The sequence below is a fragment of the Pan paniscus genome, chromosome Y (genome assembly GCF_029289425.2).
Source record: "Pan paniscus chromosome Y, NHGRI_mPanPan1-v2.0_pri, whole genome shotgun sequence".
NCBI classification, from domain to species: Eukaryota; Metazoa; Chordata; class Mammalia; order Primates; family Hominidae; genus Pan; species Pan paniscus.
In genome coordinates, this window is record NC_073273.2 from 41,946,960 (window position 1) to 42,091,138 (window position 144,179).

A 144,179-nucleotide genomic window follows, 5' to 3' on the forward strand; every position below is an offset into this window, starting at 1 on the left:
TTTTGGTCAGATGTACACCAGGGTATGTATGTTTAGAACCTGGAATTGTGTCTAATACAAAGAAGGTATTCAACAATTATTTCATGAAACAATGAATTTTTCAATACTTAAAATAACAAGATTATTTTATAAAAATTGTTATTATTAAAAAATATCTTTTTATATCTTTTAAAAACAGAATTGCTGAATAATAATATCTTACTAAAGAGCTGGGGAATTGTTTTGAGGTAGTCCTTATGCACTTTTATGTGACCACCTCTACCCTATCAGTTGATGATTGAAAATTTGTGTAAAAAGAGTTACTTTTCTATGGACATATGTCCTTACTTTAACTTTATATGGACACATATTTTATACCAAATTGAGAATTCTATACTAACTGCAAAAAGTTTTCACATGAACAAGCTATATTCAAGTTTTATAAATGTATTCCAGAGCAAACTTCAAAAATATATATGCAAATGTACACTTCTCTCAAAGAGGTAGAATTTGCAAAGGGTGTGTCTAACCAAACATTAGTAGTATGCAAAGAAACATAAAAAAAATCAAGTTGCAATAAATGAGTTCAATAGAGGCAGAGCAATAAATGCCATAGATAGTACAATTATTAGAACAGAGCATTAAGCAATCCACTGTAAATTCCCATGGTAATGAAAGTGGTGAAAATTATCAATATAAAACATGCCCAGAAAAATCTACAAACTAAATTAGGCCTCTAGATTTAGAAGATGCAATTTCTGGGATAAAGATTATATTAGATGAGATTAATATCATATTAGGCACAGCAAAGGAAAAGATTAGTGAAATTGAATACTCAGCCAATGAAATTACTTAAATAAAACTTCAACATCAAAATGATGGATTAAAAAGAGGACAGATATCCAGGGAACTGTGAGACAACCTCAACCAAAATAATACCAGATGACTGGAATCAGAAATGGTGGAAAAATTCATATTTAAAGGAATAATGTGAACAATTTTCTAAATTTAGTGAATCTCATAAACTCACAGATCCATAGAGTTCCAATGAATATGAAACAGAAAAAAATTTAAAAACAAAAGCAAGGTATATCATATTCAAAAACAAAGTGTGTCTTCCAAAGTGTGGAGAAATCTTTAAAAATAGTTAGCTTAAAAATTATTATATACACAGGAATACAAATAACCATCATGTTTTCATCATAGAAAATGCAAGACATTGAGAAAATTTTCAAAAAAATTTTAAAGAAATGCCAGAAAATGTCAGCCTAGAATCCTAAACTGAGTAAAAATATCCCACAAAATTAAAATTGAAATAAAATTTAAAAAAACACACACAAAACGATGGAAAAAGTAAACACCCACAAACCAATACTACAAAAAATGTCAAAGAAAATCCTTTTAGCAACAGGAGAATCATAACAGATAGAAATGCAGATTTATACAAGTGAATCATAAACCTCGTGGATGACGCATAAGACAGATGTAAAAGGAATGTGTGTTTTCTAAAACTCTATTTAGAGTTAACTGCCAAATGTCTTAGTCAGCTAGGGCTGCCATAAAACAAACCTGGAGTTTATCACTACTCCAGGCTTAGTGATATGAGCAATAAAAATATATTTTCTGGCCTTGCGTGGTGGCTCACACTTGTAATCTCGGCACTTTGGAAGGCCAAGGCAGGAGAATTGCTTGTGCTCAGGAGCTCAACACCAGCCCGTACAACATGGTGAAACTCCAACTCTACCAAAACTACAAAAATTAGTGTACATGGTGCCATGTACCTGCAGTCCCAGCTACTCCTGAGACTGAGGTGGGAGGATAGCTTCAGCCCAGGGGGCTAAGGTTGCAGTGAGGTAAGATCATGCCACTGCACTCCAGCCTGGACAACAGAGACACACCGTCTCAAAAAAAAAAAAAAAAAGGAAAAAAAATACTTTTTGTTTGTTTGTTTGTTTTTTGAGACGGAATCTCGCTCTGTCGCCCAGTCTGGAGTGCAGAGACGGGATCTCGGCTCACTGCAAGCTCCGCCAACAGGATTCATGCCATTCTCCTGCCTCAGCCTCCTGAGTAGCTGGGACTACAGGCGCCCGTCACCACGCCCGGCTAATATTTTTTGTATTTTGAATAAGAACGGGGTTTCACCGTGTTAGCCAGGATGGTCTGTATCTCCTGACCTCGTGATCTGCCCGCCTCGGCCTCCCAAAGTGCTGGGATTATAGAAGGGAGCCACCGCGCCCGGCCAAAAATACGTATCTTTATATTTTGGTTTTTTCTCAAAGTTCTGGAGTCTGGAAGCTCATAATTAGCATTAACAGCATGGTCAGTTTCTGGTGAAAGCTCCCTTCCTGGGTTGCAAATGGCCACCTTTGGTCGTGTCCTCACTTGGCAGCCAGAGAGACAGATTGCGGTCAGGTTTCCGTTCCCATTCTTATAAAGATAGAAATTCCTCATAACCTCACATAATTCTAATCACCGCCTAAAACCTTCATCTCCAAACACTATCATACTGGGAGTTAGGGCTTCCATGTATGAATTTGTAAGGGAACATACACTTTCAATTACATCATGTTACATGTAATTCCAGCTACCAATAATCAAATGAAAAGTAAATGATCTAAATGCTTCAATTAGGCCAGGCACTGCTGCTTACACCTGTAATCCCAGTTTTTTTTTTTTGGAGGCTGAGGTGGAGGATCACTTGAGCTCAGGAATTCAAGACCAGCCTGGACATAATAATAAAAAAAATCTAAAATACATAATAAATAAATAAATACATAAATACATAAATAAGATTAGCCAGGCTTGGAGGTGCACTATAATCCCAGCTACTCGATGGTAAAGTGGGAGAATTGCTTGAGACCAGGAGGTAGGAATGCTGTTTACATGCACTATACAGACCCCTATGATTCTGGTCTTCTTGGTGCCTGTGCTACCCAAGAGCTACTCTCAAAACCTGGGCACTATTTCACACTGCAATTCGGTTCCCCAGCATGCTCTTATAGTTGAAACTGATATCAAACAGTATACTACTGATAACAAATTAAAGAAAGCAAAGCAAAATTCCTCTTTCAGCATCATTTCAATTATTTCACCCCGTTACATGCATTGTAGTTAATGCCCTGAAATGTAGTTGTTGAGGATTTTCACATCAATGTTCTTCAGGGATATTGGTCTAAAATTCTCTTTTTTTGTTGTGTCTCTCCCAGGCTTTGGTATCAGGATGTTGCTGGCCTCACAAAATGAGTTAGGGAGGCTTGTCTCTTTCTCTATTGATTGGAATAGTTTCAGAAGGAATGGTACCAGCTCCTCCTTGTACCTCTGGTAGAATTCGGCTGTGAATCCATCTGGTCCTGGACTCTTTTTTGGTCGGTAAGCTATTAATAATCACCTCAATTTCAGAGCCTGTTATTGATCTATTCAGAGATTCAAATTCTTCCTGGTTTAGACTTGGGAGGGTGCATGTGTCAAGGAATTTATCCATTTCTTCTAGATTTTCTAGTTTATTTGCATAGAGGTGTTTATAGTATTCTCTGATGGTAGTTTGTATTTCTGTGGGATTGGTGGTGATATCCCCTTTATCATTTTTTATTGCATCTATTTGATTCTGCTCTCTTTTCTTCATTAGTCTTGCTAGTGGTCTATCAGCATGCTGTATTCAGGAAACCCATCTCATGTGCAGGGACACACATAGGCTCAAAATAAAGGGATGGAGGAAGATCTACCAAGAAAATGAAAAACGAAAAAAGGCAGGGGTTGCAATCCTAGTCTCTGATAAAACAAACTTTAAACCAACAAAGATTAAAAGAGACAAAGAAGGCCATTACATAATGGTAAAGGAATCCATTCAACAAGAAGAGCTAACTATCCTAAATATATATGCACCCAACACAGGAGCACCCAGATTTATAAAGCAGGTCATTAGAGACCTAGGAAGAGATTTAGACTCCCACACAATAATAGTGGGAGACTTTAACACCCCACTGTGAACATTAGACAGATCTATGAGACAGAAAGTTAACAATGATAACCCGGAATTGAATTCAGTTCTGCATCAAGCAGACCTCAACAGAATATACATTTTTCTCAGCACCACATCACACTTATTCCAAAATTGACAACCTAATTGGAAGTAAAGCACTCCCCAGCAAATGTAAAAGACAGAAATTATAACAAACCATCTCTCAGACCACAGTGCAATCAAACTAGAACTCAGGATTGAGAAACTCGCTCAAAACCGCTCAACTACATGGAAACTGAACAACGTGCTCCTGAATGACTACTGGGTACATAACGAAATGAAGGCAGAAATAAAGATGTTCTTTGAAACCAACGAGAACAAAGACACAACATACCAGAATCTCTGGGACATATTTAAGGCAGTGTGTAGAGGGAAATTTATAGCACTAAATGCCCACAAGAGGAAGCAGGAAAGATCTAAAATTAACACCCTAACATCACAATTAAAAGAACTAGAGAAGCAAGAGCAAACACATTCAAAAGCTAGCAGAAGGCAAGACATAACTAAGATCAGAGCAGAACTGAAAGAGATAGAGACACAAAAAACCCTTCAAAAATCAATGAATCCAGGAGCTGGTTTTTGAATAGTCTTTTTTCTTTCACGTCTTCCCTGAATGATTACTTTGCCATGGAACAATGATCTACTGATTCAGGTAGCAAGATTGTTGTATTTCAGAGAAAAATTGTCGTATTTCAGGGGAAATACTGAGATCAGGCTACAGGGTAGTTGAGGTAAAAATAAAGTTGGAGGAGTAAAAAACAATACCAGAAATGTGGAATCTGTTAGAAGATTTCTCATTCCTTCTGTTCGTCGCTGAGACCAGCACGATCTGATGTTAGACCAGTGATGGAGCCATCATGCTGACTTATTTCTTTCTTTTACTGCAAGGAAGTTTGGTTCTGGAAATGAGAAGCTTAAGTAACACGTGTAAAATTCCTAATCTTTCACAGGTCAGCCTTCACTGTTCATTAAGTACTTTACGATCTTGTGCTTTGAGTCGGTGGCTGGGAAAGTTCACTTCACTTACCAAAATGGATTTCATAATTCCATTAGCAGATCCCCTTGGCTGAACACAGTTACCACTGAAGTTCCTTCTCTCTCTCTCTCTCTCTCTCTCTCTCTCTCTCCCCCCCCCCTCCCCCCTCTCTCTCTTCAAATTCAGTCCTTTTCTCTCTGGATATTCTCATTTCATGAAGTCTGGATTTCTTTTAAAACCTTCTATGGCCAGGTGCGGTGGCTCACGCCTGTAATCCCAGCACTTTGGGAGGCTGAGGTGGGTGAATCACGATGTCAGGAGTTCAAGACAAGCATGGCCAACTTGCTGAAACCCTGTCTCTACTAAAAATACAAAAAAAATTAGCCAGGCATGGCAACGGGTGCCTGTTATCCCAGCTACCAGGGAGGCTGAGGCAAAGAGTTGCTTGAACCCAGGAGGCGGAGGTTGCAGTGAGCTGAGATCACGCCACTACACTCCAGCCTGGGTGACAGAGTGAGACTCTGTCTCAAAAACAAAAACAAAATAAAACCCTCTATTAAGGAGTTACATGGAATAGGTAATATTCTGTATAAAATGCACTTTATACTTATTCCTGACTTAAAGTGGCAACTCAGTCAGCTGACATTTTCCAAGAGTGAATCATTTTTTTATGCCTGAATGAAAATTCACCTTCCTGTGTCCATGTGTTCTCATTGTTCAATTACCACCTATGAGTGAGAATATGTGGTGTTTGGTTTTTTTTTCTTGCGATAGTTTACTGAGAATGATGATTTCCAACATCACACTCTGGGGACTGTTGTGGGGTGGGGGGAGGGGGGAGGAATAGCTTTGGGAGATATACCTAATGCTAGATGACGAGTTAGTGGGTGCAGTGCACCAGCATGTCACATGTATACATACGTAACTAACCTGCACATTGTGCACATGTACCCTAAAACTTAAAGTATAATAATAATAATAATAATTATAAGAAAATATGTAACAGTAAGCAATAATACAAATTAAAATATAATACAGTAAAATAATAAATAAATAAACTTATTTTGCCATTCTGGAAAAAAAAAAAGAAAATTCACCTTGAAAGACCCACAGAAATCAACATCTCATTCTCACAGATTTATTCAAAACAAAACATAAAGTTGGATTCTAAACAAAGAATTAAAAGGAAGAAAATCTCTCTATATTTTAGAACAAAGTAGGGGAAAATTACATAGTTTTTTTCTTATACAGGACTCAGAGAATTTCATTAAGAACAGTCAAGATAACTCAGGTCCAACTTTTTGTTTTGAAGCTGAAAAAGCTGAAATCTAGAGATAAGGTGATCTGTTCAGAATCCTACAAAGAAGGAAATGTACAAGACTGAATGGTTTCTCATCAGAGCTTAATCTCTTTCCAACCTGCTTGGCTGTATGCAGGAGTCTTGTGCAACTGATACATTAAAAAAATAAGAGGCCAGGAACAGTGGCTCACATCTGTAATGTCAGAGCCTTGGGAGGCCACGGTGAAAGAATGGCTTCAGGCAAAGAGTTTGACCCCAGCCTATGCAACATAGTGAGACCCGCCCCCTCACCAATCTCTACAAAAAATTAAAAACTTAGCTGGGTGTGGTGATGCATACCTGTAGTCCCAGCTACTCAAGAGGCTAAGGCAGGAGGATCGCTTGAGCCCAGGAGTTAAAAGCTGCAGTGAGCTATTATTTTACCGCTGAACTCCAGTCTCAGTGGCAGACTAAGATCCTGTCTAAAAAAAAAGAAAGAAAAGGGATTGAATAGTACTTAATCAGTTAATCCCTAACCCGTAATGATATACAACTTTCAAGATTCTCGTATTTTAATTAACTTTCTCTATTTATCATACTTTTCAATCCCCCTTTTCTTTTTTTTTGAGAGAGAGTCTCACTCTGTCACCCAGGCTGGAGTGCAGTAGTACTATTTCAACTTACTGCAACCTCCACCTCTCAGGTTCAAGCATTTATCATGTGTCAGCCACCACAGCAGCTGGAATGACAGGTGTGAACCACCACACCAGGCTAATTTTTGTATTTTTGGTAGAGACAGAATCTCATCATGTGTGCTAGGTTGGTCTTGAACTTCTGGCCTCAAGTGATCCACATTCTTCAGACTCTCAAACTGCTAGGATTACAGGTGTGAGCCACAGTGCCCAGCTCAAATTTACTTTTACAATATCTGCTTTTAAAATTGTGCACCAAAAATTCAGGCTCTGTCTATTTTCTTTGATATAGTAGATTCGTGTGTGTGTGTGTGTGCGTGCACACATGTTCATTTGTGTGTGTGCTAGTTGGTTAGCCATGATTTTATCATCTTCTCCCTAAATTATGCATCCTAAATTCCAGCTCCCCTTTAGGCGAGGTGTGTCAGTTCTGTGTCTGTAGGGTGCATTCTATGCGCTTGTGTGAATCTGCCTGTCACTCTCACAAATGACACCACTTCTGCAAGATCAAATACATTTCTCACGACTGCACCACTGTCCATATTTCTTTCCTGGAAGCTTTATGTCATTGCCTTAGATTAGCTCATTTATTTCCTGCTGACTTCACACCAACAATGTGCCCTTGCCATTTTTGCAATTAAAAAGATGTCTTCCTTTTTGAAGTCATCCCATTAAAACCTTTCCTGAAATCACAATGAATGTGTCCTGTTGTTCTTTCATATTTTCCGACAGAAGCAGGGATCTTCATCTTTGATCAAATATCTCATTCTCTTTTTCATAAATTCTTCCCAAATTTACATGTCCTTATCTATGGCCAAATCATGTAATTTTGAGAAATCAATTTTGGCTACTTTCACGTGATACTCAGTTAAAGGTCTTATAATTTCTGGGCAATTGTATCCACTATGTTTTTTAAATATTATTAGTTTAATTATATAATTATGCACTACTGAGGCAGGGTCTGAAATGCAGTAGTGCAGTCACAGTTCACTGCAGCCTTCACTTCCTGGGCTCAGGTGATTCTCCTACCTCAGCCTCCCAAGAACCTGGAAGCACCTGGAAGTGGCATGTGCCACTACGCCCAGCTAATTTTTGTATTTTTTGTAGAGATGAGATTTTGCAGTGTTGCTCAGACTGGTCTCAAACTCTTTGGCTTAAGCAATCCTCCCACCTCAGCCTCCCAATGTGCCAGAATTACTAGCAAGAGATACTGTGCCCAGCCCAATATTATTATTTTTTATTGCTAAAAAATGGTAAAATTACAGATATAATTGAAGAATATTGTATGACATATAGTATCTGGGATCTCACAACCCAGAAAGTCAATGTTAACATTTTGGAAAATTCTTTTAAAAAATACTGGTTTGCGGCCGGGTGCAGTGGCACATTCCTCTAATCCCAACACTTTGGGAGATCAAAGTGGGAAGATCACCTGAACTCAGGAGTTTGAGAACACCTGGACAATATGGCAAAACACTATCTCTACCAAAAATACAAAAATTAGCTGGGCAATACGGTGTGTCACTGTAGTCCCAGGTACTTGGGAGGCTGAGGCAGGAGGAACATTTGAGCCTGGGAGTTTGAGAAAAACCTGGGCAAGATCCCCTCTCTACAAAAAAATACAAAAATTAATTGGGTGGTGATGTGTGTCTGTGGTCTCTGCTACTGGGGAGGCAGAGGCAGGAGGATTGCTTGAGCCTGGAAGGTGGAGATTGCAGTGAGCTGAAATCACACCACTGCACTCCAGCCTGGGCAACAGGGTGAGACTCCATCTCAAAAAAAATACATATATATTATATATATATATATGCAACATATATATGCAATATATATGCAACATATATATGTATACTGCTTTTGTAAAAGAGTGAATCAATCCTACTTTATTAAAGTCTACAAATGACTGTTTTAAAAAGAGGGGAATGATATTACACAACTCTATTTGTCTCTTTTTTGAGATGGATTCTCACTCTGTCACCCAGGCTGGTGTGCAGTGGTGCAATCTTGGCTCACTGCAGCCTCCACCTCCTGGGTTCAAGCAATTCTCCCACCTCAGCCTCCCAAGTAGCTGGGATTACAGGTGTGGACCACCACACCTGGCTAATTTTTGTAATTTTAATAGATATGGGGTTTCACCACGTTGGAACTCCTGACCTCAGGTGAACCACCCACCTTGGCCTCCCAAACTGTTGGGATTACAGACATGAGCCACTGCACCCAATCCCTATTTATCTTTTAAATGATCACTGTGGTTCCATCCTAGTGACACAAGAGGCTGAGCAAATGCACTCACACTTCCTCTTACCATTGACACATGGAATTTCAGGTTAAAAAACCCAATCACTAAAATAAATTAAACCTCAGCCCAGGCTCAGTGGCTCACACGTGTAATCCCAGCACTTTGGGAGACCAAGGCAGGTGGATCACCTGAGGTTGGCAGTTCAAGACCAGCCTGACCAACATGGTGAAGCCCTGTCTCTACTAAAATACAAAAAATTAGCTAGGCATAGTGGTGCACACCTGTAATCCCAACTACTTGGGAAGCTGACACAGAAGAATCTCTTGAACTTGGGAGGCAGAGGTTGCAGTGAGCTGAGATGATGCCACTGTACTCTAGTCTGGTCGACAAAGCAAGACCCTGCCTCCACACACACACACACACAAAGCCAGCACAGTGGCTCAGCCTGTAATCCCAGCATTTTGGGAGGCCAAGGCAGGCAGATCACCTGAGGTCAGGAGTTCGAGACAAGCCTGATCAACATGGTGAAACCCCGTCTCTACTAAAATACAAAAAATTAGCCAGGTGTGGTGTTACTTGCCTGTAATCCCAGATACTCTGGAGGCTGAGGCAGGAGAATCACTTGAAACCTGGAGGTAGAACTTGCAGTGAGCCGAGATCATGCCAATGCACTCCAGCCTGGGCAACAGAGCGAGACTCTGTCTCAAAAAAAAAAATATATATATATATATATATATAGAAACCTCAAAGTCCTGGACCTGAAGACTGAAATAGCAGCCAGAGTAACAAATATGAACTAATTCCCCAGTAAGTGCTTAACATCTCAGAAGACACACAGTTCAGACAGACTAGAAATGAAACCTCACCAACAGACAGACAAAAAAGCCAGAGCCGGAAATTAGTTGCCTCAAGAAGCAACACATGACTGCTTAAAGAGTTAACCTTGCCCACTGCCTAGAGAGAGCAGATTTATCTAGATAGGGGAATTGCAATAGAGAAACATTAATTCAGGCAGAGCCACCTATGAGGGAGACTGAAGTTTTATTATTACTCCAATCAGTCTCCCTGAGCATTCCAGGATCAGAGTTTTTAAGGACAACTTGGTGGGTGGGGGAAGCCAGTGAGCCAGGATTTCTGATTGGTCAGGGATGACACCATAGGGAATTAAAGCTGTCCTCTTGCTGAATCACTTCCTGGATGGGGGGGCCAATTTATTGATCTGAGTGGTGCCAGCTGATTCATCAAGTGCAGGGTCTGCAAAATATCTCAAGCACTGAACTTAAGAGCAGTTTAGGGAGGGCTAGAATCTTGTAGTCTCCAGGTGCATGACACCTACCCCACAATTTCTAATCTTGTGGCTAATATTAGTCCTAAAAATGCAGTCTAGTCCCCAGGCAAGAAGAAAGTCTGCTTTGGAAAGGGCTGTTATCATCTATGTTTTAAACTATAAGCTAATTTTCTCCCATAGTTCAGCCTACACCTAGGAATAAAAAAGGACAGCTTAGAGGTGAGAAGCAAGATGGACTTGGTTAGGTTAGACCTCTTTGACTGTCTCAGTCACAATTTTTCAAAGGCGGTTTCATCAGGACATCAGTGAAACAGTTCCTTTATTGCACTTGTACATACAAGGCAAGACCTAGAGAAAATCCTGGGAAGCTTAAAATTTCTTAAATAGAAATTAACCCTTTTCTTTGCTTAACTGGCCAAACACTACTCTATGCAGTGAGAATTTATGATATCCTCTTTCTCTGTTACCCCACAAGTAAAGTCCATTCTCAAAGCTGAGAAACAAAGTTTGTCAATTTGGAATTGCCTGTCATGGAAGTCAAAAGTAGAGCTGCAGTCAAAATTTGGTAATTTTTGAAAAAACCCTTTTTTTTCCTCCCTGAAGTTTGGTTTGTTCCATGACAATCCTCTGGCTCTTGGTGTTGAAGAACGATCTTGTCTTTGTTTTCTTAAACTGCATAATTCTACATATATTACAAGTGTCTACTGCTTATCAATATACATTCTTAACAGATGACACACTCCCAATAGGGACATCATTTTTTTGGATTGCCTTCATGCCTCTGACATTGCTTCCTTTAAGGTGAGTGATATGACTTGGATCTGTACTCCTGCCCAAATATCAGTTCACTTGTAATCCCCAATCCTGGAGATGCAGCCTGGAGCAAGGTGACTGGATCATGCGGGCAGTTTCTAATGGTTTTGCACTATCCTCCTAGTTCTGCTCTCATGATAGAGTTCTCAGGAAATCTGGATGTTTAAAGTGTATGGCAGCTCCTCTCTGTCTCTCTTGCTCCTGCTCTGGCCGTTTAAGACTCCTGCTTCCCCTTCACCTTCCGCCATCATTGTAAGTTTTCTGAGGCCTCCCCAGCCATGCTTCCTGTCTAGCCTGCAGAACTGTAAGCCAATTAAACCTCTCTTCTTCATAAATTACCTAGTCTCAGGTATTTCTTTATAGCAGTGTGAAAACAGGCTAATAAAGTGAGCAACAAGAAATCTTCAATCCTTTGCATTTTATTAGAAGAGATGGATTTCTTTTTTTATTATTATTTTTTTTTTTTTTTGAGATGGAGTCTGGCTCTGTCTTCCAGGCTGGAGTGCAGTGGTGCATTCTCGGCTCACTGCAAGCTCCACCTCCTGCGTTCGTGCCATTCTCCTGCCTCAGCCTCCAGAGTAGCTGGGACTACAGGCGCCCGCCACTACGCCCAGCTAAGTTTTTTGTATTTTTAGTAGAGACCGGTTTTCACCATGTTAGCCAGGATGGTCTTGATCTCCTGATCTCGTGATCTGCCCACCTTGGCCTCTCAAAGTTCTGGGATTACAGACATGAGCCACAGCACCTGGCCAGATTTATTTCTTAATTGATGCAGAGAAATTAATTGGGGGTTTAAAAAAAACATCGTGGCCCAGCATGGTGGCTCACGCCTGTAATCCCAACACTTTGGGATGCCGAGGTGGGTGGATCACCTGAGGTTGGGAGTTCAAGACCAGCCTGGGCAACATGGCAAAATTCTATCTCTAACAAAATTACAAAAGTTAGCCGGGCTTGGTGGTGAGCGTCTGTAATCCCAGCTACTCAGGAGGCTGAGGCAGGAGAATCGTTGAACCTGAGAGGCGAGGGTGGCAGTGAGCTGAGATTGCACCACTGCACTCCCGCCTGGATGACAGAGTGAGACTCCATCTTAAAAAAATAAACAAACAAATAAAAACATAGTATCACAAAGTCTGGAATTCTAAATCAATTCTGCATACATTCTCTGGATTACCTTATATCTGCAAAGGTGTTACAATAATATAGTAACATATATGCACTTGTCAAAACCCAGAGAGTGTACAGCGGAAGTGGTAAACCTGATAGAAACTATGGACTTTAGTTGAAAAATAATGTATTGTGAAGGGAAAATATATCTCATGATACCAAAATTATTAATCCAAAGGGAAAAGTCAAACTGGGAACTGTGTCAGGCAAACCTGACTCCCATTCTATTCCTAAATAAGATTACTGCAAAGATGAAAAAGCTACATCCTTCCCTCACAATTTGTCCACAAGGAAATTCCTTGTGGACAAAGGGAAGAAGGAACTCAAAGTCATCACTTGGCTCCTGTAAGATAAGTGCATATCTGATGACTTCCTCTGTCCTGTTGTTTCACTAAACCAGACTGAGGCATAAGTGACTAATTCCTGTAAATTAAATTTTGCATTCAGTGAAAGGCTAATCAGAAACTCAAAAAAAGTAACCACTTTTTTCTCTTATCTACCTAAGGTCTGCAACTCCCTTCCACCTTAGAGTTGTCCTTCCTTTCCAGTCTGAACCAATGTACTTCTTACATGTATTGATTGATGTCTCATATTTCTGTAAAATATATAAAACCAAGTTCTGCCCTGACCAACCTGGCCAATCAGTGCTCTGTAAGATGCACCAATCAGCATGAGTTTAAAAGTAGCCAATCATGGGGAGGATTGAAAAAGGGCACTCTGATAGGACAGAAATGGAATGTGGGAGGGGCCAATAAGGGACTCAAAGCTGATCAGGGGTGGAGCTAAGATGGCTGAATAGGGACAGCTCCAGTCACTCTACAGTCGCTCTACAGCTCTCAGCATGAGCGACACAGAAGACAGTTGATTTCTGCATTTCCAACTGAGGTACTGGGTTCATCTCACTGGGGAGCATTGGAAAGCACGTGCAGGACAGTGGGTGCAGTGCACCGAGTGTGAGCCAAAGCAGGACGAGGCATGGCCTCACCTGGGAAGTACAAGGGGTCAGGGAATTCCCTTTCCTAGTCAAAGAAAGGAGTGACAGACAGCAGCTGGAAACTCATGTCACTCCCACCCTAATACTGCACTCTTCCAACGGTCTTAGCAAATGGCACACCAGGAGATTATATCACATGCCTGTCTCAGAGGGTCCTATGCCCACGGAGCCTCACTCATTGCTAGCACTACAGTCTGAGATCAAACTGCAAGGCAACAGCGAGACTGGGGGTGGGGTGCCCGTCATTGCTGAGGTTTGAGTAGGTAAACAAAGCAGCTGGGAAGCTCAAACTGGGTGGAGCCCACTGCAGTTCGAGAAGGCCTGCCTGCCTCTATAGACTCCAACTCTGGGGGCGGGGCATTGCCAAACAAAAGGCAGCAGAATCCTCTGCAGACTTAAATGTCACTATATGACGGTGTTGAAAAGAGAGTAGTGGTTCTCCCAGCACACAGCTGGAGATCTGAGAATGGACAGACTGCCTCCTCAAGTGGTTCCCTGACCCCTGAGTAGCTTAACTGGGAGGCACCCCCGAGTAGAGGCAGACTGACAACTCACACGGGCAGGTACTTCTCTGAGAAAAAACTTCCAGAGGAACGATCAGGCAGCAACATTTGTTGTTTACCAATATCTGCTGTTCTGCAGCCTCCACTGTTGATACCCAGGAAAACAGGGTCTGGAGTGGACCTCCAACAAACTCCAACAGACCTGCAGCTGAGGCTCCTGACTGTTAGAAGGAAAACTAACAAACAGAAAGGACATCCACACTGAAACCCCATCTGTACATCACCATCATCAAAGACCAAAGGTAGATAAAACCACAAAGATGGGGAAAAAACAGAGCAGAAAAACTGGAAACTCTAAAAATCAGAGTGCCTCTCCTCCTCCAAAGGAATGCACCTCCTCACCAGAAATTGAACAAAGCTGGATGGTGAATGACTTCGATGAATTGAGAGAAAAAGGGTTCAGACAATCAAACTACTCCAAGCTAAAGGACAAAGCTTGAACCCATGGCAAAGAAGGTAAAAACCTTGAAAAAAAATTAGATGAATGGCTAACTAGAATAACCAATGCAGAGAAGTCCTTAAAGGACCTGATGGAGCTGAAAACCAAGGTATGAGAACTACGTGATGACTGCACAAGCCTCAGTAGCCAATTCGATCACCTGGAAGAAAGGGTATCAGGGATGGAAGATCAAAAAATGAAATGAAGTGAGAAGAGAAGTTTAGAGAAAAAAGAATAAAAAGAAATGAACAAAGCCTCCAAGAAATATGGGATGATGGAAAAGACCAAATCTACATCTGATTGGTGTACCTGGAAGTGATGGGGAGAATGGAACCAAGTTGGAAAACATTCTGCAGGGTATTATCCAGGAGAACTTCCCCAATCTAGCAAAGCAGGCCAACATTCAAATTCAGGAAATACAGAGAATGCCACAGAGATACTCCTCAAGAAGAGCAACTCCAAGACACATAATTGTCAGATTCACCAAAGTTGAAATGAAGGAAAAAAAATGCTAAGGGCAGCCAGAGAGAAAGGTCGGGTTACCCTCAAAGGGAAGCCCATCAGACTAACAGCGGATCTCTTGGCAGAAACTCTACAAGCCAGAAGAGAGTGGGTGCCAATATTTAACATTCTTCAAGAGAAGAATTTTCAATCCAGAATTTCATATCCAGCCAAACTAAGCTTCATAAGTGAAGGAGAAATAAAATACTTTACAGACAAGCAAATGCTGAGAGATTTTGTCACCACCAGGCCTGCCCTAAAACAGCTCCTGAAGGAAGCACTGACATGGAATGGAATAACCAGTACCAGCCGCTGCAAAAACATGCCAAATTATAAAGACCATAAATGCTAGGAAGAAACTACATCAATTAATGGGCAAAATAATGAGCTAACATCATAATGACAGGATCAAATTCACATATAACAATATTAACCTTAAATGTAAATGAGCTAAACGCTCCAATTAAAAGACACAGACTGGCAAATTGGATAAAGAGTCAAGACCCATCAGTGTGCTGTATTCAGGAAGCCCATTTCACGTGCAGAGACACACATAGGCTCAAAATAAAGGGATGGAGGAAGATCTACCAAGCAAATGGAAAACAAAAAATGGCAGGGGTTGCTATCCTAGTCTCTGATAAAACAGACTTTAAACAAACAAAGATCAAAAAGAGACAAAGAAGGCCATTACATAATGGTAAAGGGATCAGTTCAACAAGAAGAGCTAACTATCTTAAATATATATGCACCCAACACAGGAGCAGTGAGATTCATAAAGCAAGTCCTTAGAGACCTAGGAAGAAACTTAGACTCCCACACAATAATAATGGGAGACTTTAACACCCCACTGTCAACATTAGACAGATCAATGAGACAGAAAGTTGACAAGGATATCCAGGAATGGAACTCAGCTCTGCACCAAGCAGGCATAATAGAATCTACAGAACTCTCCACCCTAAGTCAACCAAATATACATTCTTCTCAGCACCACACTGCACTTATTCCAAAATTGACCACACAGTTGGAAGTAAAGCACTCCTCAGCAAATGTAAAAAACAGAAATTATAACAAACTGTCTCTCATACCACAGTGCAATCAAACTAGGACTCAGGATTGAGAAACTTACTCAAAACAGCTCAAGTACATGGAAACTGAACTACCTGCTCCTGAATGACTACTGGGTACATAACAAAATGAAGGCAGAAATAAACATGTTATTTGAAACCAACGAGAACAAAGACACAACATAACAGAATTTCTGAGACACATTCAAAGCAGTGTGTAGCGTGAAATTTATAGCACTAAATGCCCACAAGAGAAAGCAGAAAAGGTCTAAAATTGACACTGTAACATCACAATTAAAAGAACTAGAGAAGCAAGAGCAAACATATTCCAAAACTAGCAGAAGGCAAGAAATAACTAAGATGAGAGCAGAACTGAAGGAAATAGAGACACACAAAAAAACCCTTCAAAAATCAATGAATCCAGGAGCTGGTTTTTTGAAAAGATCAATAAAATTCATAGACGACTAGCAAGACTAATAAAGAAGAAAACAGAGAAGAATCAAATAGACGCAATAAAAAATGATAAAGGGGATATCACCACCAATCCCACAGAAATACAAACTACCATCAGAGAATACTATAAACACCTCTATGCAAATAAACTAGAAAATCTAGAAGAAATGGATAAATTCCTTGACACATGCACCCTCCCAAGTCTAAACCAGGAAGAAGTTGAATCTCTGAATAGACCAATAACAGGATCTGAAATTGAGGCAATAATTAATAGCTTACCAACCAAGAAAAGTCCAGGACCAGATGGATTCACAGCCAAATTCTACCAGAGGTACAAGGAGGAGCTGGTACAATTCCTTCTGAAACTATTCCAACCAATAGAAAAAGAGGGAATTCTCCGTAACTCATTTTATGAGGCCAGCATCATCCTGATACCAAAGCCAGGCAGAGACACAACAATAAAAGAGAATTTTAGACCAATATCCCTGATGAACATCCATGCAAAAATCCTCAATAAAATACTAGTAAACTGAATCCAGCAGCATATCAAAAAGCTTATCACCCATGATCAAGTAGGCTTCATCCCAGGGATGCAAGGCTGGTTCAACATATGGCAATCAATAAACGTAATCCAGCATATAAACAGAACTGATGACAAAGAACATATGATAATCTCAATAGATGCAGGAAGGGCCTTAGATAAAATTCAGCAACACTTCAGGCTAAAAACTCTCAATAAATTAGGTATTGATGGGACATATCTCAAAATAATAAAAGCTATCTATGACAAACCCACAGCCAATATCATACTGAATGGGAAAAAACTGGAAGCATTCCCTTTGAAAACTGGCACAAGACAGGATGCCCTCTCTCACCACTCCTATTCAACACAGTGTTGGAAGTTCTGGCCAGGGCAATCAGGCAGGAGAAGGAAATAAAGGGGATTCAGTTAGGAAAAGAGGAAGTCAAATTGTCCCTGTTTGCAGATGACATGATTGTATATCTAGAAAAGCCCATCATCTCAGCCCAAAATCTCCTTAAGTTGATAAGCAACTTCAGCAAATCTCAGTATACAAAATCAATGTGCAAAAATCACAAGCATTCTTATACATCAATACAGACAAACAGAGGGCCAAATCATGAGTGAACTCCCATTCACAATTGCTTCAAAGAGAATAAAATACCTAGGAATCCAACTTACAAGGGACATGAAGGACATCTTCAAGGAGAACTGCAAACCACTGCTCAACAAAATAAGAGAGGACACGAACAAATGGAAGAACATTCTATGCTCATGGGTAGGAAGAATCAATATCATGAAAATGGCCATATGGCCCAAGGTAATGTATAGATTCAATGCCATCCCCATCAAGCTACCATGACCTTCTTCATAGAATTGGAAAAACCTACTTTAAAGTTCATATGGAACCAAAAAAGAGCCTGCATTGCCAAGACAATCCTAAGCCAAAAGAACAAAGCTGGAGGCATCACACTACCTGACTTCAAACTATACTACAAGGCCACAGTAACCAAAACAGCATGGTACTAGTACCAAAACAGAGATATAAACCAATGGAACAGAACAGAGCCCTCAGAAATAATGCTGCATATCTACAACCATCTGATCTTTGGCAAAACTGACAAAAACAAGAAATGGGGAAATGATTCCCTATTTAATAAATGGTGCTGGGAAAACTGACTAGCCTTATGTAGAAAGCTGAACCTGGGTCCCTTCCTTACACCTTATACAAAAATCAATTCAAGATGGATTAAAGACTTAAACGTTAGACCTAAAACAATAAAAACCCTAGAAGAAAACCTAGGCAATACCATTCAGGACATAGGTATGCACAAGGACTTCATGTCTAAAACACCAAAAGCAATGCCAACAAAAGCCGAAATTGACAAATGGGATCTAATTAAACTAAAGAGCTTCTGCACAGCAAAAGAAACTACCATCAGAGTGAACAGGCAACCTACAGAATGGGAGAAAATTTTTGCAATCTACTCATCTGACAAAGGACTAATATCCAGAATCTACAATGAACTCAAACAAATTGACAAGAAAAAAACAAACAACCCCATCAAAAAGTGGGCAAAGTATATGAACAGACACTTCTCAAAAGAAGACATTTATGCAGCCATAAAACACATGAAAAAATGCTCATCATCACTGGCCATCAGAGAAATGCAAATCAAAACCACAATGAGATACCATCTCACACCAGTTAGAATGGCAATCATTAAAAAGTCAGGAAACAACAGCTGCTGGAGAGGATGTGGAGAAATAGGAACACTTTACACTGTTGGTGGGACTGTAAACTAGTTCAACCATTGTGGAAGTCAGTGTGGCGATTCCTCAGGGATCTAGAACTAGAAATACCATTTGACCCAGCCATCCCATTACTGGGTATATACCCAAAGGACTATAAATCATGCTGCTATAAAGACACATGCACACGTATGTTCATTGTGGCACTATTCACAATAGCAAAGACTTGGAACCAACCCACATGTCCAACAATGATAGACTGGATTAAGAAATTGTGGCACATATACTCCATGGAATACTATGCAGCCACAAAAATTGATGAGTTCATGTCCTTTGTAGGGACATGGATGGTGCTGGAAACCATCATTCTCAGCAAACTATCACAAGGACAAAAAACCAAACACCACACGTTCCCACTCATAGGTGGGAATTGAACAATGAGAACACACGGACACAGGAAAGGGAACGTCACACACTAGGGCCTGTTGTGTGGTCAGAGGGAGAGGGAAGGGATAGCATTTGGAGATATACCTAATGTTAAATGGAGTTACTGGGTGCAGCACACCAACATGGCACATGTATACATATGTAACTAACCTGCACATTGTGCACATGTACCCTAAAACTTAAAGTAAAATTTAAAAAAAAAAGCCGACCACCACAGCCAACAGCAGCAACCTGCTGTGGTTTCCTTCCACACAGTGGAAGCTTTGTCCTTTCGCTCTTCACAATAAACGTTGCTACTGCTCACCCTTTGGGTCTGTGCCATCTTTAAGAGCTGTAACACTCACTGTGAAGGTCCGTGGCTCTATTCTTGAAGTCAGAGAGACCACGAGCCCACCAGCAGGAACCAACTCCAGACACAATGCCACTGTACTCCAGCCTGGGTGATGGAGTGAGACTCCATCTCAAAAAAAAAAAATATTCTAAGCCTCCCCCCAACCGACTGTCTGAATCTGAATGGACCCCTCCTCTTGGACAAGTACTTTCCTAGTCAACCTGAAAAACTGGTTCAGGCTGGGCACGGTGGCTCACACCTGTAATCTCAGCACTTTGGGAAGCCAAGGTCGGTGGATCACCTGAGGTCAGGAGTTCAAGACCAGCCTGGACAATATGATGAAACCCTGTCTCTACTAAAAACATAAAAAATTAGCTGGGCTTGGTGTTGTATGCCTGTAATCCCAGCAACTTGGCAGTCTGAGCCAGGAGAATTGCTTGAGCCTGGAAGGCGGAGGTTGCAGTGAGCTGAGATCTTGACATTACACTCCAGCTTGGGTAACAAGAGAGAAACTCCATCTCAAAACGAAAAACAAAAAAACAAACAACAACAACAAAAAATACTGGTTCAGGCCATGGCAGGAAGGGAAGGTTGGGTAAGCCTCATTATACCCTTCTCCTTTTGGAATTCAGGGAAAACTGACTAGCATTAACATTGCCACAGTCTTTCAGTTTGATAAGTAACATTTATAATCTATTCTCTCTGAAACCTGCTACCTGGAGGCTTCATCCATGTGATAGTAATAAAACCTTGGTCTTCCCAACCTTTTATCATCACAACCCAGGCATTCCTTTCTATTGATAATAACTCAACCAATTGCCAATCAGAAAATGTTTTACTCTACCTATGACCTGGAAGCTCCCCCAGCGTGGCGTTGTCCTGCCTTTCCGAATTGAACAAATGTACATCTTACATGTATTTGATTATTGTCTTATGTCTCCCTAAAATATATAAAACTAGGCAGTGCTCCAACCACCTTAGATGCATGTCCTCAAGCTCTCCTGTGGGCTGTGTTATCAGAGGCATTTGGACCAGGGCAACTCCATCTTGAGTACGGGCTGGGTAAAATAAGGTTGACACCTACTGGGCTGCATTCCCAGAAAGTTAAGTCATTCTAACTGATAAGAAGAGACAGAACATTGGCACAAGATACAGATCACAAAGGCCTTGCCTATAAAACAGCATACTGTAAAGAAGCTGGCCAAATCCCACCAAAACCAAGATGGCAATGAGTGACATCTGGTTGTCCTCAGTGCTCATTATACACTAATTATAATGGATTAGTGGCTAAAAGACACTCTCACCAGTGTCATGACAGCTTACATATACCATGGCAACATCAGGAAGTTACCCTATATGGTCCCAAAAGGGGAGGAATTCGGGTCTGGGAAATGCCCACCCCTTTCCCAGAAAACTCACCCCTTGTTTAGCATATAATCAAGAAGTCTTAATAACAATAAGTACAAGCAGTTGAGCAGCCCACATCCCTGCTCTGCCTACAGATTAGTCATTCTTTTATTCCTTTAGCTTCTTAATAAACTTGCTTTCACTTTATGAACTCACACTGAATTCTTTCTTGTATGAGGTCTAAGAACCCTCTCTTGGAGTCAGGATCGGGACCCCTATTCTGTAACAGCATCACAGGTCATTGGTCACTGATATTTGACTCAACATAAATTTCCTCAAATATTTCATAGAGTTTGACCTTTTTACATTGACAAGCGTATATAAGACCTCTCTGTATTTTCTGGTTATTTTTCTGTAAGACTAAAAATGCCCTAAAAATAAAGTCTATTATCTTAGAGTGAGCCAAAACAAGAAAAATGAATGTCCTTTATTTGCATACTTATATTTTTACTAAAAAATTTAGCTTACAAATGAAAATACTGAATTACTTTCTCCTCATCTCTAGTACCTGTAGATTCTCCGCAGTGGAACAGTTTAATGGTGTTCATGCCTCCCCATATGCAAATAATAGCCCTCTTTCCCCAGCCCTTGCACTGCAGTAGGATATCGTGGGTGACTAAACCCCATGGTTCTCTTCCTGCTCACCATGTGGGCTGCCTGAAAAGTTGACAGGCAGTCAGCATACAGAAAGAAGGCCAGAATTCTGAAGCAATCCAGCCCAAGGATTCAATATCTTTAGGTGGCTTCATTTTCATCCTTAGGTGATGATCTACTTCAGTCAGGAACACTGCTTTCTAACTGAAGCTTATTGACACCGAGAGATGTTTAATTATTTTACTCCCTATGAAGTGATGTTGAGAGGTGAAACCAGCTGGACTTCCTGGGTCGAATGGGGACTTGGAGAATTTTTCTGTCTAGCTAGAGGATTGTAAACACACCAGTCAGCACCCTGTGTCTAGCTAAAGGATTGTAAATGCACCAAACAGCGCTCTGTGTCTAGCTAAAGGATTGTAAATGCACTAGTCAGCACTATGTAAAAATGCACTAATCAGTGCTCTGTATAGCTAAAGGATTGTTAATGCACCAATCAGCACTCTGTAAAAATGCAGCAATCAGCACTCTGTCTCTAGCTAAAGGATTGAAAATGCACCAATCAGCACTCTGTAAAATCGACCAATCAGCACTCTGTAAAATGGACCAATCAGCAGGACCCCACTGGAAGGAAGAAACTCTGGACACATAGGAAAGAACAAACTCTGTACACACCATCTTTTGGAGCTGTAACACTCACTGTGAAGGTCCACAGCTTTATTCTTAACATCAGCAAGGCCAAGAACCCACTGGAAGGAACCAACTCTAGACACAATGTGATGTGTCTCCCCTTTGCCTTATGAATATTCCCTATTTATAAAGGCAGATCGATTAAAATTTTACATTCCAGTCCAGTCACCTTTCTTTCTTGATCTGTATAACAAAAAGGAAACTATTCATTAAAAAAGAAAACAGAGGGTTTCAGTGTGTAAACAGAACCCTCTTTCTTCTAGAGACTGTGACTAATCAGGAGGCTACATGAAAATGTAATCCATTGCCAGCTTGCAGACAAAACATTTGGCCACGCTGGGGCCACTTGCTCCCCTCTCTAACCCTTCATCTTTTTACTGGCAAAATAAATTTGCAAATGAGGGTACTAGTAATCACCAAAAGTGATGATGAAGACCTTAACAAGCATCGAGTCATGTTTGTAGTAGTATTTTTCGTAAAAGGGATAGCGTCCTGATTAACAGGGGGTAAACTTTCATATTGGTAGTACTTATTTTATCAAAATGATGTTCCCCAGACAAAGCTTCTCTGTCTGCATCCAAATAATCGCTTATGTATGCTTGCACTCACCTGTCCAACCTTTCTAGGGATCAGGAAGCCAAAAATTGAAGGGGATTCTATCCCTGTTTCTCCTTTACGCAGTCACTACTTCCTCCAATTGTAAGAAACATAGGTAGCAAAATGTTATCATTGAATGCCATCTCAGGAGGAAATGCTTCCTGAGTTAGCCAGAGTTCTCCAGATAAACTGCCAATAGAAACCAGGATATGTGCCTTCTGTTTGCCAGGGGAATGTCACAAAATCCCTGATGGAGTGACTTCAGCCCTGTGGAAGAATGCCCTGAGGGTGATAAATGGGATAAATCAAGCACGTGTTCCCACACCTCTTACCTGGATCGCTGCATTTTTAGAAAAGATTATTTCAATGCTCCTAGCCCCTGCCCCTTCCTGCACATAAGATAATGTCTGACAGGATTAATAACTATGCCTCTGTAATCTATAAACAGTTGTTCCCTGGCACTCAAACTTTGATGAGAACTGGCTCTAATGCAACACCTGAGCACATCTGAGGTGACTTCTATGACTTCTGAGCACATTTGTTGTAACTTCTGAGCACCTGCATAACCTCTAGCACCTGTATATAAGCTGTGGGTTGAAACACTGTTTTGGAGCAGTCTAACAGAAACTCTCTGAAAGATTCCGGGATTGCAGTCTTCAGTAAGATATTGAATAAAACGAATTATTTAAAAGCCTGGTTTTTCCTTTTTTAAGGACAATTATTTATTTAAAAGCCTGATTATTCCTTTGTTATTATTATTATTATCTGTCACCCAGGCTGGTGTGCAGTGGCTTGATCTTGGCTCACTGCAACCTCTACCTCCCGGGTTCAAGCAATTATCCTGCCTCAGCCTCCCAAGTAGCTGGAACTACAGGCGCATGCCACCATGCCCGCCTAATTTTTTGTATTTTTAGTTGAGACAGGATTTCAACATATAAGCCAGGATGATTTCAATCTCTGACCTCGTGATCTGCCCGCCTTGGCCTCCCAAAGTGTTGGGAATACAGGTGTGTGCAAAGGTGCCCAGCCTATTTTTTAATTTTTACATAGAGACAGGGTCTCACCATCTTGCCCAGGCTGATCTTGAACTCTTGGGCTCAAGTAATCCTCCTGCCTTGGCTTCCCAAATTCCTGGAATTACAGGTATAAGCCTCCATGCCTAGCCCTGATTTTGCATTTAGTAGATAGATACATAGATGATTGATAGATAGGTACGTAGATGATAGACCCAGGACATATATATTATCATACAGACTCCCTTTCCACATGGAGGACTGCATATATATTATTATATATATGAGAGACTCCCCTTCCACCTGGAAGAATAGACCCAGGGCATATATTATCATATATGTGGTAGACTCACCTTCCACCTGGAGAACTGGAGGCAGAGCATATATTATCTTATAAATGCTAGACTCTTTTTCCACCAGATGGACTGGACCTATTAAGTGTCCCTGGGATGTATTGGTTAATTTTATATGTCACGTTCACTGGGCTATGGTATCCATTGCTTACTCAAAACAGTCTTGGTGTTGCTGTGAAGTTGTTTTCTAAATGTGATTAACGTCTACAATCAATTAACTTTAAATAAAGGACACAACCCTCCATCAGGTAGATGGGCCTTATCCAACCAGTTAAAAGCCTTAAGAATAAAGATTGGGGTTTTTCAAAGAAGACCAAATTCTGCGTCAAGACTACTGTATAGAAATTATGCCTGAGTTGCAGGCCCACAACCCTGCAGAAACAGGACTAGAGGTTGTACATCAATCTTACCTGAATCTTCAGCCTACCAGCATGTCTTGAAGATTTTAGACTTTCCAGCTCCCACAATCGTGTGCCAATTCCATAAAACAAATCGCTACCTACTTCTATATCCTATTGTTTCTGTTTCTGTGGAGAACCCTGACTACCACTGCAAAACAAAAATGACCGACCCATCATCTCAAATGTGGTAGCACTGGCAGTGTCCAAGGAAGAGGTAAGCTGTGCAGGAAAGGCATTCAAAACATGGTCCAAGGAAGTGCCTGAAAAGGAGGACACATTCAGAATTATGGAATTCCAGATGTGGAGCGGAGGGTCCATTTTTGTATGAATCTATTTCACAACTTGAGAGTTTTCCAAGTCAGTGGGCTTTAGCATGGGAGGACATCCAGTGGATTTGGAGGTTATGGGAATTGCTGACCAAATCCCCATGCAGTCAACGCTACAGTAGAAAACCTCACTGGGTGGATTTAATGGTGTCATTGTGGGCATGAGTCTACTGCTGTATAAAACAGTAGACTGTACATATGAGTCTACTGCTGTATAAAAAAGTGATCAGACCCAACACCAGGCCACAGGGGTGACAAAGTCCGGTGGAGTCAAAGGAATGAGAAAAGACAAGTTAAGAGAGAAAGTGGGATGAGCAGACCAACACTGGTGTGGAGGATGCAAAGACCCTGAGCTCTGGAAGCCCATGCTATTCATTAGTGATCAAACAAAGAAACAGGTGGTCAGGATTTGGGGGTTGAAAGGAAGTGATGTATCAAGCAAATGAACTACAGTTGTGATGGTTTAGCATTTTCTTTGAAACACATGGCTACTTGAGATCATGAGAGTGCTAGAAGCAAGGATCCAGCAAGTCTGGACACATTCCAAAGGCCATGAGAGGTTTTACCCTGGACCCTGGACATGTTCCAGGCCCTGCCTCAGCTTCTCTCCCAACATTCAGCTTTTCTCCCAACGGTATGTAAGGTATATATGTCCTGGCTGCAGGAGGAAGAGAGTCCACCATGTATATAATAATATATGCCCTGGATCCACTCCTCCAGGTAGAAGGGGAGTCTACCATGTATTTAATAATATATGTCCTTGCTCCAGTCTTCAGTCTTCCAGTGGGGAGTCTACCATATATATGATAATATATGCCCTGGGTATATTAGGGTTCTCTAGAGGGACAGAGCTAAATACTTTATTAAGTATTACCTCACACTATCACAAAGTCCAAAAATAGGCTGTCTGCAGGCTGGGGAGCAAGGAGAGCCAGTCCAAGTTCCAAAATTGACTTGGAGTCCGATGTTTGAGGGCAGGAAGCATCCAGCACTGGAGAAAGATGTAGGCTGGGAGGCTAGGCCAGTCTCTCTTTTCACATTTTTCTCCCTGGTTATATTCTAGCTGAGCTGGCAGCTGATTAGATTGTGCCCACCTACTTTAAGGGGGCTCCTGCCTTTCCCAGCCCACTGACTCAAATGTTAAGCTCCTTTGGCAACATCCTTACAGACATATCCAGGAACAATACTTTGTATCCTTTAATCCAATCAAGTTGACGCTCAGTATTAACCATCACACAGGTCCTCCAGGTGGAAGAAGGGTATGTCGTATATATGATAATATATTCCCTGGGTCTATCCCTCCAGGTGGGAGAGGAGTCTACCATATATAAGGTAAATTGTGCCCTGGGTCTACTCCTCCAAGTGGAAGGGGAGTCTACCATATATATGATAATATATGCCCTGGCTCTAGTCCTCCAGGTGAAAGAGGAGTCTACCATATATAATATATTCCCTGGTTTCAGTCCTCCAGATGGAAGAAATATATGATAATATATGCCCTGGGTCTATTCCTCTAGGTGGAAGAGGAGTCCGTCCTATATAAGGTAAAATATGCTCTGTTATATTCTTCCAGGTGGAAGGGAAATCTACCACATATATAAAAATATATGCCCTGGATCCAGTTTTTCAGGTGAAAGTGGTGTCTACCATATATAGTATATTCCCTGGTTCCAGTCCCCAGTGTGGAAGGGGAGTTTAGCATATATATAATAATATATGCCATAGGTCCAGTCTTCCAGGTGAAAGAAGTCTATTTATGGTATTCCTCCCAGTGGAAGAGGAGTCTACCATATACAAAGTAAAATATGCCCTGGGTCTATTCCTCTAGGTGGAAGAGGAAGTCTACCATATATATGTATATAATACTATATGTCCTGGGTCTAGTCTTCCAGGTGGAAGTAGGGTCTACCATATATATAATATATGACCTTCTGCCAGTCCTCCAGGTAGAAGTAAGAATTACCATATGTATGGTAATATATGCTCCCCACTAGTCCTCCTGGTAGATGTGAAATCTACCACATAGATGATAATATAAGCCCCCGGCCAGTCTTCCACTTGGAATTGGAATTTACCATATATATAGTAGTATATGTACTAGGTCCAACACTTCCAGTGAAAATAACGCCTACTGTGTATATGCTAGTATATGCCCTGGCTCCAGTCCTTCAGCTGAAAGTGGATTTTTTTTTTTTTTGAGATGGAGTCTCGTCATACTGGAGTGCAGTGGCTTGATCTCAGCTCACTGCAACCTCTTCCTCCTGGGTTCAAGAGATTCTCCATAGCTGAGACTACAGGCATGCACCACTACACCCAATTAATTTTTTGTATTTTCATTAAAGACAGGGTTTCACCATGTTAGCCAGGATGGTCTCAATCTCTTGAACTCGTGATGCACCAGCCTCAGCCTCCCAAGGTGCTGGGATTACAGGCATGAGCCACTGCACCCAGCCAAAAGTGGATGTTATCATATGCATAATAGTATATGTCCTGGCTACACTCCTCCAGGTGGACATGAAATCTACCATATGTATGATAATACCTGTCACCTTTCTGGGCCTCCAAGTGGAAGTGCAGCCTACCATATGTATGATAATATATGTCCTGGGGCCAGTGGTCCACGTCGATGTGGAGTCTATCATATATATGATAGTTTATGCCATCATTTCAGTTTTCCTGGACATAGTCATCGTGTATACATGCAAAATGAAGAGAGGTTTAGCAATTATCTCGTCAATTTGATTAGTTCAAATTGCCAAAGCAACGATTCAGCCCTGAAAGCACTCTTCCTGTTTTTTAAAGATATATCACCATTGAGAGTGTTAATACTTAAATAATGCCAGCACATCTTTACGAAGGAATCACATTTTGCATTTTTTTCTGTATAATGCACATTCCCCAAATCTCAGTCAAATTTTATTTTCTTAAATCATTGAAATCATTGATCTTCCTAATTCACTTTTTTTTTTTTTGAAGACAGGGTCTTACTCTGTTGACCAGGCTTGAGTATAGAGGTAAGACAGTGGCTCATTTCAACTTCAATCTCCAGGGTTCAAGTGAATCTCACATCTCAGCCTCCCAAGTAGCTGGGATTACAGGCACATGAACTCATGGCCAGCTAATTTTATTTTTCTGTAGAGATGTGGTTTTGCCATGTTGCTCTCTCAAGCTCCTGAGCTCAAGTGAGCCTCTCACCTCAGCCTCCCAAAGTGCTGCGTTTACAGGTGAAAGACATGGCACCCAGCCCTAATTCACCTTTGAAAGACAGACATTTCCCCCTGGGGTTAAAATGTAAAGTGCATTTTTAGAGCTCCAAGTATTTTTGGCTTTGATGTAGACATTGTAGATTATTTAACAAATTACTTTTTTTTTCCATTTAGTCAAAAAACAATTCTGGGAAAACCGAACATGATCTCATTGTGTGTTGGAGTTTCCTGTTCTTCAAAAGGTTAAATTAGTCATGCTTTGCTTGGGCTCATAGTATCTGCCATTTTTTCTAATGCAGGCAAGAAGTGGATGAGTTTCTAATTCATCAGATCTGATAATATGAATTGCAAAACTTAGGCATCCCCTGTGGTAGAGAAGACATGAAATCATCATCAATTTCACTAATCAAGACCACTTCTCCTTCCTTATTCATCTTCATGGCCATCAATGTTTCTTGCTCATAATCCTATAAATCAATGGTGTTGAGAAAATCTGTAAAAGTTGCTGAAAGAAGATATTAAAAAGTGTGTGTATAGTAGTCCATGGTTTTCTTCTCATTTAATTCCTTGTGAAGAAGATATAGTTACTGTGGAGATGAGTTACAAATGAGCCCAGCTTGTGTGTGGTGAGGACATAGATCTACTTTCAGGACTCTACTTTATTTTTATTTTCTACCCTATTCTAAAATACCTCTTCTGTATTTTTCCCCAGAAAGGAATATGACCGCCAAGCTCAAGGAGAAGTAAGTAAGCAAGCTATAAATCCTCCCTAATAGGCAGGAAATTAAAGAATGAAAGATAAATAAAATTTAAAAGAAAGAGAAATTAGCTTTCCTTTATTAGGCTGACTTGTCTCAGAGGCAGCAACAGGCACAGCCCAGACCCAGGAAAAGTCTTGATAATACTCTCTAAGAAGCTAGGACACAAAGAAATGTGCTCTGGAGACTCTCCCAGCACTCCCTCAGCAATCAGAGAAGAAAAACAAGTTTTCCTTTGTTTTATGGTATGAGTTTATAGATTCTTGTTTCTGTAACTAGTTACTTCAAGTATTCTATTTTAGCTAAGTAATGGAATGAAGGTCATGAACCATCTGAGCAGGTCTGAGATACAGCCACCTGGGCACCATAGTGAAGGTCATGGAATAAGCTGTATTAGGCACTAGGGCAAACCTAGATAACAGCCATATGGGTTGCATAGCAATTGTCATATGTAATTCTGAGTTATGAACCTGTCACAATTTGCTTAATTATTCTGCCTCCATATCCTTGCTTTCATGCCACTGTAACTGTAAGCCTGCTTCAAGCTACCCCACCTGCTTTTTGAAGTGTGTATAAAAGTCAAGTGCTGTCTTTGTCCTGGGCCCAGGTTTTGGATGTTAAGTCTGCTCAGTCTGAGTGCACTCAACATCCTCCTGTATATACCCCAAGGCTTCTCTCATCCTCCTGTTTCTGCAACAGAAGCCACTCTTTATTCAAATCTAACTATATTTTGAATTAATATTATGTTTGAAGGCTAATAATTCTTGATCACCAATTACACACACACATAGTCTTAAAATCAACTATAGCCCCACTGCCAATGCTCTAATATCACCTCACATGTGTTCATTTGTATACTGTTTTTCTCCTTTTTCTAGGTCTGTTTTCTACCCAAATTGGTCATATAATTGGCATATGTTGGCAAGCTCCAGGCAAATTAATCAACTAAGTAAATTTATCTCCCTGTCTCCAACCTCTGCTGCTTCTAAATTCAATCACTTTATGCTTTAAAATTCACCCTTGCCTCTCCCCTGCTCACAGTGCAGGTCTTTGTTCTGTCATTCAAAGTTCACAATGAGGTATTAAGGGCTTTGAGGCGTACAGAACAAAAAGCCTCCCCAAACACCCAGAGTTCCAAGCCTGTGGAAGAATAAAAACACATGCAATTGTGACACATATTTTTCATCTAAAGGATTAAAATAATTCAAAGGAGGTCAGCATTTTAAAAATTAATTAGTGCTTTGCCTTTTGGTGAAAACAAGGACTCATCTGTTTTGCAGAAAACTGAGGTCATGATTTCTTTTTACTTTTTTTTTTTATTGAAACAGACGATTTGCATTAAAAATGATATTTGCTAAGGGAATTCCAGTCTTTAGGGAGAGTCCTCAAAATGAAGTTGCAGGAGGTGCCACTCCAATCTCAGCCAATTTGCAGAAAATAACCCTACACAGCAAGATAAAAATGCAGCTCACATTTCTCTCCTGCAAAAGACTAGGAGGCAAGAAGTCTTAACATCACCAGAGGGGAAGCTTCTCTCTCTAGCCACATCCTGGTAACTCCCCAGGAGCTTACTAGAGAACTTGGACATGCAGCCTCTTTCTGGAGCCAGAATGGCTAACATGGATTCAGATAACTTCCTGTATTCTCAGAGTCCATAAATTTTTCTGAACTGCCAAGAGTGCAAATCTTGGTTAGCCCTGTACTTCCTCAAAAATGCATACTCTCTGGGAGAAGTTTTCTAGATAAGCCATGCACCCAATTACCTCATCATCACTTGCCTTTGATAGTCTATGTCCCTAGTCCCCTGACAATCCCCAAGACCATTTTTGTCTTTGCTGTCTGCCTCTGAGGCAATTCTTCAGAGGGTATTTCATTCCTCAGGTCACCTCCATAGTCTTGTTGCAGGTTTACAAACTCCCTACCTCCTACACATTGTAGGAGAGAAAAAGTAAGATCTTTTCCTCACCCATCACAAGGTTTATGGCTGAGACCCTGAGAGGAAAACACAGATTAGCTGAAGAAAAGACAGCATACATATTTATTTAGCATAAATTTTGTGTGATACAGGAGCTTTTTGGATAAAAACCCAAAGACTCAGGGAAAACTATTATATTGAGAGATAGTGTCTGGCTCTGTCTCCCAGGCTGGAATGCAGTGGTGCAATGTTGGCTCACTGCAACCTCTTCCTCTAGGGATCAAATCATCCTTCCACCTCAGCCTCCTGAGTAGTGGAGACTACAGGCATGCATCACCTCACCCAGATATATATATGTATGTGTATATATATGTGTTTATATATATGTGTATATATATGTATATATACATATATATACATATGTGTGTGTATAAATGTATATATATACATATATATGTGTGTGTGTGTATATATATATATATATATATATATATATATATATATATATATATATATATAGTAGAGACAGGGTTTTACCACATTGCCCAGGCTGGTCTCAAACTGCTGAACTCACACAATCCACCCTGCCTCAGCCTCCCAAAGTGTTGGTATTACACATGTGAGCCACCATGACCAGCCAGAAAACTATATTTATTTTTGTGTGTGGTCATGTGGAAGTGTGATTGAGGGACAATAGGGCATGATCTAACGGGAATAAACTGGGGTGGGGGGAACCTAGCAAGGGCTGCATGTTAAGATTCTTCTCTGTGTCTGTGTCTTCAGAAATAAAGATGTTCTTTCTCTCTGGAGATAGAGAAGGCACTTCTTGAATCAAGGTCCTAGGACCTGCTTCAGGGAAAGTTTAGAGAACTCTTCCCCAGTTTCTTGACTTGCTTCAGGGAGCAGAGTGATCAGAGGAGGCTTCCTGATACCTGTGCACCTGCTGAGCCCTTGCCAATGAGTGGGAGGTAGAAAGGCTATCATGAGCAAGAAAGGAAGGGAGTAGGGGTTCCCAGCAGGAAGGTGGGGTTCAGGACCAGCCTGGGCAACATGTTTCAGGGGAGAAGGCTGAAGGAAAGTTGAGAGCAGCTTTTCTCCTTCTGCTGTTTATTTTTTTCAAATGCCAAAATGTTGTAATTTGGGGTAGTGTTTGCTGAACCCCATCAGAGTTTCCCCTTCCATATGCATAATTTGTTGGACACACTGGCCTCCCAGTTCCATAATTAACCTCCCCAGCCATCCCGATTCCATAAGTCACTTCCAGAACCACTATTTGCCTGTCATCACTCAAGACGCACAACACAAGTGGCTCCTCCTGCAATTCCAGCTCTCGGTGATCCCTACGGGCCCTGCCATCTGAACTCTTCTAAATGCCAGTCCTTGATTCTCCCACTTCCTCTCTGTGAATACACCCTCTTCAACTTTGACATAACTATTTTCTAAGTTGGAAAATTGTGTTTCTTGTTCAACAAGTCTATCTGACCATATGTGGAATTTACATCTCCTCTGCACCTCTATTAATTATTTGCTTTATTATATCTTTTTTTTTTTTTTGAGTCAGAATCTCACTCTGTTGCTCAGGCTCAAAGGAGGTGGTGTGATCTTAGCTCACTGCAACCTTGAACTTCTGGGTTGAAGCCATCCTTTCACCTCAGCTAAAAATAATTCTCAAACCAAAGTGATGTATTTGGAGATTACACACGCTGATGCCTTTCAGAGTATTTAGGCAGATATAACACACAGACACATACACATACTTTATACAATTTTATAGAAAACAAATTTATGCATTTATACTTGCCATTGTATTCACTGATGCAGACACATCTGTGAGACTTAAATAAGTAACCCAGAAAAGAAGTCAGAAAATTTTGTAACAACAGCCAAATCTGACCCACAACCTGTTTGTGTAAATAAAGTTTTATTTAAGCACAGCCACACCTATACATTTATATATTGTGCATGACTGCTTTTGCAGTACAACGATGGAGTTGTGTAGTTGCAATAGAGACTGAACGGCCTACCAAGCCAAAATCATTTACTATTTGGCCCTTTGCTGAAAAAATTTGCCAATCTCTGAACTAGAATATTAAATGAAAGAAATATCTGAAACTCAGAGCAACAATACAGAAATAAAAACCATGGAGGAAAAGATAAGAAACTTGAATTACATGTTTGGGAGAACAGTGATGTGATATTCGCACATCACAACATGTGAAAAAAAATGGAACAGATGAAGGAGAAAGAATGACAAAACAAGTAATAGAATAAAAATTCCCTGGGGTCAAACACTTAGATAACTGTTGTTCCTAGCATATGTTCTCAAATCCTTACCATTGAGAGAAGTAATATACAAATGGATGGTGACTAGACCATATATAAAGAGAGAGATCTAATCTGTAAGCTGCATTAACTCACCCAGGAAGCTAACAGCAAGCCCTGTAGCAACCAGCTGAAAATGTCCAGAACCTGAGCAATAACTATGAGCTTCCCTAATTTTTCCCGCATTTCCAACTTAGGATAAAGCAGAGAAACCCAAATGTGCCCCCTAACCAGTCACACAGGATGTCTCACTTCTGGTGAACTCCCAACTGCCTCCAGTCAGAACACACCTTAGTTTTCCCTTTTTCCCCACTATAAAGCTTCCCCATGGCTGTGCCAGCCTTTGAATCTCTGCCAGATGTGAGTGATGATGGCTGATTCCTTTGCTACACCAAGCTCTGAATAAACACCTTGCTTCTTTTCACGTAGGTGGCATTCATTTATTTCCACACCTTCATCTCTAAATTCATCATTACCTGACCACTGTTGCCTGCCTCTTCAATACCTGCTACACTCCAGCAAATGCTAACCAACTTTAGTTCCTCAATATCTGCTACTTTTTCCTATGAGCCAAGGCACTGGGGCATCTTCCTGCTAGAAATCTCAAGCAGGAACCCCATCTTCCTGCTAGGAACCCCTATTCCCTTCTTCTTTTGCTCAAGGTAGCCTTTCCATTTGTCACTCATCGGCAAGGGCTCAGAAAGTGCACAGGCATCAGGAAGCCTCCTCTGATCACCATTCATTCCCACCTTAAGATTACATCGATGTCATCTATCCCTATGCAATCTGTACCAGGGGTAGCCAGTGCCCACTAACTTCTCAGCCCTTTCTTCCACCATGTAGCTCATGAAAGTTGATGAATCCATCCTGCTCTTCACTGAACTGACAATGACAAGCACAGTACCAAGAATATCGTGTATCTTGGCTTGTCAGATGCACTTAAAGATGAATTACTGTACAAGTGTGCAAGGTTCCTTTTTGGTTACCAAAGTGATGATTCTGCCATGAATCTGCCTAACATGGAGTTTCACAAAGGGGTTTGCACAAATAAGAGAGGCTACCTATGATCTGCACACTTTCTGTTTACCCCTGTAAAGAGAGGAGCTTTGCTTATGTCAGTTGGATCTTTGCTTCTGGGTTGAAAATCTTTGATTTATGGGTTAGGATGATGTAGTCATCTTTGTCCATTTGTTTGTGTCTATTAAGGACAGAGCAAGTTCACTTTGCTAGAAGCCAAAGTCTTTTTTTTTTTTTTTTTTTTTTTTTTTTTTGAGACGGAGTCTCGCTCTGTCGCCCAGGCTGGAGTGCAGTGGCGCTATCTCGGCTCACTGCAAGCTCCGCCTCCTGGGTTCACGCCATTCTCCTGCCTCAGCCTCCCGAGTAGCTGGGACTACAGGCGCCCGCTACCACGCCCGGCTAATTTTTTGTATTTTTAGTAGAGACGGGGTTTCACCGTGTTAGCCAGGATGGTCTCGATCTCCTGACCTCGTGATCCGCCCGCCTCCCAAAGTGCTGGGATTACAGGCGTGACAAAGTCTTTTTTTCTTGTCTTAGTCCATTGAGTCTGCTATAACAAAACACCTAAGACCGAATGGCTTAACACATTGATCATGCAGAGCTCTGGAGGCTGGAGACCCATGATCAAGGCATGGCAGATTCTATGTCTGGTAAGGACTCATTTCCTAGTCCACAGATCACCTTCTCACTGTGTCCTCCCATGGTGGAAGAGGTGAGGGAACCCTCTGGGGTCTGTTTTATAAGAGCAATCATCGCATTCATTAGGCTCCATCCGCATGACCTCATCACCTCCCAAAGGCCTCAGGTCATAACACCATCACCTTGAAGGGAGGATTTCAACACATGCACTGTGTGAAGACACAGATATTTAGTCTGTAACACACACCTTGTGGAAGATTTTTTTTTTCCTTTTGCATCTCAAAGAGGAATTGAATAGCTATCTACTGTAAACTGGTATACAAAGCATACAAACACATACAGAGTTATTTCATCATTTAAAAAATTGTCTCATAGCAGATACATGTCTGTTTCTGAAAACTATAGGTACACTGCTTGTTCTTAATGCTTTTTATAAAATGGCAACAGACAGGACAGAAGTGATAGACACTATTCCCCAGTATTCCAATTATGTTTCTCTGTTTTCTTTTGTAACTATGTTTTAGATAAATGTGTTAAAATGCTTATTATTAAAAAAATAGCTATGTGCACTGGTGCACCCCTCTAAGTAAATAAATAAATAAATAAATAAATAAAATGCAGACTGTATGAAAGGTTAAGAACAAAGATAAGCCTTCACATCTCTTTATATTCCTTCTCACTGACTTCTGACACATTATTAACTTCCCCTTCTTGAGCAACTACTGTTGAGTCCTATATAGCAGACTTCCCATTGAATGAGGATGTCTAATACATTGTAAATGGCTCCCCAGGTAAAACCACATTTTAAAAAACCCTGAAGGTAAAACAAAATTATTATTCAAACAAAACGTAAATGTGAATAAGATAAAAATAATTATTTGTTTTTCCAAGTGTCGCATCCACTGAGATCCTACCTTCTGGGTGGTTAGGATAGCAAGGAGCTCCATAAGCAGTCTCTATAAAATGTGTAAATTCATAGCATTCTTCAGTTTTTTTCCCACAGTGAACCAGTGTTCAACTCACAGCCTTAAAATAAGACCTATAATGAGGAAATTAGAAAAAAAGCAAATAAATTTCTTTGATTCACACAGAGGGTAACTGCAGGATTTTTCCCCCCCTTTTTTCTCTGAGACCTCCCGTGCCCAAGGCCTTGCACTGGGATATCCTGTATGGGAGACATGGAATTAAAAGAGATTATTTTGGAGCTTTAAGACTTAATAACTGCCCTGCTAAGTTTCAGACTTGCATGGGGCCTGTAGCAGCTTTCTTTCGGCAGATTTCTTCCTCTCGAAATGGGAGTATTTATTCACTGCCTATACTCTAATGGTATCTTGGAAGAAACTAACTTGTTTTTGATTTTACCAACTCACAGGCAGAAGGAATTTACCTTATTTCATATGAGACTATGGACTGTGCACTTTCGAGTTAATGCTAGAATGAGTTAAGATGGGTCTAGGAGCGATGGCTCACACCTGTAGTCCCAGCACTTTGTGAGGCTGAGGCACATGGCTCATGAGGTCAGCCACAACCTCCTGGACTCAACACAATCCTGGCTGACACAGTGAAACCTCGTCTCTACTATAAATACAAAAAATTAGATGGGTGTGGTGATGGGCGCTTGTAGTCCCAGCTACTCGGGAGGCTGAGGCAGGAGGACGGTGTCAACCTGGGAGGCAGAGCTTGCAGTGAGCCAAGATCACACCACTGCACTCCAGCCTGGGTGATATAGCGAGACTCCATCTCAAAAATAAAATAAAATAAAATAAAAATAAAAAAACTAACCATGTTAAGGTGAACAATTCAGTGACATTTCGCACATTCACAATGATATGCAACCATTACCTCTACGTAGTTCCAGAACATTTTCATCACCACAAAAGAAACCCTGTACCCATTAGGGAGATATTTCCATTCCCTCCTCCCCCAGCCCCTGGCAACCACTAATCTGAGTTTTGTCTCTATGGATTTGCCAGTTCTGTACGTTTAATATAAATAGAGCCATACCATATGTGACCTTTTGTGTCTGGTATCTTTCACTAGGCCTCATGACTTCAAGATGTATCCATATTGTAGTAGTATGTAGCAGAGATTCATTCTTTTTTTTTTTTTTTTTTTTGAGACAAGAGTCTTGCTCTGTCACCCAGGCTGGAGTGCAGTGGCGCGATCTCAACTCACTGCAACCTCCGCCTCCTGGGTTTAAGTGATTCACCTGCCTCAGCCTCCCCAGTAGCTGGGACTACAGGCACACGCTACCACTCCCAGCTAATTTTTGTACTTTTAGTAGAGATGGGGTTTCACCATTTTGGCCAGGATGCTTTCAATCTGTTGACTTCATGATCCACCCACCTCAGCCTCCCAAAGTGCTGGGATTACAGGCATGAGCCACCACACAGGCCAATTCATTCATTTTTATGGCTGAATGGTATTCTACTTTCCGGATGGCCCACATTCTGTTTATCCATGGAACCATTGATGAAATTTGGGGTTGTTTCCACTTTCTGTGTTGTGGGCACAGAACTGCTTTCAATATGTGCACACAAAGTTTTTGCTTCAGTACTTGTTTTCAGTTCTACTTGATATATCCCTAGGAAATGGAGTGATTAAGCCATATGGTTAAACATGATTTTAAAGACCAATTTTATCCAGGCATGGCAGCTCATAGTTTTAATCCCAGGACTTTGGGAGGCTAACGTGGGTGGATTGCTTGAGCTCAGGAATTTGAGACCAGCCTGGCCAACATAGGAAAACTCTGTCTCTACAAAAAATGCAAATGTTAGCCAGGTATGGTGACACATGCCTGTGGTCCCAGCTACTCAGAAGGTTGAGGTGGGAGCATTGCTTGAGTCCAGGAGGTTGAGGCTGCAGTAAGCCATGACCACATCATTGCACCCCAGCCTGGATGACAGAGTGAGACCCTGTCTCCAAAAAGAAAATACTCTTCTAAGGTTTCTTGACTTGCTGACATCATCCTCAAACTGAATACTTCACACATTGTGATAGTAAATACTGTTGCTCATACCAATGAGGTAACATTAAATGAGGATGTTGATAATCCTTTGAAAGGGAGAGAAACACAACCATATTTGCAAAGGTAGACTCTCCAGTTCATTGACTCTTTTGCTTAATCCTTCTTCACTAGTTCTGCTTCCTACATTTTGTTACCCACCCAACTTAAATTCCATGGTTCAACACCTGAAGAATTCTCCAAAATGTTTAATTATTTGCCCCATTGTCTATGCAAACATTTACCTGGAAATCTGCCATCTTTGAGTGAGCCCAAATGCCAGAGATCCCCTTCTTACCCAGGGGCTCATCTTTACTAGAAATGTGGGTGCCATGGCACAGTTGGGTCCTTCATTCCAACCAGGTCTCCAAACTGCCTTGTCATCCTAGTTTTTGCCGTTGACAAAATCAACATCTAACTATATGCTATCGTCTAACATTAGACCTTTCCAGTGCCAATCCCACCAACTTCTCATCTACCCAACACACAAACACACTCTTAATAGATAATTATAGGAAGGGGAGAAATAAAACCTTTGTTATCTTTAATTTAGTTACTGGGAACTTCAAATTAAACAGACAGAAGACAAGTTTACAGAAGAAATGGTTTATTTTGTATGTACACATGGGGAGACACATGGAAAAGAAGTGAGGACCCTGAAGAGGTGCTTGGACCTAGGGGATTATATACCACCTTAACACACGGTGATAAAGTTTAGAGAAGGAACTAGACAAAGGCAAATGGAATTTAAGCATCTAGGATGGGGTAAGTTTGTAGAAGGTGGCTAGAAAATGCCTGGTAAGTATAGATTATTATATAGACTCAAGTCATCTCAGGTGATAATCCCTATCTCTGGAATCATCCATGAGAGGACACCTTTATAAATGAAATTTTTCTTTACAAATGAATTTTCTTTTCAAAGGGAAAACATATGCCCTGCTTTTTAACAGAAAGGGGGAGGGTAGAGAGCTTGTTCTGTGCCTGCTCTTATTCAGTAGCCTTTAGCTCAAAGTAATGCTTGCACCGAAATGTCATATTTTTGGGTGGCATATTTTGATCCCCTTCATAATCTTACCACATACTTCCTGGAAATGGAAAAGCTACCCATAGGGAATTCACTCCATTTCTCAGCCTCAGCCCTCCCAATATTTTTGAGTCTCTTTCCCTCCTCTGGTCACAGAAGATTACAGAAGGTGTGTCCTTGCACTTTTGCACGTTGTAGTGAGCTAAGTAGCATTCTCCACTGATAATTCATAATTCATGGCCATCTGGAACTTCACAATGTGCCCTTATCTGGAAGTAAAATCTTTGCAGTTTAAGTAGGCCCTAAATTTAGTGACTGGCACCCTTATAAGAAGAGGAGAGGAGGACTGGGTGTGGTGGCTCATGCCTGTAATCCAAGCACTTTGGGAGGCTAAGGCAGCTGGATAGCTTGAGCCCAGGAGTTTGAGACCAGCCTGGGCAACATGGTGAAACATCATCTGTACAAAAAAAGAGAAAAGTTAGCCAGTCTTATAACGCATTTTTGAAAAAAATAAATAAACAGGAGAGGAGAGGACACAGAGAGATATGAAGAAAAAGACCATGTGAAGATGGAGATGGAGATCGGAATGATGCATCTGCAAGTCAAAGAACATCAAGAATGGCTGGCAACCACCAGAAGCAGGAAGTGTCTTGGAGAGAGTGTTTCCTAGAGCATCTAGAAGGAACCCATTCTGCTGACACCTGGATTTCAGATGCTTCTGGCCTCCAGAAGGCTGAGAGAATAAATCTCCGTTAGTTTGAGCCATGCAGTGTGTGGTAATTTGTGATGGCAGCCCTCCAGGAAACCAATGCACACGCCTTGCTGGGGTGATTTCATTCACATGCACCTTCTCCATCCCGGGTCCTACTGTCTCTTTGGGTAGACCATGTTTTATTAATTATCCCATTTCCTGCAGCTGGGACTGCTTACTGTCCATGTAGCCTTCCCTAAGCAAAGTCATAAACTGGTGTTTTTCATCATAGAAACAGAACAAACAATAACAACAACAAACTTTTTTTTATCCCAAGTAAAAGAGAGAATTGCATTTCTACTGATTGAAAGTAAAACGTAATGGGCTAGTGCAAAGTAGATGTAGAAGCTTTTTTTTATTTGTATAAATTTAAGGGATACAAGTGCAGTTACACGGATATAGTGCATAGTGGTGAAGTCTGGGCTTTTAGTGTATCTATCACTTGAATAGTGTACATTGTAGCCATTAAATAATTTCTCATCCCTCAACTCCCACCATCCTGCCCTTCTGAGTCTCCAGTGTTTATTATTCCACATTGGATGTCCATGTGGACACATTATTTATCTCCCACTTATAAGTGAGAGAATGCAGAATTTGACTTTCTGTTTCTGAGTTGTTTCACTTGAGATAATTGCCTCCAGTTCTAGCCATGTTGCTGCTAAATACATGATTTTATTTTCTATGGCTCTTTAGTATTCCACTGTGTATATATATCACATTTTATTTATCCAAACATCCCATCATCCATCAATGGACACTGAGGTTGATTTCATATCTTTGCTATTGTGAATGGTGCTGTGATAAGCACATGTGTGCAGGGATATTTTTGATATAATGATTTCTTTTCCTTTGGACAATCACCCAGTAGTGAGGTTGCTGGATCATGTGATAATAGAGCTTTATGTACTATTTTGGTTCCCTGTTCCAAGGTGAAACATTGATACCTGTAAGACAGCCATAAAAACACAATAGTTCACAAAGGTAAAAATATGTGAAAAGAATTCCCTTCTCCCCTTCTAGATATGGTCAAATGGGAGGTAATGGAAATCCATTTTGCCTTATCGGTTTTTATTTTATTTTATTTTCCTTTTGAGACAGAGTTTCACTCTTGTTGCCCAAGCTGGCGTGCAATGGCACAATCTTGGCTCACCCCAACCTCTGCTTCCCAGGTTTAAGAGATTCTCGTGCTTCAGCCTCCTGAGTAGTTGGGATTACAGGAAGCCTGCCATCATGTCCAGCTAATTTTTTTGTATTTTTAGTAGAGACAGGTTTTCACCATGTTGGCCAGGCTGGTCTCGAACTCCTGACCTCAAGAAATTCACCCACCTCGACATCCCAAAGTTCTGGGAGTACAGGCATGAGCCACTGCACCCAAGCAGTTTTTAATTCTTGGATGATAATCTCTGAAATTTTACACAAGATATCTGTATTTATTTGCCAACCTATTTTAGGCTGGATGTTTTGAGTTCCAAATCTGAAATATAAGAAGTTCATTTCCCATTCATCTCCCTCTTCAACTTTCTTCTCCAAATAGTTGTTAATTTTATATCTTGTTTTAAATTCTTCTAGTCATATCTACTGATTTTGGAAAAGATACTTAAGTTTATTTTTCATGTTCCACAAGTCTTATACTGTTTTCAGCAAAACACCACTGAGTAGAATGGAAAATTTAAATAAATTTCAATCAAAGTCTTCAGATGCCAATAATAATTTCATCAGCATAGTATCTCACCTAGCGAACAAATGTTTCATATTATATATTTTTTCTTTATTGGGTTTCTTTTTAATTTTATTTTGTGCAGCGAAAAACATAATCTTAGCATTTTAATGTCAAATGTCTTCAATTAGACTTCAAAGCTGGTTCCATTCAATCAAACCTGCTAATCACACCAAATATCTGTCCCCTTCCTGATTTATTCAGTCTCTAACCCCACAAAACACTCACAGAAACTTCACTCTTCCAAGAAAAAAATGATTTCCTTATTCTTTTCTGAAAAATAAAAAATAAAATAGAAAGCTACACACTAACACCACAGGTTTTGATGAAAACTTTGATTATTCAGCTTTTATTTTATACCCTTCTACATGCACTTTGGAAGATTGAAAGGAAAAAAATGAATCAAATTTGCACCATTCACTATGCTTTGTTTCTGTTTTTTTTTTTTTTTAAGTGTTAACCTATGGCTTTGAAGCCACTATTTCTGGTGGGAAGATAGAAGTAAAATTAAAAACAAGAAATAAAATAAAAAAACAGAAAAATGTCTCACAGAAAAAACACCGTGTGGGGTGTGTGTGACTGTGTATGTTTGTATGTTTGTGTGTGTGTGACTGTGTGTGTGTGTGAGTGTATGTGTGTGTGTTTACCAGGATCCCAAGGTCTGTAACCCCCATGAGAGATGAAAACAAAATTTCACCCACAGCCTAATCAAAATGAGTCTCCCAAGTTGCATTGGAAAGAATAAAAAGTCCAGTGTCCTTGCAAACTCACAGACTTGTCTGTTCTTTTTTTATACCACGGTGACAAAAATATTAAATTATGTTTTTATACTGCAAGCCTCCAACAGAGAAGGGAGCGTTAATTATGGAGTATATTTTTGGAAAATAAGATGGAGCTTTCAGAATGGAGCAAGAAGGTATGAAGACAGGTGCCCTTACTCTCCCTCCAATCACTTCAGTCAACGCTGGCAACTATACAAACTTATGAGGCTATGACTCAACCTGTTCATGTTTCATGGAAGCTTTCACAATTTGTGAACACTCATCCTTAAAAAGAAGAAAAGGCAGTTTCAAAAATTAAAGGGGAAAAAGATACATTTCTCCTACCTCACCACCACACAGAAACCTGAAAAGGCTTAGCAACAAAACTAAAATCCTGAGATTGACAACTTTTTTCTTACTTGGAAAATCTCATTAGAGCTTACACTATGAAAAGTCCTAACATGCATATTTCCATATGGTTGTGAGAAAACAGCCTCACCCCTCACAATGTAGAAATCATTAATGCTAAGGAGAGAAACATAAGTCCTGGGAAAAGGGATCTTTGGCAGTCTGCACCAGAGAAGAAAAAAGATTTATTCTTAGAGCCTGTCCACAGGCTCTTAGAATTCTAGACATCCTTGCCAGGTGTGGTGGCTCACCCCTGTAATCCCAGCACTTCAGGAGGCTGAGGCAAAAGGATCACTTAGGGCCAGGAGTTCAAGAACAGCCTGGGCAACATAGCAAGATCCTATCTATACCAAAAAATAAAAAAAATTAGCTGGGCGTGGTGGCATATACTGGTAGTCTCACCTCTTTGGGAGGCTGAGATAGGAGGATCACTTGAGCCCAGAAGGTTGAAGCTGCAGTGAGCTGTGATTGTCCAGTCTGGGTGACAGAGTGAGACCCTGTCTAAGAAGAAGACAGATGAGGAGGAGGAGGAGGGGGAGGAAGATGAAGAGGAGGAGGAGGAGGAGAGGGAAGAAAAGAAGGAGAGGGAGGAGAAAAGAAGAAAAGAAATGTGAACATTCCCATGCATAGTGACCAAAGGTAGAAGAAGCCTTGTAAATTTTCTTTTTTTCTTTTTTCTTTTTTTTTTTTTTTTTTGCTTTTGTGGAAAACAAATGTAATTCAGGAGTCAGCAGAGGGAAAAGACACAGAAATGATCTGAAGATACTGGCAATTTCTGCTTAGAGCTGCTTTCCACTGTCCCCTCTTCAGAAACTCAACACTGTCTTCTCCCTTCCTTTCCTATGAATGTTCATGGCTCCTGGGGCTGGGGTTGAGAGTCTTTGTTTACCTTCCCTCCTGCTGGCTTCAGACTATCACAGATGCTGGGAAACTTTGATCTGCTGAACCCTGTTCCTCCTTGGAAGCTACTGGAGTCTGCATAAACACCCCTAAGACCTCTGAGCTCCTGTCCCACTGAGCTGTTCATGAGGCATCCTGGGTGTCAGTAGGTCAGCTGCCCTGTGTGCATGGCATGCAGGAGGGGGAGCCAGAGATCCCTTTAAACCCCCTTTAGCTCTTACTGAGCTCTGTAGCTGCAACTAGAAACCAAGTTGACACTAGGCAGATTAACAAAGGAAAACATACATATTTTAATTTTCTATAGACAATGGGGATATTCCCAAGAGTGATGTTGAAAGAGGTGATGAAACCAAGACACTTCTGTACTTTTAGATGAAGAATGACAAATTTGAGAAGAAATGAAAAACAAAGAGAATCTAACTGGGGCAGTGAATTTCTGGGAAAGTCACAAGGAGATATATGGGAGGGGTTAAACTAGTGTGAAGCGCATTTGTTGAGGTCCATTGCAGGTCCCAAAGCCCAGTCTCTGGTGATGAGAGCTATTTTCTTACCCTGGTAAGGGGAGGAATCCCCTCCCAGAGGAATCTTTATAGCTTGCTGCCTGCAGGAAGAGACAGGTCGACTAGCCCTTTCTGAAACTACAATTTCTCCAGTGTTTTCAACCCTAAATATGCAAGATACCAATCCAGCATATTTTGGGAAGGCACGTCCTTCTCTCCTTCAACAGCACAAGTAGGTATCACAACCTAGGGCATATATGAGCCACCCTGGTGATATCTAGGAATCTCAAGAAGAAGAGAGAGAAGAAAGAAAGTAAGGAGAAACAAGGGAGGAAGACAGGTAGAGAAAAGAGAGAGAAAAAGGAAGGTAGGGAAAGGAGGTGGGGGGAAGTATATGAGAGAGAGATGTAGAAAGAAAGGTGGGGGAGAGAGAGAGAGAGCACAGAAGCAGTTATATAGCTATACTTAAAAAGCCAGGAGGCCCAGGACTAGAGAAAAAACAAATCCCTTTGTTCTATGAGGTACAGATTTTTTTCTCTCTTCCCAAAAATGTCATTATTTTTCTTCTCCTGACTCATAAGAATATCAATAAAGAGTCAAACTCTGTAAAATATTTGAAGAGATTTATTTTGAACAAATATTTTTATAGGAATGGGGTCCAGGAAACAGACCCCAAGAGAGGGTTCTTATCTGGTGCAAGAAATAATTTGGGGCAAGTCCATAGAGTAAAGTGAAAGAAAGTTTATTAGGAAAGTAAAAGAACAAAAGAACGGCTACTCCATAGACAGAGCAGTCCCAAGAGGGCTGCTGGTTGCCCATTTTTATGGTGATTTCTTGATGATATGCTAAACAAGGGTGGATTACTCCTGCCTCCTCTTTTTCGACCATATGGGGTAACTACCTGACATTGCCATGGCATTCGTAAACTGTCATGGTGCTGGTGGGAGCGTAGCAATGAGGACGATCAGACATCACTCTACTCACCATCTTGAGTATCTCAGTCCCATTTTCATCCAAGGCACTGTAAAAACTAGAATCCCTCCTTCCCAAGGTGGATCCAAGAAACAAGACACCTTTTTCCCCAAAGCCAGGCATAAAGCCTAAAAGTATGACTCTAACTCCCTCTGCTCACCTTTCCATGTAAAAACTGGCCATAAAGAAATGATCTGAGGGCAAGGCACAGTGGCTTACACCTGTAATTCCTGCATTTTGGGAGGCCAAGGTGGGAGGATCCCTTGAGTCCAGGAGCTTGAGAACAACATGGGCAACTTCCTGTTTCTCCCCTGTAAAAGACAAACTTTTTGTCCCTCCCCCGTGCAGGATGCACTTCCTGTGTCTCCCCTGTGAAGGACACACTTCCTGTCATTCTCCTAAAAGAGACACACTTCCTATTCCTTCCCTGTGTAGGACACACTTCCTGTATCTCTCATGTGAAGGACACACTTTCTGTTCCTCCCCTTGCAAAACACACTTTCTGTTTCTCTTCTGTAAAAAACGCATTTTCTCTTTCTCCCCTGTGCAGCAACACTTCCTGTTTCTTTTCTGTGTAGGACACACCACTTGTGACTCCCATGTGCAGGAGAAACTTTCTGTTTATCCTCTGTGCAAGACATACTGTGGTTCCTGCCCTGTGTAGAACACACGTCCTGTGTCTCCCCTTGCAGGACACAGTTCCTGTTCTTCCCCTGTGGAATATACACTTTCTGTTCCTTCCCTGTGTAGGACAGACTTCTTGTTACTCTTCTGAGACAGAAACACTTCCTGTTCTTTCCCTGTGCAAGGCACACTTCCTGTGAAGGACACACTTCCTGCTACCCTCTGGAGAAAGACATACCTTTTGGTCCTGCTCTGTGCAGGATACTCTTCCTGTGTCTCACCTGTGAAGACACACTTTCTGTTCCTCCCCTGTGCATGTCTCACTTTTATTTCTCTTCTGTGAAGAACACACTTACTGTTTTACTTCTGTGAAGGGCACACTTCCTGTTTCTTCTCTGTGCAGAACACACTTCCTCTGTCTCCCCTGTGAAGGATATACTTTCTGTTCCTCCCCTGTGCTGGACACTTCCTGTGTCTCCCCTCTCAAGGACACACTTTCTGCTTATCCTTTGTGCAGGACACATTTCCTTTTCCTGCCCTGGACAGGACACACATCCTGTGTGTACCCCTTGCAGGGCACACTTCTGGTGTCTTTCTGTGCATAGCACACTTCCTGTTATTCTCCTGAGAGACATACTTTCTGTTCCTCCCCTGTGCAGCATACACTTCCTGTGTCTCCCTTTGCAGGACACACTTCCTCTTCCTCCCCTGAGGAGCAATCACTTTCTGTACCTTCCCAGTACAAGACAGAATTTTTTTAATCTCCTGAGACAGACACACTTCCTGTTCCTTCCCTGTGCAGGACACATTTCCTGTGACTTTCCTATGAAGGACACACTTTCTGTTACTCTCCTGGGGAGGGACACAATTCTTCTTCCTGCTCTGTGCAGGACACACTTCCTGTCTCCATTGTGAATGACAAACTTTCTGTTCCTTCCCCGTGCAGGACACACTTCCTGTTAATCTCCCTAGGCAGACACATTTCCTTTGTGTCTCCTGTGCAGGTCACACATCCTGTTTCTCCCCTGTGAAAGACACACTGTTTATCCTCTGTGCAGGAAACACTAACTGTTCCTTCCCTGTGCAGAACACACTTCCTGTGTCTCCCCTGTGCATGACACACTTCCTTTTTCCCCCATGCAGCACACGCTTTCTGTTCCTGCCCTGTGCAGTACACACTTCCCTCTTCTCCCCTATGCAGCACACACTTTCTTTTCCTCTCCTGTACAGTACCCGTCCTATGTCTCTCTTTTGTAAGACATTTTCTATTTCTGCCCTATCCAATACACACTTTCTGTTTCTATCCTGTGCATAAAACATTTCCTGTTACTCTCTTGAGACAGCCACACTTCCTGTTCTTCGCCTCTGCAGGACACACTTCCTGTTACTTTCATGACACAGCCACACTTCCTGCTCTTCGCCAGTGCAGGACACACTTCCTGTGTTTCTCCTGTGCATGACACACTTCCTACACACTTCCTATTACTATCCTGAGACAGACACACTTTCTGTTCCTCCCCTGTGCAGGACACACTTCCTGTGTCTCCCTTGTGCATGACAAACTTTCTGCTACTCTCCTCAGATACTTTTCCTGTTTTACTTCCCTGTGCAGGACACACTTCCTGCTTTTCTTTGTGAAAGACACACTTCCTTATCTTCCCTTTACATGACACACTTCCTGTTCCTATCCTGTGCAGCACACACTTTCTGCTCCTGTTCTGTGCAGGACACTCTTCTTGTTACTCTTCAAACAGACACACGTCCTGTGTGTCTCCTGTGGTGGGCACACTTCCTGTTACAATCCTGAGACAGACACACTTTCTGTTCCTTCCCAGTGCAGGACACACTTCCTGTTTTTCTTCTGTGAAGCACATGCTTCTTCTTTCAGCTCTGTGAATGACACTCTTTCTGTGTCTCCCCTATGCAGCACCCACTTTCTGTTCCTCCACTGTGCAGCACACACTTCCTGTTTCTCCCCTCTGCAGCACACACTTTCTGTTCCTCCCCTGTGCACTACACACTGTCTGCTCCTTCCCTTTGCAGGACACACTTTCTATTTTTCTTCTGTGAAGGACACACTTCTTTCAGCCTTGTGAATGACACACTTTCTCTGTCTCCCCTATGTAGCACCCACTTTCTGTTCCTCCCCTGTGCAGTACACACTTCCTGTTTCTCCCCTATGCAGCACACCCTTTCTGTTCCTCCCCTGTGCGGTACACACATCCTGTGTCTCTCCTTTCCATGACACATTTTCTATGTCAGCCCTATCCGATACACATTTTGTGTTTTTATCCTATGAAGGACACACTTCCTGTTATTTTCATGACACAGCCACACTTCCTGCTCTTTCCCCATTCACGACACACTTCCTGTGTTTCCACTGTTTATGACGCACTTCCTATTACACTCTTGAGAGAGACACACTTTCTGTTCCACCCCTGTGCAGGACACACTTCCTGTATCTCCCTTTTGCATGACAAACTTCCATAGCTTTCCTCAGCCATACACTTTTCCCTGTACTTCCCTGTGCATGACACATTTTCTATTTCTCTTCTGTGAAGAACACACTTCCTGCTTTTCCTCTGTGACAGACACATTTGCTGTTCTTCCCATGTGCAGGACACACTTCCTGTATCTCCCGTTTACAGGACTCACTTCTTGTTTCTTTCCTGTGCAGCACACACTTTCTGTTCATGTCCTGTGCAAGACACACTTCTTGTTGATCTCTTGAGACAGACACACTTCCTGTACTTCCTCTGTGCATTAAACACTTCTTGTGTTTCCCTGTGCATGACACACTACTTCTTTCTGTCCTGGGCAAGACACACTTCCTGCTTCTCTCCTGTGAATGACACATTTTCTTATCTCCCCTGTGCAGAACACACTTCCTGTGCCTCCCCTTTACAGGACTTACTTCCTGTTCCCACTCTGTGATGCACACACTTTCTGTTTCTGTTCTGTGCAGGACACACTACTTGTTACTCTCCTTAGAGAGACACACTTCCTGTGTCTCCTCTGTGCAGGACACATTTCCTGTGTCTCCCCTGTGCTGGACTCACTTCCTTTTACTCCCCTGAGACAGAAACACTTTGTGTTCCTTCCCTGTGCAGGACACACTTCCTGTTCTTCTTCTGTGAAACACATGCTTCTTCTTTCAGCTCTCTGAATGACATACTTCCTGTGTCTTCCCTATGCAGCACACACTGTTTCTCCCCTGTGCAGTAGACACTTCCTCTATCTCTTTGCAAGATACACTTTCTGTTTCTGCCCTGTCCTGTACACACTTCTGTTTCTATCCTGTGCATGACACACTTCCTGTTACTTTAGTGTCACAGCCACACTTCCTTCTCTTCCCCTGTGCAGGACACACCTCCTATTTCCCCTGTGCATGACACACTTTCTATTACTCTCCTGAGAAAGACACACTTTCTGTTCCTACTCTGTGCAGGACACACTTCCTGCATTTCCCTTGTGCATGACAAATTTTCTGTTACTCTCCTCAGACAGATACTTTTCTTGTCACTTCCCTGTGCAGGACACATGTCCGGTTTCTCTTCTGTGAAGAACACAATTCCTGTTCTTCCTCTGTGAAAGACACACTTCCTGTTTCTCCTGTTTAGCACACACTTCCAGTGTCTCCCCTGTGCATGACACACTTCCTGTTTCTGTCCTATGAATAACATACTTGTTTCTCTCCTGTAGACACACTTCCTTGTCCCCCTTGTGCAGGTCACACTTTTTGTGTCTCCTCTTTACAGGACACACTTCCTGGGTCTCCCCTTTGTAGGACATAATTCCTGTTCTTATTCTGCACAGCACACATTTTCTGTTCCTGTCCTGTGTAACAGCTATTTATTGTTACTCTCCTGAGATAGAAACTCTTCCTGTTCTTCTCCTGTCTGTGACATACTTCCTGAGTGTTCCCTGTGCATGACACACTTCCTCTTTCTGTCCTTTGCAAGACACATTTCCTGTTTCTCCCCTGTGAAGGACAAACTGTCTTGTCTTCCCTGTGGAGGACACACTTTCTTTGTCTCACCTTTGTAGGACACGCTTCCTGTTCCTACCTTGTGCAGCATACACTTTCTGTTTCTGTCCTGTGCAAGATGCACTTCTTGTTACTCTCCTGAGACAGACACACTTCCTTTTCCTCCCCTGGGCAGGATGAGCTTCCTGTGTCTTTCCTGTGCCTGACACACCTTCTGTTACTCTCATGAGACTCACTCTTCTGCTTCTGCCCTGTGCAGGATGCACTTTTTGTGTCTCCCCTGTGCACAACACACTTTCTGTTTCTCTACTTTGCAGGACACAACTCCTGCACATTCTTTTTTGCAGGACACACTTCCTATTCCTTCTGGTGAAGCACACACTTTCTGTTCCTCCCCTGTGCAGGACACATTTCTTGTTACTCTCCTGAAACTGACACACTTCCTGTTCTTTTCCTGTACAGGACACACTTCCTGTTTTTCCTTTTCCTCCTCTTTTGAGGAAACACTGCCTGTGTGTCCCCTGTGCTGGACACATTTCCTGTGTCACCCCTGTGCAGGACACACTTCCTGTTTCCCCCTGTGCAGTAAGCACTTTCTGTTCCTCTGTTGTACAGGATACACTTCCTGTTTCTCCCCCGTGGAACACACACTTTCTGTTCTTCTCTTGTGCAGGTTACAGTTCTCATTTCTCCCGTGCAGCACACACTTTGTTTCTTTCTTGTTTCTGGGCACACTTTTTGTTACTCTCCCCTGTGTTGGACACACTTCTTGTTACACTCCTGAGACTGACACACTTCCTGTTTCTCTCCTATGCAGGACACACTTCCTGTGTCTTCCCTATGCAGGACACAGTTCCTGTTCCTCCCCTGTGCAGCACATACTTTCTGTTCCTCCCCTGTGCAGCACACATTTTGTTTCTTTTCTGTGAAGAACACACTTCCGGTTTCTCTTCTTTGAAGGACACACTTCCTGTTCCTCCCCTGTGCAGGACACATTTCCTATTTCTCCTCTGTGTGGAACATACTTCCTGTGTCTCCCTTGTACAGGACAACCTCATGTTTATCCTCTGTGCAGGGCACACTTTTTCTTCCTCCCCTGTGCAGGACATACTTTCTGTGTCTCCTTTTTGCAGGACACACTTCTTGTTCTTCTCTTGTGAAGCACACACTTTCTATTCTTCTCCTGTGCAGTACAGTCTTCTTGTTAATCTCCTAAGACAGACACACTACCAGCTCCTCCCCTGTGCAGGATGCACTTACTGTTCATCTCCTGTGCAGGACACCCTTCCTGTTCCTCCCTTGTGTGAGACACACTTCTTGTGCATAGTCTTTACAGGACACACTTTCTGTTTCTATTCTGTGTGGCGCACACTTTCTATTCCTGTCCTGTGCAGGACAAACTTCCTGTTACTCTCCAGAGACAGATGCACTTCCTTTTTCACCCTTGTCTTTTTTTCTTTCTTTTTTTCCTGTCTGTCCTTTCTTTCCTTCCTTCTATGTTTTATTTTTTCCTTCTTTTCTTCTTTTGTTTTCTCTTCCTTTATTCCTTTTTCTTTTCTTTCTCTCCTTCCTTCCTTCCTCTCTCCCTTCCTTCTTTTTTTCTTTCTTTCTTTTCTTCCTTCCTTCTTTCTCTCTTCTTTCTTTATGTCTCTCCTTTCTTTGTGTCTTTTTTTCTTGTTTCTTTTCTTTCTTCCTTTTTTTTTTTTTTTTTTTTTTTTTGAGACAGGGTCTCACCATGTTGCCCAAGCTCATCTTGAACTCCTGAGCTTGAGCAATCCTCCTGCCTTTGTCTCCCAAAATGCTGGGGATATAGGTTTGACCCACCATGCCTAACCCATCCTTCTTATTGATCTTTGTAGCCACAGATAATTATTTCAAAACAATTAAGTGATACTCTTTAAAAAATCTTTATCTTCCTTCTCCCCCCATAAATATGCACATAGTTTCCTATGGCATGCGATTTTCCATTGCAATGCTACGTTCCCAAATAAATATCTTTTCTTTTACAGAGTATCTCTGTTATTTAAGATGACACCAGTTTATTTCAGCACACTTAAATATTAAACTTTTAGACATTTTTCATCAATTGATGGCCTGATTCAAATCTGCATAACCTGTTTGTCAGAAAATCCTGGTTTACAACTCTAAAAATCAATAAAGGTGGTGTTCTAACTTATTAATAAAGTTATAAAGTTAAGAAAATATCCAAGAATGACAGACTTTTATATACTTTGGAAAAAGAGAACTATCCAGAAAAAAAAAATGTTTTAAGACATTTTGTTCCCTGTTTGACATGTGTTTCTCAATATTGATTTATTTGCATAACAAAGTTTAATTCTTAACTGATAAAAGTAGAGGGAATTATCATGTGATTGATCATCATACTTACACTAGTTATAAAAATTATTTTCTGTCTTTTTTTTTTTTTTTTTTTGAGACGGAGTTTTGCTCTTGTTGCCCAGGCTGGAGTCCAATGGCACGATCTTGGCTTACAGCAACCTCCACTTCCCAGTTTCAAGTGATTCTCCTTCCTCAGCCTCCTGAGTAGCTGGGATTACATGCATGAGCCACCACATTCAGCTAAGTTTTTGTATTTTTGTAGAGATTCTGAGGCCAGAGTATAATTCAATCAATCTAATTAGAAAAGTGTAGGAATAAATTTTTATTTCTAGTCTTTGGCGACTAACAGGATGACTTGCAAGGATTTCCAGGCTAAATTTTTGGCTAAGCAGGGGATCTGTACAACAAGAATGACAGAATCCAAAAGCACATTAGTTAACAGTCTTTACTAAGGAAAACCCCAGTCTGTGTAAAGAATCCAAAATGGTAATCATGTATGCATTTTAGCACCATTGTTTTCTACCCTCACTCTCAGCGATGCCTGGAGGTTACCCTCATGTCTTTGAATAGTTTCTTATTGCCACTTTTATTTTTCATACCCACCCTTTATCTCCTGTTGCCTGTGGAAGCACTTGGTAAGCAAGGTCTTTTTCAACATTAGACAGCAGAAGTGGAGAACTGCAAAACAGATGATGTCATTGTTTCTTGTTGATCTTCGCATCCACATTTCCATTATCATCACACAGAAAATTACCTTGATTTTCTGCATATTATAAGGACCACCTCCAAGCTAACAACTTTCTCTGCATTATTTTAATCTGTCTTAACCATCTGTAATATTTTTGGCATACTTTGGCTGTTTCAATTAAGTGGATGCTCCTTTTTACTATCCTATACAAATATTTTTCTTCTGCATTTTTTGGGGTTTTTTTGAGAGTTTCCCTCTGTCACCCAGGCTGGAGTGCAGTGGTGCAATCTTGGTTCACTCTGGGATCGACTTCCTAAGGTGATCCTCCCACCTCAGCCTCCTGAGTATCCAGGATCACAGGCGTGTGCCACCATGCCCAGTTAATTTTTTTGCATTTTTGTAGAGACAGTGTTTCATCATGTTTCTCAGCTGGTCTCACACTTCTGGACTCAAGTGATCTTCTCACCTTGGCCTCCCAAAGTGCTGGGACTACAAGTATGAGCCATTCTGCCAGAACTGCATTTTTTCATACTATTCCTTGCTTTTATTGAAGTGTCCACCCTATGCCTGTTGTGTTTGTGTGAATGTGTGTGTGTTGCACTTCCTGTATAAATGTCTTCTCTCTGACCTTCTCCTCCCTTCTTGTCTCTGGTATCAAATTCTCCCCCAAGAAACTAGAATTTCTCCATAGAAGTTAGATTTTTTCTCCATAGAAACTGGAATTTTCGCAACCTACTCATCTGACAAAGGGCTAATATCCAGAATCTACAATGAACTCAAACAAATTGACAAGAAAAAAACAAACAACCCCATCAAAAAGTGGGCGAAGGACATGAACAGACACTTCTCAAAAGAAGACATTTATGCAGCCAAAAAACACATGAAAAAATGCTCATAATCACTGGCCATCAGAGAAATGCAAATCAAAACCACAATGAGATACCATTTCACACCAGTTAGAATGGCAATCATTAAAAAGTCAGGAAACAACAGGTGCTGGAGAGGATGTGGAGAAATAGGAACACTTTTACACTGTTGGTGGGACTGTAAACTAGTTCAACCATTGTGGAAGTCAGTGTGGCGATTCCTCAGGGATCTAGAACTAGAAATATCATTTGACCCAGCCATCCCATTACTGGGTATATACCCAAAGAACTCTAAATCATGCTGCTATAAAGACACATGCACACGTATGTTTATTGTGGCATTATTCACAATAGCAAAGACTTGGAACCAACCCAAATGTCCAACAATGATAGACTGGATTAAGAAAATGTGGCACATATACACCATGGAATACTATGCAGCCATAAAAATTGATGAGTTCATGTCCTTTGTAGGGACATGGATGAAATTGGAAAGCATCATTCTCAGTAAACTATCACAAGAACAAAAAACCAAACACCGCATATTCTCACTCATAGGTGGGAATTGAACAATGAGATCACATGGACACAGGAAGGGGAATATCACACTCTGGGGACTGTGGTGGGGTGGGGGGAGTGGGGAGGGATAGCACTGGGAGATATACCTAATGCTAGATGACGAGTTAGTGGGTGCAGCACACCAGCATGGCACATGTATACATACGTAACTAACCTGCACAATGTGCACATGTACCCTAAAACTTAAAGTATAATAATAATAAAAAAAGAAACTGGAATTTCTTTTCTTTCAAGGTGAATCATAGAATCAGAACCTCTTTTCTTCATGACCAGCCATAAGACGTAAATTTATTATAGTAGCTCCCTGCTGCCTTTCTGGGTAAAAACTGGCTCATCTCTGTATTTCTTTTAAACCCAAATAAACTCGATAGAAGTTAACTCAAGTACATGGTTACTGCAAAATTAATTTGGTAAAATTATGCCTAAGTATTTTCATAGAAACACAATTGATTACAGCAGCAATCATCCACTTTTCACTCTCCTTAATTACAGCTAGATATTTCATTTCCATCTTTATTTGCATGCAAGGAGGTTGTATGGATTCCAAATATAAGTGCAGGCTAGGAGGAGTTATCACCAGTCATTGATTCTGAGAAAGGTCCCTACAGAGCCTGCCTGAAAAGCATTTCAACAAAAAGGGTGCTGTACCTGGAATTCCACTGTGAATTCATGAATGTAACACAATCCAGGGAAAGAGAGACCCAGTGAGTCCCTCAGAGCTTCTCTGTGGTATCTCAATACTTTCTGCTTTATGTTAAGTAGAGTTTCACAAGACCCACAACCCTTTGTGGTTTTTCTTTGATTTGCCCAATAAGACATTACAATAAAATTCACATTAAGATGTCAAAGGGAAAAGAAAGAATTATTTACCAGCATTCTACCAAATGAAAAATCAAAACTTCTCTTGTGTATACAGGTAACCCAGGTAGACTATTTCATTACTAAACGAGGTCCTCTCTTGTTTGATTTCTCTAACTACTAAGTCTGTGTACATGAGGCATTTCTCCAAAATTTTTCTGGTCTTCTTCTTCACTTGCCCATCAAATATGCGGTAAAACGGAAGACCAGTGATAACAAAATATGAATTGTTTATAGGAATGGTATTTCCCTTATTCCTAAAGAGACGATCGCTCATAAGAACATTTTATTTATTTATTTATTGAAACAGAGCCTCATTTTGTCACCCAGGCTGGAGTGCAGTGGTGCAATCTCAGCTTCCTGCAACCTCCACCTCCAGGGTTCAAGGAATTCTCTTGCCACAGCCTCTCCAGTAGCTGGGATTACAGGTGCACACCACCATACCCAGCTAATTTTTGTATTTTTAGTAGAGACAGGGTTTTTCTATGTTGGCCAGGCTGGTCTTGAATTTTTGACCTCAAGTGATCTGCCCACCTCGGACTCCCAAAGTGTTGGGATTACAGCCATGAGCCACTGTGCCCAGCCTGCTTATAAGAATATTTTGCGTGTAGGAAATCTCAACTTTGTGGTGCTTCAACCTGTCTATTGATACCTGGATAGAAATAAATAAAGCCTAAGGCCAAAGTCAAGATCAAAGTATTCTGCTGGGAGAACTGGGGTTTCCAAAAACAAATGTAGAGTCAATAGCAAAGGGCTCAAAGGTAAAGAAGCTCACATGCATACCCTGCCTGAATTTGGATTCTCTGAGCTGTACTGTAAAATGAGGATATGCACACTTTCTTCACAAAGAAGTTAACAACTAAATTAGGCAAGGTATATACAATGTCTGACACATAGTAATTATTTAAACATCATTTTAGCTAAGAAAAAGTTTTCTTTCCAAAAGAAATAATTCAGAATGTTATTTTTTAAAGTTAACTCTCAGCTGCATGCTTTCAATTATATGACATTGTGGAAAAAACAAAACTATGGAGGAAATAAAAAGATCAGTTGTTGATACAGGTTGGGGGAGGAGGGATATAAATAGGTGGAGCACAGAGGATTTTAGGAAAAGTGAAACTATGCTTGTGATAATATAGTGTGGGATGCATGTCATTATGGATTTGTCAAAACCCTCAGAATGCACACCACCAACCGTGAACTTAAACTATGGACTTTGGGTTATGATGATGTGTCAGTGTGGGCCCAAGGATTGTAGCAAATGCACCACTCTAGTAGGGGATGTTGACAGTGGAGGAGGCTGTGCGTGTCTGGGGGCAACAGAATATATGGATAGTCTCTGTACTTTCCACTGGATTTTTCTGTAAACCCAAAACTGCTCTAAAAATAATGGTCTATTAAAAATAATAATATGGTGGCTGGGCATGGTGGCTCACACCTGTAATCCCAGCACTTCAGGAGGCCGAGGTGGGTGGATCACCTGAGGTCAGGAATTCAAGACAAGCCTGGGCAACGTGGCAAAATGCTGTCTCTACTAAAAATAGAAAAAATTAGCAAAGCGTGATGTCACACGCCTGTAGGGAAGCCGAGGCATGAGAACCACTTGAACCCAGGAGGTGGAGGTTGCAGTGAGCAAAGATCATGCCATGGGTGACAGAGTGAGACTTCATTTCAAAATAATAATAATAATTATTATTGCAATTATATGGTGGAAGGATTTCTTGAGGCTCATAGTTCAAGACCAGCCTTGCCAAGATGACAAGGCCCCATCTCTACCTAAAAGAGAAGAATTTTCTGGGCATGGTGATGTGCACCTGTATTCCCAGCTACTCAGGAGGCTGAGGTGGATGGATTGCTTAAGCCCAGGAGGTCAAGATTTCAGTGAGCCATGATCACAACACCACACTCCATCCTGGGCAACAAAGCAAGATCTCACCTTGAAAATTAAATTACTACTATTGCTACTACTACTACTAATAATAAACAACTATACGATATATGGAAATGTTGATGTATGTTAAAAATTCTTGGCCAGGTATGTTGGCTCTTGCCTGCAATCCTAGCACTTTACGAGGCTAAGGCAGACAGATTGCTTGAGCCCAGAAGTTCAAGAACAGCCTTGGCAACATTGCAAAACCCCCTCTCTACCCAAAAAAACTACAAAGTATATTAGTGGGTTGTGGTGATGGCATGTGCCTGGAGTCCCAGCAACTCGGGAGGCTGAGGTGGGAGGATCAATTGAGGCTTGGAGGTGGAGGTTGCAGTGATCCAAGATCACACCACTGCCCTCCAGCCTGGGTGATAGAGCCAGACCCTGTCTCAAGAAAAAAAAAAAAATCCATGTCTTATATCACATGGCAAGCAACACCAGGGATTAACACCATTAATTTTAGATTTTTTCTTGATTAACTCAACAAATTATTGATGTCTATTGTGTGATAAACCAACTCTAAGTGTAAAGAATATAAGAGAAAAAAACCTCAATATTTTCCTCCGAAAAACAAGGCTGTAAAGTAAGTCAACACCTCATTAAAATAAAACACTTAAATTTTTTAGTAAATTGCTGTTTGTGCAAATCGAGCTGTGTCAGAGGTTCAATCCTGGCTCATTCAAAGTGATGCCTTCCTGTATTTGAATGTGTGCTCTGCAGTCTGATTTGCAACACGAATGATGTTGCAAAGAAAAATGCCCATCATGTAACAGGATATCTCAGAGGTGCAGGGAGGTGGGAAGAGGTGCTTAAGATCACATCTTGACTAAGCTTTAAAGCTGAGATTAAAATGCAGGTCTAACTGGCTTGCAAGTCCTGTTCTTTGTGCTCTCAGACATCATCAAACTGTTCTTTTCTCAAGGTTGGGTCAAGGTTGGACAGAGGCAAGCAAGAGTTTTAAAGGTTGTGTCAAGTTTGGACAGAGGCAGCAGGAGCTTTAATTGTCTCTCACCATCCCTTAATGCTCTTGTGAGCCAAAAAGAACCGTGCAAAGCCCACAGGCAAGGGCTCCCTTGGGTAGGACTGAAGCCACACAGAGCATCAATGCAGCCAGCAGACTTGCAACAGTGGCTGTCACCTGCTCTCCTGCTTCATCCCATTCCACAGTGTTAACAGCTTTCCCACTTTTTCTTTAATGTTGAGTGCTAACAGGCAGATGTCTCTTGCATTGGGAGCTGGGTCTGTGACTTCTAGTGCTAAACAGAGCACTTCACTGCTAAGAATGAGGATGACTTAGTGTGAGGAACAAGGGAATGAAAATCAAGGGACCCTCTCTTGCATCTGAGAAGGGTTTTGGCTAGCACTGTTTCAGAGGCATATGGAGAATTTCGGTTCAATAAATTCTGTTCTTTATCCTGCTGTCCAGACCATTGATTCTACTTATTTCTATATCTATATATATCTATATATATAAATGTATATATACATATATATGTATGTCATTTATTTGTCATCTCTAGCTCATCTATCTATTTATCTATCTTCTCTCTCTTTCTCTCTCTCTCCTTGTCTGTCTGTAAAGTTTCAACACTTTTCTAAGCTACTGTGTGGAGGTGACCATGTGAATCCAAGTATGCACTACATTTTCAACAGAAGGCATTGTGCAGGTTGCATTTGCACTGAATTCCCCTCTCTGTCACTCCAGGAAGTGATTGGAGCCATTTAGCATTTAATTCAGCTAACCTGTGATTCCATTTGGACTTAATCAACATTTCCATGTAACTCTGCAAAAACAACAAGTGGGTCTAGATTTCATGCACAGTGTCAGAAAATCGGGGATATGCATTAACTAGAGGCGACGATTAACTTAACATTTGCATGATATACATAAAACTTGCCATAGGTCATTTTGTGTGTGTTTATGTGTGTGTATTCCAACTATAGTTGCATCATCAATTTTTAAAATGACTTTCTCATGCATTTGGGGATTGTCATTGATTCCATATGGTTATGTGATAGTCATGTATTCAAAATCTTTTCAACACTTAAGCAATTTCTCTTAATATTTTAACTCTACAACTGATGATCACAGAGCTAGAGAATTTTGATTCTGAGTTGATACCATTGTTTCAAAAGCACCCATTTGACTTACGCTGTTTTAAGAGGAAGCATGTTTTTTCATGTGAGTGGAATTTCCACACGCTTTGAAAAATAAGCAGTGATTCATGAGTTTCCCTATAACATACTTCCCTGCAATTGAAACTGGGTGCATACCCAGTATTTGCAAATCCAGGAAGACATCATAACCAATAGTCTTCATTTTATTTTACCAATAACCATAATCAGTATAGGGAGATATATTTCTTTATACACCAAATCCTGCATAACATGAGTAAAAGCATGAGTCCCTAAGCTCACACTAAATGCATGTAAATAAATCAGATTAACAAAGCATATGAAACAGGGAATTTCAAAGAATAATTTCAAAATCCCTTTCCACTAAGTTTATCTTATATTTTCGGCTATTCATTTACTGCTCATACCAATGTTTCACTCCAAATCTTAGAATTCTTCCCTTTACAAAAAAAGTGCTCCACCTTCTTTTATCTCTGAACAAGAAGTTTTGTTTTTTAATGAAAGGAAATCTTGAAAATTACTCTCTGTTCATTTTCCTAGTCTTTTCCACCCAGTTATTTTTTCCATTGGTGTAGATGTGGACCTGGAACTCTCCTCCTTCAAAAATTGTATTTCGTGTGCTGCTCCTGAAGCATTAAAGGTGTCTGGTGAGCTGGCAGGAGGTAGTAAGGTTTTAACAACTTTTAAGTTTTTCCCTTAATTCATCCAAGTCTCAAATCACACCCATGATACTTAATTCCCCGCTACTTATTGTAAACATTCATTAAGCAAATCTGGGGAACTTTTATTTTGCTAAAATACCAAGGGTATTTCAGGAATGATAATTATTCCTTCCTTTTCAGCTCTTAAAAACACACAGAAATCCAGTTACATCACTGGATGCTGGGCAACTATGTCCCAGGGAAGCTGTATTTAAAATATGAATTCACATCTTAACCAGAGAACATGGGAATAGGACCTTATGTGGAAATAGGGTCTTTGCAGATGGAACCAAGTTAAGGATCTCAAGATGGAATCATCTTGGATTATCTGGATGGGCCCCAAATCCAACGACCTGTGTCTTTCTAAGAGGTGTCCTCTTGGGGTCATGTGCAAAGCAGACACCTTGTTCTTGGTGAAGACAACATGCTTTTTTTCCTCCATCTTTGGGCTTCTTCTTGGAAGTATAACTTTTATAGCCAAGCATCAAAGTGGCCCACTGGGAGTCAGGCATGGTGACTCATACCTGTAATCCCACCACTTTGAGATGTCAATGTGGGAGGATCACTTGAGGCCAGAAGTTCAGGACCAAACTGGACAGCATAGAAAGACCTGATCTGTATTTTTTTAAAAAAGTGCTCCACTGGGAAAATTTTCCTCTTTCACTTGTTACCACCATCTCCCTCTCAATGTCACCACTACAGCTGAAGGAATGTTGCCAGACCTTTGCCATTCTCAGAGACAGACGTAGAGGAGAAGGGCCATGCGGAGATGGGGACAGAGACTGGAATGATTTGGCCACAAGCCCAGGGATGCCAGGAGCTGGAAGCGGCAGGAAGTATCCTCCCCTAGAAGCTCTGGAAGGAAGTGAATACAAATGTAGTGGACTAAACAGTGGCCCCCAGAAAGATCTGTCCATATCCTAAAGCCTAGAACCTGGAATGAGACCTTATTTGGAAATAGGGTCTTTGCAGATGTAATTAGTTAAGGATCTTGAGATGAAATCATACTGGATTACAGTGATTTCTAAATAAAATGACAGGTGTTCCTAAAAGAGACAGAAGAGCAATGGATGATTTGATGCAGAAAATACATAAATAAATGCAATAAAATAAGAGACAGAAGAGGTAACACAGACACAGACACAGAGGAGCAGGCCATGTGGAGACGGAGGCAGAGACTGGAGTGGTGCGGCCACAAGCCCAGGGATGCCTGGAGCCCCCAGGAGCCGGGAGAGGCAGGACGGAGCCTCCCCTAGAGCCTCTGGAGAATCGTGGCCCTGAGATGCTTTGATCTCAGGCTCGGGTGTTCTGAACTGGGGGAGAATAAAGTCTTGTTATTTTTAGCCACCCAACATATGTTGACTTGTTAGGGGCCTCAGGACATTCCTCCAGAAGTTTCCTAGAAGCTGCCAATTTTACCTTTTTAGCAATAGCCATTTCCTTGGTCCCATAAGGCAGGAACCATTCAGGGCAAAGAGAACAGCTAGGGTGCAGCATGCCTTCTTCAAACTGTGCTTCTGCAGGTCATGGACTTCATCTCTCTCTGGATCCTGCCTGTCCAAGATGGTCATTGGCATCAAATTCTGTCTTGGTTTCATAGCATAATAAAATTTTCCCATGAAATTCCTCCCCCTCTGCTTTACAGCTTGCCTGACTTGTCCTCTTCTGCTCTGGGGAAAGCTATAAAATTACACACTGAAAGGAACAGATTTGGCACCCCAGTCTCCCAATTCCACGTGTCAGAGAGGCTGCATGTAAAAAATTAAACAGACAGGGTAGATTGTCTTCCCTTTGTCAGAAAGTAGGAAAAGTAGACACTTGTAGAGAAATGGGTTTATATTTAGAAGGAGGAAGCATCACCTTTTTAGCATAAGAGTTTTGCAAAATGAGCATGGCTTTTGTGAACGTATAGATGTGAATCAAAATGAAAAAGCTGGCTTTTGATTCGGGAGCAAATCAAACTTTGAAATCATGAATGCTGGTGTGTTCTTTCACTCTTTTGTCTTTACTCTTGAAGGACTTGGAACTTTCTGCAAATTTTTCTTCAAATGTTTGGCAGGGGCCCCCAGGTGATCTCCCTTTGGGTTATATGCAAAGCAGACATCTTGTTTTTGGTAAACACAACACATGTTTTTTTCTCCATCTTTGGGCTTCTTGGGAATAATTTTTATAGCCAAGCACCAAAGTGTTCCACTGTGTGTCAGGCGTGGTGACTCATACCTGTAATCCCACCACTTTGAGAGGCCAATGTGGGAGGATCACTTGAGGCCGGAAGTTCAAGACCAGACTGAAGAGCATAGCAAGACCCCTTCTCTATTTAAAAAAAAAAAAAAAAGTGCTACACTGGGAAAATTCTCCTTCTTCACTTCCTACGACCATCTCCCTCTCAATGTCACCACTACTGCTGAAGCAATGCTGTCATATCTTTGCCACTCTTGGCAGCATGGAATATAAGCATGCCTCTCTCTCTCTTGCTGTTTCTCTCTGAGAAAACCCCAGAAACCTAGCTCACACCCAAAGCCTCACATAGATTGCAATGAAAGATCTCTTTCCTCTCCTCTTATACCTTCTTATTACTTCCTAAAAGGACTACAGATGTTGATCCAAACATTTACTAATAGTATGACCCCATTCATGGAATATCTTTACAATGTAGTTTTTTGTTTTGTTTTTTTTTTTGTGTGTTTTGAGACAGACTCTCACTCTGTCGCCCAAGCTGGAGTACAATGGTACGATCTCGGCTCACTGCAACCTCCGCCTCCCAGTTTCAAGCCATTCTCGTGCCTCAGCCTCCCAAGTAGCTGGAATTACAGGTGTGTGCCACCATGCCTGGCTAATTTTTGAATTTTTAGTAGAGACAGGGTTTCCCCATGTTGGCCAGGCTGGTCTTGAACTCCTTACCTCAAGTGATCCTCCTGCCTTGGCCTCCCAAAGTGCTAGGATTACAGGCATGAGCCACTGTGCCTGGCCTGGAAGTTACGATTATTAACAAGACAAAATAACATATAGGTCAGAGGTATGAAAATCAAGATAGAACTCTTTTAGTATCCTCAGGTAGACATGTATTCAACTTTTGGTCAAGTGTAGATGCCTATTTTTAAAAAAATATTTGGTTGGAGAGGACACAAAGAAGGTAAAGGGGTTGGTGAATGCAAATGGGAAGAAAGAATGCTTAATGCATCTTGAGAAAAGTAGAGGCAAGCCCTGCGATCTAGTCAAAAGTTTTATAAAAGCATCATTAAAAGATGGCATGAGAATCCTTATTCTCTGTCTCCACAGATGTTCAAAGCTGAGGAGAGAGGAAGCTGCGCTGTCTTATTAAAATGGAGTCAGCTACAGAGGCACGTAAGTGATTTCTTCTATCAAAACCAATCAGCAGTGGGATCTGTAGAGACCTGTCCAAGCTCCCTTCCTACCGTATATTTCCATGAATGTGCCCCGGGTTATGAAATCAGTTCCAGGACCAGAATTCACAGTCCCTCCGAGCCCACTTAGACTTGCATTACAGAAAACGACAGGGGTCCTCAACTCTGTATTTGAAAAATAAATATGGTCCTAATTATACTAACTACCTTTCCAAGCCAGAAGTTTTATCCATTTCACCTTAAGGTCATGTATTCGGGAAAGGACAGCCTCACATTGGAAGCCATTTCTCTACAATTTACTAGGTGATCACAGGCTTCATTTCATCAAACCATTTTTCTACAGTAGCCTCATACAATTCCCAGAAATACCAAGGTGAGGAGTGGCCATTTGCTGCTATGTTCTTTCCTTGGTTGGTTCCATTATAGCCCCTCAAGGATAGAGCAACCAGAAGTGATGGCCCACACCTGTAATCTCAGCTTCGTGGGAGGCGGAGGTGGGTGGATCACTTGAAGCCAGAAGTTTGAGGCCAGCCTGGCCAACATGGCAAAACCACATCTCTATGAAAAATACAAAAATTACCTGGGCGTGGTGGTGCAAATCTGCAATACCAGGTACTCGGGAGGCTGAGGCAGGAGAATTGCTTGAAACTGGGAGGTGGAAGTTGCAGTGAACCAACATCATGTCACTGCACTCCAGCCTGGGTGACAGTCAGACTTTGTCCCCACCCCCCAAGAAAGGAAAGAACAAAAGATCAAAGAAGGCTTCTCACAATAATCCTACTTCTTTTTCAGAGATGGTGGTCTGGAACAAGAAAACAAGGATGAATAATAGAACAAGAAAACAAGGATGAAGTCGATTTATTGGAGGCTATGGATATCATTTAATCATGAATCATTTAATCTTCTTGTCTTGTGGCTTGACCCTAAATAGCTCCTGGACCAGCCCACATCCTGCCAGCTCTTATAATGTCAGGAGCCAGGTGGAAGATTTCATCATCTCTTCCTTTCTGGATTGCAGCATCCCACTAACTGGTACCACCTCAATTCCCAGCCTTATTCTTCCCTAGTCCAAAACCCTCTGGACACAGTAGAAGATGAGATTATAGACCTGACCGTGCTGTGTTCTGTGTAGACCCATTTCATGGTTTTCCACTATTCCTGGGATAAAGAAGAAGCTCCTCGTCTCGGACCACGAGGTCTGAATCATCTGTACTTGTTGCTTCTTTCCTGCTACCTCTCCATCCTCAATGTTTGCCATCGTTTACCTCATTCTGTGTCTCCCAGCCACACTGCGGTTCTTACTGCTCTTCAGGGTTGCGTCACCCATTTTGTTACTGAGCAATGGGCTTGCTGCTTGACATGTATATAAGCCAATACTAGGGCATTGCTTTGGGGATTTTGTTGTTATTGTTTAAGACAGGGTCTCACTCTGTTGCCCGGGATGGAGTGCAGTGGCACGATCTTGACTCAGCGCAGCTTCTGCCTCCCAGGCTCAAGTAATCCTCCCATCTCAGCCTCCCAAGTAGCTGTGACCACAGGCACAATCACCATGCTTAGTTAATTTTTGTATTTTTGGGTAGAGACTGGGTTTTGCTGTTTCCCACGCTGGTCTCCAACTCCTGAGCGGAAGCAATCCACCTGCCTCAGCCTCCAAAGTGCTTGGATTACAAGTGTGAGCCACCATGCTGTGCTGTAGGATACCATTTTTTTTCTTTGTTCTTTTCTTTTTCTTTCTTTCTTTTTTTTTTTTTTTTTCCTTTTTAAGGCTTTATTGTGAGGTCAGCTGGCAAGGAGACAGGAGGCAGGGCTCAAATCTGTCTCCCTGATCTGGGGTTTAGCTCAAATGTTTATGGGTTAAGAAGTATGTGACTGGGCACAGTGTCTCATGTTTGTAATGATGGCACTTTGAGAGGCCGAGCTGGGAGGATTGCTTGAGGCCAGGAGTTCAAGACCAGCCTGGGCAACATGGGAAAACCACATTTCTACAAAAAATACGAAAACTAGCCTGGTGTGATGGTGCACACCTGTGGTCCCAGCTACCCACCCAGGAAGTTGATGTGGGAGGATCAATTAAACCCAGGAGGTCGAGGCTTCAGCGCACCATGATCACGCCACCGTATTCCAGCCTGGGTGAAAGAGCAAGACCCTGTCAAAAAAAAAAAAAAAGAAAAGAAAAGAAAAGAAAAAAAGAAAGAAACAAACAAAAGAAAAGAAAAAGAGGTATGTGGAAGTGCTGGTGTGGCAAGTTTTAATTAAAGGGCTTTAACCTTGGCTATTTATAATAAGATATGGAATAGTGGATTTCAGCACAATGTCTTCTGGGAGAGTAGACCCTTTGCTTCTGAATGGGTTTCAGCATCCTGGTTCCAGTCACGTCCAGCTGTTTTTGGTTCCACAGGGAAGCATCATCAGTTTCAGGTGTGACTGGAAGTCAAAGCTTTTTCCCTTTGCCTGTGCCCAGGCTACACAACATGCAGTGTTGGTTCTATTGCAACTGTATAACAGCTTAAACAATGGTTAAACAATTGAGTTGAACTGGTTCAAGCTGATCTCATGGTTACAGTTTCCCTACTCCATTCCTTGCTAAACTCTACCAGGAAAGACCCAGTGCTACATATTACCACCCCTTACCAATCAGATTTTCCTTCAAACACTACTTTCTCAGGGAATCTTTCCTTCCTTTCCAAACTTGGGAAATTTCCTCTAACATTCCTCTATTTCTACTGCCAAACACTTCTCCTGGTACTAATGAAGTAGGAAATAGTACTTCTTTTATTTCTTTCTCCACTAACACATAAGAGAAAGACAAATATGGTATCCACATTGCTAGCATGTTCCCTGAGGGTATTCTCCACTCATTACATGCTTTTTGAATATGTAAAATGTAAATATTCAGTAGGTAAATATTCAATATGTAAATATAATGATATGTAAATATTCAATATGAAACATTGAAATCTACTTCAAAGGCCATGGGTTTTTTGGAGTTTTCTTTGTTATTTTTTAATTGACGCATAATGGATATACATGGTTTTGGGATACACGTAATAATTGAATAGATTCACATAATTTGTAAAAATCAAATGAGTACTTGGGCTCTTTATCAACATAAATACTTGTCTTTTCTTTATGCTAGAACCATTTGAATTCTTTTCTTCTAGCAATTTTGAATATGTAATAGATTACTGTAAACTATAGTCACCCTATGACCTAACACTAGAACCGTTTTCTTTCATCAAACTTTATATTTGCACCATTGAATCAACAAAACTGATGTTGATTCATGAGATTAAACAACTAAATCTGAAGAGATATCATCGGTTCTCACTCTGCTGGGGACATACTTCACCCCCTTGTAGGTAATAGTTGTATCTATACTAATGATATGTGACTCTGAGGTACTCTGTTTTTTAAATTTTTATTTTTTAATATAAATAGAAATGGAGACTCACTATGGTGTCCAGGCAGGTCTCAAATTCCTGGGCTCAAGTGATTCTCCCACCTTTGCCTCCCAACATGCTGGGATTACAGGCATGAGCCACCAAGCCTGGCTTACTCTGTTTTTTTGTTGTTGTTGTTTTATTTTTTTCCTTGTTTGTTGGTTGGTTGGTTTTTTGAGTCAGGGTCTCAGCCTGTTACCCAGGCTGGAGTGCTATGGCATGATCTCGACTCTCTGCAGCCTCCACCTCTCAGGCTCAAGCTGTTCTCCCACCGCAGCCCCTGGATTAACTGGGATGGCATGCACTACCACCATACCCAGCTGATTTTTGTGTGTTTTTTGTAAAGACAAGGTTTCTGGCCAGGCACAGTATCCCAGCAGTTTGGGAGGCCGAGGTGGGCAGAACACTTGAGGCCAGGAATTCAAGACAGGGTTTTGCCATGTTGCCCAGGCTGATCTCTAACTCTTGGACTTAAGCGATCCTCCTACCTTGGCCTCCCAAAGTGCTAGGATTACAAGCATGTGCCACCATGCCCATCCATTAAAAGTGTTTTATCTTCCATTTTAAGAGAATGCTCCTTCATTGAAATGCACTGTCTTATTTATTCTTTTCTTTTCTTTTGAGATAGGGTCTCATTCTGTCACCCAGGCTGGAGTTCAATAGTGCATTCATAGCTCACTGCAGCCTTGACCTCCCGTGTTCAAGCCGTCTTCCTGCCTCAGCCTCTCGAGTAGCTGGGCCCATAGGCATGAGCCAGGGCACCTTAAAAGAAGTATATATTGGAGCTTTTGTAACATCAGAGGAGTAAAACAAACAACAACAACAACAAAAGAAACATGTTGGGACTGTGTCCCCAGAAGGCCAGATATGACTTGAACTACTATGAGACATAAATTTAAAGAAAACCACCCAGTGTGGCTGAAGACAGGATTCCCTAGTGCTACTGCCTCACTTACAGACCAACAGTCTCCTGTCATCCAGCTTTCCACTCCTTCCTTGGCATTTCCTCTGAGGTATCTCAGTGGCATCTCCAACCCAGGGATTGCAATACATAGGTTCTTCCATCAGATCTGCCAGTGGCAAAAGGATTCCTCTGGCAGTGAAAGCCAAAAAAAAAAAAAAAAAAAAAATGCTGACATCTATGGTCCCAGCTACTCGGGTGGCTGAGGCAGGTGGGTGGCATCTGTAGTCTTAGCTATTTGGGAAGCTGAGGTGGGAGGATTGCTTGAGCCCAGGAGGTTAAGGTTGCAGTGAGCTATGATGGTACCACCACACTCCAGTTTGGGTGACAGAGTGAGAATTTGTCTCTAAAAATATATATAAATAAAAATAAATAAGTCAAATAAATTTGCCAGAGTTTAACTGAGCAGAGAACGATTCACAAATTGGATAACCCACTGAACCAGAGTCGGTTCAGAGAGACCCCAGCACTGTCTCATGTTGAGAGAAGATCTGTGGACAGAAAAAGGAAAGTGGTGTGCAGAAAACAGAAGTGAGGTACAGAAATAGCCAAATTCCTTCCAGCTCACCATTGGCCTTATTTGAGCATGGTTTGGACAGTTGACTTCCTTCGGACAAAACTTTGTGATTGGCACAAAAGTAGGTTCCAGCCTGTTTACACATCCAGTTAGGTTTCAGTGCACTGCGTACGGAGAAACCTTTAGGCAAACCTTAAAATATGTCAGGGGGCAGCTTTAGGCTAAACTGAATTCGACGCATCTTTTGGCGCTCAGCTTAAATATAGCTCTTGCATTAAACATGAACAGTCTAAGAAGAGGGCCGTGCCTGTCTAGTGAGACCTGAAATTTCGGCTGGGTTTTGGAAAACCAGTGACACTTGCCCTAAGTTACTGTGAAGGCTCCAAGTGTTGTCTGGGTGATATTATCCATGTTCAGGGTGAACTTCAAGATGAAGGACCTCCACTGTTGCACAAGGCCCTGTCATCAGAGAGACCAAAATAAATGCCCCTTTAGCAACTAAAACAGACCCTAAGGTTAAGGAAAGAAAAGTTTGCTACAGGCTGAGTTCACAGAGAGGCTAGGGTGGCAACTTCCTAAATTCCTACGGCTATAAGAAAAACCACACTCTTGCTAAATTCCGTAAGAAGACAAGCTACCCAGGCAAATTATCAGACCCTTCTAACACTTTTTTTTAAACAAGGTCTCACTGTATAGCCCAAGCTGGAGTGCAGTGGTATGATCATGCCTCACTGAAGCCTCAACCTCCTGGGCTCAAGTGATCCTGCCACTTCAGCCTCCTGAGTAGCTGGGACCACAGGTTCATGCCCCCATGCTCAACTAATTTGAGCATGTGTATTTTTTGCAGAGATGGAGTTTCACCATGTTGCCCAGGCTGTTCTCAACCTCCTGAGTTCAAGCAATTTACCTGCATCAGCTTCCCAAAGTGCTGGGATTACAGGCATGATCCATGATCCACTGTGCCCGGCCCCTTCTAAGTCTTGACAACCCAGATCACTATTCAGACAGAGAAGCAGCTTTACCCATATTCTCTCTAATAAGCAACTACAGAACTTACTCCAGTTTCAGCAGCTCAAGAGGCTTCGCACTGTTTGCGTCATATAGTTCACCTCTTCACATAAAGAACCAAATCCCACCTCTTTTTTTTCTTTTTCTTTCTTTTTTTTTTTTTTTTTTTTGATACACCATTCCCCTTTGTCACCCAGGCTAGAGTGCAGTTGTGCAGTCTTGGCTGACTGCAGCCTCAGTCTTCTGGGCCCAACCAATTCTTCCACCTCAGCCTCCCAAATAGTTGGGATCACATGCATGTGCCACCATGCCCAGCTAATTCTTTTATTTTTATTTTTTGTAGAGACCAGGTTTCACCCTGTTTCCAAGGCTGTCTCAAACTCCTGAGCACAAGTGATCCACCTGCCTTGGCCTCCCAAAGTGCTAGGATTACAGGAAAGAGCCACCATGCCTCACCTCATTTTAATGCTAAAACATAGCCCCAAAATGAACATGAGTCATATGTTACGTATATGTTTACCCGTTGGGCATGCACTCAGCTCCCCTCATAAATATGTATAGCTTCTCCACCAAACCTGCTGAATATGCATGACTCTATTGTGTAATATGATCCCTATGAGGCATGAGACCCAATCTCTTTTCCCTCTTCAGAGAGAGAGCATCTTTTCTTTATGCCAGGGACACTCACTCCCCAGTTTGCAAAGTGATATCACCAATAAAACTCTCCTTTCTATTACACTATTTGGGCATCCTGGTGGTCTTTTCATGACAGCTGTAAAGTTCGCTTAAGGCTCTTGTGGGAGAGCAGGATAGGTCACCCCAAAAGATATCACTTTGGGATAAGCATTATTTTGAGCCAAAGAAAATTGAAAAGCAAGAGCTGCTAAAAGAAAACAGCTGTTATACAGATTAATTCATCACCCAGGCATTAAGTTCAGAACCTGTGAAAGGACAATATATCTTGGGGCCTCCAAGTCACTAAGCTAAAGGGAAAAGTCCAGCTGGGAACTGCTTAGAGCCTCTGCCTCCCGTTCTAGTCAAAGCCCCCCTCTGCTCACTGACAGATGCGTATCTGATCGCCTCCTTTGGAAAGGCTCATCAGAAACTCAAAACAATGCAACTGTTTGTGTCTCACCTATCTGTGCCCTGGAATCCGCCTCCCTGCTTCCAGTCTTCCCGCCTTTGCTTCAAGCTGTCCAGCCTTTCTAGACCGAATCAATGTGCTTCTTACATATATTGATTGATGTCTCATGTCTCCCTGAATGTATAAAACGAAGCTGTGCCCCAACCACCTTAGCCACATGTCGTCAGGACTTCCTGAGGCTGTGTCACGGCACGTCCTCAACATTGGCAAAAGAAACTGTCTAAGTTAACTGAGACCTGTCTCAGACTTTCTGGGTTCACATACCCATTAGTTATTTTTCCTGATCCTCTCCCTCCTCCCACGCTCCACCTTCCGAAAGGCCCCAGTGTGTGTTGTTCCCCTCTTTGTGTCCGTGTGTTCTCATCATTCAGCTCCTATGTATAAGTGAGAACATGCGGTATTTGGTTTTCTGGTCCTGTGCTAGTTTGCTAAGGATAATGGCCTCCAGCTCCAACTGTGTTCCTGCAAAGGACATGATCTCGTTCTTTTTTAACTCAAACAATAAAAGCAAGTCAGCTAAGGGAGTGGAAAAAAAAAAAAAAAACAACAACTCTCTGCACTCTCCTATTAGCCTGAAAGTAGACTTAGACTGTTAATTACCAGAGACACAGGCCTAGAGGAATCTACATAAAAAACCTTACTCAATTTGCCTTTATCTTCCATTAGCTTCCCTCCTGTATTTATCTTCCCAAAGTTTGCAGCTCCTAGGAGCTTAAAAGGCCTTTTTCCTTTGCCTTTTTTCTTCATGACAAATGTATTGTTCTTGGCTGATTTGTTCTATGTGCCCATGTCCTAACCACACTTTTGAGTTACTCATCACTGACTTTCACCACAATGGATGTACACTGCAAATCTTAATAAACTCTGCTTTTCTTTGGTTCTTTGGTCAGTTCCATTTCCAGGGCAGTATAGAGAACTGAGGAAGACAGAGGAAAAAGTTGTTATTGTTGTTGTTTTTCCTTCTGCTCTACCAGCACCCTGTCAAAATCCTTAAACATTTTGAAACAGAGAACTGTTAAAAGAAAACTTCAGACAAGTGAAATTTGGTGGAGTTTAACTGAGCAAAGAAAAGATCTTATTGAATCAGGCAGCCTCGAGGATCACAGCAGATTCAGAGACACTGCAGGGGTGCCTTGTGGTCAGAATAAATTTATAGACAAAAGAAGTCAAGTGAGGTACAGGAATCAGAAGTGCGGTATAGAAACAGTGAAATGGATTACAGCTCGGTGTTTGCCTGATTTGAACACAGTATGAACACTCAGCAGTCTGTGAGTGGTTGAAGTATGTCCCCTGGGATTGGCCAACACTCAGCTATTGTTACTGATGCATATTATTAAGTTAGGTTTTCAATTGTGGCTGCCTATTAAACTAGGATACCCTTCATCCACAAGGACTCAAATATAGAAGTACGGAATCCTTCTTGGGCCATATTTAGTTTGTTTTAACAGAAGTAAGCATTTTATTTTTATTTTTACCTGTTTCCCCAAGAGCTGAGCATTTTCATTTGGCACTCAGCCTTGCAAACTATACGTGGTTCTATCCACAAAGAAAAGATGCCAAGAACTGAGGTTGCTTAAGTCATTATTACTTATATTGATAGCAAGAGTAGATTTCTGAAGGAGTTTGCTCTTAAATGTGCGTATTTCCTGAGTCTATACTATTGACAGCATTTCTTTGGCAGGGATCTAAATTTGGGTCTTGGGATTAAAATTAGGGAATCTGGGTTGCTAATCAAAACTCTGCTTAGAAGAAACAAAAATAGGCATGTCATCTAAATGCAATGGAAGGACCGGAGCCAGGGAGGGAGAAGGACCTTGCATTTGGGGTTGACAACCTTGGGTTCAGACCTCATGGTCCTGCTCCCTTTACAGTGCAGACTCATCAAAGCCTCTTCGTGTCTTCACACTCTGTGTTCTTCATCTGCAAATATAAGAGCATTTGAGAAAATGATTTCAGAAGTTATTTCTCAGGCTAAAATCCTAAGATTCTGTTCTAGGGTATTCTAAATTCAAAATGAACATCCTCCTAACAGTGATGAGAAAATGGATGCTTTAGAGATCTTAGAACAGACTGGCAGAGAAATTGCTCAGCCTTTGTAAGGAATTCTTTTGTAGACAAATAAGGTCTGATATGGTGGCCCCAAATCACTTAGGAAAAAGATATCCTTGTTTAATAGTTAATATTAAGACAGTTATTTGTATTTCACTTGACACTTTCATATTACTCCTTAGTGAAGACAGCACAATAATATGGTCCATTGAAATAAGTCAAACACACATAATTTTCTAATTTTTTTATTTCCATAGGTTTTGGGGGAACAGGTGGTGTTGGGTTACATAAGTAAGTTCTTCAGTGGTGATTTGTGAGATTTTGGTGCATCCATCACTGAGCAGTATACAATGCACTCAATTTGTAGTCTTTTATCCCTCACCCCCTTCCTACCCTTTCCCCCAGAGTCCCCAGAGTCCTGGCCTTTGCATCCTTATAGCTTAGCTCCCATTTATGAGTGAGAACATACAATGTTTGGTTTTCCATTTCTGAGTGACTTCACTTAGTCTCCAAACTGATCCACTTTGCTGTGAATGCCGTTAATTCATTCCTTTTCATGGCTGATTAGTATTTCTTTGTACAAATATATACCACAGTTTCTTTATCCACCTATTGATTGGTGGGCATTTGGGCTGGTTCCATATTTTTGCAATTGCAAATTGATGAACACACCTGATTATGTTACTCCTGGGTTACACCTTTGAAAGACACTGATGGAGGGCAGGTGAGTTTCAAAGTGGGGCTTAGCCCACAGGGGTTCCTGGCTTAGCCCAGGAAAGAATTCAAGGGCAAACCAGAGGTAGAAGAAAACTGCTTTATTGAAGCAACAGTGTTACGCTTTGTGACTGTTCCTGCAGAAAAGGGTTACCCCCTAGGAAGAGAGTAACAGCTCAGGGAAGTTTTGCAGTCCTATTTATACCCATTTATTTTTATTTTTATTTTTTCCTTGTTTGAGACAGTGTCTCACCCTGTCACCCAGGGAGTGCAAGTGGCATGATCTCACTGCAAACTCCGCCTCCCATGTTGGAGCGATTCTCCTGCCTAAGCCTCCAGAGTAGCTAAGATTACAAGCATGCACCACCACACCCGGCCAAATTTTTGTATTTTCAGTAAAGACAGAGTTTCACCATGTTGGTCAGGCTGGTCTCAATCTCTTGACCTCAAACAATCTGCCCACCTTGGCCTCCCAAAGTGTATACCCATTTTTAATTGCATGCAGATTAAGGGGTAGGTTATGCAGAAATATCTAGGGAAAGGGTCGTAATCATTGAGTTATTGGGTCATTGCCACGGAAATGGGTGGTAACTCCCAGGTGTTGCCATGGCAATGGTAAATAGACATGGCACACTGGTGGGCATGTCTGACTGAAAGCTGCTTAAGTCTGCCCTGTTTTAGCTAGTCCTCAATCTGGTCTTGTGTCCAACCCCACCTCTGGAGTCAAGTCCCGCCTCCTACTTCAACACCATAGGGTTGATGTACATGGAGTTTTGGGGTTGGCATGGCTAGGGCGCTAGTCCCAGCCCAGTAACACCTAAGCTGTGTTCTCCTGAGCAAGTTACAGAGCATTTCAAGTCCCAGGTCCTCTTCTTGGTATTTTGGGGTGCAATGGGTTAAATTGTGACCTCCTCAAATGTTACATTAAAGTTCTAAACCCTGGTACCAAATAAATGAGACTTTATTTGGAACTGGGGTCTTTAAAGATGCCATCAAGAGAAAATGAGGTCATACTAGATGAAGGTGGGTTCTAAATTCTATATGACTACAATCTCTCTCTATAAGGACAGAGAGATTTAAAGACACAGAGCTTAGACATTCATGTAATACAAAGGCAGAGATTGGAGTGATATGTCCACAAGCCAAGGAATTTCAAGGATTGGCAAGGACGGATTCTACCCAGGACCTCGGAGGAAGCACCTTGATTTTTGAACTTCTAGCCTCCAGAATTGTGGAAGAATGAATGTCTGTTTTCTTAAACCACCAAGTTTATGGTGATTTTTATGGCAGCTCTGGGCAATCTCACACAAGTGTTTATACCTAAATCATGAGGCTGAATTAAGAAGGAAATAAGAAACTTCATGAATGGTCTGGCACATTCTGGGGGGATCAAAGCAGTGCTGCTCCGAGGTTGTTGATGCCTACTTCTCTTTGCTTTCTAGAACCTGGCTGCTCACCACGCTGTCTTATCAGCTGTTGCTGAAATTTCCAGACTGCCAGGAGACCAATTGCTATGTCACTCAGTGCTAGTATGTGTGAAAGGAAAATATCCTGGGTCCCCAGAATGACTCAGGAAAACTCAAGCTGGAAACTGCTAAGGGCAAACCTGCTTCCAATTGTATTCAAAGTCACCCCTCTGCTCACTGAGATAGATGTATATCTGATCGCCTCTTTTGGAAAGGCTAAGCAGAAAGTCAAAAGAATGCAACTGTTTGTGTCTCACCGTCTGTTACCTCAAAGCCCCCTCCCACTTCAAGTCTTCCAGCCCTTACTTCAAATGGTCCCGCCTTTCCAAAGCGAACCAGTGTACTTCTTACATATGTTGATTGATGTCTCATGTCTCCCTAAAATGTATAAAATCAAGCTGTGCCACGACCACCTTAGGCACATGTCATCAGGGTCCCATGAGGCTGTGTCATGCATGGGCGCGTCCTCAACCTTGACAAAATAATCTTTCTAAGTTAACTGAGACCTCTCAGATTTTCTGGGTTCAGACAAATTTTGCTGAATTATTGCAACAGTCCTGATTCAGTTTCTATCTATTGTTGACAAACATAAACCCTTTTGGTTGGCTACTGGCCATGTTCAGACTTGTTGCTCTTAATGCACTGTTTAAATGTCTGGTATGTTGCATCCTGATGACACAGGGCCTTATATTTAGAGCAAAGCAACAGAGCAGATGGCACAAGTGTCTGTAGGTGCTTGTTTTCTGGCACAGGAAGATACGCTTAGAAAATGGAAATTAGGGTTGGTGCAGTGGCTTATGCCTGTAATTCCAGCACTTTGGAAAGCTGAGGCAGGAGGATCACTAGGGGAATGGAGTTTGAGATTGACCTGGGCAACATAGCAAGACTCATTTCCTACAAAATAATACGAGCTGGGTGTGGTGGTACGTGTCTACAGTGCCACCTACTATGGAGGCTGAACTGGGAAGATTGCTGTGGGGTCCAAGAGTTCAAGGCTGCAGTGAGCTATGATTGCACCAGGGTACTCAGCTGCCAACATGAATGACACAGCAACTATCTACATAGGAAAGTCATGAGGTACCGACTTCTTCAGAGGCAACAAATGGTCATTAATGTTCTTCACGCCAGGAAGGCAACAGTACTTAAGACAGAAATCCAGAAAAATGCTAGCCAAAGAATGTCCTGGTTTTTTTTTTTTTTTTCTTTTTTCTTTTTTTTTTGAAATGGAGTCTTGCTCTGTTGCCCAGGCTGGAGTGCAGTGGTGCAAACCTGGCTCACTACAACACCCACCTCCCAGGTTCAAGGGTTTTCCTGCCTCAGCCTTCCAAGTACCTGGGACTACAGGTGTGTGTCACCACCTCTGGCTAATTTTTGTATTTTTAGTACAGACAGGGTTTCATGATGTTGGCCAGGCTGGTTTTGAACTCCTGACCTCAAGTGATCCACCCACCTTGGCCTCCCAAAGTGCTAGGATTACAAGAGTGAGCCCCCATGCCTAGCCAGGATGTCCTGTTTGTATTCATATTCAGAACTCATTTTGGTGGTGGTTAAGACAACTGGTTTTGGCACAATTTACAAATCTTTGCATTATGCAAAGAAAAATGAACCCCAACATAGACTTTCAAGAAACACCACATATGAGAAGAAAAAGATCCCAGGGAAACAGCAAGTGGAATGAAAGAACAGAACAAAGAAAGTCAGGAAGACTGCAAAGGCCACTGTTGGTTCTGGCAATAGAAGAGGTGGAGACTGGGTGAAAAACAGACTAAGAGAAGAGAGACAGACCCTCTCATATTGCTTTATATTGTTTTATACTCAGAAAAGGAAAGAAAAGTGAAACAAAAGGCAGGTAGCCCGGCGCCTAGGAACCAGACCTGAAACCAAAGAACCAGACCTGAAACCAGGCCTGGGCCTGCCTGACCTAAGCCTGGTGGTTAAAATTCCACCCCTGACCTAGCAACTGATGTTATCTATAGATTCCAGACATTGTATGGAAGGACACTGTGAAACCTCCCATTCTATTCTGTTTCACTCTGACCACTGGTGCTTGCAGTCCCTGTCACATACCCCCTGGCTTGCTCAATCAATCACAGCCCTCTCACACAGACCCCCTTGGAGTTGTGAGCCCTTAAAAGGGAAAGAAGGTGGGCACCTGAAAGCTCAGATTTTAAGATGTTAGTCTGCCAATGCTTCCAGCTGATTAAAGCCACTTCCTTCACTATCTTGGTGTCTGTGGGGTTTTGTTCACAGCTTGTCCTGCTACATTTCTTGGTTCCCTGACCTGGAAGTGAGGTGACTGATGGACGGCCGAGGCAGCCCCTTAGGCAGCTTAGGCTTACCCTGTGGAGCATCCCTGTGGGGGACTCCAGCCAGCCTGAGTTACGTGATGCAAAGAACACTCATGGGTAGGCAATTGCCCCGGTGGAACGCCTCACCAAAGCAGCACATAACGGGCCCCCACGGAGGATTAACACAGTGGCTGAACACCAGGAAGGAACTGGCGCTTGGAGTCCGGACATCTGAAACTTGGTAAGACTAGTCTTTGAAATTTGCCCACTCCATTTGAGTGGAAGCATGGCCTGATCACCCACAGTGTGTCTGTATTGACCCTATTGTTCCGGTTTTGACTTTACCTGAATTGCTTGATACTTTGATTTTGGTTTTGACTTGGCCTGATACTCTGATTTTGGTTTGGTATAAATCTTAAAGGTGTGTGTGCCCTCTTTACCCATTCTTTGTTTTGTGGTGAGTGTGTGGTGTGGGCGTGGTATTTTGTCTTGAGAAAACATGGGCCAGCCTCAAAGTAAGCCCATCCCATTGGGAACTATGTTAAAGAATTTCAAGAAAGGTTTCAAAGGAGACTATGGAGTCATTATGACTCCAGGAAAACTTAGAACTTTGTGTGAAATAGATTGGCCAGAATTACAGGTGGGTTGGCCATCAGAAGGAAGCTTGGACAGGTGTCTTGTCTCAAAGGTATGGCACAAAGTAACTTGTAAGCCAGGACACCCAGATCATTTCTCATATATAGATTCTTGGTTACAGCTAGTTTTAGACCCCCCACAGTGGTTAAGGGGACAGGCAGCAGCATTACTAGTAGCAAAGGGACAGTTAGTTAAAGAAGGTTCTTGCTCCACCCACAGAGGGAAGCCAACAACTAAAGTTCTATCTCATCCAGTGCCTGAAGATTCATTCAGTCGGTTGTGCAAAAGGGATGGATGCCCTGCACCTGGAGGACTGTGGGTATAAGGTGTCCAAGAAGAAAGCTCAGACCTGCAGACAGCAGGTACACTACCTGGGATTCACTATTCAGAAAGGGGAGTGCAGCCTGGGGTCAGAAAGAAAGCAGGTCATCTGCAGCTTACCAGAACCTGAAACCAGAAGGCAAGTAAGGGAATTTCTAGGAGCTGTGGGGTTTTGCAGATTATGGATTCCAAACTTTGCAGTGCTAGCCAACCATTGTATGGGATTACAAAGGGGGGTGACTGAGAGCTCTTTGAATGGGGGCCTCTACAGCAGCAAGCCTTTTGTAAGTTAAAAGAAAAACTTATGTCACCCCAGCTCCAGGACTACAAGATTTGACAAAGCCCTTTACACTCTATGTATCAGAAAGAGAAAAAATGGCAGTTGGAGTTTTAACCCAAACTGTGCAGCCCTGGCCAAGGCCAGTGGCCTACCTATCAAAAGAGCTAAATGGAGTTTCAAAAGGCTGGCCTCCATGTCTGAGAGCCCTGGCAGCTAAAGCCCTGTTAGCACAAGAAGTAGAAAAGCTAATCCTTGGAAAAAACTTAAGTATAAAGGCCCCCCATGCGGTGGTAATTTTAATGAATACCAAAGGACACCATTGGCTAATAAATGCTAGATTAATCAAGTACCAGAGCTTGCTATGTGAAAACCCCTACGTAACCATTGAAGTCTGTAACACCCTAAATCCTGCCACCTTTCTCCCAGTATTGGATAGCCCTGTTGAACATAGCTGTGTGGAGGTGTTGGACTGAGTCCATTCTAGCAGATCCAATCTTTGATACCAGCCATGGGCATCAGTGGACTGGGAGTTATACGTGGACGGGAGCAGCTTCATCAATCCACGAGGAGAAAGATGTGCCAGATATGTGGTGGTAACCTTGAATAATGTTATTGAAGCCAAGCCATCGCTCAGGGCACTTCAGCCTAGAAAGCAGAACTCATTGCTTAAACTTGGACTCTAGAACTCAGTGAAGGTAAGACTGTAAACATTTATCCTGACTCTCAATATGCCTTTCTAACCCTTCAAGTACATGGAGCATTATATAAAGAAAAAGCCCTGTTAAATTCTAGAGGAAAAGACATAAAATATCAACAAAAAATTATGCAATTATTAGAGGCAGTGGGAAAGCCCAAAAGGTGGCAGTCATGCACTGCAAGGGACATCAGCAAGCTTATACCTCAGTAAGCCAGGGAAACTCCCGAGCAGTCACAGAGGCACGAAAAGCAGTGTCTACTCCTTGCCAGGCATCAGTCACAGCCTCTCTGCTCCCTCAAACACCTGATCTGGTGTCTACTTATTCTAAAGAGGACAAAGACTTTATTCAGGCAGAGGGAGGACAAGCAATACAAAAAGGATGGATAAAGTTACTAGATGGGAGAATAGCTGTACCACAGCTGCTAGGAGCCACAGTCACGCTGGCTGTACATGAAACTACCCGTTCAGGCCAAGACTCACTTGAAAAGCTGTTAGGCTGGTATTTCTACATCTCACACTTGCCAGCTCTTGCTAAGACAGTAGCACAGCGATGGGTTACCTGATGACAGCATAATGCAAAGCAAGGCCCCTCTGTTCCTCCTGACATACAAGCCTATAGAGGAGCTCCTTTTGAAGATCTTCAAGTGGACTTCACAAAGATGCCCAAATGTGGAGGTAACGAGTATTTACTGGTTCTAATGTGTACTTACTCTGGGTGGGTAGAGGCTTATCCAACATGAACTGAAAAAGCTTGTGTAGTTACCCGTGTGCTTCTTTGAGACCTCATCCCTAGGTTTGGACTGCCTCTATGGATCGGCTCAGATAATAGGCCAGCATTTGAGGCTGATGTAGTACAGAGACGGCAAAGATATTGGGAATCACTTGGAAGTTACATGCTGCCTACTGACCTCAGAGTTCCGGAAAGGTGGAGTGAATTAATCAGACTATTAAAAATAGTTTAGGGAAAGTATGTCAAGAGACAGGATTAAAATGGATGCAGTCTCTTCCTATAGTATTGTTTAAAATTAGGTGCATCTCCTCTATGAAAATAGGATACTCCCCTTATGAAATATTATATCACAGGCCTTCTCCTATACTGTGAGGACTTCCAGGTACTCCGCAAGAGTTGGGTGAAATTGAATTGCAGCAACAGCTACAGGTCTCGGGGAAAATTACCCTGTCAATCTTAACATGGGTAAATGAGAAGTGCCCAGTCAGCTTATTCTCCCCAGTTCACCCTTTTTCTCCAGGTGACCGTGTGTGGATCAGGGACTGGAATATAGCTCCTTTGTGGCCATGGTGGAAGGGACCCCATACCATTATCCTGACCACTCCCACAGCTGTGAAGATAGAAGGAATTCCGGACTAGATTCACCATAGCTGCATAAAGCCCACAGCCACTGGAACCTGGGAGGCCAAACCCATCCTAGACAACCCCTGCAAAGCAACCCTGAGGGGGACGACAAGCCCTGCTCCAGTCACACCCGGAACCTGACTGGTCTACGCATGGCCAAAGCATGAGGAAAATTGTCATAGGACTTATTTTCCTTATAACATGGATTTGTGTGGTAAAAGCTTCCACTGCTTCTTCCCACACAGAGGAGTGCTTTCAGTGCATACATCGGGTCACTGAGGTAGCACAGTAAGTTAAGACAATCTTTTTGTTCTATAGTTATTATGAATGTCTAGAAATTCCAAAAGGAATGTGTTTGTATAGTAACACTCAGTACAAAGTCTGTAATCCAGGAAGTGATGAGCCTGATGTGTGCTATCACCCCTCTGAACGTTCCATTTCCACAGTTTTTGAAATAAGATTAAGGACTGAAGACTGGTGGGGACTCATAAATGATACAAGTAAAGTATTAGCCAAAACAGAATAAAAAGGGGTGCCAAATGCATAATCTTAAAATTTGATCCTTGTGCTGTCATTAATAGCAATAAGTTAGGAGCAGGATATTGCTCTTTTAATTAGGAAAAATAGCTACATGACCGAAAATAAATACATTTGTCATGAATTAGTATTGTGTGGAAAAGAATGTGGGTACTGCTCTTGTGTCATTTGGGCTACTTGGAAAAAAAGATGAAACAGATCCTGTTTGGCTCCAAAAAGGGAAAGGAAGCCCCTCCTGCATGAGTGGAAGCAGCAATCCTTTAGAATTAGTAATCACAAACCCCTCAGACCCAAGATGGAAAAAAGGAGAAAACGTATCTCTAGGCATTGATGGAAAAGGACTAGACCCTAAGGTAAACATTTTCGTAAAAGGAGAGACTCAAAAACGCTCTCCAGAGCCAGTATTTCAGACTTTCTATGATGAACTAAATGTACCAGTGCCTGAAATTCCAGGAAAAACTAGAAATTTGTTTTTGCAATTAGCCAAGCATGTAGCCCAGTCTCTAAAAGTAACTTCATGTTATGTTTGTGGAAGAACTGTAACAGGAGATCGATGACCATGGGAAGCCTAATAATTAGTTCCTACAGACCCAGTTCCTGATGAATTCCCAGCCCAAAAGAATCACCTGACAATTTCTGGGTTCTAAAAGCCTCAATTATTGGACAACATTGCATAACTAGAGAAGGAAAAGAATTCACGCCTCCTGTAGGATGGCTTAGTTGTCTTGGACAAAAACTATAATGGTACCACAAAACCAGTTACATGGTGCAGTTCCAATTACACAGAAAAAAAAAATCCATTCAGTAAATTTCCAAAATTGCAGACTGGTTGGGCCCACCCCAGAATTCCACCAGGACTGTACTGCCCCCACCGGGTTATACTGGATATGTGGACATAGAGTCTATGCTAAGCTACCTGATCAGTGGACAGGTAGCTGTGTAATTGGCACTATTAAACCATCTTTCTTCTTACTGCCCATAAAAACAGGTGGACTCCTAGGCTTTCCCGTCTATGCTTCCCGCAAAAAATGAAGCATAGCCATATATAACTGGAAAGATGATGAATGGCCCCCTGAAAGAATTATACAATACTATGGGTCTGCCACTTGGACACAAGATGGATTTTGGGGATATCGGACCCCCATCTACACGCTCCACTGAATCATATGGTGGCAAGCTGTTTTAGAAATTATTACTGATAAAACCGGTCCAGCCTTGACTGTTCTTGTATGGCAATAGACTCAGATGAGAAATGCTATCTATCAAAATAGACTAGCTCTTGACTACTTGCTAGCAGCTGAAGGAGGAGTTTGTGGAAAATTTAATCGTACTAATTGCTGTCTACACATAGATGATCGGAGCAAGTAGTTGAAGACATAGTTAAAGATATAACAAAACTGGCACATGTACCCATGCAAGTGTGGCATGGATTTAATCCCGAGGCCATGTTTGGAAATTGGTTCCCAGCAATAGGAGGATTTAAAACTCTTATAATAGGAATAATAATAGTAATAGGAACCTGCTTACTGCTCCCTTGTTTGCTAGTTGTAATTCTTCAAATGTAAAAAGCTTCATCACTACCTGAGTTCACCAGAATGCTTCAGCACAAATATATTGTATGAATCACTATAAATCTTTTGCATAGGAAGATGTAAGTAGTGAAAATGAAAGTGGGATTTCTTATAAAATGAGTGAGTGTTTCAAAGGGAGGAAATGAGAGAAGAGAGAAAGAGACCCCCCCATATTTTTCTATATTGTGTTATACTCAGTACCAGTTTTAAGAAGGAACAAGGAAGTGAAACTAAAGGCAGGCAGCCTGGCTCCAGGCATCAGACCGAAAACCAGACCCAAAACCAGGCCTGGGCCGCCTGACCTTGGCCTGATAGTTAAAATTCAACCCATGACCTAGCAACTAATGTTATGCATAGATTCCAGACATTGTATGGAAGGATATTGTAAAACTTCTCATTCTGTTGTGTTTCACTCTGAATACTGGGGCATGAAGCCCCTGTCACATACTCCGTAGATTGCTCAATCAATCATGGCCTTTCCATGTAAAATATTTAGTGCTGTGGTCCCTTAAAGGGACAGAAATTGTGCACTCGAGAAGCTCAGATTTTGAGACCTTAGTCTGCCAATGCTTCCAGCTGATTAAAGCTACTTCCTTCACTCCCTTGGTGTCTGTGAGGTTTTGTCCAAGGCTCATCCTGCTACAATAACTCACCCTAAAAGGGCAAGTGAAAATGGTTGTAAAATGCTCAGCAACCAAAGCCTGAGAAAAGCCCAATGCCTTAATTCCAGAGTTTGTATGTTTTTCCAAGTAATCACAGTGCTTTGTCTTTTCTATAGTCATATTTCCAATGTATTCATTCATAGAAAATGCTCTAGTATTTAGTGTAACTGTAACACATTTTTTCTACATCAATATCGTAAGGATATTATGCAGTGTTTTATTTTGAATGTTTGAAGGATTTTCTTTTCACATCAAGGTTTTAACTTTATCTGGAGTTCAATTAATTTGTGAGTCATGGAGATTTCTATTTGTCTTTCTCTACTGTATTGACAGCTGTGACAATATTGCTATTTAATACCGCAGTATCTATTCATTTCCATCCATATATGTTTGCATATGAACAGTTCTTTGATTTGTTCAGGATAATCAACACTTATAGCACAATATACACTCCTCTGCAAAATCTCTTAACATCTAGATATAGCTATGAGATGCATTTCTGAAAAATACAATGAGGGTGCAAGTCAGCTTGAATAAAACTACTTCACTCCTACCAGAATGATCCTTCAGATATGTGACCTGCTTCTCTCCTTCCTAGGTGTAGTGAGAATATTATTTACACAGAGCTTCTTGGAACCAGAAACATGCAATTCTGGGTTTCATAATAATGAAGAAGAAAGCTGCAAAATTTTGGTACAGAATGACTTTCTTGAGCACTTCTTTTTGCATACCTTTATATCTATACAACAAAAATAAAGTGCCATCTGATTAAGCCATTGATATGAATAGCTGTCGAGTGTACCCAAAAGCAAATGTTACACAAATTGTCATTTTATCATTATTAACTGTGTATGTGATATGTTCTTTTGATGGCTGCTTATCATGCAACATTTGTAATATAAAAATCTCCATATTCCATCTATCTGCATCTAAGCACTGTAATTTAAGAGATGTATTTTATTTACCTTCCTAGATTCCACAGTGGCCATTGTATTAATCTTAGTATCAAAGAAGAAAAGCTGTTAACAACTATTCTTCATGGTATTTCAAAATGCTCTTGTTCTTGGCTTGATATATTTCCATACACATTTTGGGGAGAAGTTTGTTAGTTCCAGAAAATATACTTAAAATATATATTTTAAATCAATGTCTTGGAAAATCTTCAACTTCTAAATTAATTTCAGGGAAAAGTTACATGTTTACACTTTTGATCCCAACCTGTATCAAATACTGAAATATCTCAATTTATTTTGATTTTGTTATGTTGCTCTTTAAACATTTGTTCTTCTGCATATAAAGTTCTTGTTCATTTTTTAATTCCATTTATCACTAAGAACTTACAGATGTAGTGCAATTGCAGTTGGGATTTCCAAATAAATAATCGTAACATTTATATTTGACAATTAATGGTGTAAATTAATGCCACAAATATGTGTGCACTGATCTTTAATTGAGCATCCTTTATAAAATTGTTATTTTATTCATGAATATATCTATGGAAAATTATATCACCTGCATCATCTGCCAATAATAACTTTTCCTTTCCTTTTCTCTTCTATTCTGTACTTATAGAACTTCCAATTTATTGTTAAAATTATTGCCCGGGCACGGTGGCTCACGCCTGTAATCCCAGCACTTTGGGAGGACGAAGCGGGAGGATAATGAGGTCAGGAGATAGAGACCGTCCTGACTAGCATAGTGAAACTCCGTCTCTACTAAAAATACAAAAAAATAGCCAGGCCTGGTGGCGGGCGCCTGCAGTCACAGGTACTCAGGAGGCTGAGGCAGGAGAATGGCGTGAACCCGGAAGGCGGAGCTTGAAGTGAGCCGAGATCCCGCCCCTGCACTCCAGCCTGGGTGATAGAGCAAGACTCTGCCTCAAACAAACAAACAAAACCCAAAACAACAAAAACACATCTTTGAGACATTTGTCTTGTTATGGATCTCAGGGGAATGTTTCTAATATTTTGCCATTAATACCAATATTTCCATTAATATTATGTTGCATTTCTTTTATCAAGAAATTTTCTTTAAAATGTATAAGCTCATTGCTTAGTACAATGTTCACAATGTATCAACAAATTTCCTATATCTCTTGAAAAAAGGCTTTTCTATTTTAATTTGTCAATGGGATACATTGAGTCTGCTGATTTTTGCAATGTTGTATAATGTTTGCAAATTTGTTTCATTGGCGCTATTGCCATTATTACTTGACTTTATTTGCTCAACTTTGCAGTATGTTTGTTTCTATGCCAATGAGGAGAATCTGTCTGCGTATTTTCCCTCATTGGTGCTCTTGTTTTGAATTTGATACGACGTTGGCTTTATGGATGCAAGGCTGCCACATGTCCCTTGACTTGACCATGGTGAGATTAGCAGATATGATGCAACAGAGATGTGAAATGGCTCTGTTGATTTGGGGTTAATTTGTCTGTCTCTCTTTGGTTAAGCATATAGAAATCTCGGGCAAGACTGATTGAAAATAAAAGATAAGAGAAACGACTGAATGGTCTCAAGCATCCCAGCCAAGACTGGTTGCTGAGTGATTGAAAGCTGATTCCCAGATGCGTGAAAGAGCCCAGGCAGGGCGGAGGGCCACCTAGAATGAGAAAAACTTATGGTACTTTCATCTGCCACCGAATGTCCTGGGTCTTTAAAACCTCCAAAACTCTAACTGAACCGGAAGCTATGTGTGGTAAATTATATTTTCTACAAGACGGCTTGTTTTATGAAAATTTTCAAATTGATTGTCCCTATCCTAATGTTCTTTACATTTTTATATGTTATATCAGTTTGAGGTAACAGCCATGTAAAATATTCTCAGAAAAATGCATTTGTGTTTCCTGTTTTTGTTCTGGATTAAAAAAAAGAAAATGAATGGCTGCAGTGGCTCACACCTGTAATTTCCAGCACTTTGGGAGGCTAAGGCAGGAGGATGGTTTGAGGCCAACAGTTGGAGATCAGTTGCAGGAAATATAGCAAGACTCTCTCTCTGCAATAAAACAACAGCAACAAAAAAAGTTTGTACTAAAAATCACTGAAGAATTTACCACAAATTATTTTGCCTATTTTTATATAATATTAATACATTTTAATATTGTTTACCAATTATTTTATATTTATTGTTAATCTTTAGGTTGAGAAAAAAGAAAACAGAGAATTTGTTACATAGGTATCAAAAAGTGGATACTGTTTTAATAAGACCATGTTTTAAAAAAGTATAAAGGAAATAATAAGTTAAAAATTAGTTTTTAAAATAATCACTTTAACAAATTGAAAACCTACTTTGACAAAAATGTTTCTGTTATTTAAAAAAACTTTATAAAATTAGAATTAGAAAAATAAAGTTCTCCCTACTCTTCTCTCAACTCTTGTTTATTACTGGAACATAATAAAATTAGTAACTAACATGAAATACACACTTTTTCTTTACCAAGAATGAAAAAAGAGAAAAGAAAAATGAAATGAAGAAATAATAAAGGAAATAAAGAAAGAAATAATAAAAAAAGAAAAAAATAATAGAAGTTGAATTACATATAAAAAATTATAGCAAATGTCAAGCCTTCTGATTGCCAGTGGGAACATTTTTATTTTCACAATGTTTTCAGCAAAAAATATCAACAAAGTAGAGTAGAATTTACTCAAGTAAATTAACTTGGAATCTATGGATTTGTGGGACAGTGTTCCCTGGAAAATATCAGTTAACTGCCTTAATGCTCACAGTATAAAATAAAGATGTTTTAGGACCAAAATAGTCAACCTTTTTTTTTATATATATATCAGTTCTAGACATTATACAGTTAAACTCTGGACAGAGTGGGTTCCGAAGAGCTAAACAGAGACCTAAGCAGAGATGTTTGTTTTCTGATACACATTGATACTTTCAGCACATCACTTGTATCCTAGGAATCATCATTAAAATGTTATGCTGAGGAGAATTTCCAAATTTAAGATAGATAGATAGATAGATCTATAGATAGATAGGTAGGTAGGTAGGTAGGTAGGTAGGTAGGTAGATAGATAGATAGATAGAATGGATAGATTAGATGGATGAATAGATAGATAGATAGATAGATAGATAGATACATAGATAGATACATAGATAGGTGATTTATCCTGTTAAGTTGTTTAACAAGTGGGCTATGTAAAATTTTACTAATATTTAAACATAAGTAGTTTGTAGATTTTCTTATTTATTTCTAATTCCATTACTTCACCATCAGAGGAAATGGTGTTTTGACCATTTTTTATGTTTTTGTTTGTTTGCTTGTTTTTTGTTTTTAAGATTTCCTCCAGAATTAGAGTTAATAGATTTAACAAATAAAAATACAAGATTCCTAACTAAATTTGAATTTCAGTTAAACAGCAAATAATTTCTTAGTATAAGTATGCCTAATGCAATATTCTGGGCATAGATTTACTATAATTTGTTTGTTAGCTTAAATTCAAATTTAACTGAGTTTACTGTCTTTGATCAGGCAACTTATACAAAACAAATCAAAAAGCTGATTTTTGAGAAATGTTCTATGAATGCTTAAGAAAAGCAGATACTATTCTTATAGTTGAATTCAGGTATGCAAACAGTTCTACAGGATGACAGTAGCACATAGACTAAAAGAGTTAGCATAATTTATATCTTGTTGATTCTTACTACTTTTTATCAAGTTCACCCATTTCTGGCAGAGACAGAATAAAGTCTTTTAAAAATTACAAATTTTAAATTCCCAGTTTGCAATTCAATATTTTTCTTAATTTAATATAATAAGTTAGGACAGGCAAGTCCAAAATTGATGCTTTTCTTATTGAATCATTTTTGTTAAATTTTTTCTCTTTCTTACTTTGTCCATCAAGTAAACTCATCTTAATTTTTAATTACCCAGATTCAGAGTATTAAGTTATAAAACATTTTGTAGAGAGAATAGAAGTATGCCATTTATTAACTGTTGATGTCAGATCTTTCAAGATATTATTCAATATTTCCAACCAATCTGAGCCCTTGGATGTGTTCTAAACATATTCCGTAATTCTAGTTCATTCACTTCTTGCTGTTTCTTCAGGCTTTATATTGCTACCTTTGTGTCATTGTTCACAGGTCAAAATTTCATGACATTTCTATTCAGTTAAGTGTCATGTCCACAATCAATGTACTTTAAAAATATCTGTGTAGTTTTTTTTTTTTTTTTTTTTGAGACAGAGTCTCACTCTGTCACCCAGGCTGGAGAGCAGTTGTGCGATCTCTGTTCACTGCAAACTCGGCCTCCTGGGTTCATGCCATTCTCCTGCCTCAGCCTCCTGAGTAGCTGGGACTATAGGCAACTGCCACCATGCTCAGCTAATTTTTTGTGTATTAGTAGAGACAGAGTTTCACCATGTTAACAGGGATGGTCTCAATCTCCTGACCTCATGATCTGCCCATGTCAGCCTCCCAAAGTACTGGGATTACAGATATATGCATAGTTTAAGATGTTGAGTTACACATATAAAATATGAATGAAACATAATCCCAGACACATGGCTGACACACGCAGCATTGCTTTATATTTTCATCATGGACTTATAAGAACAAAGCGTTCATAATACATTTAGATTTAAATCCTCCATTAAGAACCAAAAGTTTCTGTAGATATCTTCATTTACTTTATAACTTCTATGTTCTTTGTTTGACATTTTCATAACAGGAGTCCTACTCATACACATAGTTAAGATTGAAGGAACCTCTCATATTCCACACCTTGCTGCCTTTATTTTTGTCTTTAAACTCATACAAATTATTATTATGTGGATACCCATTTTAGACACATAAAGCTTCATGAAAGTGCCTTATTAACTAGAAAGTTAAAAAAAAATGCCAGGTGTTTCAAACTGAGGATTTTAATATAGGAGCTTGGTTTAAAACATCAATGTTAGGTTGGGCACAGTGACTAAAGCCTGTAATCCCAGGATTTTGGAAGGCTGTGTCAGGAGGATCATTTGAGCCCAGGAGTTCCACACCAGCCTGGACAACATAGGTAGACGTTGTCTCTACACAAAATAAAAAATTAGTTGGGCATGGTTATGTGTGCATATGGTCCCAGCTACTCATAAGGGTGAGTTGGGAGGATCTCTTGAGCATGGGAGGTCAAGGCTGCCATGAGCCATGATTGCACCACTACACTCCAGTCTGGGCAACAGAGTGAGACCCTGTCTCAAAAAATAAAAATTAATGTTACAAATGCCAGGGAAAACACAGAAAGGAAATGTTGTAAGTGAGGAATGTTATGACATCTTCCAAATAAGGAAGCTTCTGTCAACACTGGGCTGAATTCCCAAGCTCTAACTTTGCTCCTGCAATGACAAAGATGTCTCATCAGCAGCTTCTGGAGCTGCTGAACAGGTTTTGCAATGATGAGGCAAGCATTTCACTGGGCTGCTACAGAGTCCACAATTGCCTGCCCAGATTCACATTCCAGCTACTACAAAAGACTGCCAAGCACTGGCATGACAACTCTTCCATACAATAATCTCTCCTCCTGTCTTCTGGTTCCTCTGCCATTGAGGCAGAATCTACCAGGAAGACAGCTGGCAAAGACATCTGGGAAATGTAGTTTACTGACATCTTGTGTCAGTGTCATAGAAAGGAGTGTAGAAAAGTTGGCCTGAGGAGGGATGAAGCCAGAAAACCAAACAACCAGAACTGGCTATATATATATATGTGTGTGTGTGTGTGTGTGTGTGTGTGTATATACACTCACACACTACTATATATTTTTTATATATATAACATATATATAATATATATAACACATTAAAAGATGAAAGCATATTTGTTGACAATTCTTGCTAATTATGTCATTGGGGGATCCTTTGCCATTACACAAAAATAAACATTCACCGTCTCCTGATCCAATTTGGTTCAAGGAAGTCCTTGTTTTCTTATACTTGGTTGTGCAAGTAGACTCCTGGAATATCACACTAAATCTTCACTTTCTTCCCGTAATCTTTGTTACTCTTCCAAAGATGACATAGTAGCAATACATTTGTACTGAAAACTTGGTAATTTCCAAGAAACACATTCATCCAAAATTCAGCAGAATTATTTGCAAAACTAACACTTAAGATACTACTTTGTTTTTAATCTGTTTTTATTTATCTGTGTTCTATTGTTTTACAGGTTTTTGCATGAAGAGGAGCAGGAGTCTCGAAGGCACAGCCAGGAAAGCTAAGTTTCCACTTTTTTCTCTGGATATTGAAATAACATAATGACCACAGGCTGTCTTGAAGGCTCTTTTTCTTAACTGCAGTTATTTTTACTTGTCTTCACTCATGTAACTTTAATGAGCAGAAACTTTGAATTTAAGAGGCAGTTCTGAAAAAAATCAATAAACTTCACCATCACTCAAAACTTTTAGTAGCATAATCTGAATCTGATTATATCTTCATATTACTAAGTTTGCAATTTGTTTTCTAATTAAAAAGTAAAACAGGAGAATAAATTTTTATTGCCAATTTGAAAGGTCATTGCATGTTTTAGCACAGTTGGAATTATAATTATTTTTGAAATTACTACAACAATGAATTTTCTTTTCAAAAGCCCAATTACTTTAAAAAAATCAAAATAGCTTATTGGAGATTCTGTCATTTGGTCTACATTTCCCTTGATAGTGACAATTTAGACTTGTTCCTGATGATTTTGGAGAGCTGAGGGAGCATCATTTCTGACATGCCTTTTTCTTACATTTACATACATTTTCATTTAGTTTTCAGCTTATCCAATGGTCTTTTCATTTACGTTTTTATTATGCACTGTAGCATGTACCTATTAGAATAAAGATGTTAAACTGTGCACCCTACAAGAAAATTAAAAGAAAAAATATATAAGTAACACTTCTCTGAAATGGATGGATGCAGCTGTTGAGAGCATTCTACTCATTGATTTTCACTGTGACTTTACTGAGTTGAATTGTTGCCAGTGTTCCCAGGAGGCATGATTCCCACTCAAGACAATGTTCTAGATATAGTATTCTTATTTCTGACACTCTATGTTCTCATTACTTTACATATTAGTTAAACTTTATTTGGACACCAGGCATTTTAGATTTGATCTTGTTGGATGCTCAAGATCATCCAACAAGATGATCTAATATTTTCATGTGTGTGTGTTCCAGTAAATAGTCCTGAGCTTTATTCTGGGGTTCGGTTAGGTATATTGAAAACAGTTTGGTCCTTTTTGATTAATGCATATTAGGTGGTACCAGAGCAACATTTAATCTAGGCTGAACTATCCACTAATAAAGACTCTAGACCTTTCTGCGTACTTCACCCAATCCCATTGACTTGTGAACTGTTAAACTAGTCTAGCTGGTGAGGACTGCCACTATTCCCAGATGTGGCTAAGCACAAACAACTCCCCTGTCTGACTAATTCAGGTGGTTCTTTCCTGCCCTCAGGGAGTTTCCCAATACACTGTCCTGCTGAATACTGAGGGGCATCCATGGTAGGTCTCTAGGTTTCCTTCTCTTCTTCAAGGCTCTCTCCTGCAAAGGATGCCATATTTTTCTCTGGTTCTGATTCTCTGACTCTGATTCTCTGATTCTGAACTTTGTCTTCTCAATTCACAGAGTTTCACTGGGCTTTTTCTGAAATCCACTTCCATGTGCAGTAGCCTGGAAACTCTCTGTTTACGAGCCTGGAAAGCTGTGGGGTTCAATTCCTTGTTTTGCCCATCTCTCATTGCCTTTTGCTGACTGTCATTAAAAGTGTTGCTTTTGTTTTATATACATATATATATATATATAAGTACTCATTTCAAATAATAGCTTATTACAATATATTTTTATACTTTATATGTTTTCTATTATTCTATTAATACATGTAATATTTATATTTTATATTCCATTTGTAACTATTCATTTATTTTCAGTGTAATTGATGTATAGTTGTTATACAAAACATTGCATATATTTTATATATATATATTTTAAAAGGTATGGACATATGCATACTATTTGATATATTTTATCTGTATAAAAGACATGTTTAAATACATAAAAATATTTTATATATTACATAAAATATTTTTAAAATAAAAATATATTGTATATTACATAAAATATTTTTAAAATAAAAATATATAATCTGATTTGTTTTCTTTAGTTATAAGTAAAATCTAGTGTCTGCTATTCAGACTTACACAAAAGCAGAAGTCCTGACCAGGTGCAGTGGCTCACACCTATAATTCCAGCAGTTTGGGAGGCTGAGGTGGGCAGATCACTTCAGGTCAGGAGTTCAAGACCAGCCTGGTGCAGTTCTGTCTCTACTAAATATACAAAAGTTAGCCGGGTGTGGTTCTGCATGCCTGTAATTCAAGCTACTTAGGAGGCTGAGGCATGGGAATTGTTTGCGTGAAAGAGGTGGAGGTTGTAGTGATCTGACATTGTGCCACTGCATCCCAGCCTGGGTGACAGAGCAAAACTCTGACTCAAAAAAAAAAAAAAAAAAAAAAAGAAAAAGAAAAAAAAAAAGGCAGAAGCCATTACACTTCAGTTTAAATGTGCATATTGTTTGTAGATATGATATATTCCACTGGTATTGACAAATGGAAGACATTCTTTATTCTTAAAATTTCTTCCCATTATAGTGAAATATTTTGTTCTAATGACATTGCAAAATTTAAGTTTCATCTCAAATGTGACTTTGTCCATAAACCCTCAGTGATCCATCTCTATGGGAATTTTGTTCATATTTCTGTTGGTGTAAATGTAACTGCATTTAATAACCCTTGCCAAGTTCACCTATGACATTTTCGTTAAGAGCAACAAATATTTGTTCTTCAACTGCATGATTTTCAATTCCTGCTCCCGATTATAATGATGATGTGTGAAAAGAAGCAAGAATAAGCTTCTATTAAAATGAAATACCATTCAGAAATGTCTAAATATTTATTTTACATGTATAGAATATGTGTGAAAGAAGTTTATATGAAAGATTATAAAATTATTTGCCAGGCACGGTGGCTCATGCATGTAATCTCAGCACTTTGAAAGGCTTAGGCAGGGGGATCACGAGATCAGGAGATCAAGATCATCCTGGCTAAGATGATGAAACCCAATCTGTGTTAAAAATGCAAAAAGTTACCTGGGCATGGTGGCACGAACCTATAATCACAGCTGCTCAGGAGGCTGAGGCAGGAGAATTGCTTGAACCCAGAAGGTGGAGGTGGCAGTGTGCAGAGATCGCGCCACTGCACCCCAGCCTTGGTGACAAGAGGAAGACTCTATCTCAAAAAAAAAAAAAAAAGAAAGATTATAAAATTATTAAATGCAAATAAAATATATTTATTAAGCTTAAATTATGAAATAGAATATAGCAATAAAAGACAGTTAAGATCTCAATTGCTTATAAATTAAGCAAGATTTCTATAAATATTCATTGAATCAAAGTCCTTACAGTAAATTCCTCTGAGTGTTAGAATACAAAGATGCATAATTTGCTCTGAATGTTAAAATACATGGTCAAATATGTGCTAAAAAGAGATTATACAGATGCAAATTTTCTGAATGGCATCTTATTGAAGACAATTTTTGAATATGAGGTATGATTTGATCACCTTAAAAACTTTAAAATAAGGTTGTGTGAAAGCAGTACCGTTTCAGGTAAGAATGACAAAACATTGTATAGAAAATAAGAAATCAAAGGAATGGTGTATAAGTACAAATGCTGATTCTTTGAAAACAATCAGGGCAATCATTTATCTTAATACAGACTGAGGAATGAGGAGAAAGTGGACAAAGTAGCACAGTGCTAGAAAGAGAAGGAAAAAAATAAGCACAAATAAAGAAGAGTTTTGACATAATGTAGAAAGAGGATTACACCTATTAACATAAAAGATTTCCAATACATTTTTATTGATTTTCATTGCAAAGTGTTTCAGAAGTAGAGTATTAAAGCTAAATTATAAATGATACCTTTACAAAACAAGTGCACACAACCAGATTTTGATTCTCTCTTTAATTCTGCTTAAAGAGAGTTCCCTGATCCATTTAATTAAATCATGATAAATTATTTATAATCCAAATCAAGATAGCAATACAAGAACTACAGATCAATAATTTATCTACATTTCTGAATACACTTTAATAAATGACAATTAACAATATGCTGATAAAGCAATGCAATATTTTCCAAATAGAAGGTATTACTGGAAATCGATACACTTTATTTAAATAAATTATTTTATCCACACAATTGTGAAGAAAGAACAACACATGCTTATAACTTTAGAAACTGGCTGGGCATGGTGGCTCATATTTTTCATCTGAACACTTTGGGAGGTCCAGTTAGAAGAATCACTTGATCCCAGGAATTAGAGAACAGCAGGAGCAACATAGGGAAACTCTGTCACTACCCAAAAATACAAAGATTACCTGAGCATGGTGGCATACTCCTGTAGTACCAGGTAGTCCTATAGTCCCAGTAGCAGTCTTAGCTACTCAGGAGGGTGAAACAGGAGGATCCCTGGAGTGTGTAAGGTTGAGACTGCAGTGAATCATGATCATACCAGTACACTCCAGCTTGAGTGACAGAACCATATTCTGTCTTAAAAATGAACAAACGAACAAACAAACAAAAAAAGAGAGAAAAAAAAGCTAATAAAGCAACTGATAAAATTGAACATGAAAATTTAAAACTCTCTGTCAAGTTGAAAATGAGAAATTGCCCATGCCTATGTCCTGAATGGTATTGCCTAGGTTTTCTTCTAGGGTTTTTATGGTTTTAGGTCTAATATTTAAGTCTTTAATCCATCTTGAATTAATTTTTGTATAAGGTGTAAGGAAGGGATCGAGTTTCAGCTTTCTACATATGGCTAGCCAGTTTTCCCAGCACCATTTGTTAAATAGGGAATCCCTTCCCCATTTCTTGTTTTTTTTCAGGTTTGTCAAAGATCAGATAGTTGTAGATGTGCAGTATTATTTCTGAGGGCTCTGTTCTGTTCCATTGATCTATATCTCTGTTTTGGTACCAGTATCATGCTGTTTTGGTTACCGTAGCCTTGTAATATAGTTTGAAGTCAGGTAGCATGATGCCTCTAGCTTTGTTCTTTTGGCTTAGGATTGACTTGGCAATGCGGGCTCTTTTTAGTTTCCATATAAACCTTAAAGTAGTTTTTTCCAATTCTGTGGGTAAAGCCATTGGTAGACTGATGGGGATGGCATTGAATCTACAAATTACCTTGGGCAGTATGGCCATTTTCACAATATTGATTCTTCCTACCCATGAACATGGAATGTTCTTCCATTTGTTTGTATCCTCTTTTATTTCATTGAGCAGTGGTTTGTAGTTCTCCTTGAAGAGGCCCTTCATGTCCCTTGTAAGTTGGATTCCTAGGTATTTTATTGTCTTTGAAGGAATCGTGAATGGGAGTTCACTCATGATTTGGATCTCTGTTTGTCTGTTTTTGGTGTATAAGAATGTTTGTGATTTTTGCACATTGATTCTGTATACAGAGACTTTGCTGAAGTTGCTTATCAGCTTAAGGAGATTTTGGACTGAGACGATGGGGTTTTCTAGATATACAATCATGTCATCTGCAAACAGGGACAATTTGACTTCCTCTTTTCCTAATTGAATACCCTTTATTTCTTTCTCCTCCCTAATTGCCCTGGCCAGAACTTCCAACACTATGTTGACTAAGCATGGGCAAGGATTTCATGTCTAAAATACCAAAAGCAATGCAAACAAAAGCCAAAATTGACAAATGGGATCTAATTAACCTGAAGAGTTTCTGCACAGCAAAAGAAACTACCATGAGAGTGAACAGGCAACCTACCAAATGGGAGAAAATTTTTGCAATCTACTTATCTGACAAAGGACTAATATCCAGAATCTACAAAGAACTCCAACAAATTTACAAGAAAAGAACAGACAACCCCATCAAAAAGTGGGCAAAGGTTATGAACAGACTCTTCTCAAAAGAAGACATTTATGCAGCCAACAGACACATGAATAAATGCTCAACATCACTGGCCATCAGAGAAATGCAAATCAAAACCATAATGAGATACCATCTCACACCAGTTAGATTGGTGATCATTAAAAAGTCAGGAAACAACAGACGCTGGAGAGGATGTGGAGAAGTAGGAACACTTTTACACTGTTGGTGGGACTGTAAACTAGTTCAACCATTGTGGAAACAGTGTGGCGATTCCTCAGGAATCTAGAACTAGAAATACCATTTGACCCAGACATGCCATTACTGGGTATATACCCAAAGGAATACAAATCATGCTGCTATAAAGACACATGCACACTTATGTTTATTGTGGCACTATTCACAATAGCAAAGACTTGGAACCAACCCAAATGTCCAAGAATGGATTAAGAAAATGTGGCACATATACACCATGGAATACTATGCAGCCATGGAATACTTTGCAGGGATATGGATGAAGCTGGAAACCATCATTCTCAGCAAACTATCAAAAGGACAAAAAACCAAACACCACATGTTCTCACTCATAGGTGGGAATTGAACAATGAGAACACATGGACACAGTAAGGGGAACATCACACACAGAGGCTTGTTGTGGGGTGGGGGGAGGGGGGAGGGATAGCATTAGGAGATATACCTAATGTAAATGACGAGTTAATGGGTGCAGCACACCAACATGGCACATGTATACATATGTAAAAAACCTGCACATTGTGCACAAGTACCTCAGAACTTAAAGTGTAATAAAAAAATAAATAAAGACATAAGAAAATGAGAAATTATACAGAGTAAAATGCTATAGCAATATTTATTAAATTCAGGTAAAATATATAGATGTCCTTTCTTATCATCATTTTTCAATATTGTTTTAAAATTCACTCTGTATAGTTCTCTAAGATTGTAAAAAAAGTTAATAAATTATGAAAAGAATAAGTGGCAAAATTATCTTTAGAAAAGGGCATATATGTCTGCATATCTGCATTTATATTAATCTGTTAATGACTAAAATATGTAAAACATAAAAAGCACAAGAAAATTTTGAATATCAAAGGACAACAGTTATTTACACTGTGGATGGAAATATGGATTGCTTTATTTTCTCTTTTAATTCTTTTAAAATTTCTGCTATTATAATTTAGTGTCCTCTATAAATAAATACATATTTAATTTTAAAAGCTAGCCCAACTTTAAAAAGGCAGCACAGTAACAAAGGCTTTAATTCATTCACTATTTTAATTCTTTCAGAATCAATTTATGAAAGACACCTAGAGGAAACATTACATGAATTTCAAATGCTAGAAGAATAGGCAGTATAGTGGATTTCTTGCTGTTGCTCTCAAACACGCTATACAAATCTCATAGTTGGAAACAAAGAGTTTTTATACTTCAGGGTTGAAAAATATCCATTAAGCATTTGCACACTGGCTCACGCACTTTGGGAGGCTGAAGCAGGACTCAACTTACTCGAGTTCAGGAGTTCCAGAACAGCTCAAACAGCTCTTTAACAGAGAACCCCATCTCCGCTAAAAATACACAAATGCTAAAAAAAATACAAAAATTAGCCTGGTATGGTGGTGGACACCTGCAATCCCAGCTACTTGGGAGACTGAGGCAGGAGGATTGCTGGAGTCCAGAAGGAGTTTGCAGTGAGCTGAGCACATGCCACTGCATTCCTCATGCCTTGCATTCCTTCTCGTGAATGATCCAAGAACCCCGTGAAATTTTGATTTTTTATAAAGAAAAAGAAATTCAAAAATGTATATCCATTCAACCTTTCAGCAAACGACCTTTCAGAGATGGTTATGATACACCCAACTCAGTTCTACCACCTATACTATAATCATACCCTCCATATATGGGGAGGATGGGTGAGAAAGGACAGTATTTTTTAGGAAGGTACCCTTGCCAAACTGCACAAGAAAGAGGCCGGCAGAGTTCCCAGCCGTGTGTACCATCAGAAAGCCAGCTTTAGGGCTCTGGCCACATAATTTTCATTCATAATCTAAATATTTCCTGAGAAAGATATTGTTCCTTCTTTGTACAGGGGAACATAGAAGACAGACAGAGGAGAAAGAGCAAACCACAGCATCTCCAGTCTCAGATGGAAACCTGGAAGCTATTGGGGCAGGGAGAGGGAGGTTAAATTCAATAGGATGGTGTATTCCCTTCCTAGGCTGTTCTAACAAAGTATTGCAATATAAGTGGCTGAAAGCAACACTTATATCCTCTGACCATCCTGGAGGCCAGAAGTCTGAATTGAAGACATTGGTAGGGTTAGTTCCTTCTGGAAGTTGAATGGGAAAATGCGTTTTGTGCCCGTCTCCTAGCTCTTGGTGACTGCTGGCAGTCCTTGGGGTTCTTTGACTCATAGATGGATCACTCCAGTCTGTGACCCCAGCTTCCCATGACCATCTTCCCTCTGTGTGTCTTATCTAAAACTGCTTCTCTTTATAAGACTGTTAACCACTGGATTAGGGGTCTACCATCTCTAATGTGACCCCATCTTAGCTTGACTGCATCGGTCAGACCTACTTCTAAATAAATCTACATTCATAAATCGAGGGATTTTGGAGTTGAATATATTCCTCCTTCAACACACACAATTAAAAGTGTACATTGAGTTTAGACTAAGCTTTATTGTATATGAGTTTTGCCAGAAAGCAACAGAATTAATGAGGCATGTCTTTTTTCTTTTCTATTTGGACCTTCAAATAGGAAGACAGCAAGACCATTTTGGATTATCCAGGTGGCCATAATCTAATTACATGAGCCTTTCATGTGATTTTTAAACACACACACAGAGAGAGAGAGAGAAAGAGAGAGAGAGACAGAAAGAGGGAGAGAGAGAGAGAGAAAGAGGGAGAGAGGGAGAGAAAACACAAGAGCGCAGAGGACTTTCTCCAGCTGCAGTCAGAAAGATGCAGCAGAAGGGAAGTCAGAGAAAAACTTGACCCACCTTTGTTAGAGGGTATCACATGGAAGAGAAGAGAAAACAGGCAAGCAGCCTCTAGAAACAAAGGCTAGCACCTGGCTGAGAGGTAGGAAGGAAATGAGGGCCTCAGTCCTAAAACTACAAAGAACTTTCAACCTTGTTATATAACATGACCTTTGAGATTTTAGCTAGTAGATTAAAGAACAAGTTTAGTAGCATAAACTATATAAATAAAAAGATAGTTATTTCTGTTTTTTTCTGTTGATATAATCATATACATGAAAAACTGAGTAACAGGAAAAAGTAGAAGCTAGCATTAATATTAACATTTGGAAAACTAGCTGGCTATAAATAATTACCTTTAAAACATAATATTTTTGTAGTCCTATAATTAAGGGGAAAATAGAAACACACTAATCATTCATAGTAAGAAAATAATATAGTCATCAAGAGTCATGAATAGTATCTAAACATATAAAAAGGTAACTTTTGATGAAAAATCTATAGCTAAAAGTATGCACGTGTATGAATGTGTGTATGTGTGATTCCATCCAATTCCACTATAATTATTTCATTTCTAAATTGGGCAAAATAATTGTAAAATGCTTTGAGAAAAAAATCAAACAAATAGCAAAAGTGTGGAAAAATAGAATGGCTACAGGTTATGCAGGGTAAAAGAGAACCTGTCTGGCCAAGTACAAAAATGAACACCCTAGCTGGGTGTGGTAGATCATACCTGTAATTTCAGCACTTTGGGAGGCCAAGGCAGGTGTATCACTTGAGGTCAGGAGTTTGAGACCACATTGGCTAACGTGGCAAAACCCTGACTCCACTAAAAATACAAAATTACCTGGTGTCAGTTAGTGCCTGTAACCCAGCCATTTGGGACGGTGAAGCAGGAGAATAGCTTGAATCCGGGAGGCAGAGGTTTCAGTGAGCTGAGATCACACCATTGCACTCCAGCCTGGGTAATGGAGCATGACTCTGTCTCAAAAAAAAAAAAAGAAAGAAAGAAAGAAAAAAAAGAGTACATCTGATCACCATCATAAGTTCCCTATGTACTTATACAGGGTGCAGAGAAAATTTGAGTGAACAGACTGGAAAATCAGAATTAGACCTCAGGGTGAATCTCTTCATCCTTTTGCTCTCAATGTAAACAGCATTCTTTCTGTCTCTCCTTTTCACCTTTTTTTCTTTGTATAGCCTCAGCACAACCTGCACACAGTACCTCCCCTTAGTCAATGCAAGGCATAGTGCTTATTAGGAAACAGCGTACCTCAGTTGGGGCAGACACAACAATGTACCAGGGCAGAGCTTGCAGAGCAGACCTTGATTTCAATCTTCCTTTTTCCCTGTACAATGTGTTCTGCACTAGCTGTGAACCCACATAACTCTACCTGTGGGCTTTTCCTTCAAATCACCCATCCTCTGTGTGACCAACAACTTAACATAACTCTGCACATAGACACCAGTTGTACTTATCCTTGAAAGCATTAGTCATAACTATAATTCTATTTTAGTATCTTTTATTTAAAAAAATTCCATAAGCTTTTGGGTAACTGGTGGTATTTGAGTACATGAGGAAGTTCTTTAACAGTGATTTGTGAGATTTTTGTATACCCATCACTGGAGCAGTATATACTGAACCCAATATGTTGTCTTTTTTACCTCACCCCCTTCCCACCCTTTCTCCCTGAGTCCCCAAAGTCCATTGGGTCATTCTTATGGCTTTGCAACCTCACAGCTTAGCTCCTACTTGTGAGTGAGACATATTTTAATGTCTTAAAATAATTTTCCTTACTAGAATATAAGCTCCACGAAGAACAGAAATGCAACTGTCTTGTTCATCTTGGATTCCCAGTGGCTGAAACTATGATGGTACAGCATTGATTTTCTATGTATACAAGACAAAAAGATGAAGTAATCACAAAATAATATCTTTAATGTTATAAATTTCAGACATGTTTGTGGATCTTTGTTCTCTGTGGCCTTCCAGTCAAAACGGTCTGCCTGGATTATGAATTACTCCAGGTCTGAGCTGACTCACAATGTAGAAGTCAGATGGTGTCCTCACTCCCTTGCATGTTGGGTGTGCAATAGATGACCCAATTTCTGGTGAAACTTGACAGTATAGAGGGAGATTTGGTTTCAGAAGTGAGTTACTAGTTTCCAAAGGCAAGCTAAAAGGTGGTAGGAAACCTGCCATTTGACCTATAAAAGCTCACAAAATGTTGCTTAATTTCTTTTTCCGGCTGCATAAGCTTTAAGATCTGACTTTCTGATATCCCAGGAAATATGCTCAACTTTCTAATATTGGATAAGAAAATGTCTTGCTACCTAAGGTTGTAAATGTGTATTCTAATTATTGCACCTAAACAATCAACAAAAAAAGGGCTGCATGTGTTAGAATTGCCATAGCACCATGTCACCGTTTGAATGGCTTAAGCAAAATAAATTTATTGCCATAAAGTTTTGGGGGGCCAGAAATGTGAGACTAGGAATGTGCTCTTGCTGAAAGTGTGAGGTCAGTAACTGATCCAGCCTTTTCGTTAGTTTCTGGTAGTTTCTTGGTGGCATAAATCCAATCTCTGCTTCTGTCTTACTTGATCTTCTCCCCGTGAGTTCAAATGTTTCCTTTTCATAAAGACACTGGTCACACTGGATTAAGGGTACATTTTATTCTAATATGACCTAATGCTAACTTAAGTAAATCTGTAATAACTTTACTTAAAAATATGGTCATATTCTAAGATACTGGGAAGTGGGGGTGGGCAGGGCTTCAGCATATAAATTTTGAGATATGTAAGTCAAATCATAATAAAGTGTAATGGACATAGATACCATAAGAGATTGTGAAAAAATTCTGGAGATGATAGTTGCTAGTGGCATGTCCAGGGACCCCCCTCTACTTAGACGATGATGTTTCTAATCTTTACATAGAACTGTTAAATATGATTTTCTAGTCTGTTATGTTCTAACTGTCCACTCCCACCGTGAGAAATATGGTCTGTCCTGGGCAGTTGTTACAGGCATACTTGCTGTCATATCTTTCAAGGGCATTCTTCTAGCAGAAAAGTGTTGCTATCAGGGAATCACTGTGAAGTTGTCAAGATTCATGGAAAATATGATGAAAGACAATATCGCATGTGTGCTGGAGCCCTTACAAGTGCTCACAAATCATTGAGTTCATATTATACTGTGGATTTTCTAGAGCATTTTACAAAGATGACTCTTCAAGGTTAAATGTTTCAAACTGTGTTTATTGTTCTTTTTATTTTTTATTTTTTTGTAGTTTATAGACTGGTACCAAGCAAACTAGGGTATTCACAGACTGGCTACATATATGAGTTTTGTGGTGCCATACATTCTGATTGTATTCATTCCTGCAGATAGATTTCCAGTTTTGTAGGTCTAAGCCCTCATTGTGTATTTCAAAAATAATGCAATATTAAATGATCTACCTAGCTACCCTGCTAACGAATAAGCAAAGCAGCCACATTTGCTTCATTTAAATTATATTACCTATGGCTCCAATGGTCATGATGAATGCCTAAGTTTCCAAAACTGCCATGTATATTTCTAACACTGACCCAAATTAACTTTGTGCTGCATTCATCGATGGCACTGAGCTTTGTCTGAGCCAATATCAGTGTTCCCAGAGTAACTAATCTGCTTCATTAGTTTCTGCAGTGAGAGGGCATAAAAGAGGAACATGATATTTGTTAATAGTCTCTAAATGAAGCCAAACCAGACACAGAGAATGAGGAAAATGAAGTGATTCTGTGGAGATTCTTTCAATTTCTACTGTCAGAAGCTAAAGTGGCTGCTAATGCATTAAGAAAGGAGGCTATAAACCAGTCCTTCAGGATTTCTCCAGCAGGGACTAGTAAAAAGTTTGTAGGAGCCCTACAGCAAAGTTGTGTCTTCCTCTTTAGTTACTTCTTTCAATTTGTCATTTTTATTAAATTGGCCTCTTCTAGCTCCCTTTACAGATCCTAATTACACATGCACAGAAATTTCACACACAGGTGTTTAAGAAGACTATGCTGTTAAAATTGGATTGCATCACAATTTGGCATTTACATGCTGGCCACAGAAGTGGAAGTGCTAGAAATTGCTCTCAGGACTTGTAGACATTTGTACACAATAGTTTTACTGTTTGTGGTGTTAATCTCTGAGCTAACAGCTGGCTGAGGTAGTGGAGATATGGGGAATGCTTGAAAATATCAGAAGTCTAGGCATGTTTTTGAAATGGAATGGTCTAACTTGAAGTTTCAAGTGTAGTTGCTTTATCTTCATGAAAATCATGTGATAACCTGTGAATCATTTTCCTGATTATATAATAGGGTTTTCCTCCTCATGATTAATATTTTGCTCATTTTATTAATATTGTGGCCACAAACCTTTTGAATCATAAAACTATGGCCAACTTATGGACTTTTGTTTAATATTTTCTGGTGATTCCATTAGAGCAGGCGTCCCCAACCCCTAGGTCATGGACTGGTATCAGTCTGTGGTCTGTTAAAAAGCAGGCCACGGCCAGGTAGTTACTCACACCTGTAATCTCAGCACTTTGGGAGGCTGAGGAAGCAAATCACTTTAGGTCAGGAGTTCAAGACTGCCTGGCCAACATGGTAATACCCCATCCTTACTAAAAATACAAAAATTAGCCAGGTGTGGTGGCAGGTGCCTGTAATCTCATTGGTTTGAGAACCTGAAGTAGGAGAATCACTTGAACTCAGGAGGCAGAGGTTGCAATGAACAAAGATCATGGCACTTTACTCCAGCATAGGCAACCAAGAGAGAATCTGTCTCAAAACAAAAACAAACAAACAAACAACAAAAACAAAAAATCAGGTGTCACAGCAGGGGGTGAGAGGTGGATGAGTAAGCAAAGCTTCATCTGTATTTACAGCCCTCCCCATTCCAATTATTACTGCCTAACTTCCACCTCCTGTCAGGTCAGCAGAGTCATTCGATTCCCATAAAAGTTCAAACCCCATCATGTGCTGTGTGCTCCTTATGAGAATCTAATGCCTGATGATTTCTCACTGTCTCCTATCACCCCCAGATGGGACTGCCTAGTTGCCGAAAACAAGCTCAGGTTTCCCATGGATGCTACATTATGGAGAGCTGGATAATTATTTCATTGTATTACAATGGAATAATAATAAAAATAAAGTGCAGAATAAAGGTAATACACTCGAATCATCCCATAAACATCTCCCCCAACTCCTAGTCCAGGAAAAAATTGTCTTCCCAGAAACTTGACCCCGGTGCCATAAATGCTGGAGACCACTTTTTTAGAATATTGGCTTTCTTTCAACCAACTTATACACATTATAACTATAAAAGCTTTTAAAGGCTTTTTGGAAGCATTTTATGAGCCTTGTATGCATTTTCCTCTCACTGTTATGACATACAGCTGGCTATATCCCCAAACGAATGATTTGTGATTAGGATTTTAACAACATCTGAAAAGACAGAATCAATAGTGCCACCTTATTTCTAAAGACAACACACTACACAAAATGTTTATTAAATAAACATAAATATGTTATTTTCAATAAAGTCAAAATATTCTAAAAGAAGGACCATAATATGTGTTTAACATTAAAAATGAACACATATTAAAAATCTACTGATCTAAATACAGTTATGACTTTCTGGCTTATGTAGTTGTTTTTAAAATTACATAGACGAGGGATAGATAAATAAATAGATGATAAATAGGCATAGATAAATACATAGATGGAAAGATAGAGATAAATGCATAGCTGAATGAATAGATAAATACCTGCATAGAAAAATAGAGATGAATAGGTCAACAGATACATAGAGAGAGAGAGAGAGAGAGAGAGAGAGAGAGAGAGAGAGAGAGAGAAATGGAGAGAGAGAAAGATAGAGATGGAAGGGTAGATAAATGAATAAGTGCATGCAAGATAAATGGAGATAGTGGGTAGATTGATAGATGATAGATAGATTAGATAGATAGATAGATATGGATGGAGAGAAAGAAAGAGATGGATGAATAAATAAATGGATAAGTATATGCAAGATAAATAGAGATGGCAGGTGGATAGGTAGGTAGGTAGATAAATAGATGGATAGATAGATAGCTATGGATGGAAACGTAGAAAAATAAGAAATGGATGGATGATGGAAGATAGATAGATAGATAGATACAAATATGATTAGATAGATAGGTGATAGACAGAATAACTGAATTATTATTTGTGGTGAACAGACTCCAGTGTGGCCTCCATGAAACTAACTCTTGGTCTTCACACTTTTCTTTAATTTCCTCCCAGTGTGAGTGGGACTTTTGACTTCCTCTGACCCATAGACTGCCAAATGTAATAAGATTACCTCTTTGATTAGGTTACCTTTTATGGCGATTATGATAGTGTTGTGCATAAAATGTTTGTGTCCCCCAGAAATTCATATATTGAGACCTAAACCCCCAAGGTAAGGATATTTGGAGGTGGGGCCTTTGGGAGGTGATTAGGTTTAGATGAAGTCATGAGGGAGGAGCTGCCACTATGGGATTTGTTTCCTTATAAGAAGAAACGATGCCAGAGGTTACTCTCCCTGTCTTTATCTTCTGTGGGAGGGTGAAGGAAGAAGATGGAAATAAAAGGAACAGAGAGGCCTCATCAGGATTTGAATCTTCCAGCACTTTGATCTTGGATTTCCAGTCTCTAGAACTATAAGAAATATGGCTGTTGTTTAAGCCTCAGTCTATGCTATTTGTTACCATAGCCTGACTGCCTACGACAAATGAAATATGTCTTTGATAATTATATTATCTTCTGTAAGACTTCATTGTACTAGTTGAGTGACTCTATAATTCATGTTTTTTCTCTTGCTAACTTTCAAAAAGAATGACACCATGTTGTGGGTGGACATTTGTGGAGTTTTTTGGCTAACAGTGGCCTTAGCCGGTTAGAAGCCCACAGCCAGTTAGAAGCCACTGTAGGACTTCCTCAGCCCTACAGCTATGAGGAAATAAATTCTGTTATCAACCTAAGTGAGCTTGCAAAAGATTCTATCCACAGTCAAGCATTCAGGTGAGAATGCACCAGTGGCTAATACTTTATTTGCAGCCTTGCAGAAGACCTAGTGACTTTGTGCCTGGCCTTCTGACCCGCAGAAACAGTGCACTGATAAATGGATGTTATTTTAAGATTCTGTATGTGTAATGATTTCTTATATAAATTAGACCCATGATCTGTCTGCAATGTGTTCTCAGTTATTCCCGACATATTATGTAGTAGAGTGTAAAAAAGTCACATATTCATGGCTGACCTTATATTTTATGAATTCAACCTCATTCCATTATTTTTCATATTCCTAAATTCTTCTATTTTAAAGAAACATGCATGTGTATGTTGACTGCAGTATTCACAATAGCAAAGACATGGAATCAACCCAAATCTCAATTAATGATAGACTGGATTAAAGAAATGTACATATACACCATGGAATACTATGCAGCCATAAAGTGGAATGAGATAATTGTCCTTCGCAGGGACATGGATGGAGCTAGAAGCTGTTATCCTCAGAAAACTAACAAAAGGAACAGAAAACCAAACACTACATGTTCCCACTTATAAGTGGGAGCTGAACAATGAGACCACATGGCCACATGTGGAGGAAAAACACATGCTGGGACCTGTCAGTCAGTCAGTGGGGAGGGGAAAGAGTCCATCAGGAAGAAGAGCTAATGGGTTCTGGGATTAACATCTAGGTGATGAGATGATCTGTGCAGCAAATCACCATGACACACGTTTACATTTGTAACAAACCTGCACATCCTACACATGTAACCCAGAACTTAAAAAAAAGTTGACAATTAAGAAATGACATTATTTCACTTAAAATTTGGCCTTCTTTCTTTAACATTTTTCTTCTTTTTCTATTTTTTGCTAACACAGCAATAAAATATGTTTTGAAGGTAATGCCTGCACAGTTTTCAGAATCAAACTGATGTTGTTTCTTTATTTCTTGACAACACTACATTTCTCAAATTTCTGTGTATTTTGCTGTTTGAAAGTTCAGATCCTTTCCTTGCCACTGACTGTCTGCACTGGAGAAACCCAGGAGAGCTTGAATATTCCTAATCATTGAATGTATGAGGACCCTTCAACACAGGAGTCATCAATTGCACCTGAGTAACCTGCAACTAAGGACAGGGAATGTGTCATTTCAAGCTGATTGGAGCATGCCTGACCTCCTGAGTTTGATGATTCTTCTTTACCTTGAATGAGAAATTACCTACCTATACCTTCCATGAAGGATCCTGTCTTGGTCCATTCAAGCTGCTATACCAGAATAACATAGAGACTGCATAACTTATAAAAAACAGACATTTACTGGTCACAGTTCTGGAGGCTGGAAGTACAAGATCAAGGCATGACAGATTCAGTGTCTGCTGGGCTCACTTCCTGGTTCACAGAGATGGAGCCTTCTTGCTGTGCCCTCACATGGTGGAAGGGGCAAGTGGACTCTCTGGAGCTCCTTTTATAAGGGTGGTGATCCCATTCAAGAGGTTCCACCCTCCATTATGAGGCAATAGCGCCTAAGGATAAAATGAAATTAAAGAATGAATAGATGAAAATTGTTCCTCGTGCTCACTGTCAGCCCATAACATGTAGCCTTGCATCTTGGCTTTATTACTTACACTGAAAATGTCCTTGCCTTCTGTGGTAAGACAAACAAATATTTTAGGACATCAGGAAAAGGAAAAAAAATGAAATGAATAACTGATGATTTAACATTAGTAAATAGATTCATGGTTTGGCTCTGTTCCCACCCAAATTATTTGGCTCTGTTCCCACCCAGATCTCCTCTTGAATTGTAGCTCCCATAATTCCCATAAGTCATAAGAGAGACCTGGTGGGAGGTAATTGAATCATGGGTGAGGGTCTTTTCCATGCTGCTCTCATGATAGTGAATATATCTCATGAAATCTTATGATTTTATAAAGGGCAACTCCCCTGCACATGGTCTTTTGCCTGCTGCCATGAAAGAGGTGATTTGGCTCTTCATTCACCTTCTGACATGATTGTGAGGCCTCCCCACCACGTGGAACTGTGAGTTCATTAAACCTCTTTCCTTTATAAATTACCAGTCTTAAGTATGTCTTTATGAGCAGCATGAGAAAGGAGCAATACAATATGCCACCATACAAATTTGTATCTGGATCATAAACTTTCCTCAAATTCCTTCTGTGTTCTCCACAAAACTTTTAATCTAACCTGAAATTTTTATTTCCACACCAGATCAGCCTGCATGAATGCTTCCATAAATTTCATATCAATGAATTCTTCTGTTTTAAAAACTTCTATGAATAAAGTTAGGTGAATATGTTTTTCTGCATTAAGACTTTTTGTTCAAATATTCCTTTTTTAAATTGATACATCTTGATGTGTACAGTGGATTCTTCCATTTTCACCATTTATGATATCCCATTAATTAATAATCATGATTTTTTGTTTATATATTTATGTCTTCATGATTTGTCTATTTTGTAAAGTGAAAAACTGATTTAAAAATGTTTAAATTCTGCTCAACAGTCTTTATCTTTAATTAGATAGCATTCACACTGCTTTCCTTTACATTGAGTATTATCCTTAAAGAGTTGGACTTTTTTTCTCTTCTCTTATACTGTGAATTTCTAAATATCTTAATTTTTTTGTTTCTGTTTTTTTTTTTTTTAAATTGGGATTGTTTGAAGTCTACTTGCTTTATTATTTCACTGAGTTCATTGCCCTGACATTCTCATGCTGGAAGTTGTATTATTCACCCCGCACCGCATATACTCCCCTTATAATGCATGAATTTATATTATATTATACTCATTCACCATTCACATGTGTAGGTCAATATTACCTAGAAATTTTACTACATAATGTTTTAATTAAATAAGGAATAATGGGTGTGAATGTCTTTCTGTTTATTATGGGTTTGATTTCAGTTTCTTCAATTTGTGTATTTGTTACTTTTGCTAAATTAGGAAACTTTTTCAGTTTTTTTTTTTTTTTTTTTTTAGCACAAATGATTTCCCCTTTCCTTCTGGGATTCCAGTCACATGAAGTTAGGTCACTGTAACACTATACATAATTTTCTATCTGTTATTTTCTGCTATTTAAATTAGGTTAAAATAGTTTCTTTTTTTTTTTTCTTTTTTTCTTTTTGATATAGAGTCTTACTCTGTCACCAGGCTGGAGTGCAGTGGTACAATCTTGGCTCACTGCAACCTCTACCTCCCTGGTTCAAGCGATTATCCTGCCTCAGCCTCCCAAGTAGTTGGGACTACAGGTGCGTGCTACCACACCCAGCTAATTTTTGTATTTTTAGTAGAGACAGGGTTTCACCATGTTGGCCAGAATTGTCTCGATCTCTTGACTTCGTGAACCACCTGCTACAAGGTGGCACCCTCCCAAAGTGCAGAGATTACAAACATGAGCCAATGCTCCCAGCCACAATTTCTATCATATCTTCATATTCACTTATCTTTCCTCTGTTCTCTCCATTCTGCTCTTAAGCCTATCTGGTAATCTTTTATTCAGTTACAATATTTGTTAGTGCTAACAAATTTTTGTTCTTCTCTATGTCTTCTATTAATTATCTGAAACTTTCTATCTGTTCATCTGCCTCGATAGCTTTTAATTACTCATTGAAGGAATGTTATGTTTCAGCAAGGACAGTGATTGGACAGTGATTCTCAGTTGTATCCTGGCCATTTAGGATTATGTTTGAGATTTGGCACATTGTGTAATTATTATTTTTTTTTTGTAGGAGACCTCTTCTAAGATTATGCCCACAGGATAAGTGGAGTGCCACCTCACTACAGGGAAGAGGGGGTAGAAGTCCACATTTTCCCTATAATCTCTGTGATCCATGTTGATAAGTCCAGTGTGGGATTGCAAGGAGGGTAAACAGATGCCTCATAATGACCGCAATGACACCACAATGGGAAACAGGTAAACTTCTCACCCTAAAACTCCACTGGGTGTCTTTTGACACCACTCTAGTGGGGTTGGAGAGACAGTTTGTATTAGCCAGTGTTCTCTGAGAAAGCATCCATAGAAGATAGATAGACACATAGATAGATTCAAATAGATTTATTTATGTATTTACTTATTTCTTTTGAGACAGAGTCTTGCTGTGTCACCCAGGCTGGAGTGCTGTGGCACGATCTTGGCGCACTGCAACCTCTGCCTCCTGGATTCAAGCAGTTATTCTCCTCAGCCTCCAAAGAAGATGGGATTACAGGATCGTGCCGCAACACCTGGCTAATTTTTTGTATTTTTAGCAGAGATGGGGTTTCACCATGTTGGCCAGGCTGGTCTTGAACTGCTGACCTTGTGATCCACACACCTTGGACTCCCAATGTGTTGGAATTAGAGGCGTAAACCATGGCACCCAGCTCAAAGAGATTTATGAAGAGAAACTGGCTCAGAAATTGAATATGAGAGTTCCTAACATATGGAGGCAGCAATGGGAGATTCAGGAGAGCTGGTGGTCTAAGTTCTAGTCTGAGACTAAAGGCCAGAGACCCAAGACAGCTGATGGTGTGAGCTCCTATCTGAGTCTGAAGGCCCAAGACCCAGAAGAGCAAATGGCGTGAGTTCAAGTCTGAGTCTGAAGGCCTGAGGCCAATGAGAGCTGATGGTGTAAGTTCTAATCTGGGTCTGAAGGCCCAAGGCCCAGGAAAGCTGATGATGTGAAGTCCAGTCTGAGTGTGAAGGCCTGAGACTCAAGAGAGTTGATGGCATGAGTTCTAGTCTGAGTCTGAAGGCCCGAGATGCAGGATAACTGAGGGTATGACTTCCAGTCTGAGTCTGAAGACCTGAGACCCAGGAGTCCTGATCATGTGAAGTCCAATCTGAGTCTGAAGGCCTAAGGCCCAGGAGACCTAATGGTGTGAATTCCAGTCTGAGTCAGAAGACCTGAGACCCAGAAGAGCTTAGAGTGTGAATTCCAATCTGAGTCCGAAAATCCAAGACCCAGGAGAGCTGACAGTGTGGGATTCACACTGGAGACTCAAGACCCAGGAAAGCCAATGATGTAGGTGCCAGTTTAGAGACAGGAGAATCCTGATGTTTCAGCTGAATCAGGCAGGAGAGGTTTCCTTTTACTCAATCTTTGTTTCCTATTCCAGGCTTTCATAGATTGTAGAGGACCCACCAACAGCAGGGGTCAATCCACTTTTTGCAGTGTATGAATTCAAATGGGAAGCCAGGTGCAGTGGCTCACACCTGTAATCCCAGGACTTTGGGACAGGTGGATGATCTCAGCTCAGGAGTTTGAGACTAGCCTGGGCAACATGGTGAAACCCCATCTCTACTAAAACTACAAAAATTAGCTGGGCTTGGTGGCGGGCACCTGTGATCCCACCTATTCTGGAGGCTGAGGCAGGAGAATCACTTGAACCCACAAAATGGAGGTTGCAATGAGCCAAGATCACCCCATTGCACTCCAGCTTGGGAGACAAGAGTGAGACTCTATCTCAAATAATAAATAAATACATACATAATTGAAAGAATAAAAAAAGAATTCAGATGGGAATCTCATCCAAGTACCCATCTTGCAGACATATTCAGAATAATGATTTCCCAAATATCTCCATGCCCTGTGACCCAGTCAAGTTGATACAAAAAAAATCAGTCATTATTGTTGTCTTGGTTCTGCCTGGTAAAATCAAAGTCCAGACCAGCTAGTCTTGTCTGGTATCCACCTGGATATTACAGATGGGCAATGTTGGAAGTTTATGCTTGAAGCTTGGTCTTTGCTAATGGGGGTGGAGCGGAAGCCACAGTGCATCTGTGGTATATGCTGGACAACAGAAAATCCAGAGAACTCATTCCCATGATTTTCCTCATGTTCTCAGGTCTTTTTTCTTCTCTTCACCTGTCAGGGACCTCTTATACTAGCTTTATATATAATATGCAGGTTTTATGTCTGTTCTTAAAATGGAAACAGGCAGAAGTGCATTTATGTCATCTTGTTCCAGAATTACAAATTTGAAGTATTGCAGCTTTTTTAGTATAACTGAAAAATATCTACAAACTCATCTGCAAATCTGCAAGTGGTGCGCAAAATAAATCCACTTAAATAGTCCTCTTTGACCACATTAAGTGTTTGAATCAAGTAAAATTACATGAATAAAGTCGATGGTAGTTACAAACCAAATGGACTCTCTATCCACAGAATATAATTTTTAGCGGTCATATACACCTGTTTCCAATCTAACAAAGGCTTAAAAGAGACTTTCTAAGAGAAGTTTAAGTTTTATTACTCAGAAACTCTGGGGATTTTCAGCAATGTAAGTGAATACTAGAGAGCATTCAAGAAATCTTAGATCTTCAGAGTTGTTTTCCTTGAAGCTTTGAATTTGTGTGCACTTTTAAAATTGTTTTTCTCTGCATTTAGCAATGATATATATTGTAAAAAATGTGTCTTATGTTTATCTTCAGCCAAATTTATTTGCATGTTCTACTTTGTGTGTTTTAGTAAAAGTTCAATATTTGATAGCTTGAGTAATTCTTTCATCTTTGATGCAAAGCTACATTTTGAAAATATTGACTGAGAATACAATGAAGTATATAATCATTTTCCAGTAGCAATGACTGGAATGTGTGACACATGTCTCAGTAGCAACATTTCACTTTGTTCAAGATCTGATTTTCTATAAATAATTCCTAATGCAGTCAGCTACAAACCAAGACAATAATGTAATTGAAAGCCTCTGAGTTATTAATAATTTACTTTCTCTATGTGGCCACACTCAGGACCTAAGCCAAAAAAAAAGTATAGAAAAACTCCTTAAATGATGTCTAAACTTTTTGATTTGAAAGAAACATGTATTTCTGGTCTATAGTTTGACACAACTACATCATTTAAATGCACATGTACCATAAAACTTAAAGTATAATAATAATAAATTAACAAAAAAAAATTCAATAGTTCTTTAAGGAAAACAATTCTGGTAATAATTACACCTGGTATTAGCTACCTTGATGGCAAACATCTTGAATATCAGAGTGAAAAAAATCTGCCAAGTCACTGATGTGGTTTATCTGTGTCCACACTAAAATATCATGCTGAATTATAATTCTCAATGTTAGAGGTGGGGTCTTTTGGGAGGAGATTGGACCATGAGTGTGGTTTCCAATGATTTAGGAAGATATCCCTAGTGGTGTGTCATGATAGAGTTCTCAGGAGATCTGGTTGTTTAAAAAATGTGTGGCACCTTCCTCTTCTCTCTCTCTCTCCTGCCATGTTGCAGAGAAGGTGCTTGCTCCTCTACACCTTCTATCATGACTGTAAGTTTCCTGAGAACTCCACAATGATGCTTCCTGTGTAGCCTGTGAAACTGTGGGTCAGTTAAACCTCTGTTTTCCAGAAACTACCCAGTCAAGGTAGTTCTTTATAGCAATATGAGAAAAGAATAATACAGTCATTTTTATGTCTCTAAATAGTTTTGCATAATGTATTTCCCTAATGCATGTATGTGAATGTATGCATGTATATTCACTGATATCAACATTTTAATAGCAATATACTAGCTTAACTATTTCTACTGACTACCATAGATTCCATTAAATAATTTGGTGACACATAAGTACAACATCATGTAACATTAGGAATCGTCTCACTGAATGTCTTTCTACTTGTGATTCATGTTAGCATTTAACCATTTTCCTGAATTTATAATATTTCAAAAAATATCTGTTTTTTGTTTGTTTGGTTGGTTTTTTAAATCATATTTTAAGTTATGGGATACATGTTCAGAATGTACATGTTACCCAGGTATACGCGTACCATGATGGTTTGCTGCACCCAACAAAACATCATCTACATTAGGAATTTCTCCTAACGTTATCCTTCTCCTAGGCCCCTACTGCTGACAGACCCTATTGTGTGATATTCCCCTCCCTGTGAGTATGTTTTCTCATTGTTCAACTCCCACTTATGAGTGAGCACATGTGGTGTTTGATTTTCTGTTCTTGTGTTAGTTTGCTGAGAATGATGGTTTTCAGCATATCATTGATGGACATTTGGGTTTGTTCCAAATCTTTGCCATTGTAAATAGTACCTCAGTAAACATATGTGTGCAGGTGTCTTTATAGCAGAATGATTTGTAATTCGTTGGTAAATACCCATTAATGGGATTGCTGAGTCAAATGGTGTTTATGGTTCTAGATCTTTGAGGAATCACCACACTGTCTTCCACAATGGTTGAACTAATTCACACTCCCACCAATAGTGTAAAAGTGTTCCTATTTCTCCATGTCCTCTCAAGTATCTGTTGTTTCATGACTTTTTAATGATCGCCATTCTAACTGCCATGAGATGGTATCCCAATGGGGTTTTGATTTGCATTTCTCTAATGATGAGTGATGATGAGCTTTTTTTCAGATGTTTGGTGGCTGCATAAATGTCTTCTTTTGAGAACTGTCTATTTACATCCTTCACACACTTTTTGATGGGGTTGTTTTTTTTTCTTGTAAAGGTGTTTAAGTATTTTGTAGATTCTGGATATAGCCCTTTCACGATGGATAGATTGCAGAAATTTCTTCCCATTCTGCAATGAGTTCACTCTCATTATAGCTTCTTTTGCTGTGCAGAGGCTCTTTAGTTTAATTAGATCCCTGCTGTCAATTTTGTTTTCATTTCTTTTGGTGTTTTAGTCATGAAGTTGTTACACATGCCTGTGTCCTAGTTTTTAGGTGTTATGTTTAAGTCTTTAATCCCTCTTGAGTTAATTTTTGTATAAGGTGTAAGGAAGGGGACTGGTTTCAGTTTTCTGCATATGGCTAGCCAGTTTTCCAAACATATTTATTAAATAGAGAATCCTTTCCCCATTTCTTGTTTTGGTCAGGTTTTTCAAAGATCAGATGGTTGTACATGTAAGGTGTTATTTCTGAGGCCTGTGTTCTGTCCATTGATCTATATATCTGTTTTGGTACAATATCATAGTGAATGGACAAAAACTGGAAGCATTTCCTTTGAAAACCAGTGCAAGACAAGGAAGCCCTCTCTCACCACTCCTATTCAACATAGTATTGGATGTTCTGGCCAGTGCAGTCAGGCAAGAGAAATAAATAAAGGGTATTAAAATAGGAAGCAAGGAAGTCAAATTGTCTCTGCAGAAAACATGATTATATATTTAGAAAACCCCATCATCTCAGCCCAAAATCTCCTCAAACTGATAAACAACTTCAGCAAAGTCTCAGGACACAAAGTGAATGTGCAAAAATCACAGGCATTCCTGTACACCAATAAGAGACAATCAGAGATCCAAATCCTGAGTGAACTCCCATTCACAATTGCTACAAAGAGAATAAAATACCTAGGACTCCAACTTAAAAAGGGATGTGAAGGACCTCTTCAAGGAGAGCTACAAACTGCTGCTAAAGGAAATAAGAGAGGACACAAACAAATGGAAAAACATTCCGTGCTTGTGGACAGGAAGAATAAGTATCATAAAAATGGCCATACTGCCCAGAGTAATTTATACATTCATTGCTATTCTCATCAAGCTACTATTGACTTACTCCATAGAATTAGAAAAAACAACTGCTTTAAATTTCATATGGAATCAAGAAACAGGCCACATAGACAAGAGAATCCTAAGCGAAAAGATCAAAGCTGGAGGTATCACACTACTTGACTCCAAACTATACTACGAGGCTACAGTAACCAAAACACGGCACTGTTACCAAAATATTTGTCTTGTAAACAGTTCTGTAATCTCACATGCTTCTACTTTATAGCTAAATATGTTTTTATTAGTGATTGCTGCTTCTAAACAGTTGTTTTAAAATATATACACAGTTATTGTCCATTTAGTAAAAAAACTGTTAGTATATTTTAAAATGGAGATGCGAAATATTGCTCTATAGCTTTGTCAAATGATTTGGAAGTTTTATCCAAGATGACTTTACTTCTCACTTATCTTCTCAGTTTTTTTGTATTATTATTTCAAAAGTAATGAGAGTAGGTCACATGAATTGACAATGTCAAAATTACATAAAGCAGAAATATAATGATTGGTATTTATTAGACAGTAAAGTGTAGTTGACTACCTACTATAACAATGTCCAACTAAATAAGAAAAAAAATGATTATCTAACTCTTAAAGTTATTTGTAAAAGGCATACCTTTGTAAAATCAAGAACAATCAAGCTAAACCATTAAAGCCATTGTAATTTTATTTTAAATTGGGAATTCCAGACTGTGAAGGGAAATCTTTTTCTAGATTATTTGAATCCAGAGGAACTCATCAATGACCATGACTCTATTTAAGGGGAAAACTTTCAATTAAGTCACCAGATTGATCTCTGTTCAATTCATGCACACCTGCATTGAGAACAATACTCTAATTAAATCAGTTAATCATAAATGCTTGGATTGAACAGGGATCTATGAGAACATTCATAAAAAATGATTATGTGTTGAGTTATAATCATGGATTGTCTTGTAATGATGAAACACTTTTTACCCTAAGTGGATTAGAAAAATCACAAAGGAATTTTGCTTGGCTTGTATGCCACCTATATTCTGTTAGAATTCAGTTTTCTGTTCATTGAAATTCCCTGGATTTCTAGGATCAAGACTGATTCACAAAGAGTCAATCCCTTACTGACACTGATGATAACCAATGTTCGGTGTTGGAGGTTGGGTGTTCTGGGGAAGCAGGACTCAGCCTGTCATGACCCCCAGACTCAGTTCATCCTGTCATGTCCAGAACAAATCTCCTCAACTTATGATTCCATTGTCTGATCTCTGAATGCCCACCTGTGCCCCTCCTGGTGAGATCTGGGGACCTCAGATCACTCTGCCTTCTTTCACTGCATGCTAATATCATGAGTTTGCCTCTTCATTGCATAAGCCCTATCATTTTGCCAGGGCCACTGAGTGTGACACAATTCATGAGGATGGCCTCATATGCATGGCCTTTGTCAAAACCCACAGAAATTCTGCTTAGCCTCACTCCTATAGCAGTGAACAAGCAAAAACTATCATTATTGTTTTCACCTCGTTTAGTCTGTGGTTCCACAAAATCTGTGTGACCTTTCAAATCCCTTCTAGGTTTATTACCTTTTTCTGTATTATCAAACACTGACACTTTTCTATCCACTCACATGTTAATTTCCTCATTAGATCCACACTTTTCTCCCCATATGTGTTCCCATTTAAGATCATTCCATAATGATTGGGCCATCCGTATCTATTAGTCAACATAGTGAGACCATATCTCTACAAAAAATAAAAATAAAAAATTAGCCACACATAGTGGCACACACCTGTAGTCCTTGCTACTTGGGATGTTGAGGATGGAGGATTGCTTAATCCCAGGAGGTTGAGACTGCAATGAGCTATGATCATGCCACTGCACTCCAACTTGGGTGATCGAGTGAAACCCTGTTTTAAAAAGAGAGAGAGAGAGAGGAAGCAGTCATTCTTGGTTTCCACTGTGAAAATTCATTTAAATGGCAACTTGATTCATAAATATGTACCAGAATTTCTGTATCAAAAATGGAGTTTGAATTGAACTTTTTGAGACTTGATAGCAAAATGATGATATTACCCCATATCTATTGTCGTTTCTATAACATAAAACAAACAATTTAACTTTAATTTTCCCTCTCACTTTCCATTAAACTGACTGCTTTTAAAGGCTAGTGGATTGGCTTGGTGATGTATATTTCAAGTAGATAACACTAAAATAAAATAGATGGCAAAGGTACAGCAAAATCATAGAGGCATAGGCTTGCAAAGACCCTGGTAACTCCACGTGTTGAAAATCTGAAGAGGCCTTATGTAGCCAGAACTTATGGTAACATCTTTTAAGTAATATGTGTTAAATTTGGATGACACAAGAGGTGTGAATGAGAAACCAGCCAGTATATAGAATGGAGATAATTTCTTAGCTTTATATTATATGTCTTAGATTGTTCTTAGGTGAGGCATGAAGAGTTTCTAGGAAACTTATGTGATAAATTATAGAAAAGGACTGCTTTACAGAAAACCTGAAGGTGAGTATATAGTGAATTTAAGGAGGGAAAAGCCCAGTTTCAGATAAACAACATACAGCAACTTATGTCCCTCTCTTTATATGTGTGCATATATGTGTATTATTATTCTAAAATTCCTGTATGTGCTGGGAATAATTTAAGTTAGAGAAGAACTCTGTCAAGGAGAATGCATGTTCCAAGTCAAGAATTTGCTGTAGGTCATGTGACAGAATTATAGAGGCAGAAAGTTGTTGCACAGTGAAGGAAATAATAAAAGAAAACAAACAAAAAAACCTAAGCTCAAGATGGCTGAGAGCTTGTGTGTGTGTGTGTGTGTGGGAGGGTGGGGGGGGGGCGGTGCAGGTAAACCAAGACAGAGAAAGAAAAAGGAAAAGAGGGAAAGAGAGACAGAGACAGAGAAAAGGAGAGAGAAAGAGAGAGAGAAAGACAGAGACAGAGAGAGAAGAAAGGGAGAAAGGGACAGAGACAGAAAGAGAGAGAAAGAGACAGAGAGAGAAAAGAAGAAAGAGACATGGAGAGAAAAGAAGAGAGAGACAGAGAGAGAAAAAGAAAGGGGAAGAAAGAAGGAGAAAAAAAGAAAAAGGAGAAAGAGACAAAAAAAGAGAGGGAGAGGCAGAGAGAAAGAGAGACGGAGAGAGAGACAGAGACAGAAACAGGAATATAAAGAGATTTGGATTATTTTGAAATTTATAAACTTTTACTAATATTTTAGAATGAATCAAAATGATATATCAAAGCATTATGAAAAATACTGAATATTTTACTTCCTATACCACATATCCAAAATAATAAAACTCAAAAGATTAAGAATCTTCTTTAAAAAAAATGGCTGATTCTATTCTCCCTGGTGAGAAAACTCCAGTAGACTTTTTCTTTCCACCCTAAATATAGTGAGATTTTTAGCATGTATAAGAATGCAATTATTTGGCATGGGGTTCCACATTGCTAATGATTTTGGTGGTAAAGTATGTTTCCATTCATTTTTGTTTGTTTCTTCTCTAAGAAATAATCACAGGGTGGCTTTTAAACAACAGACATTTATTGCTCACAGATGTAGAGGCTGGAAAGTCCAAGATCAAGTAATGGCAGATTCTATGTCTGGTGCGAACCTGCTTCTTGGTTCATAGATGGAGCCTTCTCACTGTGTCCTCACATGGCAGAAGGGGCGAGGAAGCTCTCTGTAGTGCCTTCTATAAGGGCAGTAGTCGCACCTGTGAGGCTTACCCTCATGACCTCATCATTTCCCAAAGGCCACACCTCCTAACACCATCCCCTTGAGGATGGGGACTTTGACATAGGAACTCTTCAGGGACATTAACATTCACACAATAGCACTAGGTAATGATATAAATAGTGGCCCTAGATCAAAGAGCCCTGTGGAGCCAGGAGAGTATAAAGCACATGCCAGATTAAGGATTAAGTGGGCCAGGAGGGTAGCTCACACCTGTAATACCAGTATATTTAGAGGCCAAGGCAAGCAGATCCCTTGAGCCGAGGAGTTTGAGACTACATGGACAACATAGAAAATCTTGTCTCTACAAAAATGCAAAAATTAGCCAGTCATGGTGGCAAATGTCTGTGTCCCCAGTTACTTGAGAGGCTGAGGAGGGAGGATCTCTTCAGCTAGGGAGGTGGAGGCTGCAGTGAGACATGATCATGCCATTGCAGTCAAGCTTTGGTGACAGAGTGAGACCCTGCCTCAGAAAAAAAAAGCTATTCCATATATTTTTAAATATTATAAATTTAAAAAATTAAAAGAAATTCGAATAAGTATCAGAGTCAGAACATGAACTTGGTGACATTTTTTGGAATAGTGCCATCTCTCTTCCTCCAGGTTGGAAAGCAAATATTACTTTAAGAACAAAGACTAATATAATATTATATTATGGTAATATACATGCATATATTAATATGTGAGTGGTGATATAAGACATGAATGGGAATATAATAAATGTAAATAAATTGTTTTACAATGAAAGTTCCAATTTTGAATCATAAAATTAATATTGTTCATATACATTCACTGAATGATGTGTGCAATGTTTGGGTGATAATGCAGATAAGTAACAATAATATTTACATAATGGCAGATATAGCAAACAGATTTTTAAAAATTTATTTCTATATGCTTCCTTTTTAATTTGAACAATTTTAATAATTTTTAAATTACACATTTGTTGTCAGGTAATAAATTACATTCAGGAGCATATAAATATATGTGCTGTATAGTGTATAATATTCATTTGGCTTGAATGATGTATCCTTCACTTAAGGAGAGACTGCTCACTCTTCTCTGTCCTTAGAAAGGATTTCTTAAACAACCTGAGACATGGCCCTTTCTGAATTGAGAGTACCTTTCTAATTGAGAGTTACTTATAGGCATCTGATACTCCAGCCAGCAACTCATTCAGATGCAGCTAGAATCAGACGCAAATCCCTTCAAAGAAAGCACCTGTCATTGACATTTGATTGCAAAGATGAATAAAGCTGAAAAACAAATAATCCATATAAAAACATTCTTTATATATCAGGCCTTCAGGGGAAATCCCTGTAAAATAATGATGCCACTGAAGAATGTATGCAAAGGGAATGTTAGACCATTGTGGCTGCATGTCTCTTTACCCTGCCTGAGTGTACAATGAGGCTAATACACAATGCCCACTAGTGCTGTAAATGTGTAAGAACAATAGAGAAACACATAAACACAACAACATTTCTTGATCCGTTGCTGGGATCCATTGATGAATGGCAGCTAATTTTTAAAAACATATTAAATATCGATATCTCATTTATGCATGTGTAAAACTCACTTTTGGAGGGAAAAGCTGAATTTGAACCTCAGTTCCAGATACAAAAATTAACGATTGCATATGTAAACCAGATGCATGCAAAGTGGTTGTTTCCTAACTCTCTTGACAGTGTCCTTTCCTGCAGGGCTTTCTCAAATAGCTTTGATGAATATATTCAGGCCAGCCTTTGGAAATGGAGCAGGGGGTACATCAAGCACATAAATGGCTTGATGCTGTCTTTGAAATAACACATGAATTCTTGCTCTATTAATTTCTATGAAATCTGATAGTTAAAAAAAAGAAGTCTGCACTGTGCTCAGTGGCTCACACTTTTAATCCTAGCACTGTAGGAGGCCAAAGTGGAAGGACTACTTAGACCAGGAGATCAGAGACAACTCGGGCAACAGTGGGATCCTGTCTCTACAAAAAAAAAAAAAAAAAAAAAAAAAGAAAAAATTAAAATTAAATTAAATTTAAAAAAAATAAAAAAAAACTTAGCCAGGCATGATGGTGCACAGCTGTGGGCCCAGGTACTCAGGAGGCGGAGGTGGGAGGACTGCATGAACCCAGGAGGTTGAGGCTGCAGTGAGCCGTAATTACACCACTGCACTCCAGCCTGGGCAATGAAGTGAGACACTGCCTCAAAATATAATTAAAAAAACACCTGGCTCCCTCCCCTTGTCTTCTTCCTTGTGCTACTCCCAACTCCTCTTTTTCTTCCATCATGAGTGAAACTTCCTGAGGCGTCACCAGAAGGAGAGACTGGCACCATGCTTCTTGTATAGCCTGCAGAACCGTGAGTCAAATAAACCTCTTCTTAAATATATAAATGACATAGCTTCAGGAATTCCTTTATAGAAACACAAAGCAAGCTAATATGCAGAAGTTCAATATCTTTAGGTATTGGAGAAAAAACTATAGAATAGAAGATATGGACATTCCCAACCAGTGGAAATGTGGGACAACAAGGACCCTAAGCATACATGCTAATGAATACACAGCTGTTCTCCAGCACATCCTGTGACTCAGTCCATGAATTACCTGCATCCCTAACTTCTACAGAATCCTAACACAGCCCCACCTCCCTGATAGAGACCCTGTCCTTAACCGTAACTGTAGCCTGACAGCTTCATTCCCAGAAATGTCAGGTGTTCTGAGATTTCATGTCTACTACTATTCTTCCAAGGTTTCTCAGCCTCAGCACTGTTGACATTATGGGCTAGGTTATAGTAAATTTGTGCATTATATTGACTTTTATCCACCCTATGCCAGTGGACAAAAGTGTATTTCCTTCCCCGTTTTGATGACCAAAAATAAGTGGGACAAAATTGCCACTTACAGTTCTCACACTGTTCCTGATTCATTGGAGTCTGGTCACCAACCCTTCAAAATAATCTGACCTTTGTAATCCCTGGATTTGGACATGATCCCATGCCCAGTATATCAACCCATTTACAGAATCAAAGTATAGATATTGGACTCCTTAAAATACTACTATACAGACCCTCCAAAAGCACAGACCCTACCAAGACTCTCTATTAATGGGAATCAAGTTGCCATTTATTTATCTCCTCATCAATGAAACTTTCAGAAATTCAGGGAAGAAAGAGTCAAAAATTGACAACATCAGAGACCGTGGTTGGGGAGGCTGACCTACTATCTACCCAACCAAGCTCAAGACCTAGGGCTGCAAAATGAGATAGTGGAGGAACTCTGAAAGTGAGCCTTGGTGCAGGAATACATAGGGAGTTGGAGATGTAGGGCTGGGAACACAAACTTGCAATAATCAGTAGGTCTAGGAATTTGGGGGCATACATTTTTGGTCTACCACAAGCACATATAGATTGTTGAAGTTCTTACTGGTGGCAAGACATGGAGAATTCTGCATATCTCTAGATTATAAATCAGATACTTATAGGTATTTCCTTCCTATGATTTAAAAAAGAAATGTTCATGTTGTTGTAAACACCACTTTAGTATTTTAGAGATTATAGCCTGATCCAACCCAGTGGAAATTCTTAAGCATTTCCTAAATCATGAAGTGGTGTAGAATTCTTTTTTAACCTCTCCATATGTTTGTTAGAGATATTTTGTTGAAGAGTCTTCAGAGAGCCCACTTTGTTCTCTCAAGCACTGCTGAATTCTTGACAGGAAATAAATCTCCTCATTCTCCTTCTAGAGGAGTAAACCTTTGATTTGAAGACTTGCTGTCTCTCAGAAGCCACTGGGGAACTTGAGAACCACAAGAGCTGCTGTGAAGCCAGTATGCCTAATAAAAATGAGAAAGATGAGAGGCGGCTTGCCTGATGCAGATGCACCTTTAATAATCATAAAGCATATTTGCAGGATTTTAAAAATGTTAAGAGTCAAATTATCTTCCTCTGAATTTATGTTGGCTGGGCTTAATCAGAAATTCTGAAAACAATTTAACTTACTAGGAAAGACTGCTGCAGAAAAATGTAGTAAGACTTTTATTTTTGGCTGAAAACCTTATTAAGAACACAAAGTCATTGTGTGTGTTTGTTTGTATATAAGATTAAAATTTTTTTATATAACAACCTCTAGTCCAAAGGATTAATATAAAATGTATATCATTTTATGTTTACGTATATATGCATACTGTACATAATGCTATAATATATAGTATATTATCATTTTAATATATACTATCTTATCTATGTGCCTTTGAATTTGTATTATCTATATACCTATATTATGTGTATATATTATATTTAATATATATTATATACATATTGTTGTATCCATGCATATTATATATAATATATATCTATATGCATACTGTGATGTAATATAAATACAGTATGCTATTTTGTATACATCGTATATAGTATTATAAATATATGCACATGCACTAATAATAGTGTACAGATGACAATTATGTACTTATGTTTTTATTTGTATAATCTTTAGAAGAGTTTGTTTTGTGGGGCCATGTTATTGTAGTTTTGTCAAGTTTAGTCTAAGGGGCAGACGAATTTGTCTTTCTTGTAAATCCAAGAATGTTTGGTTTTCAAGGTTTTTTTCATCAATTTTTATTTAGTCACATTTGAACATTGCAACTGTAGTCCTTCAGACTTAATTTCTCATTGTGACTCTCTTGATGCTGAGACAGCTCTCCCTTCAATTCATAAAGCCACAGCAGACATTTCTTCACAGGTATTCCTAAAGAAATCAAAGTAATTGGTTCTCAAAGCACGAGTAGATGATTTTGTAAAGTATCTAACACAGTACCTGGGAAGCTGAGATGCCTCAAAATGGGTTTCTTGAAGGAAATAAGGAATTATACAAATAAATGAAAGCATCCTTGATACCAAAGAACAGTAATGTAGCAGTTGTAGCAGCTAAGTAAGCTTGGATACAAAAGTGAAGCCTACTCACAGTTGGTTTTCAAAGCCAATCCAAAGGGCTTAGAAATGAAAGTTTAAGGTAGGGGCAGAAAATGTGTTATAAAAATGTTTTATTTCTTTTTAGGTATGATAGTAGCCTGTTTTCACACTGCTATAAAGAATTACCTGAGAATGGGTACTTTATAAAGAAAAGAAGGTTAATTGGCTCATGGTCCCTCAGGCTGTTGAGGAAGCTTGGTTGTGGAGGCCTCAGGAAACTTAAAATCACAGCAGAAGGCAAAGGGGAACCAAGCTTGTCTTCACATGTCCAGCAGGAGAGCAAAAGAGAGCACAGGCGGAGGTTCCACACACTTTTTAACAATAAGATATTGTGAGAACTCACTCACTATCATGAGAACAGCAAGGGAGAAATCTGCCCACCTCCCACCAGGTCCCTTTCCCAACATTGGGGATTACAACTGGACATGAGATTTGGGTGGGGACACAGAGCCAAACAATACCAGATGCTTTATACAGGATAAGAACTGGAGTTGGTGCATCCACCTGGGGTGGTGAAAGGAAAAAGCTCAAATCTGAAAGGGCTGGTAAAGAATAAATCAACAAGAACTTAAAAGCTAATATAAGAGATAAAAGTAGAAGATAAATTCAAGGAGCAATAGAAAATCCTCTTGAATGAAGAGAAAGGTAATATTGGGGTCAGACATGCTGATTGGGTGTATTAGATTAAATGACTTGGTGTAGCAGAGACACAAGTTTACACAACCTAAAAGTCAAGTTAATGACTGCAATAGGAAAAGCATATTGGTTATGTTTCTACTTCCAGTTTGGTAGTCTTGAGCAAGCTAATAGGAGATTAAATATTGGCAACTAATGGGGGTGCAGTTTCTCAAGGCTGTAATTCCAGCACATTTGGAAGCTGAGGTGGAAGTATTGCTTGATCCCAGGAGTTTGAGTCCAGCCTGCCAAAAAAGTAAGTTACGATCTCTACATTTTTAAAAAATATGAGTTGGGTGTGGTGGTATGTGCCTGTAGTCCCAGCTATTCTGCAGGCTGAGGTGGGTGAACTGCTTGAGCCTGGGAGGTAGAGGCTGCAGTGAGCTATGATTGCACCACTGCACTCCAGCCTGGGCAACAGAGCAATACCCTGCCTCAAAAAAAAAAAAAAAAAAAAAGGTTAATAATAGCACCTACCTATCTCAGAGAGTTTATATCAGCTAATCCATGTATGTCACAGGTTGTCTTGCTCATGTCAAGCACTTAATCATTACCAACACTTGTTGCTATTAAGTTCTGTGTGGAACATGATTCAGTGACTGTGATTCACCTTAATACATCCTGTGCTTAGAAATCCAAATGAACACATAGAGTTATGGCTTTGTTTTTGGTGTCTAAAAGAATTTTAAAGTTTTCACGTAAGTATCATTGCAATGTGTATCAAGTAGAAATGAGAGCCATGCAAATCCTAATGTCAACTCTAAAATAATTTTATACAGCATTGGCAGAATCTACAGGTCAACAACACATGAGGTGGGCAAAGCCTTAGGAAAATGAACAGTCTCATTTGTCTCCGGTGACAGAAGAAAGTTTGGTGTCTTCTTTCTTGGACATAATTTGAAACATCTGTCAACATGACAAGTGCATTTGCCTATTGAACTAGTGATATACACTTTATTTTTTCGATAAACACGTAGCTGTGCAAAGTGACATAGTACACATTATTCAAATAAAGGTTTTCTGTCATTTCAAGAGACTGGAATCAACCTATGAAAATCATTCTAGCCAATTAATACTATGTAAGTTAAAAAAATAAACACCTTATGAAGGCATTTGAAAAGATGATCAGAACAGATAATTTTGGGGGGAAATAAAAGTCAAGGTGCAGATCTCCCAAATTTTGAGTAAAAATGAATAATACATTATGCATGTATACATTCCCATACATATTTAAGTATATATGTATGTTTATTTTATTGGCATTTATGTAACTATCCATCATCCATCTATCTATCTATCTATCTATCTATCTATCTATCTATCTATCTATCTATCTAATCTATCTGTTTATGGTAGGTAGAGAAAGAGGCAAAGAAGAGAGAGAGAAAAAGTATTAATTTATTATGGTTGCCATAACAAAATACCAGATTGAGGGCTTCAACATCAGAAATGTATTTCTCACAATTATGGAGGCTGGGAAGTCCAAGATCAACGTGTTCACTGATTTCATTCCTAATGAACTCTTGCTTCCATTCTCACCAATTGTGCCTTCAAACTATATCCTTATGCAGAGGAAGAGAAAAAGTCTGATTTGTTTAGCCTTTTATAAGGATACTGATCTCATTCATGAGTCTTCACCCTCATGAGGTGATGACTCCCAAAAGCCACACCTCACAATACCATCAACTTGAGGTTTGGGTTGAATGTCTGAATTTTGTGTAGCCCAAATGTTTAGACTACAGCAGCAACATACAAAAATGTATGAAATTATCTAATGAGGTCAGCAGGTCTGGATGTATAAAGACATGTATATAAAATGAGACTTATTAATGCATATAAAATGAGACTTATTAATGCATGTTCATTTATATATTAATTTTAAAGTTTTGAAACAAGAAAGTATTGCTTTCAAAAATAAATTTTAAAATTATAGTATATTTTATAGAGTCAGACAGGCTTAATAATTTTTAATGTTTTAAAATATTAGGTTTACAAATTCTACATGAAAATTATGGAATTACTAAAAGGAAATATTTAAAATTTAGATTTACATAAGTATTATAGCCAGAAATTCAGTTGGCTATAATACTTTTATAATTACGGACTTTAAAAAATCAGTATTAACATAGAATATGTATATAAAATTTGAAATGATATATAGTACTTATATAAATACACTTTAAAAAATTACTGATTGTATATAGCTTAACCTTAAATATAGATATTAATTAATATGCCTATATAAAATATTGAGGTAGTTTAAATATAAATGTTAATAATTTAGCAATATTTAGACATACATAGCTTTTACTTTTCAAATTTATATTCTTATAACTATAATATTTAAATCTGAAAAATTGTTTCAAGGAAAAAGTAATATATGCAAAGAAAAACTTACCCAGCCATTTTTCTGATTATTAGGCTTTTAGTGGATGAAATGATTGTGAACTGAGGTTTTTTAAAGTTCCCTGCCTAGTATATTACTGAATGAACATATCCACATGCAGTTCCTAAATAAGATGTACAAAGAGATTTGTGGTTAATGGCTTCATTAAAAGAAATTTTCATGATATTTTACGAGAAGACGAATTCTACAAACAGTGTCAATTATTCTTGTTGATAAAATCATGTTTAAAAAGCATGGGCATTTATTTTGATGCCACATTCTTTGAATTAACAGCTAAAATATATGTTATTCTAAAATAACAGAGAAATACATCTTGATTCTGTTTAGCCATCTGGAATTACTGAGTGTTTTGTTTTAGTGTTGGGCAGTATTCATTTTGCAAAATTTTTTCAAGGCATGCAATTATTATTCAACACTGGATAGTACCAATTCCACCAATGTTACTATAGTATAATGTTACATAAATATACAAGAGGACATATCACTTTGTAATGCTGAGGACATTCACTTTGAAATGAATAAAATTCCTTCTAAATATTTGAGAAAAAGCTTTTGTTTAAAGAATATGTTTTATAGAAATAAGCCATACTTATGGGAAAATTCATCATTAATAAATATGAAATCCCATAGATATCCTACAGAAGAAGAATTTATGAACACTGTCCCAAAAAGTACAGAATATTTTTGGAAATTCAGGCACCATGTTGGACTTCTTGCCAGTCACTAGGCTTCCCACATGAGAGAGACTGTCTTATCATTTAATAAGATAGATTGATTTTGCATTAGTTTTCAACTTTTTTATTAATAGTATCCTGGTTAACCAGTAACATCAGTGTCTCCTGTGAGGGGTTAAAACAAACAAACCGGCAAAACAAACAAGCAAAAAAATGTATATCTCAATTTAAACGTGGGCAAAGGACTTGAAGGGACTCTTCAGAAGAAGACATAAACATGGTCAACATATATATGCAATGAGGCAGGACCTAGGACACATGCAGTTAAATGCTGGAATAAGCCAGAACTTACATGCACTTCGGTCCATGTCCTAGGCTCTAAACCTAGTGAACCTAGTACATAACTAAAATTTCAAACCTACCAACAAAAGTAAAGTTTGCTAAAAGTTAACAGTATAACATGTATGTAAGACTATTGAAAAAACAGTTTGCATACACTTTGGTAAAAATACTATAAGGAGACATGAGAGTGTGGATTTTTACGTAGATTAAAAGGTTAAAGAATTGTTTTGAAGGTTTAAGCAAGTTTCAGAGGGTTAATTGTAAAGGAAATTCTGTGTGTAAACATATTGGCTAAAGTTAATAGGTATCATTTAGCTTTTTTTTTTTTTTGTAAATTGAGCATTAAAATAAAAATACAATAGGTTTCTCTTAAAGCACTAACCCACTCTTTAAAAAAATTATAAAAGGTTAAAAACAGCCTATACAAATCTTATGTGATGGTCAAACTTAAAATTTGGTAAATGTGTGTATAAGGTTTTATTTAAAAATAAATTTAACATTAATAACACACAAATATAAGGTTATATTATAAGGTAAAATTTGGCTTATTTTACATAAAACTACACAGGAAGCATTGTCAAATATAAAACGGTGTTTGGCTTTCTTTGGGCAACATTTGTAGAAATATGCTATTGATACATGTTCCAAAGTTATGGGAGTCTCCTATAATTCTGATATATCTGGTGTACATTATTGGTAATAATTAGAATTGTTATATTAAAATTATTGTGTGCCACAAAGGTAGCTAATATCCTTGTCAATTGCAACTTTATGGCTACCCTAAAACTTTTTGTCATCCAGGAACAATTGTTGTTTTCTTCTGGTCCTCTTTAGAGGGTGTTTTATAATCAGGTATAAAGCTCTACAATGTGCCCTTGAATGCAGGTTTCTAATAAAAAGCAGGACAGAAATTAACTACATGAACTGAACTAATAGGGAACTAGAGTAATCTTTTTGACATTTTGCTTAAAATATTGCTAATCCTTTGTTTTGCACTTCAAAGTCAAATAAACTTTTCTTTTGAGCTATTGACAGCTTTTAACAATTTAGTAAACTCCTGTGAACAAAATTAGGCGGATACTTGTTTCTCTCTACCTGATTTTCTCCAGAATTTTTTTTTTTTGGTAGAAAAATATTAATTAAATAATTAATTTATTTATTTACTTATTTTTTATTATTATACTTTAAGTTTTAGGGTTCATGTGCACAATATGCAGGTTAGTTACATATGTATACATGTGCCATGCTGGTGTGCTGCACCCATTAACTAGTCATTTAGCATTAGGTATAACTCCCAGTGCTATCCCTCCCCCCTCCCCCACCCCACAACAGTCCCCAGAGTGTGATGTTCCCCTTCCTGTGTCCATGTGTTCTCATTGTTCAATTCCCGCCTATGAGTGAGATTTTCTCCAGAATTTGTAAACAATCTGTGAGTATTTTTAAGTTATGGCAGTGTAGATATTTACACAAGTGAAAAAAGTCTGTTTTCTTTTGTAACAGGACAAAATTGAAGAAACAGGTAATTTTATCAAGGCTTTAACTGGAATGGTGTGCTTTCCTTTGAGGAATCAAACTTATTTATTGACATTAATTAATGTTAAAAGGGAGCTGTCTCAAGTGTAAGTCATTTTTATTTGTGTTTGTTTATATACTTTTTGCGTGTTATATTTTGCAATAAAAGTAATTTAAAGTGAAAAGAACAACTAATACATAACACCAGGTGTTGATGTTTCCATATAAAACATCACCAGTTCATAAACAAGAAACACAAATATTACAGAAGCTTTGGTGATGATCTAATCATTTAATTCTGGAACAGAATGCAGATTTGCAAAACATATCATCTTAGTAATCTCCTTGTGTGGCTCAGTCTGCTCCTGTTTTTTCCAACAAACAGAAAAAAAAAATTCTCACCATATGCAACCTTTCTCTCCCCCACTTTTCCCTGTTTCTCCAAATACGAGTGGCAGAATATCAAAGTTCTAAATTGAAGGTCAGGAGTTTTCAGTTATGATTTCTGAATGACAGTGAAAGTTACTTGCCATATGATCTTTGACATATTTCCAAAGAGCAGTAGAGATCAGCTTATTCTTCATTAAAATAAGGTAATTGAGTAAAATTATCTTTAAGAGACTTTTATGCTTTAAAGTTTTATTGTTTCAATACAATATAGCACCATATTTGTGTTCAAAAAACAAGACAATATTTCCTGGATATTTTACTCATAAGTGCATCTATATTTCTAAGTAATTGCCAGAAATGAGACACATGATGTCTGAGCATTAGATTTTAAAAGTAAATACTTCCTTCAAATTATCATTTCATCATAAGATTGTAGTGATTCAAATTGTTAATTCAGCATTCAGGAAAATGGAAATAAAAAAAGTACTGTGCAGCTGCATCTCCGAAATGGGATGCGTTTGATGTTGGAAAACTAGACATAGGTTACCTGTGTGAAAATACCCATTGAAGAGTTTCTAAGACAGCAGCCTTTGTATTTGAGACACAGAGTGTTTTTGCATCTTCAGTGAACCTCTTCCTATTATAAAGTAATTGAAATGCAACTAATCATGACACCTTGATTGGAAGACTTCAGAAGTTAATTAAAGAGAGTATTTAAAAGATTTTTTTTTTTTTTTTTTTTCCTTTTTTAAGACGGAGTCTTACTCCGCATCCCTGGCAGGAGTGCAGTGGCATGATCTCGGCCCATTGCAAGCTCCGCCTACCGGGTTCACTCCATTCTCCTGCCTCAGCCTCCAGCGTAGCTGGGAATACAGGCGCCCGCCACCACGCCAAGCTAATTTTTTTTTCTGTATTTTTTCTTTTCTTTTTTTTTTCTGTTTGTTGTTGTTGTTGTTGTTGTTGTTGTTGTTTGGTAGAGATGGAGAAGGTCTTCATCTCCCGACCTCGTGATCTGCCTGCCTCGGCCTCCCAAAGTGCTGGGATTACAGGCGTGAGCCACGGCGCCCGGCCTCTAAAAGTATTTCTTAAACATGCCTAATATGATCTTCTAGCACAGGAATTTTCCTAGGAGAATTATTCACTGACTGGCTCCCGAAGCTAAGAAAATCAATTGTCAATTCTCTGTGGAAGGCCTGCTAATTAAAATGCTGATTCCACAACTGATGGAAGCTCTGTATTTTCGACTTAGAGTAGTGTCTTGTGAGCCAGCCACACTTGATAATGCAAAATTGTTAAGTTAAACACACACACACACACACACACACACACACACACACACACACAGAGAACACCTCCCCAGGAACCTATGATGAGCCAAGTAGAACTGCTTTATTAATTGAACTTCTTAGTTATTTAATAAATCTGAAATAAGCTCAGGGGGTGAGGCACAAATCAATAAAGAGTTGAGATAAATAAAAAGGGGGGTGGGGTGGCTAGAGTCTTTCCAGAAGGCAATGCAAAATGGTGCTGATACCCACTTCAGTCATGTGTCTTGCTGGATAACTCAGGTTTCTCTTAGAATTGGAAATAATCTGAAAATTTGGCTCCTAAACACATGAGATTTTCACAGAATACTGTACAGGAAAAAACAAAACATCACGTAAATGAAACCCAGATTCTAAAACATAATTGATTCAATTCAGGAAACAGTGAAGGCAAACTTTGGAATAACAGACTGTAAAGTAAAAATCCTTTCAGATTGTAAAAGGAGGATAATTATTATTGAGAAGTAAAAAATTAAGAATTTAGGAGAATTTCCAATAGCACTCAGTAATAATCTGTGAAAATAATAATTATTCTGTGAAAATCCTATGGGTTTAGGAGCTAAATTTTCAGGTTCTTTTCATTTATTAACACAACCTCTAATCCGCGCATCATATGATTGCAGTGATTCAATCTCTAATACATGGTAGATAATTGGTAAATATTGCTACCAACAACATTAATTTTCCACTCAGGGTACCATGTTGATTAACACCCTACTCTGAAAGTTTTCACCTCTTCAATATTGTTGCCATACTTCCAAACACGGTGATCACTTAGTCATTTTTCAGCACTTGGAAGCTTTCTGTTTAGACGTGGTAGATCCAGTGTCTATTATCTTATATGGTCAAAGAGCAAAATATTTCCATGTTGTTTTAGATCTGTCATTCTTATTCTGCACACTATGCAGGTTTTTGTATGTGTCTCACTTCTTCCTAACATAAAACTTTGCACATTTTCTAATGTTTCTTTCAAAACTCAAGAAACAGGGAGGAAAATATTAGGATGAAAGATCACATGCGAAAGAAAAATCAGTTCAGATTGAAAAAGCAGAATAATATTACTAAGAATTAAGAAGAATTGCCAGCAACTAGAATAACGCATGATGCATACAAACCTTGAGCAAACAAAACGTTCTATATAAGAAATTATGAAAGAGTTTCTCTGAGCAGATTTGGTTAAAGTCAGAGTAGTTCCAGGTTTTAAATCACCATATGTACTCATCTTAAGCAAACTGTAATAAAATAGCACTGAAAGTAGAATTGCTTTAAAATGGTTGCAGAATGTTTACTTTAACATAAACATTTCTAAATTACATCAAGAAGTCAGTAAGCTATAAGAAAAGTGTTTCCTTCTCGACAATAGATCACATATTGGTTTGTACAAACTAATCAATTACTCTCTTGGTTTATCCGGCAAGTGAACTGACCAAAACAACATACAGGGTACTTATAGTCAATGCAACAGACGATTCTCAGCGTTCCTTGTTTAAGGATTAGTCATGGATACATTGCTAATGCAAGTTGTCTGATTATTTCAGGGGAAAACTTTCTGTTTAATACATTTGACCAAGTCCTGACAGGTGGCCTTTAAAAGTGGGACCTATTGAGTGAAGTAGGAATTTCGGGTTAGTGCAGAGAGCAGACATACTTTTCCTACTGGTAGAGATGATCCAAATTTTCTTTGATTTCAGTGCTAATTATTGAGTTTCATAATTTTGAATGTCTCTGGGCAAGTGTTCAGGCAATTGTTGTGGTGGGAATGCTCTTGTCTCTTGTTCAGATTTATTTTTCATATTTAGAGTGGCACCAAGGAAAGGTACATTTTCCTTTTAATGCAAAGCCTTCTAATTAATGGAAGGAATTGTGATGGATGCAGGGCCTGGAAACATATTCAAGTAATAGATACCTTTTTAAAGATTGTGAATTTCTTGTAAGTCAAGTTCTCACACACTTTGATCCTCCTGCATATTGAACTTTAAAGAAGTCCACTATACCTGTTGGTCTAGCCATCATTATAGTCGTAATAACACACTGAACACTTGTAATATATCAGGGACTGTTATATAATCCACCTGGTTCTTACAAATGTCACATGTAGGTAATTATTGTTTTCCTTTTTTTTTTTTTCTTTTCTGCAGATTTAGCTCAACAAAGCGATGCAAGAGGTGTACCTGTGTCAAAATCCTACCCTCTTTCCTTTACAGCTCCTTTCTTGTTACGAAATTAGGGAATGACTTTAAATTTACCTTCACTCCTTACTCCAGCTAACACTTCTACACTCTTTCCTCCAGGGGCATATTATGTGAAAACGAATGGACAAAAATAAACAGTAAAAACAAGTTACCAAGAGTGGATACTTTTAGAAGATAATATAAATAAATTCTCTACCGTGAATTCTACCTTCATAAAACAACTCTGTACCCTGAGGACCATTCACATTCATCTTTATGCACACTCCTTTCACGAAAAAATGGTTGCATAATTCATACTGACAATATATTTTATCTGTTTTACCATCCCCCATTTCCCACTTCCTTACTTTGGCACTAGACAATTTTTTTTGATATCCATCTCTACTGAATGATTTATTCCACAGCATTTAGTGTTTTGTTTGTTTGTTTTTGAGAGAGAGTCTCACTCTGTTGCCCAGGCTGGAAAAGGAAAGATATTTCCTTTTCCACTATAGGCCTCAAATCATTCCAACAGTGGCATGATCTCAGCTCACTGCAACCTCTGCTTCCCAGGATCAATTGATTCTCCTGCCTTAGCCTCATAAGTATCTGGGACTACAGGTGCCCACCACCATGCCTAGCTCATTTTTGTATTTTGGTAGAGATGGGGTTTCACCACACACCCCAGGGTGGTTCAAACTCCTGGCCTCAAGTGATCTTCCCACCTCGGCCTCCCAAAGTCCTGGGATTACAGGCATGAGCCACCACACCTGGCCACATTTAATATTCTGACATTTATTTATTTATTTATTTATTTTTGAGATGGAGTCTTGCTCTGTCACCGAGGCTGGAGTGCAGTGAAATGATCTCGGCTCACTGCAAGCTCTACCTCCCAGGTTCAAGCGATTCTTCTGCCTCAGCCTCCCAAGTAGCTGTGATTACAGGGGTCTGCCATCACACCTATGTAATTTTTGTATTTTTAGTAGAGATGTTGTTTCACCATGTTGCCCAGGTTGGCCTTAAGCTTCTGACCTCAGGTGATCCACACACCTCGGCCCCCCAAACTGCTGGTATTAAGGCATGAGCCACCACACCATTACATTTAATGTTCTGACCTGTCTTTATATAATTGTGCTGTTTCTTGGAATTTTAATATGATAAATTTTTCTTTTAAATATTTTAGTTGACAAAAAAATGCATTTACTTGTGGAGTATATCACAGTTCTTTGATATGTGTGTACATTGTGAAATTATTAAATCAAGCTAATTAGCATAGCCATCTCCTCACAGAGTTATCATGGTTTTTGGTGGGGACACTTAAAATCTACTCCTAGCAATTTTTAAGAATACAATACATAATTATTAACTATAGTCATCATACTGTACAATAGATCTTCAGAAATTATTCACCCTAACTTCCTGCCATTTATCCAGTAGCCTTACTTTGCATTATTTAACCATTATGCCTGATAACTTTGTTTCCTTTAACCAGTATCTTTAATAACTTTGTGTCCTTTAACCAATATCCTTGATAACTCTGTTTTTTTAACCAATACTCTTGATAACTCTGTATCCTTTTACTAATAACCTTGATAACTTTGTTTCATTTAACCGACATCCTTGATAACTTTGTTTCCTTTATCCAATATCTACACATCATCTCCCCTGCTCCAGCTCCATAACCACCATTCTATTTTCTGCTTCTGTGAGTTTTATTTCTGTTTTTAGATTCCACGAACAGGTGAGATCGCAGGGCTTGGCTTATTTCACTAGGAATAATGTCCCAATGTTTTCCAGTTTATTCATGTTTCTTGTTCTCTTAAAGACCCTCTGCTAAACTGCAAAGGTCAGCCTCAATGATTGGAGATGTGGCCAATGAAGAAATTTTCCAAGGTGTTCTACATTTTAGAACTGTGGCTGTTTGGCAGTTTGTGTGAAAATCATCTCTGTATTTCTTTCTCATGCATTAATTAGGTGAAAGGCCAGGGGAAGGTAAAGCATGGTAAAACATGGCTTTGCTGCTTGGAGCTTAAATCACTCTCATTCTCCATTTTTTCAGACAAAACTATCCTTCTCTCCTATCTCTCTTATGTTCTTTTTCAGTTTTTATACTTTTACAGGAAGATTCTGTAACTATTTTAAAGGAATTCTTCTTTCAGTGCCATTTTATTGCAATTTGTTTAAGATAGGTACTTATGGTGATTTAAAGTTTGGAACTACTCTGACCCTAGCTAAGTCTGGTCAGGGAAACTCTTTCATAAGGACATTCAATATTTTTGGAATTATATATTTGAAGCAATTCATAAATGACAGGTTGCTTTAAGGCACCTCTTCAGATAATAGCCTTCTGGAAACTGCATGAAAAAATATAGTATATTCATCTCTTGGGTCAAGTTCTTGCCATGTGTTCAAAAATCTTTTTGTGTTGCTTCTTACTCTAGCCAGTGAGATTTTAAAGGAGGTGTAAACTGTGGAAATTTGAGTATCCCAAATTGCATTATTCTCTCTCTCTCTCTGTCTCTCTCTGTTTTTGTAGGATGTAAAACCATATAATCATTGATTATAAAGTGTTTATACCATTTAAATTTCCAGAATAGTAAAGCTTAATAGAAGTAATGGAAAATAGATGCAGTTGGCATTTTCACATTGTAGCAGTGCATGTAGAGGACAAATAAAACAAAAATTGAATTAAAGTCTCATTATTCTCAAGGATCTACGTTTTTTGTGTTTTTGTTGTTGTTGTTGTTGTTGTTTGTTTGTTTTTTAAATAATCCTCTTCAGTGAAGGAAGTATCTCCCTGATTGCTTTCCCATGCTAAGGGAAAATAAAATTAGTGACAGGAAATCACAAATGAACATTCACCTTTACCTACCAACATAATTAGATTTGAAAGACAGACAATGTTTTCACTGGGGAGCAGAATTCAAAGGAGATTTTACACAGTAATCAAGAACACATGACCACTTGTGTGAGAATGTTAATAGTATAGAAACAGTCATTATTTCAAATAGAATTTCCTTGCAACTTACATGAACTTTGCTATTATTTTATCTGGAAAGAATTATTCACTTAGAAACGAATTTAATAGAACAAAACATTTTTTTTTACAGTTCCATAATTGTGTTCCTTGAAAATTCAGTGTGTATGAGAAGCATGCAAAACATTATTCATCATCATCAGTGAAATGGGTTTAGCTTCCATACTTGAATAGTTATAAACAGATTTTTCACCTATGTATACGTCTAGGGAAATCTGTGAAAAGTGTGAAGTCAAGGGACAATTCTAAGCTCAGAACTGTCCTGCATCTTGTTGTAGAGATTAGCACTTCTGTAATCTACTGCTGAGAAGAGTCCACCATCCTTTTGAAAAGCACAATTGACTCCACAGATTTCTGAAATGTTAAAATATTTTATGTGATATTTGCTTTTTTAGAGTGAAATATCATGATCCTAAGGCATCCCCCCAAAACTAAACAGATGCTACTCATACATTTCTACTCTGCCCAGTGACAACCTGTATTTCAAATTTTTTTTTTTTTTTTTGCGTAAGATATTCAACACTTTCTGATGAAATAGGCTTTGTGTTAGGTGATTTTTGTCCAACTGTAGGCTAATGTCAGAGTTCTGTTAAGGTAAGCTAGCCTAAGTGCTTATGTTCACTGTAGTAGGTGTAACATATATGGCTGAGGAAATATCTCATGCAATCATAGGAAGATGGCAGTGTATTTACAGAAATTTCTTAAATAATTTTCTTGAAAATATGTTTAGTGCTATGTTAAGGGAACACAGTGCTGGAAAGAAAAAAAATAGATCTGCTTATTACTTGCCTTGGTGAGGTGTTGGTATTTACATTTTACGTTTATAAATACATGCATACACATGCCATTGTCATTGCATAATTAAAAGAGAATAGTTTATTAAGAAATGCTTGAAAAATGTTATTTACAAATGGTATTTAATATCCTTCCCAGGATATTAAAGTAAAAGTAGAGGTAATTATCATGAAAGAGGACAAAGAAATCAAAGAACAGCTTCATTCTGTAGGGCAAAATTTTAATTTTAAACAGAAGACTTTTTTTGAAGTGAGAAGGTCTACTGTGTGTGTATTCTACATTTAGAAAACTATTTTAATTTCCTTGCATTTTTATAAATTTGTGGCAATGATTTTAGCTTAATTTTCAGTGCAGACATAATGAAAGGATTAATTATGCTGTGAAATTCTCTTCTGAAAATTTATTTAAAGCAACAAGCATCCATACAATATTTAGAATAACATTATGGTAAACTATTGAGAAAAACTTTGAATTAGGACATCCTTGTACAAAACTGCTGTCATTTGTTTCAGAGTTTTTCTCTTTGCCTTAATTACCACTTCCATTTTTCTGTTATACAGGCATGGCTGTCTATTTGCCTAGCTACCCTGCTTTGATTATAAGTGTTTCCATTTAGTTTTCAAAAACTTCCTTTATAATGGATGCTGAATAATGCTTTTTGTCATAACATATTTTGCATAAAGAACATATTTAATACTGCTTGATTTTATAAGAATAGTTACACAGAGTTGTTAAATGTGTTTTCAGCAAAGAACATTTTCTGTAAGAGTCAACACAAATTGTTATTTTTATCATATTTCAGAGGTCATACTGAACTGTTATTATTTAAAATGTTTGATGGGTTCAATAATGATATTGCCTGAAATGAAGCAATATCAAGTGTAAAAATGTTGTTTTCACTTTGTAGTCATTAAGAAATTACCCAACTACAGCAGTCAGTTATATCCAATAATCTTGGGGACAAATTAATGCATTAATTTTACCAAATGACAGTCTTACCACTTTACAAATTTTTCAATAATTTGCTTTTCCTATTTCTTAAGCCAGGCTTTCTCAAAATATGGTCTCTGAACTAGCAATATACAGATTGCCTTCTGTCCTGACCAGGTCTGCATACCACTTTATCATCATGACAAACATGCCCAATTTGACCTACCACACCAGTTAAGTTAGATAGATGCTAAGACAAGTTTGTGCATATAAATACACGCTTTCTTAATGAGACCCGAATTATGTATGCTGTGGAAAATTCCACCTTCTACAATGAAATTCATTAAGAAAATGAAAAGGAAGTGAGGTAGGGATTTGTGAATTAGCTTAATGCAATCATTCTACAGTGTAAACATATGTGAACATATCATATTGTGCCCCATAAGTATGTACAATTATTGTCAATTAAAAATAAAATAAAGTAATGTTAGGAATTACTTTTATAATAGATTATATCTGTAATGTTTATTATATTATTCTACTGTTGCAAGTAGTAAATTGTATTGATTTGACTTTTTACTTACTCTTTTAGATATTTAAATATAGGTTATGCTGTTCTCAAAGATCAGATCACCCTGGAACTACTGCCATGAATAACCAGAATTTCACATTAAAGAATTTCACCTTTTAGATAGATGTATAGACTAGCCCTACCTGGCATGGCTTACAGGAATCAGGGACCTTCAGGGAATGAATTGAATAGAAATGCAATAGAGAATGTGGGATTGGAACTCATTATTTCAGAAATGTAGTTTAGTTTTTCATTTTGAGAAACCCCTTCTGGTATGGTTTGACTCTGTGTCCTGACTCAAATCTCATCTTGAATTATAATCCCCATGTATCCAGGAAGGAATGATGTGGGAAGCAATTGGATCATGGACGTGGTTTCCCTCATCCTATTCTCATGAAAATGAGTGAGTTCTCATAATATCTGACACTTTAAAAGTGTCACTTGCCCTTTTGGTCTTTCTGTCACTCCTGTCATCATGTAAGATGTGTCTTGCTTCCACTTTGCCTTTTGCCATGACTGTAAGTTTTCTTAGGCCTCCCTAGTCATGTGGAACTTTGAGTCAATTAAATCTTTTTTCTTCATAAATTATCCAGTCTTAGGTAGGGTAGTTCTTTATAGCAGTGTGACAATGGACCAATACAGGTTCTTTGCTGTTTCTCTCTTATATGCACACATGAATAACCCTAAGGTTCCCTGCCCTGTAGAGATGATGGTGTGAACATCAACTCCACATTGAGTCAGCATGAGAAATGTAGTTTCTCATTGTAATGGTGACCTCAGTAAAGCTGACAGTCATCAGCACTGCTGATATTTGAAAGCAAAAGATAGCTCAAGAAAATCAGACACATTTGGTTAAATATATTAATTTTCCACTCCCGCACCTATTCAAATGCACAATTCTTGCAGTTATTTTTCTTACAGTTTGTTTGTGTTGTTTTGATTTTGGACTCCCAGATACTGCAAACACTTTCAGAAGTTCTGAGGTATAAATTCATTGCAATATCCACTTACTAAGTGGAATGCCATTTGATCTTGGGTTTCTCTTTCTGTATCCAACAGTTGATAGAGAAACATTTCCAAAACAGATTATATCAATGGTTTGAGTCTCTAGAAATACCTAATTGGAGCTTATCCCTAAACTATGGTTGTGCTTCATATCTATGTTTTCACTCTTGTTTATTATTATATACCTCTGAGGGGATGTCCCATCACTCAAATGTCAACCATTAAATCACAATGAACTGCCCCATGCACTTCATGAGACACACTCCTTCTATTGTTTATTGCCCACAATTGGGGAATTATAGTGGGTTGATTATAAATACTTTATGCATTCATTTTTATGTATGAAAGTTCATGTGAAACATATTTGTTTGTATTTACAGATTATTAAACATCTCCCCCAAATAACATGCTTTAGTCTGGAATGCAGTGTTTAATGGATATTTCATTACCCTATGTTCAGGATTTTTTTAATGAGTTAATCAATGAACGTTAGCATAAATCATCTTGCTTTTACATAAACTCATGATGAAAATAATTCCAAATAAAGTTGGAGCTCAAACCTCTATTCTATACTTGATATTCTCAAGTCTATCTTCTGGATTCCCAGGATTATTTTATAAATGGGCTTCTTCCCAAACATTATTATTGAAAATTTTGGAGCTTAGAAACTTATACTCCAAAATATGGTGTTTTGATGTGCTCAAGCTAAGAAGCTTCAAGATCTCTCTTACCCTCCCCACACCTCTCGCTGTCTCTCCCAAAGAAGCTGAAGTTTCTTTGTCTGCCTAAGGTTCAGAGCCATCAAAGATAACAGTTGTTCTTTCTCCACTTCTCTACTACCTCATTATTTACTGAAGAAAACAAAATCAAGGTGTGGCCACACCTGAGGAGACCTTTTTATAATGACTATTTCCAAAGATCAATTAAATTAAGTTACCCAGTTAAGTTAATCTCTGTTCCATATTCAATATATTCAATTATTCTCCCTAACAATCATATTTCCACTCCACAGAATTCCTTTTCTCCCTTTCTCATAACTCCTTTGATATAGTTTGGCTGTGTCCCCACCCAAATCTTATCTTGATTAGTAGCTCCGATAATTCACACATGATGTGGGAGGGACCAGTGGCACATAATTGAATCATGCGGGCAGTTTCCCCCATATTTTTCTTGCAGTAGTGAAAAAGTCTCACAATATATAATTGTTTTATAAGGAGTAACCCCTTTTGGTTGGTTCTCATTCTCTTTGCCTACTGCCATGTGAGACGTACCTTTCACCTTTCACCATGATTGTGAGGCCTCCCCAGCCATGTGGAACTGTGAGTGCATTAAATGTTTTACCTTTATAATTACCCAGTCTCAGGTACGTCTTTATTAGAAGCGTAAGGAAAGACTAATACACTGTTCTACCAGGATCCAAGTCCTAATTCTTTCAAGACTGTATTTAAGCTTCTCGCCCTCAGTGGGGTTTGGGATCTCCATTCTGAAGGCACCCATGTAGACACATTAAAGAAATTTGTATGTCCTGTCTCCTATTAATCAATCTACCTCATGCCAGTGATTTTTAGCAAACGTTTGGGGGACAAGAGCCTATAGCCACCCCAAAAGAACATATTCACTGTTATTTTCTAGTCCCACCTTCGAGACCCAGACACTGGCCTGGGTTTTATTGGAGATTTAACAAATTAAAAATGTTTACATCAAAACAAAAAGTATCCCAAGGAAAGATGCTCAATATCATTACCAATCCAGGTAGAGCAATTGAACACAACAGAACTGCAGGTATAGTTATTTTGATTTCCTTTGAATTGTATATCCTCTGTGACCAAGAATATTTTTGATAGAGAAAGGACTTTATTTAGAGCACACTCATATATTGAACAATTTATCCGCAAATGTTTTTGACCACATTAATCTTCCATCATTTTCATTTAGTCAGTGCAGAAATATTAAAAGTAGATAATATTTTATAGACTCTATCAGACATTTTTCTTTCAAGCATTCCATTTTGTTACTATAATATTTTCATACAAAGATAAAATGTAATGAGATAACAACTACTGTTGTAAACAGAAGAAATTTTAAAAATTAAAAGAAACATCTCAATCCTTTGGCTAAATTCTTCACAGAGAAATGTTAGAAACCATGTTTCTCAAATAAGAAAACGTGCTCCATCATGCTGCAGTTTCAGTAAACACAACAGGTTTACAAAGATAATTAAACTAAAAATTTGAATACACAATCATGCACTGAAATTCCTATCTAAGTCTCTTGGGGCTAGTATGACAAAATGACGTAGACTGAGTGGATTATAAACAGTAAAACTCGCCTGTAATCCCAGCACTTTGGGAGGCGGAGGCGGGCAGATCACGAGGTCAGGAGATCGAGACCATCCTGGCTAACACGGTGAAACCCCGTCTCTACTAAAAATACAAAAAATTAGCCGGGCGTGGTAGCGGGCGCCTGTAGTCCCAGCTACTCGGGAGGCTGAGGCAGGAGAATGGCGTGAACCCGGGAGGCGGAGCTTGCAGTGAGCCGAGATCGCGCCACTGCCCTCCAGCCTGGGCGACAGAGCGAGACTCCGTCTCAAAAAAAAAAAAAAAAAAAAAAAAACAGTAAAACTCTATTGCTTACAGTTCTGGAGGCTAGAAGTCCAGGGTCAGTGTGAGAAAGATTCAGTCGCTGGTGGGGACCTGCTTCCTGGTTCATAGATGGCACCTTCTTGCTCTCTCCTCATATGGTACAAGGGGCAAGGAAGCTTTCTAACATCCATTTTACAAGAACACTCATCCCATTCATGAGGCTCCACCCTCATCATCTTATCTCCTAGAAACCCCCAGTCCCTATTGCCGCCACCTTGTGGCTGAAAATTTTGAGACAGGGATTTGGAGGCAGACAGATATTCAGTCCGTATCAGTCCCGCTTAACACATGTTCCCATTGGCTTCAGTTGTTTCAATTTCTTGGGAATGGATGATGCTTGTGTGTAGTTTATAGGCACAACTTCCTTCACTTTAGTGCTTATGAATGACTTTAGCTACCTTAGTTCTGGCTTTTGGGGGTGGAGAGATATAATGCTACTGGTCAGTGTTTTGCCTTTTTTATTTTTGACATTTTTAGATTTATTGAAGTGTAAATAAAAATAGGAATTGCATATTGTATTAGTCATGGTTCTGCAGAGGAAAATAACTAATAGGATAGATGTGTATGTAAGAGGGACTTTGTTAAGGGGTATTGACTCACGTGATGAAGACTTTACAAGATGAACTCCCACAATAGGCTGTCTGCAAGCTGAGGAGCAAGGAAGCCAGTCTCAGTCCCTAAACGTCAAAAGTAGAGAAGCTGACAGTGCAACCTTTAATCTGTGGTTGAATGTACAAGAGTCCAAGAGCTGAACAATTTGGAGTCCAATGCTTTAGGGCAGGAAGCACCCAGCATGAGAGAAAGATGTAGGCTGGAAGACTCAGCCATTCTAGTCCTTCCACATTCCTCTGCCTGTTTTTATCCTAGCCACATGGGCAGCTGATGTGATGGTGCCCACCCAGGTTGAAGGTGGGTCTCCCTTTCCTAGTCCACTGACTCAAATGTTAATCTCCTTTGGGAACACTCTCAGAGACACACCCAGGAACACTACTTTGCATCATTCAAAAAAGTCAAGTTGACACTCAATATTAACCATTACACATCTTCTTACAGTATACCATGCTATGTTTTGATATATGTGAACATTGTGACATGATTACCAGCATCAAGCTAATTAACATGTCTGCTACCTCACATACTTAGTGTGTGTGTGTGTTTATGTGTGTGTGCACATGTGTGCATGTGTGTGTGGTGAGAACATCTATTCTCTTAGCAAACTTCAAATATGTAATATTGTGTTTAGGCAGGATAGGTAGTTAAGAAAGTGACCATGTCCTGGAGATGTAGCAACCATGGGGATCATACAATCAACACAATCAGTCTCAGCATTGGTATTGTAATTGAGCTCATTCAAGCAAAGCTATCTTCAGTAGGGACTTCACCCTGCAGAGAGAATGTCCACTTTGATATTACCTGTCATCAGAGTAGATAGTCCCATCTGGGAATGATGACCCTTGGCTCATTGTAATAGTAAAATACACACCCCTGGGTGGAGATATAAGATGTTAATGAGACCTGCGACCCATGAACAAGCAAGTACAGCTACCATGCATTTGTGCCCGAAGGACCACCCAGAAAATGCTTACTGGCAACACCTCTCCCACAACCTTATGAATCATTATATAAGATTCCATAAAGGGAGTTTCTCCAGCAATAATCAATACTGTCTCATCCTTAAAAGCAGCCCACCTGAATCCTCTCTCTCTCAGTGTGTATTACCTGTCTATTCTACACTTAATTTTCAAAATATTCTTTTTAATTCGCAATAAATTATTCTACGGTGTATCTCCTTTACTATGTGTCTCTTGTTTAAATTATTTTAAACTAAGAAGACAAAAACTAAGGTCTCACAACAGACATCAACAATGTTATTAACCAGCGTCATCCTGCAGAACTGAAATTTATTCTCCTCTCTGCTTCTGTACATTTGACTTTTTTTGATTCTTCATACAAATCAGTTAATGCACAATTTGTTACTTTTGCTTTTGCAGTCATATTTTTGAATAAATATGTGTAGTTTATGTTTTTTTAAAAAAAATTAAAAATAAATAT